The 142,945-nt window shown below is 48.1% G+C and overlaps 3 protein-coding genes, 1 long non-coding RNA gene and 1 other non-coding gene across 25 annotated transcripts; 2 read left to right on the forward strand and 3 right to left on the reverse strand.

Annotated features, from left to right (window-relative positions):
• The first annotated feature begins 12,203 nt into the window (after positions 1 to 12,203).
• GINS1 (GINS complex subunit 1) lies at positions 12,204 to 27,395 on the forward strand. Of its 4 annotated transcripts, none has more exons than XM_081557342.1 (7): positions 12,204 to 12,374; positions 16,683 to 16,747; positions 19,786 to 19,884; positions 20,447 to 20,537; positions 22,699 to 22,815; positions 23,608 to 23,682; positions 25,359 to 27,395. In XM_081557342.1, exons 1-7 carry the CDS (start codon positions 12,300 to 12,302, stop codon positions 25,425 to 25,427), a joined length of 591 nt encoding a protein of 196 aa, XP_081413468.1. In that variant the 5' UTR covers positions 12,204 to 12,299; the 3' UTR covers positions 25,428 to 27,395. The 4 variants fall into 4 exon arrangements, with proteins under 4 accessions (XP_081413468.1, XP_081413470.1, XP_081413471.1 ...); XM_081557343.1 differs by lacking the exon at positions 12,204 to 12,374 and adding an exon at positions 12,800 to 13,270; XM_081557344.1 differs by lacking the exon at positions 22,699 to 22,815.
• On the reverse strand, positions 17,032 to 73,602 carry PCMTD2 (protein-L-isoaspartate (D-aspartate) O-methyltransferase domain containing 2). Of its 18 annotated transcripts, none has more exons than XM_081557327.1 (8): positions 72,091 to 72,171; positions 67,679 to 68,009; positions 63,635 to 63,737; positions 62,653 to 62,824; positions 59,169 to 59,292; positions 36,255 to 36,312; positions 20,268 to 20,344; positions 17,032 to 17,293 (listed from the first exon to the last, which is right to left on the reverse strand). In XM_081557327.1, exons 2-8 carry the CDS (start codon positions 67,983 to 67,985, stop codon positions 17,223 to 17,225), a joined length of 912 nt encoding a protein of 303 aa, XP_081413453.1. In that variant the 5' UTR covers positions 67,986 to 68,009; positions 72,091 to 72,171; the 3' UTR covers positions 17,032 to 17,222. The 18 variants fall into 18 exon arrangements, with proteins under 18 accessions (XP_081413453.1, XP_081413457.1, XP_081413456.1 ...); XM_081557331.1 differs by having other exon boundaries at positions 72,009 to 72,171; XM_081557330.1 differs by lacking the exons at positions 17,032 to 17,293; positions 20,268 to 20,344 and adding an exon at positions 24,220 to 24,895.
• On the reverse strand, positions 19,541 to 19,613 carry TRNAE-UUC (transfer RNA glutamic acid (anticodon UUC)). The gene has a single exon. It is a non-coding gene; the product is annotated as a tRNA-Glu (tRNA).
• Positions 73,603 to 85,458: 11,856 nt separating the features above from the next.
• On the reverse strand, positions 85,459 to 129,862 carry MYT1 (myelin transcription factor 1). Its single transcript, XM_081557346.1, has 22 exons — positions 129,768 to 129,862; positions 122,781 to 122,835; positions 121,760 to 121,790; positions 116,489 to 116,551; positions 115,545 to 115,792; positions 113,516 to 114,325; positions 112,170 to 112,304; positions 111,613 to 111,703; positions 110,466 to 110,579; positions 107,100 to 107,314; positions 105,043 to 105,167; positions 104,242 to 104,511; positions 101,081 to 101,235; positions 100,088 to 100,150; positions 99,905 to 99,973; positions 95,683 to 95,745; positions 95,300 to 95,383; positions 91,548 to 91,769; positions 90,384 to 90,475; positions 89,723 to 89,826; positions 87,623 to 87,766; positions 85,459 to 87,308 (listed from the first exon to the last, which is right to left on the reverse strand). The coding sequence occupies exons 2-22, from the start codon at positions 122,833 to 122,835 to the stop codon at positions 87,168 to 87,170; spliced, it is 3,294 nt and encodes a 1,097-aa protein (XP_081413472.1). The 5' UTR covers positions 129,768 to 129,862; the 3' UTR covers positions 85,459 to 87,167.
• Positions 100,223 to 110,373, forward strand: LOC145532439 (uncharacterized). Its single transcript, XR_014073234.1, has 5 exons — positions 100,223 to 100,568; positions 102,489 to 102,596; positions 103,774 to 103,988; positions 108,637 to 108,763; positions 109,956 to 110,373. It is a non-coding gene; the product is annotated as an uncharacterized LOC145532439 (long non-coding RNA).
• Positions 129,863 to 142,945: the final 13,083 nt, after the last annotated feature.

The following is a 142,945-nucleotide window of genomic DNA, read 5'->3' on the forward strand; positions in this document are numbered from 1 at the left end:
GTGTGCTTGTATTTTTACATTTTTTAGTTTTATGTTCCAGGAGTCTCCGGTGGAGGGGAGGGTGGGAGGTGGCCTGCTGCAGGTTCAGGGGCACTGAGTGCAGCAGCGCGGGCATATGGGACCTTTTGAAGGAGGTCACCATCATCTTCATTACCTCCACCATAGTTTGGCCTCAGGCCAAACAACAGGGAGGGAACATAGCCCCAACCATCAACAGAAAATTGGATTAAAGATTTATTGACCATGGCCCCACCCATCAGAACTAGACTCAGTTTCCCCCTCAGTCAGTCTCTGCCATCAGGAAGCTTCCATAAGCCTCTTATCCTTCTCAATCAGAGGGCAGACAGAATGAAAACCACAATCACAGAAAACTAACCAATTTGATCACATGGACCACAGCCTTATCTCAGTTCAGTTCAGTCGTTCAGTTGTTCAGTCGTGTCTGACTCTTTGCGACCCCATGAACCCCAGCACGCCAGAACTCCTTGTCCATCACCAACTCCCGGAGTTTACCCAAACTCATGTCCATCGAGTCGGTGATGCCATCCAGCCATCTCATCCTCTGTCGTCCCCTTCTCCTCCTGCCCTCAATCTTTCCCAGCATCAGGGTCTTTTCAAATGAATCAGCTCTTCACATCACGTGGTCAAAGTACTGGAGTTTCAGCTTCAACATCAGTCCATCCAATGAACACCCAGGACTGATCTCCTTTAGGATGGACTGGTTGGATTGCCTTGCAGTCTAAGGGACTCTCAAGAGTCTTCTCCAACACCACAGTTCAAAAGCATCAATTCTTCAGCACTCAGCTTTCTTAATGGTCCAACTCTTACATCCATACATGACTACTGGAAAAACCATAGCCTTGACTAGACGGACTGATGTTGGCAAAGTAATGTCTCTGCTTTTTAATATGCTGTCTAGGTTGGTCATAACTTTCCTTCCAAGGAGTAAGCATCTTTTAATTTCATGGCTGCAATAATCACCATCTGCAGTGATTTTGGAGCCCAAAAAAGTAAAGTCTCTCACTGTTTCCACTGTTTCCCCATCTATTTGCCATGAAGTGATGGGACTGGATGCCATGATCTTAGTTTTCTGAATGTTGAGCTTTAAGCCAACTTTTTCACTTTCCTCTTTCACTTTCATCAAGAGGCTTGTTAGTTCTTCTTCACTTTCTGCCATAAGGATGGTGTCATCTGCATATCTGAAGTTATTGATATTTCTCCCGGCAATCTTGATTTCAGCTTGTGCTTCTTCCAGTCCAGCTTCTCATGATGTACTCTGCATATAAGTTAAATAAGCAGGGTGACAATATACAGCCTTGTATACAAAGCCTTGTGCTTTTTTGTCTAACTCAATGAAATTATGAGCCATGCCATGAAGGGCCACCCAAGATGGATAGGTCATGGTGAAATGTTCTGACAAAACGGGGTCCACTGGAGAAGGGAATGGCAAACCACTTCAGTATTCTTGCCTTGAGAACCCCATGAACAGTATGAAAAGGCAAAAAGATAGGAGACTGAAAGATGAACCACCCAGGTTGGTAGGTGCCTAATATGCTACTGGAGATCGGTGGAGAAATAACTCCAGAAAGAATGAACAGGTGGAGCCAAAGCAAAAAAACACCTAGTTGTGGATGTGACTTGTGATGGAAGTCAAGTCCGAGGCTGTAAAGAGCAATACTGCATAGGAACCTGGAATGTTAGGTCCATGAATCGAGGCAGATTGGAAATGGTCAAACAGGAGATGGCAAGAGTGAACTTCGATATTTTAGGAATCAGTGAACTAAAATGGACTGGTTTGTGGTTTAGCCTCTAAGTCATGTCTGACTCTTATGACACCATGGACTATAGCTCGCCAGGCTCCTCTGGCCATAGGATTTTCTGAGCAAGAATGCTGGAGTGGGTTGCCATTTCCTTCTCCAGGAGATCTTCCTGGCCCAGGCATTGAACCCAGGTCTCCTGCACTGCCGGCAGGAGTGACTATACTAAGCTATGAGGGAAGCCCCCAAATGGACGGGAATGGGTGAATTTAACTCAGATGACCATTATATCTACTACTGTGGGCAGGAATCCCTTAGAAGAAATGGAGTAGCCATCACAGTCAACAAAACTCCAAAATGCAGTACTTGCATGAAGTCTCAAAAATGACAGAACGATCTCTGTTCATTTCCAAGGCAAACCATTCAATATCACAGTAATCCAAGTCTATGCCCCGACCAGTAACACTGAAGAAGCTGAAATTGAACGGTTCTGTGAAGACCTACAAAACCTTTTAGAATTAACACCCCCAAAAGATGTTCTTTTCAGTATAGGGGACTGGAATGCAAAACTAGGAAGTCACGAGGTACCTGGAGTAACAGGTAAATTTGGCCTTGGAGTACAAAATGAAGGAGAGCAAAGGCTAATTGACTTTTGCCAAAAAAACACACTGGTTGTAGCAAACACCCTCTTTCAACAACACAAGATAAGACTCTACACATGGATATCACCAGACAGTCAACACCGAAATCAGATTGACTATATTCTTTGCAGCCAAAGATGGAGAAGCTCTATACAGTCAGCAAAAACAAGACCTGGAACTGACTATGGCTCCGATCATGAACTCTTTATTGCCAAATTCAGACTTAAATCGAAGAAAGTAGGGAAAACCACTAGACCATTCAGGTATGACCCAAATCAAATCCCTTACGATTACACAGTGGAAGTGACAAATAGATTCAAGGGATTAGATTTGATAGACAGAGTGCCTGAAGAACTATGGATGGAGGTTCGTGACACTGTACAGGAGGGAGTGATCAAGACCATTCCCAAGAAAAAGAAATGCAAAAAGGCCAAATGGCTGTCTGAGGAGGCCTTACAAATAGCTGTTTAAAGAAGAGAAGCAAAGGCAAAGGAGAAAAGGAAAGATATACCCATTTGAATGCAGAGTTCCAAAGAATAGCAAGGAGAGATTTAAAAAAAGCCTTCCTCAGTGACCAATGCAAAGACATAGAGGAAAACAATAGAATGGGAAAGACTAGAGATCTCTTCAAGAAAATTAGAGATACCAAGGGAACATTTCATGCAAAGATGGGCACAATAAAGGACAGAAATGATATGGACCTAACAGAAGAAGAAGATATTAAGAAGAAGGGGCAAGAATATACAGAAGAACTATAAAAGATCTTCACAATCCAGATAATAACAATGGTATAATCACTCACCTAGAGCCAGACATCCTGGAATGTGAAGTCAAGTGGGCCTTAGGAAGCATCACTATGAACAAAGCTAGTGCAGGTGATGGAATTCCAGTTGAGCTATTTCAAATGCTAAAAGATGATGGTGTTAAAGTGCTACACTCAATATGCCAGCAAATTTGGAAAACTCAGCAGTGGCCACAGGATTGGAAAAGGTCAGTTTTCATTCCAATCCCAAAGAAAGGCAATGCCAAAGAATGTTCAAACTACTGCACAATTGCACTCATCTCACATACTAGCAAAGTGATGCTCAAAATTCTCCAAACCAGGCTTCAACAGTATGTGGAATGTGAACTTCCAGATGTTCACTGGATTTAGAAAAGACAGAGGAACCAGAGACCAAATTGCCAACATCCTTTGGATCATCAAAAAAGCAAGAGAGTTCCAGAAAAACATCTACTTCTGCTTTATTGACAGTCAAAGTCCAAAGCCTTTGACTGTGCGGATCACAACAAACTGGAAAATTCTTAAAGAGATGCGAATACCAGATCACCTGACCTGCCTCCTGAGAAATCTGTATGCAGGTCAAGAAGCAATAGTTAGAACTGGACATAGAACAACAGACTGGTTCCAAATTGGGAAAGGAGCACATCAAGGCTGTATACTATCACTGTGCTTATTTAACTTATATGCAGAGTACATCATGAGAAATGCTGGATTGGATGAAGCACAAGCTGGAACCAAGATTGCCAGGAGAATTATCAATAACCTCAGATATGCAGATGACACCACCCTTATGGCAGAAAGCGAAGAAGAACTAAAGAGCCTCTTGATGAAAGTGAAAGAGGAGAGTGAAAAAGTTGGCTTCAAGCTCAACATTCAGAAAACTAAGATCCTGGCATTTGGTCCCATCATGGCAAATAGATGGGGAAACAGTAGAAACAGTGAGCGACTTTATTTTGGGGGGCTCCAAAATCACTGTAGATGGTGACTGAGCCATGAAATTAAAAGACTCTTGCTCCTTGGAAGAAAAGTTATGACCAACCTAGACAGCATATCAAAAAGTAGAGACTTTGCCAACAAAGGTCCATCTAGTCAAAGCTATGGTTTTTCCAGTAGTCATGTATGGATGTGAGAGTTGGACTATAAAGAAAGCTGAGTGCTGAAAAATTGATGCTTTTGAACTGTGGTGTTGAAGACTCTTGAGAGTCCCTTAGACTGCAAGGTGATCCAACCAGTCCATCCTAAAGGACATCAGTCCTGAATATTTACTGGAAGGACTGATGTTGAAGCTGACACTCCAATACTTCGGCTACCTGATGAGAACTACTGACTCATTTGAAAAGACCCTGATGCTGGGAAAGATTGAAGGTGGGAGGAGAAAGGGCCAACAGAGGATGAGAGGGTTGGATGGCATCACCAACTCAATGGACAGGAGTTTGAGCAAACTCTGGGAGTTGGTGATGGACAGGGAAGCCTGGCGTGCTGCAGTCCATGGGGTTGCAAGGAGTTAGACACGACTGAGTGACTGAACTGAACTGAACTGAGGTGTTGCCTCTGAGCCATCCCAAGAGTGCCTTCCACATTTCAGGGAATTGCCAAACAGTGAGTCACCGGGTTGCTCCCGGGAATCTTGTGTCTTTCTCTGTCTGGGTCACATGGTGCTTTAGCTCTTTCTCTGCCCGAGTCATGTGGTGCCTCAGCCACAGGCTTCTCAGGGATCACCTCTCACTGTCGGACTGGACTGTTGAGTCGGTTGGCCATTTTTGTGCCTTTATTTGCAAGGAGAGATCACTGGGGAAAAAGGGTGGACCTTCTGTCAGCCAGTGACTCTCAGTACCCCCATTCTATGGCAGGTAGGCTAAGAGTGGCTTCTGGTATATCCTGGGAGCCTCTCTCAGACTCACCCCTTGGCTACATTCTCAGAAACTGGAAATTTTAGACCCTGCAAAAGGCCTGGCCCCAATAGAAACTGGGGGAACCAAAAAAAAAAAAAAAAATGGCCTCTGAATGGCACACTAGATTTTGCCAAAAGCAGGGAAAGGACTCAATTTCCCCATGTTCAGTCCTTCCTGGCCCTCCGTCAGAACCCGGATTTGAGGGACTCATGCCGCATGTTTCTTTCTGGCGCCTCCCTGTCTCCTGTCTCCCTCTGTCTCTCTCCATCAGATTCCCTAGATGACCCCCACTTGACCTTTCGTATCCACATGATCTCTAGGAAAGGATTCTGAGGTTCCCTTTGGTCCAGGTCTTTCTCCTATATTCAAAAGCCTGAAGCATCAGAAACTCTCCTAACATTCTAAAGAATCCCTTTCTAACTATGCTTGTCTCTCAGGTGAGGAGGGAACCAAGCTTCTCCCACTCCTGAACATCCTAAAGAATTCCCTTGTAACTACTCCTGTTTCTCAGGGTGGGTAAGGACCAAGCTTCCCAGACTCCTGCAAATTCCCTTAACCCATCAGATTCTTCTGATGGGACAAAGACCTCCCTTCCCATCAGAGGGACAATCCAAGATTTTTATCAGCTGATCTGCCCTGGATATCAGAGTCAATTTGAGCACTATTTGGTCTATATTTTAGCTATAGAACTATGACTACAGAAAGGAAAGATGACTTTTTGACACAGGAATACCATGATATTCTTTAGACTCAGGAGAAAACTGGTTAAAATGAAACTTTTTTTATTGGAAACTGCAAAACTGTTTCTTTTTGCATATGCAATTAAAAACAACTAGCTTGTTTAAAAAGCCTGCCTAGGGAAAAGCTTGAAGTCAACCTTTTCCATGTCCTTGAAATACACAGCCCACTTTGCCTGAGACCTCAGCCTTGGACAAATTAGAACTTCAAGCAAAAAAAAAAAGCGGGGGGTGGGGGGTGGAGGATGTGTCAAAGAGACATTTTCAATCTCAAGCAGATAACTATGAGATCTCTGTCCGTCTGTCTGGATTTATGTATGTCTCAGTGTGTGTCTTTTGTATGTTTTTTTTTTATAATATTGTTGAAGCTGTTAATGAATTCTAATTTAATTGGCCTAAAGAAAAGTAAGCGCTTATCAGACAATTCTAAATACAAGAGAAATTAACCTAAATGAATTTCAGATTCACGTGAATAATTCAATATTAAATATCTAGTATTAATATTTGTTTGCTAATCTAATATAGACATGTCTAAGAGTCATTAACATTAAGCATAATATTTTCATTGAGCCTAGGTTTATTATAAGTTAAATATTGTTATATTGTTATATCTGTTACAAGTTTGTCAGCAAGGAAAGTACCTCGAGCGAAGAAACTTCCAAAAAAAATGTAAATAAGATGTGAGCTTTTAGATAAACTCTATTAAGAATAATTATACTTTAGAAATGTCTGTCTAAAACAGTCTCTGAAGAATTGGGGTAACTTGAATTTCTAGGGTTGTACTAAACTAAGTGATAAAAGTTTATTGAATAGCTAGGTCATTTCCAAATAAAATAAGATTTTGAAATGTTAATTACTGAACATTAACTTCCTCTTACAGAGAAAATAAAGGGATTGTGGACTACTAATAAATATGTTTGGTGCCATCCTGAGATGTTCTCTATAAGGAAGCAAATGTTTTTAGAAATTAAAGCTGGTATCGATGTTCACCAATCTACAGAATGCCAGTATAAAGGACAGTTCACGACTGCTTAAGGAAAATAAGATGTTTTTAGTAAAAAAAGTATGAGACATGAAACTGCAGTGCTTTAAGAAAAAAGAAAGTTAAGTCTGACTTACAGGAGGCTGTTTCTAAATAAACAAAGTGACTTTAAAGAAAAGAGAGAGAAGTTTAATGGAAAGTGGACCCCAAGAAAAGACTTTTGTACATAATACAAGTTTTCTTGAGATGTTGAACTGCCTTTGATAACGAATTTTAAGTTTCTTTATATCTGAAGTGATCTGTTCTATGTTTACCATTGAAATCTTTTGTTAATTTTGGCTAAGCGAGTAACTGTTGTTTCACAATGATCTATATGATCCTATCTGCTGTTATAGACCCTGCTGGTATTTTTGGCAAAACTTCCTAAAATTAAATTCTAATGCAGTTCTTTTGACTTTTAGCTGACTTTGGGATGCTTCATAGGGCCCCTGAGACATCCCAAAGAGAGGTATTAAAATGCATGGGTGCATTTGACATGCTAAATTACATGGGACGTATTGTTGGAGAAGTGATACATATTGTCAGGTTACTGTATGGTTGATGTTACTAATATAGATATCCTAAAATTATGTGGAATTCATAAAGATCTGATATGTCCTGATAAAATATCAGTTATAATTCTAGTTATCATATTTAAGTGTTACATGTCACAGCAATGACCAGGTTGCTTTGTCAATTGCAATGCGAAAGATTTTAAACATGCCTTCTACGGTTTCACTCTGATGCCTCTGGAAGAATACTGCTAGTTCTTCAAGATTTATGGAAAAGACTTTTCTAAGATTAACCAGATATACAAATTTTGTTATTAACAGTAAACTGGTGCCAGACTGGAATTTGGTTTTCTCTCTCTGTTAAGAGAACAAAGGTTTCTTAGAATGGGGCTCTTGATGACAGACTGTGAATTTCTTTGCCTTTAAGTGAGATTTGTTTTTAAAATCTTTTGTTACTTTGGCAAAGTAAATAAGTATTATTTCACAATGATCTATGAAGATTATGGAACCTGTAGAGAAAGGTCATCCTGCTTCTACAAAATTAACCCCTCACTGTCAAACTATTGCTATTCTGATGTCCTTGAAACATGGCAATAGTTTAAATTGGGGAATTTAAACTGGGTAAGCAGTAACTGTAAATCAAATCGTCAGGGCTATGGGAAATCCAAGACGGTTGCTTGACTTTTCCTGGCTTCCTGATGAAAGACATTTTTATTTGATGGGATTAAGCCTTCCCTGGCTGCAGGGTAAATGCCCTCACAAAGAAAAATGTTTATGTTTCACTGAACTTTGCATTCCAGTTTTGATATTCACTTCCATGTTGTTATGTTGTATTGTTAAGATTTTCATCAAGTTATTAAAAGGACACTCTAACTTTGTTTCTAAAGTTTATATCTGTAGTCAGTCTCTGAAAGATCAAATGCTCCATGATGTACAACCAGGAAATTCACACCTGGCTATAATCATTTAACTAAGTCAGATGGCCTGGGGTATATTGGGCTATACCTAATGAAAGTTCTCGACTTAAATTCTTGCTTGTGATCTAACTAATAACTGCTAGCTATATTAATTTCTATGTTGCCTATATCAGAAAATTGTTGCCTCTTACATTAACAAGTATGTGACTGAGCCACTGATAAACTGATGATAATATATACTGCCATATGAGATCAATGATTATAATAATGTAACTCTAGATATGGGAAGAAGCAACAAGAAGGAATATTTTCCTGGACCAAGAGCCTATTAAGACAGGTATGGTCCAGAGACTTTTGCTATTCACAGGGCCTAGTCCAATAACAGCATGCTGAGTGACCTATCAATGGAAGCTTTGCTAGACCTGGAAATGAGCCTTTCCAGCCCCATGGGACACAATGGCCATGAAATGCCCCCAAAGCACGTTCAAATATGTGGCTATGAAGGGGCCCTGTTGACTGAAAACTGGCTTGTTTTATTAACAAACCCTTTGAACCTGAGATGAAGGTGAAAACTTTCGGCAAAAGGGCAAGTAACAGACCTAACAAGTGAAGTGTATTGTTTCCACTGCTTGTTTTCATCAGGTGAGCCCTTAGTGGGTTAAAAGGAGAATAGGCAGTTTGCAAATTTAGCAGGAGCAGCACTGACTTCCGAAAGTTTGAAGTTTGCTGAGAACTCATGCTGCAGAAGGCAGCAGAAGGCAGCTTGGTAGGTTAGAGGGTTCTGGAGTTGAAGACTATTTAGAGCCAAGCATGGTAGTTGGCACAGCAGAGAATTTGGGCTGAACGACAAACTTCAGAGGATCCTGTGACTGGGTGAAGAATAAGATACAAGAGTACTGACTGCTGGAGGAAAGAGGAGGTGTTCAGAGCTCAGCCTGGAGAGAAGTCTGTCTGCAACATGAGATTTCATCCTTGGCCTTGCTAGGTAGTGTTTTCATCAGTTAGTTGGGCATAGAAATCAGTAGCGTGTTGTTAAGGTTTGTGGAATACACAGAACAGTAGGAACACTTTGCAGTGAATGTGTTTGAGGATGAACGAGGAACTGATGTGCAAGAGGTCTGCAGTAAATGTAAGGGAAATGGAAAGATCTGAACTCAGGTTCCCAAGTCATTCATTTGTTCATGCAACAGATATGCACTCAACAGTTATGAGCTGATAAATGGCTCTGGTATTTCGACTGTAAGCAGAATTAAGAGTTTGCCCCCGTGGCCCTCACAGTATCTCGCAGAAGGTAGATGTTAAATGCAGGTAAACCAGGTCGGACTACCTGCCTTGAAGAAAAACACCACATTCGGAGAGAGAATCATGTCTTAAAAATATTAGTAGATTGAGGTATGAGGGAAATTCTCTCCAAGGAAGAGGCATCTCAGCTGGAGCCTGAAGAAGCAGGTTTTAGCAAGGAAGTAATTGTGGGCAGAGAGCATTCTAGTTGGAGAAAAGAGCATGTGCAAAGGCCCTGAGTCATGAAAGAGGGTGGGATGCTCAGGGACCTGATCATTACCAAAGGCCAGTATGGCTGAAACTTAGTGAGCAGGCAAAGGGCGATACCAGGGAGATTTTTAAGCATGTGGGGCAGGTGGTGGCATGTTTGTGTTCTAATGATCACCCTGGCCGCTATGAATGCAGCACCCTGAAAGCATCCCTGTGTGGGGCTGGCCTACTGCGTGCTGCGACATATGTGTCATCTGCAGTCATAAATACTCCTTCATCAACAAATGCTATCTGAGCTTATCCTGTGTGTTAGGTGCTGGGCAACAAGCAATAAACACAGTCCTTTCCCTGATGGCCTTTAGGCAAGTGTGGAAGCCAAGTATAGATACACAATCACAGAAATGTCATAAAATGACACATTGTGATAATATTGCAAAGGGAAAGTCCACAGTGCTATCCGGGAACAGGGGTCGTCCTGTTGACCTGGGGAAAGATGGCTCTGTGAGGTCCCCTTGAGGCTGCAATGCAAAGGACGCCTTGGAGGTGGCAAGGTGAAGAATGGTACTGGGATGTCCCAAGCAGAGGGGTCAGCAAGTGGAAAGGCTCTGGGACAGGCAGGACTGTTGAAGGTAGGAACAGAAGAAGATGGGACAGGTAGGAGGTGGGGCTGAGAAGAAGGGGAGACAGGTAGGACCATGAGGAAGGTGGAAGCAGAGGAGAAGTTAGGAACAGAAGAAGGAGGACAGATAGGCTGTGGGACCAGGCAGAAGGGGGGTCACCTTAAGCACAGGGAGGAGTGGCCTGAGGAACCTGGGGAAGTAAGTTCCATGTAGTCCTCGCCTAGAAGGTCATGTTGAGGTTTTAGATTCTGACCTTTCTGGTTGGGAAGCAGTTAAAAGGTTTTAACCAGGAGTGGCTGTACCCAAATGATGTGGCGAAAAGATTACTCCATTGGCAGTGAGAATGGAATGGCTGGGCCAGAACTAAAGAGAGAAAAATGGGTAGGAGGCTGTTGCCTATTGCCTCAGTCTTAAGGGGTGAAGACAAAGATGGAGAGAAGGATACCATTTTGTATAACATTTTGGATGGAACATTGAGAGATTTTGGTAGTAGACTGGCCGTGGGCGATAAGGGGTGACTTCAAGGCTCTGCACGAGAAGCTGGAGAGATGGCATTCCCTAAAATGGGACAGGAAGTGGCAGGAGGAGCAGGTTTGCTGGGAAACCAACATGCTCCCCAGGAGCTCAGCTCAGATGCTGAGGCGGGGACACAGGGCGAGCACGCCAGGCTCTCACGGATCCTCTGTAAGGCAAGTGGGTGGTCCACTATAGAATTATGTATTTAATAAAAACACTTAAATTATCCGTTACTGTAGAGCTGGGAAAGAAATGTCACTGCACCTGAAGATAAGATTCAGAGGCCCTGTGAGCCATTTCCAGGCTCATCTCTCAGATCACACATCTACTGTGTCTATATTTGCCAAAAAGGAACAAATTTTCTAGGGTTAGATAGAATGAATCCAAGAAACATTGCTTTAAAAAAAGAAAAATAGTCATGGTGGTCCAGGGGTTAGGACTCTGCACTTCCATTGCAGGGGGCAAGAGGTGAGAAACTAAGCTGCCATAAGCCTTGCAGCCGAGCCAAAAAAAAAAAAGCCAAATAATATGAATGGTTTCTATAGTAGTAATTCCCACCTTTGATTCTATGTGGATATGAAAATTTCCATAATCGTGCAGGTGAGAATATGGCTATGTGCATTCATATTAATCCATGGCAATAATCCCCTCTCCCACCTTGTGAGTTAATTTACACGTTTTTAAATGACAGGTTTAATATCACAGGTGATGCTGTAGAGTGGAAGACTGAAATACAGGGTCTGTCACTTTATGAACTGTGTGACCCTGGACAAGTTATCTAACTTCCATTTCCTACTCAGCACCAAGCATCTTAACAACCACTTTAGGGCTAACCATGAGAATTACATGGAGAATGTCACAGTCTAGGCCTAGCACACAAGAGATATCCAGTAAAAGTTGTTTTCCCTTTGTTACAACACAAAAAACCCACACTGCAAAACCGAACAGAAATCAACGGTGGGTCCCAACATCAATGCCCACCTTTCCCGGGCCTGCCTTCTAGACCTCAAGGTGCGCGCGCTGTCAACCAAAAGGAGAATGACTGAATCCAACGGAAGATCGGGCGTGCGTCCATCCCGAGCTGAGCTGCGTGAGAGCTGTCCTGCCGCTCAGCCTGAGCTTGGACCGAGGCCTGGACAGCAAGGTGTGGCTGAAGCCGGACTGAGGCCCGCAACCGCCCCAGCGCGAAGCTCCCTGGGGCACTGCGGCTGCACCGCGGAGGCAAATGTCCCCTGGCCGCCGCCGTAGCCCGGAGGACGGCAGTGCGCTCCTATTGGTCGCCATTTTGGCGCCAAAACAGGGCGGAGGCGGAGTCGGCACTGCGCGCCTGGACAATAGGACCAGAAGCCGTAGGGAACAGTGAGGCGGCCGTTTGGTTGAGAGCCGGTGGTCCAGAGGGCCCGGTGCCTGGACCATGTTCTGCGAGAAGGCCATGGAGCTGGTCCGGGAGCTGCACCGCGCGGCCGAGGGAAGGCTGCCTGCTTTCAACGTGAGGGCGGGGTCCTCCCCAGGGCGCTTCTCTGGGGCTGCACAACCCGGAGCGGGATGGCGGGTGTGCCTGTGGTTCCCCTCCGTCGTTGTGGGAAGGTCGTGGGCAGGTCGGTTTTGGTGGCTTCCCGCGAGCGCGGGGGTTGCCGCCACTCTCCTCGCTCCCCGCCGCCGCCGCCCGGCGTCCTCGTAGCTGCTGTGCGCGCGGGCTGGGCGGTGGGCGTCTCGCTCCGGTGAGGCGCAGAGAGCCCGGGAGACGGCTTGCTAGAGCTCAGGTGTGAGTTACACCGGGGAAGTGTGGACCGGGGTAGCCCGAGCGTTAGGGCCGCGCCCTGAGGGCTGCGGTGAGCGTAGCCCCACCGGGGAGCCGGCCGTGCAAACACCCTCCCCTTCCCGTCGGGGAAGGGCGGGCAGCAAGGGGGCTCCGGGGCCGGGAGGTTTGCTCGTCACTACAAGGCATTTCAGAGGAGCGACGGGATTACTCTGTGTTTTGATAGCTGTCGCAGCACTTTGGTGGAGAAGGAAATGGCAACCCACTCCATTATTCTTGCCTGGAGAATCCCAGGGACGGCGGAGCCTGGTGGGCTGCCGTCTATGGGGTCGCACAGAGTCGGACACGACTGAAGCGACTCAGCAGCAGCAGCACTTTGGGGAATGGACCGGATAGAAGAAAGACTGGTTCTGAGTGGGTTATAAATAGACCATAGAAGAGATGGAGGTGATCCACAGCCCGGTCGGGGGGCCCTGAACACCGTGTCCTAAGACGACAGGAGTGGTAGGTACGAGGACAGGGGTGGAGGTGAGAGGAGTAGCCGGGGAGTGGAGAGACCGGCATCTCTGGAGGCTTCACTCAGGTAGCAGAGTAAACATCTGGCGGTCAGCAGGTAGAGCGTCTGGGTAAGTTGAGTTTTGAACATTCAAGAGCAGTTAGTCTGACACTTGGGCTATTTAACAGATGGGGAAACTGAGCTGCTGAAATTAAGGATCAAGTTAAAGGGCTTGTCTGAACTTGCAGCGTGTTGGAAACGGAGCTCAACTTGAAGTTTTCTTCGATTCCAGTCTGTTATTCTTGGAACTTCAGACAGTTACCTTATCTAAAAAGTTAGGAGACACAGAATACAGAGGGGTTGTTGTTGCTGTTGTTCAGTCTGTAAGTCATACCCCAGTATTTGTGACCCCATGGACTTGCAGCAGGCCAAGCTTCCCTGTCCTTCACTCTCTCCCTGACTTTGCTCAAATTCATGTCCATTGGGTCAGTGATGTCATCCAACCATTTCACCCTCTGTAGCCCCCTTCTCCTTTGTCCTACCCTCAGTTTTTCCCAGCATCAGGGTCTTTCCCAATGAATCAGCTCTTTACATCAGGTGGCCAACATATTGGAGTTTCAGCATCAGCATTATTCCTTCCAAGGAATATTCAGGGTTGATTTCCTTGCTATCCAAGGGACTATCAAAGAGTCTTCTCTAACACCAAAGTTCAAAAGCATCAGTTCTTCGGTGTTCAGCCTTCTTTATGGTCCAGCTCTCATATCCATACATGACTACTGGAAAAACCGTAGTTTTGACTATAGGGCCCTTTGTCTGCAAAGTGGTATCTCTGCTTTTTAAATGCTTTCTAGGCTTGTCATAGCTTTTCTTCCAAGGAGCAAGAGTTTTAATTTCATGGCTGCAGTCACCATCCGCAGAGATTTAGGAGCCCAAGAAAATAAATTCTGCCCCTGATTCCATTTTTTTCCCCATCTATTTGCCATGAAGTGACGGGACCAGATACCATGATCTTAGTTTTCTGAATGCTGGGTTTTAAGCCGGATGTTTGAGAGGGATGGAGGCTTTCCAATATGGCCCCACTAGAGTGGGAAGACTAGGTCACATGGGAAGAAACGAGCCCAAAGGTGCAGACACTGCCCACAGGTGCTGGCTTTTCAGACTGTTAGCTGTCTTTTCCCCTCAGATTTTTAGTGTTGGTTTCTTAAAAGTGTAAAATCCTGGCTTTTCTGGGTCTTAGAGGGTGTATGTGCACCTTTTCTTGCAGTCATGTCTACCTTTGGGGGCTGGCCACTGGGACAGCTGAGCTGGGTTAGACTAAGAATTGATCTTGATCTGATTGACCCCTCACATCCTTGACCCACACATGCTGTCGAGAACCATTCCTCCCCAGCACGTGGTAGCTGGTTTAGAGCAGGGACTCTGCCTTGTTCATTCCAGAATCCCTTAGGGTTAGGTGCTGTGTTTGGCAAATTGGAATGATGCACTTTGGATATGCAGAACTGATAATCGTTTGAGTCTTTAGGAAAATTATCTTGAGTTCCCAGGGGCTTACAGCTGGAGGTGGGAGCACAAAATGATGCAATTTCCAGTGTAAATTTTAAAAATCTAAGTCTTAAAAAAAGAAATAAAAATTTAAATCTGAAAACTCGGTTATATCTTTACAAGTTTATTTCATACTTGTCTTTTGTATACCTGCTGATCTCCTAATTGTGCAAGAGTTTCAACTGTTCCTTAAAATAATATTTTTGATAAAAGAAATATTTAACTGAATTCTAGTAAACACACTTTTCCATATCTTTTTAACCAGTTGATGAAAGACAAAGTAGAAGTCATGCTTTCATTTTTCATTAGAAATGATTTCTTACATTCAAACAGGTTTAAGTAGTGTAATTTTGTAATTATACCAGTAGAGCTAAAACATTTTTGCTAATGCATATACTTTGGCTCTAAAAGTAGATAGGTTGCTTATCATTGTTTTGTTTTCAAGTTTTGTGGGGGTTTTTTGGTTGTCATTGTTATAGCATTATTTGGGTTTCTCTGTTTTTTTTTGTAAAATTTTTAATTGAAATATAGTTTATTTACAGTGTTTCAGGTGTAGGGGTTGCTTTTTGACAGACATTGTATAACATTTACGAATTTTATAATTCTAATGTTTTTATTCTTCCAAAGGAAGTTTTTCAGAAATTTGCCCAAGTAGATAGCAGAAAAACTCCTTTGACCTTTCTGTTTTCTATCCTAGCAGTGTGTAGGTTTTTGTTTTTTTGTTGTTGGTTTTTTTTCTTGGTAGTAACCTTTTAAGATCCTTTTCCAATAAATAATAAGTTATTTACATGCTTTTGTCATGTGTTATTACTTTTGTAGACTATTGGTTTTTTTGTCATTAGTTTTATTGAGGTATAATTTATATACAACACAGTACACATTTTAACAGACCTTTGAGTTTTGACAAATGTATACAATCCTTGTGACCAGCAACCCAACCAAGATTTCTGCTATCCCAAGGATTCCCTTTTCTCTTTTGTGGCACTGGCTACCTCCCATCTGCAGCCCTAGGCAACCAAGGATTTTCTTTCCCCTACAGATTATATTTGTCTTTTTTATTGTATTTCTGGAGTCAGCATGCCAGGAATTGCAAATTTTTCTGTATGGGGCCAGTTAGAAGCATACAGTATGTACTCCTTTCTGTCTGACTTCTCAGCACAATGTATTTAAGATTAACCTTAATTAGTATGTTGTGTATTTTGTTGGCAGTTCATTCCTTTTTTTTTTTAATTGTGCTAAACAATACATAACTTCAACGTTGCCATTTCTAACCATTTTTCTGTATACTTCAGTGGCATTAATTATATCCCCATTGTTGTGCAACCATCACCCCCATTTCCAAAGCTTTTTCATAACCCCAGATAAACCCTATAGCCTTTAAGCAGTAACTCCCCACTTCTCTTCCCCCTCAGCCTGGTAACCTCTAATCTACTTTGTTTCTATGAGTTTGCCTAGACATTTCAGATAAGTGGAATCATACAATATTTGTCCTTTTCTGTCTGGCTTATTTCACTAAGCAATGTTTTCAAAGTTCATGTTGTTGTATGTATCAGCACTTCTTTTTTTGACTGAGTAATATTCCATTGAATGGACATTACCATTTTGGCTTATCTGTTCCATCAGTTGGACATTTGGATTGTTTCCGCTTTTTGGCTGTTATGAATAATGCTGCTCTGCATATTTGTACATAAGTTTTTGTATGAACTTAGGTTTGAAGTTTTCTTGAGTGTATACCTAGAAGAAAATTGCTGGATAATATGGTAATTCTAAATTTAACTTTTTGTGGACCCACACGGCTGTTTTCTATACGGCTGTACCATTTTGCATTCCTACCTGCATTGTACAAGGGTTTCAGTTTCTCCCCATCCTCTCCAATACTTGTTATTATAGCCATTTTAGTAGGTGCGGAAGGACTATTGGTTTTTCATAAGGTACATAAGCATAGAGTATTGCTACAAACTTGGTGGGGGAATTAATGAGTGTAATTTTATATGTTCCAGGAAGATGGACTGAGGCAAGTTCTGGAGGAGATGAAAGCTTTATACGAGCAAAACCAATCTGATGTGTAAGTTGGTAAGCTTGATATTTTAAAATAATTTAAGAAATACAATGTTGAAGTCAGATCATCTTAATATTAGTTTTTAGATATGATTTGGTTTTTTTAATTCTCTGTGACCCTGATCATACCCTAGCTATACAGAAGTAGAAGGATTTGTGTTAATGATTGTTTTGTCTATAGGGACCAAATAGCGCTTGGCACATAGTAGGTGTTTGATAAATACTTATTGTTTGACTGGTATGATTTGAAAGGATTTAGGGTGGATCCAAAAGAGATGAGACAGGAGCAAGTAACAGACCTAACGAGTGAAGTGTATTGTTTCCATCAGGTGAGGGCTTAGTGGTTTAAAGGGAGAACAGGCAGTTTGCAAATTTAGCAGGAGTAGCAGTGACTTCCAAAAGCTTGAGTGAAGTTCGCTGGGAACTCGTGCTGCAGAACGCTACAGCTTGGTAGATTAGAGGGTTCTGGAGTTGAAGACTATTTAGAGCCAAGCATGGTAGTTGGCACAGTGGAGAATCTGGGCTGAACAACAGACTTCAGAGGATCCTATGACTGGGTGAAGAATAAGACACAAGAATACGGACTGCTGGAGGAAAAATGAGTTATTGAGAGCTCAACCTGGAGAGAAGTCTGTCTGCAACATGAGATTTCATCCTTGGCCTTGCTACGTAGTGTTTTCATCAGTTAGTTGGACATACAAATCAGTAGCGTGTTGTTAGGGTTTGTGCAGTACACAGAACACTTTGCAGTAACTGTGTTTAATGACAGATGCTGATGAACAAGGAACTGATGTGCAAGAGGTCTGCGGTAAATGTAAGGGAAGTGGAAAATCCTGAACTCAGGTTCCCAAGTCATTCATTTGTTCATGCAACAGATATGCACTAGACACTTATGAGCTGATAAAGGGCTGTGGTGTTTTGATTGTAAACAGCAGAAATCGAGAGGTTTTCCCCCGTGGCCCTCAGTGTCAGGCAGAAGACAGATGTTAAATGCAGGTAAACCAGGTCAGACTACCTGCTATGAAGGAAAACACAGCACTCTGAGAAAGAGTATTACACTGAAAATATTAGTAGATTGAGAAATCCTGGAAATTGTCTACTAGGAAGAGACACTTCAGCTGGAGCCTGAAGAAGTAGGTTTTAGCAAGGAAGTAATTGTAAGCACAGAGCATTTCTAGTTGGAGAAAACAGCATGTGCAAAGGCCCTGAGTCATGAAAGTGGGTGGGATGCTCAGGGACCTGATCATTACCGAAGGCCAGTGTGGCTGAAACTTAGTGAGCAGGCAAAGGGCGACACCAGGTGAGATTTTTAAGCATGTGGGGGAGGTGGTGGTACGTTTGTGTTCTAACGATCACCCTGGCCGCCATGTGGATAGTGGATGGTGGGACTGAGAGGGAATATGGTGGTCATGCAAGTGACAGGAAGGTGAGCCAGACTAGGGGAAAAGAGAACAGTTTACAGACCTATTTAGGAGGTAACTGAACAGGCCTTGGTCCAGTAAGGGAATGATTTTCCTGTATTCATACCATTGGGAAATTCATGATCCAAAATTCTGTGCCCTATCCTCCTAGTTTTGTTCTGGGCAAGACAGTCACTATTACCAGTTTCTGGTTAAAATTCTTTGTCAGAAGAAATCTATTCCTATTTAACTGTTCACATGGAAATGTGAATTTTTTAAGGAAGTTCTTGTGTATTTAATCAAGTACTTTGATGTTAAGTTGGGTGTGTTTTATTCGTGCTCTTTCGTTATAATCAAGAGCACATTGTAAACAATGTGGAGAATAAATCTAACATTGCTAGAGTGGGAGAAGTGTCTGGAACAGATCTAGAAGACGTGGGAAAGATATTTTGCCTCTATTTTCAGGGCCTAGAGCAGGCACATACATTTTGTATTTACCTGTTGCCTTTTAAAACTCCAAAGTAGATACTTATTAATTCTGTACATATGGTTTTGTTTTGTTTTCCTTTTTTTTTCAATTGTGGTTAAGATACACACCAGTGATAGCTCAGTGGTAAGGAATCTGCCTGCCAGTGCAGGAGATGTGTATTCAATCCCTGGGTCGGGAAGGTCCCCTGGAGAAGGAAATGGCAACCCACCCCAGTTTTCTTGCCTGGAAAATTCCATGAAACGAGGAGGCTGGCAGGGTACAGTCCATGGGGTCAGAAAGACCGGACACTACTGAGTGACTGAGCACACATACTATTGAGTGTGTTCAAAACATTCATAATGTCATATCGCCATCACCACCACCACCTTCTCCAGAACTCTTCATTTTATAAAACTGAAACACGATACCCAGTAAACAATTGTACATGTGATTGGAAAGGGTGATACTTGTCTAATATCTAAGGAGACATATATTTTATAGGGTAAAACCAAAATTTTCTCCCTTTTTGTGTGAAGGACCCTAAAGTGCAAACATAGTTGAAGATCAAGAACTATTTCTTGGATGAGTGGAGGAACATTTGACTTTATAGAGTCCTTAGCTCACTTTATGAGAATGAGGATTTGGAAGGATTTGATACCATAGAACGAGGACTCCGTAGGATGAGAACATGATGTGAGGCCATAATCTTAGGCCTCGTGATATTTGATCTCTTGTCCCAGCATGAAAAAGAGATTCTAAAAAGTGAGGCAAAAGGTTGTCTTTTGGAGACAATGGAAATTAATCAGTGTGCAAAACGCAATGTGCCACATGGCTAAACAATGCGAGTATGATCCTAGGCAAATTAGTTAGGTATTTTTAAACTTTTTTAAAAAAGAATTTAAGTTTGTCCACACAGCTTGCAGGATCTTAGTTCCCTGACCAGGGATTGAACCTGTGCCCTCGGCAGTGAAAGTGCAGTGTCTTAACCACTGGACCACCAGGGAATTCCCTGGCTCTTTTCTATTTTATTTTGTTAGCAAAAGCTCCAGTGTTGAGGCAGGTACTATTTAACTACTAACATAAATAGCTAAAAACAAGTATGGAGTCAGTTGTTAGCTGACTTTGAAAATTTAACCTGTACTCAATAGACATTCTTTTCCTTCAATGTTTTACCAGGAATGAAGCAAAGTCAAGCGGACGAGGTGATTTGATACCAACCATCAAGTTTCGACACTGTTCTTTGCTAAGAAATCAGCGCTGCACTGTAGCCTACCTGTGAGCGTCTCTGTGTTTGCGAGGGTGGCAGGGATCAGTGGAGGGTTCCCATCCAAGTGGGCATCAGAAATTCTTAAGAGTTGTCTCTTTTATGAGCATTCTGAATTTTCTCTTTTTATCCATTTAAACATTTTTTATTATGGAAAATTACAGTATTCTTAAAACTAGGGAATAATATTACAGCCCCCCATGGAGCCATCATATAGGTCAAACAGTTCTTAACATTTTGCCATAATTGCTTCATCTTTTTTTATGTGTCTATGCTAAACATTAGACATTTCACCACTGAATAGTTTCATATGCATCTTTAAGAAATAAGGGCCTTTGGGCCCTTTTCTCACATGATCACTGTATAATTCTCTTACCTGGAGCAGTGAACATACCTTCACAGCATCCATCCAGTCTATTCCTGTTTTCCATGTTGTCCCAAAGGTGTCCTCTTACAGTGGTTTGTTTGCCTCTGGAATCAAATCAAAGTCCATGAGTTACCTTCTGGTGGTTGAGTCTTAAGTCTCTCCTGATCAAGACAACTTCTGATCTAATACCGTTATTAATGTTCTAGGTATGACCGGCTGCTTCGGATTAGAGCACTCAGGTGGGAATATGGCAGTGTCTTGCCAAGTGCTTTACGATTTCACATGTCTGCTGAAGAAGTAAGTTAGCACTCTTGTTCAAATTTGTAAATTCGGAAACTGGCTGAGCTTCTGGCATTGTTTGTAGTGGTGGTGGTTTAGTTGCTAAGTCATGTCCGACTCTTGCGATCCCATGGACTGTAGCCCGCCAGCCTCCTCTGTCCAGAGGATTCTCTAGGCAAGAATACTAGAGTGGGTTGCCAGTTCCTTCTCCACGGGATCTTCCCAACCCAGGGATCGAACCCAGGTCTCCTGCATTGCAGGCAGATTCTTTACCAACTGAGCTATGAGGGAAGCCCCCTGGCATTGTTTTGTAATAGTATTTATAGTATTTGTCTTTTTGTTTTAATTGCTTTTCAGTAGTTTTTGGTCTGTTTGAGAATGGTAGGAGTAATTCTAAATGCTGTATGGAAAACTACTATTACTTAACAAAATAACAGGTCCCGTTATGTTAGCTGCTAGTGATCCATCAGTAGGATTCAAAACTGGCATTATTATTTGGAGGTTTTTCATAAAATATGTGTGTGTACATATTTTGTTTGGGGCTTCCCAGGTGGCACTTGTGGTAAAGAACTTGCCTGCCAATGCAGGAGACGTAAGTGATGTGAGTTCGATCCTTAGGTCGGGAAGATCCCCTACAGGAGGGCTTGGCAACCCACTCCAGTCTTTTTGCCTGGATAATCCCATGGATGGAGGACCTTGGCAGGCTACAGTCCGTAGGGTCGCAGAGAATTGGACACGACTGAAGAGATTCAGCACGCACACATGTACTTTGCTTATCTTTGTGAATGTGTGATGAATTCTTGATTTATCCAGTCACTGAGGCACAATATTTAAGGACACAGGATTGAAGGCAAGCAAACTCGTGCAGAAACCTTGGCTCTACTTCTGTGAGATCCTAGGCAGGTGACTCCATCCCTCCCTGTGCCTAAATTCCCTCATTTACAAAGTGAGGGTCATAGCATCTGCTGCAGTGACTTTGGACACCAACTACCTAGTTAGACCAAACTTCATAGGTTAAGACTGCCCTCTCTTCAGACACCAGCCATGGTTTGCGGGTTCCCAGGACCACTCTCCCTTCTGACCAACTGACTACAAATTCAGAGGTTCCCACTCTCCCCTCAGGTTTGAGGCTTTTAGCCTCTTGATATCATTGCAGAGAGGAGAGGGGAGCTAGAAGGAGGGCTCCGTCACCTGTGATTCAGTGCGTCATGGTTTGATCAATCGATGCAGCCTTTGTCATGACACTCCAGAGTTGCGTGAGCTTCCCTGATTGACACGACATCGTGTGCATTGTTCCGCATCAGTGTGCCTGCAGGGTGGTGTGTCCTGATCCCTCAGGGAGAGGAAATCAAAGCTTCACATTTGGGACCTTCCCAGACCTCACCCTGGGTGTCTCTTCCTTTGGCTGGTTCTAATTTGTATTCCTTTTACTATAGTACAACAGTGAATGTGAGGACAGTGCTTTCCTAGGTCCTGTGAGTCGTTCTGGCAAAGTAGTAAACCCGAGGGAGGCATGTACATGTGTATGTATGCACGCACACACTTTACTAGTGAAGGATATGAAGATGTTTTTCTGTACAGTCTTTTTGGAGTTATCTTGTTTTATCTTTCACAAAGATCTACAGGACTGGAATAGATTTTTGTGACTAATGTATGAGCCAAGTTTCATGTCTGTGATGGGGGGGCTTTCTTTTGTTTGTTTGTCCTTGTACCGATTTCATACTGCTTAAATGATTGTAATTTTGTAATACTTCTTAAGTAAGTTTTGCCATTTTGTTCTTCTTTTTTCAAGTGTCTTGAATATTTTTGGCTTTTTGCATTTCCATGCAAATTTCAGACTCCTTTATCAAGTTCGATTTTTTTAAACAATCGGAGTTTTGATTGAGAATGACTTGGATCTATAGATCAGTTAACATTATTATAATATTGAATTGTCCAGTCCTTGAAAGTGGTATATCATTCTACATTTTAGGTACCAATATCCAGAATGACCAATACCTACTGTTCTAGGTACCAGTGCCTGGTTCATAATAGGTAATCAATAATATTTGTAGTTTGAATGAATGGTCATAGTAAAGATGCATGTGGGCATGTATGCTGTTTTTGAAAGGTTTAGTGTACAATTTCTGCAAGTCTATTTTCTTACAGCTTTGTCAAATGGCCATCTTTATGTTTCCAGATGGACTGGTTCAATCGTTATAAAAAGTCCCTTGCTACCTACATGAGGTCATTGGGAGGAGACGAAGGTTTGGACATCACACAGGATATGAAACCTCCAAAAAGCCTATATATAGAAGTAAGTATACCTTTAAAAAAAAATGAGTGTTTCTTTGATGCATAGAGTGTGCTGACTTTTGTCCAAGGAAGGGGGTATGTGAATATATACTAGTGTATATAGACATACCTTGGAGGCACCATAGGTTTGATTTCTGACTCACAATAAAGCAAATATTCACTAAAACGTGTCACACAAATCTTTTGGTTTCCCAGTGCATGTAAAAGTTATGCTTACACTAGTCTATTGACTATGTGTTAGCATTATATATGTATTTTATTGCTAAAAAATCCTGCTATCTGACAATGCAGGGTTGACACAAATCTTCAGTTTGTAAAAAAAAAAAAAAATCAATATTAGAGAAGCACCATAAAGCAAAAAACAAATGAGAGGAAACAGAAACCCAAGCCAAAACTTTTACCAGTAAGTGGTGGTGGGAATAGGATTGAACAGCTAAAAATTTTTCGCTGTACCTATTTTAAAAGTTTTAACTTTTAAGTATTTTACATATTGTTAAAATGAAATCAAAGTATAAAACCAACCCAAAACTCTCTTTGGCAGCTGCTTCAGTTGCCTTGCTATCAGTGCTGAGCTACACATATATTCAGAGGTTTGCCATTTTTCTTCCTCGCCATCAGCGGACACTGGAACCGCTAGTAGCCTCAGTAAGGAGTGCTAAGCCTAACTCACAGAGAAGAGGAGCACAGAGCCTAGTACTCCCCTGTGGGCACATGTACAGTCCCCAGCTACGTGATGGTTACTTCATAATAAAAAGTAATTTAGATATTATAAAACATCAGTTTTTCTCTTCAGGTGCGGTGTCTAAAAGACTACGGAGAATTTGAAGTTGAGGATGGTACTTCAGTGCTATTAAAAAAAAATAGCCAGGTATTTACTGTCTTAGGATACTTTAAATTTTGTAAGAGTGTTGAATGATGGAAATGTTGGACTCCGTAGCTAAGTAAATATCACCTTGCAATGATCATTTGTGTCATAGGCATTAAGTTTATCATAAAATATCCTTTTATCCTTTTTCTAAAGACTTGAAGCAAACGTTGCATATAGTAAGAAAGGGTTAATACCGTTGCCCCTTAAACATCATGTAAGGATTATGGGTGCAGTCAGACTGCCCACTCCCCACAGGCTGTAGGTGCGTGAGCTTCCGTTGTAGCAGCACACGGGCTTGGTAGTTGTGGCTTGTGGGCTCTGTGGCATGTGGACTCTTGGGTTTGTGGGCAGAAGCCTTCCTCTTGATGAGACTGTGTCTCTCAGTATCACTCTATAAAACTGGGGTAACTTAAAAGCATCATCTACTGTAGTGGGCATTAAGAGGTTTCTAATATGTCTGAGCTCATCAGAAATAAGTTTTCTATAAAATCTGTGTTATAGATCACCCACATAATGTGAAGTATTAATAGGGAAACATTTTCTTACCATACAGTCCTTTATTGACTCTCGGGGGCATGTTTCTCATTGCCCAGAAATGAGAACAAATGTCTTTAGTAGACATTGGAATAACTGTTCAGTGAACAACTCCATCGGTTTTTTTCTTTTTCTTTACATTTCATAGTTGTAAGACTTAAAAAATTCAGTTAAGTTAGACATCAGTCCTTGGCCCATGGGTCTTCATGACTGGTTGGCAGGAGTTTCTGTGGTTGTGGGTCCCACGTGAGGCCTTGAGTCTGAAGAACTGTCAGGTGCACGGTGCTGCTGGAGTGGCATTCGCTTCCTTGAGTACTTGCCGTACTCTATCCTTCAGTTCACCTTCTCGAGTTCTCTACGCTGCACTTTCTAATGCACTGTTTTTCATTTTTACTCAAGTATCTATGTCTGTCTAGTCTTGGAGATTTCTTTGGTCACCTGTGAGCTTGAAAAGTCTTCCTGCCTCACTCCCTGTACCTCCCCACTCCAGAATTTAATAAATGTTCTCTTCTGTGTTAAGCCTTGCTGTTTGGGAGAGAATGAGACCAGGAGATGCCGTTCCACCTCAGAATGAGAGCAGTGTGCTCTCTAGAGACATGGAGGATGAGCCTTAGCTGGGCACCACCTTCCTCACACACAGCGTGTGGCCAGCATCCACGGGTTACAAAGACTTTTCATCCTTGAAAAATATGGGAGAAGAGTTGCACTGTTAGTAGAGGAGTGACTGTTCAGACACAGGTCCTCGAACAGGTTTAATGGAGAAGACACTCCTTCCATTTGCCTTCTTAGTGAACTGTTGCCACATCCCTTGTGGTCTGTGGCCCAGATCACCTACCTGGCTTTCCTGTGCATAAATCTAAAAATGCAAACACTAAGGAAAATACCTACTAGAATTCAGAAGTCTTTAGTTTAAATTTAACTTAAGCAAAGTATGAATTTGTTTATAAAATTCAGATTTTAGTACAGCTATAAGTAACATCAATTTCAGTTGATGAAAATAGCAAATATACTTAAGCTTAGCTTTTAACTACTTCGCTGGTGCAGTTTGAAATATTCAGCATGCATTGCTGCTTTTTAATGACACAACATGTAATTTAAAATAACGCTCTTCATTCCCCTCTCTTCCTCCCCTCTCCTCTCAGCACTTTTTACCTCGGTGGAAGTGTGAGCAGCTGATTAGACAAGGCATTCTGGAGCATGTGCTGTCATGACCCCTGGCCAGATGGCTGCTAAGACTCCTGGTGTGAGACTGCACCCAACCAAAGTCACTTCTCCACTGCTTTTTGGTTCTAAAATTGAGACATTCTTCAACCAGGAATGCTTGGCGGAGGAGTATGGTTTGTTTTTTTCTTTTTTCTTTTCATTTGGATGTTAGTTTCTCTTCTATTTCATTTCTGAATATAATTCCATTACCTCCCATGGTAAACATATTTGTGAATCTATGTTGTATGTTTGTACTTTGAAGTATTGGTTCTCAAAAGAGAATTTGCACTCTGGCCGTACAGAGACTCCACAGACATCCACCCTGCTGTCCACAGCTCTAGAGCGAAGTCTAAGATCAGGGTTCTAGCAGATGCTGTGCCTAAAGAGAATGCTTCCCGGCTCGTATACTGCCATCTTCTCATTCTTTCCTCACAACGTGTAAGAGGTTTGATTTTCTATTGTACAGGATTCTCCCCTTTGTGTAGTAAGTTGTATCTATAATCATAACGTTTCTACAATTCCCAAAATACTATCGTGTGTTTTCGTTTCATGAAAGTAAACATTTGTTACATGTTCATCTCTTTTAAACATTAAAGAAGAGTTTCACCTGGATGTATAGGGAGGTCTTAGGTCCCTGTGCCTCTTGTATTGTTGCTGGAAGTGGGCATTGTGCAAGCCAGGGAGCTGAATTTCTGAAGTTTGTGTTTCCAAATCATATGGGCAGGTGGAGCTGGTGGTCTCTAAAGAACACAATGGATTTTGCCCATTTCCAGCAGTGGTGGCTGGTCTGGCTCGTGCCTATCTGCGAGCTTGTGTCACAGGATGTCCATTTTGGAAAGGGAAATTGAGATTGGGGCTAGGAAAGGAATTTTGTGCAATTTCCCCCCAAGAGTCACATTGACCAAAAAGTCACATGAAGAGCTGATCAGCCAAGCGGAGGGCAATTTCTACTGCCCAATAAAATGACAGGCATTGGAGAGGCACCAGGTGTCCTACCTGCTGGTCAATGGCCTTCCTCCACCAGTCCCCTCCATGACCAGCCCAGTAATCTTAGAGACATTCCCGTTTAAAATACAGATAAACCCAGTACCTGGCACACTCTGTGCAGTGTATTTCATAAGCGGGAATATTTCTGGCCAAAATTATACTCAAGTAGTCAAGCTATGGAGAGCCTCTACCTAGGGTGTGGATCTGCATATTTTCACAACACACATATTAATACTTAGGTCAGCAGGCGGCCCTTGGCAGATTCTTTTCCAAGCTGTGTGGCTCACAGGATCTGTTTCCCAACCAGAGATTGAACCTGCGCCCTGGGCATTGAAAGCACAGAGCCCTAACCACTGTACCTCTAGGGAATCCCCTCGTTTTTTAAAAATAATTCCTTCCATAGATTCATAACCAGAGAGATTTTCATCTGAATCTCTGCCAATAAACAATAAGGAAATTTTCCCTGGTGAATGGGGTGTGGATGTGTTAACTGTAGGTCGGTTCCCTCCCTTGCATTCTGCTCTTCCAAGCACGTGGAACCACGTGCAGATGAGCCCCGAGTCCATGCGAGTCAGCTGTGAGGAGGAACCTGCGGTAAAGGCCACTGCCCTGTTGCCAGCCCAGCATCATTCCTGTATATAAACCATATGATGTACTTTTCTGATTCATTCCCAAAATAAAATAAGTATGTTTCTTACTTGAAGTAAATGTATACTGGTTGAAAAATTAATTTTGTAGGTTTTTATTGATTTATGTTGATTGGTCCTATAGAGTTGTGGCTAGAATTTTAAAATACATGTTTTTTTCTTATTTAAAGCTAATAAGTGCACAATTAAAAAGATAAAACAATGTAGAAAATGAAAGTAGTTCCTATTTTACCTACTAAATGCCACCATCCATTGTGCCCACTGTTAACTGATTACGGATATAAAGTACAATCCCATTTCAGGTGTTTTTCCAATAAAATACTTTCCAATTTTTGTTCTTAATGTGAATGGAATTTTCTTTTCTATTTTCTAACTGGTTTTGGACGATAAATATTAAAAAGCAGTATATTATGGTGACTTGGCCACTTTCCTATATAAAGTCATTTCTTTTTCACATTGATTTTGTCATCTGGAACTTTCAGAAAAATGTTGACTACTGCTGGTAATAGCTGGCAGTTTATCCTTTTCCTAACTTGACCTGAATGACACAGTCTTCTTCATCTCTCTACCCCATACTTCTCCGAGAAAAACTCACAAGACTTGTGGCCTCCCTCAGGGCAACCTGAAACTTCAAAATAAATTTAAAACCGTAGTGAAACAGTGGTAATTAACAAACATGATTTTTTCCAAGTGCACTTTTGGAACTTGAGTGATGATCATATAGGGTTTCTCACTTAACTCCCTAAAGTTACGGATTACATATATATAACTGTTGCACTATCTTACAGTCCATTTGTAACATTCTTCTTGGCCATGGTGTGTTAACCATTCATTGAACTGCAAGATTTGATTTGCTATTATTTTATTGTGGAATTTTGCAACTTTTCAGTGATGCTGTTCTATACTGCTTAGCAAGAGGGGATGGATGTGTGTGTATTCACGTATGTGTCTGCTTGGTCAGTGTTTTCAGTCATCTGTTCCTATGAAACAGCTATCCGAACACAATGGCTTTAAACCACTCCATTCTGTTGACTTTTGCAGTTCTGCAGGTTTGCTGGGCTCAGCTGGGAGTTTCTGCAGATCTTGCTTGGGGTCCCTGATGCAGTTGCATTCCTCTGGTGACCTGACTCGGATGGCTTGGTCTCTATCCTCCATGTGGGCCTCTTGTGAGGTTCTCTCTGGTGAGCTGATTGGGCTTCTTACCTGGCAGCTTGGGACCCTGCGGGGTTAAGAAGGTGGATGTATGTGCTGCTAGTTGTCTGAACGACTAGGCCTGGTAGTGGACTAGCACCATTTTCTGCCAAATTCAGTCAACTAATACAGCCCTCCAACCAGTTCATCCTAAAGGAGATCAGTCCTGGGTGTTCATTGGAAGGACTGATGTTGAAGCTGAAACTCCAATACTTTGGCCACCTCATGCGAAGAGTTGACTCGTTGGAAAAAACCCTGATGCTGGGAAGGATTGGGGGCAGGAGGAGAAGGGGACGACAGAGGATGAGATGGTTGGATGGCATCACCAATTCGATGGACATGGGTTTGGGTAAACTCCAGGAGTTGGTGATGGACAGGGAGGCCTGGTGTGCTGCAATTCATGGGGTCGCAAAGAGTCAGACACGACTGAGCAACTGAACTGAACTGAATACAGCCCCAGGTGCTCAGAGTCAGTGAAGAGGCCACATGAACCACGTAAAGGCAGAACAGCAAGAGGCCCCACAGTCAGATGGGGTGTCAGGGTTCCCTTATTTTTCATAGAAATGTACCTTTTAAAATAGCATTAATACCTACAGAACTATCTCAGTATGAATCTTCTTTGGAGAGAGATACTTGATGAATTTTTTCTTTTCTTTAGTTTGAAGTCAAACTTTTCTACTTTTTCGTAAGTATATTTCAGTTAGTCTTTTTTTCTAAGCTGTTTTAATCTATATTTTGAAATGTATTATGGAATTTTTTTTCTTTTCACTACATATGATTATCCCTAATATGTGTCTGTCTTTCCTTTTTGGTCTTAGTCCTATAACTAGAAGGAGTATCTGTAATGATACTCTATTAATCCTTTAGGATGTAGTGGAGGGAGGTGCTAATTTCACAGTCTATTGCTTTTCACAATTGATGATATTTTAGGGTAAGTTGATTCATTCTGTTTTGTAACTTTACAAAACAATGTTTTGTACAAAATGTAGTAACAAAGAAGGTAGCCATCTGCAAGTCAAAGACAGAGGCCTCAGGAAAAACAAACCTGCTAATAAGTTTGATCTTGGATTTCTAGCCTCTGGAATTGTAAGAAAATAAATTTATTTTGTTTCAGTCACCCAGTCTGTAATATTCTGTTTGGGCAGCCCCTGCAAACTAATAGGGGGCATTTAGTATTTTTTTTTTTTTTAATGTATTTCCCTAATTGAGAGACACTTGAACAGTTTCCATCCTTTTGCTTTTACAGACAGAGCTATATGAGTAACCTTGTACATACATCATTTTACACATACACAGCTTGGTATGTAGGATAATTGTAATTTTGATGGGATTTGTAATTTTTATAGGAATTATAATTTGTACTACACCAGAAATTATGAGCGTCACTCCCCCTAACCTTTGCCAACAGTATGTTATTTCCAGTTGGGTCTGTTACAGAAAAGATGCCAGGAATGTTGATGTACAAGTCTGTTACGGATGTGTATTTCCTTTCCTTTGGGCAAATAACTAGGAGTAAAATGGCTGGGTCTTAATGTAGGTATGATTTTAACTTTTGAAGAAACTTCCAAACTCCTCCAAGGTAGTTGTGCATTTGCATTCATGCCAGCAGTGTATGAGTTCCAGTTCTTCCACATCCACTCCAATACTTGGTATGATTAGCCTTTTCAGTTTTACCCATTCTAATAGGTGTGTAGTGCTGTCTCACTGAGATTTTAATTTGTATTTCCCTAATGACTTAAAAGAGATGGGAATACCAGACCACCTGACCTGCCTCCTGAGAAATCTATGCAGGTCAGGAAGCAACAGTTAGAACTGGACATGGAACAACAGACTGGTTCCAAATTGGCAAACTACATCAAGGCTGTATATTGTCACCCTGCTTATTTAACTTAAATGCAGAGTACATCATGGGAAATGCTGGGCTAGATGAAGCACAAGCGGGAATCAAGATTGCTGGGAGAAATATCAATAACCTCAGATATGCAGATGACACCACCCTTATGGCAGAAAACGAAGAAGAACTAAAGAGCCTCTTGATGAAAGTGAAAGAGGAGAGTGAAAAAGTTGGCTTAAAGCTCAACATTCAGAAAACTAAGCTCATGGCATCCAGTCCCAACACTTCATGGCAAATAGATGGGGAAACAATGGAAACAGTGACAGACTTTATTTTGGGGGGCTCCAAAATCACTGCAGATGGTGACTGCAGTCATGAAATTAAAAGACACTCGCTTCTTGGAAGAAAAGCTATGACCAACCTAGGCAGCATATTAAAAAGCAAAGACATTACTTTGCCAACAAAGGTCTGTCTAGTCAAAGCTATGGCTTTTCCAGTAATCATGGATGGATGTGAGAGTTGGACCATCAAGAAAGCTGAGCACCAAAGAATTGATGCTTTTGAACTGTGGTGTTGGAGAAGACTCTTGAGAGTCCCTTGGACTGCAAGGAATCCAACCAGTCAATCCTAAAGGAAATCAGTCCTGAATATTCATTGGAAGGACTGATGCTAAAGCTGAAGCTCCAATACTTTGGCCCCCTGATGCGAAGAACTGACTCATTGGAAAAGACTGATGCTGGGAAAGATTGAAGGTGGGAGAAGAAGGGGACAACAGAGGATGAGATGGTTGGATGGCATAACTGACTCAATGGACATGAGTTTGAGTACTCTAGGAGTTGGTGATGGACAGGGAGGCCTGGTATGTTGCAGTCCATGGGGTCGCAAAGAGTTGGACACAACTGATTGAACTTAACTAATTTATTAACTAATAGGAGCAATACTGTTCATACTAGTAACAAGAAATTTTTCTGCTTGCATAAAGCTTATATCAGAATGTGTAAGCCCACTGATAGTTAACAGTAAAATAAACCTAAACCAATACCTACTTATTTATTAAAACAATTGTTAATCAGCATGTTACTGAAAGAGTACATGAGGTCTGGCTGCTCACTGCTCTAAAGCCAATAAACAGGCCAGGTTGGCAGAAAGGAAAGTGTGCTTTATTTTAGATGCTGCCAACTGTGAAGAGCAGAGTGGTGGACGTCTGTCCAAAGGCCATTCCCACCACTGACATGCAGGGGATGAGAGCTTTTATAGACACAGAGGGGCTGGGGGGGTGGGAATGGGGGAGACGGGCTACACATGCAGAAACAGCACAGTCAGCTCTGACAGTCATCTTGAAATTGGTCATCAGGGTCTGAGCAGCATCATCTTGTTTTAAGTACAGTTAATCTTCAGTTCCAGGGTCAGTTTGTTCCCATTTCTTTGTGGCCAGTTCTCTGAAGTGTGGCAGCTCACGTCCTGGGTACAGTCTGGTCGTCATGTAGTTAACTTCTCCACCTGATGTTTTGGTATCTATAAGACAGCTCACAGGATGTGACTCAGAATATTATCTACAGACCTAGAGAAAGAACTAACGGTCCTTGATGATGCTTAATGACAGTATTATTATTGTTTAGTCTCCTTTGACTGTTTTCTTTTGTTTCAGCATTTCTCATTTCTCTGATTAAACTTACTTTTTGACTGAAACTTTCCACGGACAAAAGGCAGGCGGAGGACATGGTGGGAGAGGGGGACCTAGGACAACAGGATCCTGCTGTGTTTCAAGCACAGACATACATTCAAGGAAAGATTAAAACAACTGAATGAACCCAGCAATCACAAATCCCGCCTGTTTACCAAGAATGCTGCCTCGTAGTTCTGGTATCGGAGGCACGGCCTGTCTGGGGACATCTCTCTGTCATGGGATCCTGTCTTCAGACACGCAGCATGGCCATGTTTTCTCAGAATAAGGACTTGCAAGAATGACTACACATGGATTTTACCAAATATTTTACCTTTCATTAAAAAATTTTTGTTTTTTATATTTGTAATTTATTTATCATAACATTTGGCTGGGGCCAGTCTAGCACAAGGGATATTTTAAGTGTGGCATGTGGATCTAGTTCTGTGATCAGGGAATGAACCTGGGTCCCCTGCACTGTAAGTGCAGACTGTTAGCCACTGGACCACCAGGGAAGTCCCTACCATGTCCTTTAATCACTGCTGACCTTCCTGGGAAGAGGTTGGAGTAAAACAGGAGGAGAAGATCCTATAAAGCACTGATTAATTCATTAATCCAAAAATATTCAAATTTTAAGGGAAAACAGCATGTCCTCTGTCTGCTTCCTGTCTATAGAAAACCTTTAGACTCCCAGGCTTCTCTGAGTTCCAAAGAGTACATTTAACAAGAGAAGTGAGAACATGCAGAAAGAAAAAAAAAACTGTCAAAGAAGACAAAACAATAACTTAGCAATTAAACAAAGTCACGGACCTATGTTCCTCAGGGCTGTAGATAATATTCCTGTATGTATAATCCCCAAGGATTATCCTCTTGTTATCTCCCATCCTTCCTTCCTTTCCCAATATACATGGGAATCTGTACCTCTAACCTATACACGAAAATCTATATCTCTAGGAGAGAATCGACAAAAATTATCTCCTACCTTCCCTCTTTGTATACAAAGAAAACTGTATCTGAGATACATAATCCACCAGGACTTGATGCTCACCACTCTGACCTTCTGTAGCAAAAAATCCAAAAAAGAGTAGACATAGCTCATAGATACGTTATACCTGAATCAGGCATGTTATACCTGAATCAGGCGGCTATATACGAAAACAATCAGAACACTGCAACTATACTACAACATAACATCAGCATGCTATTCAAGAGAAGGAAAAAGAAGCAGTGCCTACTTTATTCCTCCCGACTTCCCTGTCAGGCTTAGGTCCCACTGCTGGACTAGGGTGAGTCTGACACAACCTGACAGGGTGCCCTTCACTGAACCTTTTTTAAACATCTACTGTCTGCCATGTTCTGGCTCGGACCAGACTCCCCAGCAGGATCCAGGCCTCCAGGGACTTGGGAGCAAATATTATGAACCCTGCACATGCCCTGCTGCTGGGCATCCCAGCTCAAGCCTCCTATCTGGAGTGCAGCCTCCTAGGCACCTGAGCACACTCAGCAAGTTTCTGTGGACCCAGCAGGAGTTAGTCCAGGGTGTGTGTGTGTGTGTGTGTGTGTGTGTGTGTGTGTGTGTGTGTGTGTGTGTGTGTGATGCTTTACAGGGGAAAAATAGTGAACACAAGCCCTTAGGTGTTTGCTCAGGTACAGTTCACTCTAATCCACAGCCCAGGATGCTGACTTTCCCGGGAACCAGAGATGTGCTTTAAAAAGGCAGTCATCTGTAAACATTTCCTGTAACTACAACTGGATCAAAGAGGCTGACCAGCACCTCTAATACACAAGGCCTGGGGTTTCTGTTAATGACAGCTGCCCTCAGGAAAACTCCCAGGGTTGGGGGTTGCAGAGATAAATTCCAAACACAACAGGGTTTCAAGAAGCCAACAGATATTCCTCACACCATTTAATCTAAAGGAAACAAGAAAAAAAAAAGCAAACCTCCGTCACTGGAATAGATGCATAGCATCCCTAATTGCTGCAGGAATGCCAATCAAAACAACAATGGTGAAATCAAATCCCACCAGTCAGACTGCTATTCTCACAAGTCTACAAACAAATGCAGGAGAGAGCTGGCATGTGAGGTAACCCACTACATGTTCAGTGGAAACAGACATTGACAACAGCCACTAGAAAGCACAGCCTCCGAATGTCAAGAAAAAAAAAATCTCTTAAGAGAGCCAATCCTAGTGTTGTAGCCACGCATTCCGGGAAACAAACTCACTCAGAAGGACAATGCAGATAGTGGAGTGCAGCTTATTACACCAGTGAGCCCAAGGCAGGGTCTCCTCTTAGCCAAGGACCCCGACCAGTTTTTGTGAAAACCTTATATACCCTAAGTGTACGTGCTCAAACCCACCTCCCGAAATTCTCTGAAAATAGTCTGAACAAAGGAAAAGAAAGATACAATCAAAGTTAACAGGTGATTTGTATGCCTTAAGCCATAACAGTGGACAATTATCCATAGGCCTGTGGTCATACCCCAATAAGCATAATAGAATTCATGATTCTATTCAGTTACACAGACAATTAGGGTATTCTTTTAGGCAACAGATAGTCTAGGTATGAGCCCTGGAGCTCTTCCATGAGGGAGGTCTGGTTTTCCCGTTGGTATGTTGTTTCCATAGATACTGGGCATATAGCTCAAAAGTCCACAGTCCAGCCCAAGATGGAGTCCTGCTTCCAAGATGGAGCCTGTTCTGTCTGTTTCCTCCTTTACTAGGATCAGACGTCCCCACACCTGGGCCAATATCCTGAGAAAGTCATCATTCAATAAAATCACGTGCAGCCCAACATTCACTGCAGCTCTACTTGCAACAGCCAAAACAGAACCTGCAAAATGTCCACTGACAGATTAAAGGTTAAAGAAGATGTGTTACATATAGACAATGGACTATTACTCAGCCATGAAAAAGCACCACTGAAATTATGAAATTATGCCACTGTTCGCTAGGAAGATGGAAACTTGAAGGATGATACACTAAGTGAAATCAGCCAGACTAGTTTCTGAAAGGAAGACAACAGCCTTTGATGTCTGGTAGGAAAAATTTAAAAAGAGACACAAAGGAACTAAGTTACAACCCAAAAGGAGACTCTCAGAATTCAAACACAGAGGGTTCCCGTAAAAAAAAAAAAAAAGGGGCAGGGATGAATTCAGAGGTAGGGATTTACATATACACAGAAATCTGTAGCTGTAACAGATAAACCAAAAGGATTATCTCTTTCCTTCCTTCCATATATACACAGAAAACTGTAGCTGTCATAGATGCTCAAGAAGGACCTGATGTTCAGCAAGTGGAACTTTGCCTGAGCTTCTGCAATAATCGCTATGGCAAAAGAATTCAAAAAGGAACAGATACACTGTATATATATGTCATAACTGAATCAGGCAGTTGTACGCTAACAGCAAGCACAAAACTGCAAATTGACTGTACTCTGACATAGCTTCAGCATGAGATTAAAGAAAACAAAAAGAAAAAAATCAATGCCTAATTTATTCCCTGCAACCTCCTTGATTTGGGCTGCTATTCCATCCTTGGAGCCTGAGCTGGCTTGTGTCTCATGTTTGAACTGGGGTGGGGTTGAGAATACAGCCAAACTATTAAAAAAAAGATGGGTAACCCTATGATTTTGACCCTGTAAAGTATAACAGCTAAGACTGGGAATCAAGCGAACCCTATGAGTTTGACCCTGTAAAGTATAACAGCTAAGACTGGGAATCAAGCGAATTGTAGAAGCACAGTTAAATTGACACAGACTATGTGGTACATGTACACAACACAGTATTTCTCAACCATAAGGAAAGTGGGAAATAATGCCAAGGCTGGCCACAGGAAAGAAAGTAGAGATGATCATTCCGTGTGAAGTAAGGGACACAGAAATAGACAAGTATCAGTATCATATGATATCACCTCTAGGTGTAATCTAAAGATGGATACCATGGAACTTCTTGCCTGGAGAGAGAGCCTCCCAGACTTAGAAAAGAAACTTCTAATCACCAAGATATAAAGATGCGGGGCATGGAGAAATGAGTTGCTTCAGACTAATATATGCACACTATTAGTTACAAAATAAATGACCAGGACCCACTGTATAACACAAGGACACTTACTCCACACTCTATAATAACCTATATGGAAAAATATATATATCAATAGAAGTGAAACTAGTTGTTATAGAAGGAAAAAAACCACCCACAAGACTGTAATTCACCTATATACTCCAGTTCAAGTGATGCGATAAAAACAGCAAAAGCAAAAAAGAAATGCTGACTCTATTTCCCTGAGGACATAGTGACCTGGGCTGGTGTCACATCCCTGGAGCCTGATTAGCTTGGGTCCCAAGGCTGGAGTGTCCTGGGGCTGAGGGAGCTGGGAGCATGTGGCAGACAGTGTGCTCCCACAATGAACCTGGAGTGCCTGTTGCCCTCCAGATACACGTGGGATAATTTAAGGGATTGGAATGAACATATACACATTAATATATATCAAATAGCTGATCAAAAAGTACTTACCGAATAGCATAGGGAAGTGTATTGAACACACTGTGGTCATCTATAACTGAAAATGAAACTAAAAGAGAATAGATAAACGTCTATGTATTAATATAACTGAATCAAGTTCCTGTACATCTGAAACAAGCACAACATTAGAAATCAATTATATTCCAATAGAAAATAACAAAGAAATTACAGTTATGATACAGTTGAATGTGTAGCTTGAGGTGTCCTGCACTTTTCTTATAAGGCTACTGAAGTTACATGTTTCTGCCTAATATATTTGCTACTGGTGATGAAGACAAATAATATCACTTGTAGAGACCTATTTTTGTATAATGGTAGAAGTTTTGAATTTTATGGGGTATTTTGTCAAGTACTGAAATAAAAATGACTTCACCATTTTAACTAAAAAAAAAAAAAAGTGCGGCATAAAGAAGTGCTGCCGCCTTGTGGCCATTTTCTGTAACAACACCATGGAGAGCTGCTCGGCTGGGCACATTCAAGAGGATTCAAGGTCAGTTTTCCAGTGGTCATGTATGGATGTGCGAGTTGGGACGGTGAAGAAAGCTGAGGGCCGAAGAATTGATGCTTTTGAACTGTGGTGTTGGAGAAGACTTTTGAGAGTCCCTTGGACTGCAAGGAGATCCAATCAATCCATCCTAAAAGAGATCAATCCTGGGTGTTCATTGGAAGGTCTGATATTGAAGCTGAAACTCCAATACTTTGGCCACCTCATGCGAAGGGTTGACTCATTGGAAAAGACCCTAATGCTGGGAAGGATTGGGGGCGGGAGGAGAAGGGACGACAGAGGATGAGATGGTTGGATGGCATCACCGACTCGATGGACATGGGTTTGGGTAGACTACGGGAGTTGGTGATGGACAGAGAGGCCTGGCGTGCTGCAATTCATGGGGTCGCAAAGAGTTGGACACGACTGAGCGACTGAACTGAACTGAACTGAGCTGTCAACTGAAAAATATAGTCACACCTTAAAGTAGAAAGTTATTTTACTTGGTGGGAATGTTTACAACTCCAAGCCTGGGAGACAGCATCTCAGTAGCTCTGAGAAAACTGCTCCAAGGAGGCAGGAGGGGGAATCAGGCTATATACAAGTTTGCAACAGAGGGAGCAGGCAGTCTGAACAGCAAAGATCAGATATCAAGCTAAGGAATTTGGCATTCTATGTATGGGAAGATGCAAACCGCTAGGCTCACTGCATTCATTCCTTTCTTATGCACCTCAGCCATCTGGGGCCAATCCTGTTTCTTTGTTCACCTTGCTTTCATTCCCAGCTCCTCAGCAATCTCAGTGGGGGGGTGGCAGTATCCGCTGGATCTCAGTTTTGGGAGCCCTCATTTTTTTTTAATTTATTTATTTTTTAATTGAAGGATAATTGCTTTACAGAATTTTGTTTTCTGTCAAACCTCAACATGAATCAGCCGTAGGTATACATATATCCCCTCCCTCTTGAAACTCCCTCCCATCTCCCTCGCCATCCCACCCCTCTAGGTTGATACAGAGCCCTTGTTTGAGTTTCTTGAGCCATATAGCAAATTCCCCTTGGCTATCTATTTTACATATGGTAATGTAAGTTTCCATGTTACTCTTTGCATACATCTCACCCTCTCCTCCCCTTTCCCCATGTCCATAAGTCTATTCTCTATGTCTGTTTCTCCATTACTGCCCTGTAAATAAATTCTTCAGTACCATTTTTCTATATTCCATATATGTGGGTTAGAATATGATATTATCTTTCTCTTTCTGATTTACTTCACTCTGTATAACAGGTTCTAGGTTCATCCACTTCATTAGAACTGACTCAAATGCATTCCTTTTTATGGCAGAGTATATTCCATTGTGTATATGTACCACAACTTCTTTTTCCATTCATCTGTTGATGTACATCTAGGTTGCTTTCATGTTCTAGCTATTGTAAATAGTGCTGCAGTGAACAATGGGATACATGTATCTTTTTCAATTTTGGCTTCCTCAGGGTATATGCCTAGGAGTGGGATTTTGGGGTCATATGGTGGTTTTATTCCTAGTTTTTTAAGGAATCTCCATACCATGTTCCATAGTGGCTGTATCAATTTACATTCCCACCAACAGTGCAAGAGTGTTCCCTTTTCTCCACACCCTCTCCAGCGTTTATTGTTTATAGACCTTTTGATGATGGCCATTCTGACTGGTGTGAGATGATATCTCACTGTAGTTTTGATTTGCATTTCTCTAATAATGAGCAATGTTAAGCACCTTTTCACTTGTTTGTTAGCCATCTGTAAGTCTTGTTGGAGAAATGTCTGCTTAGGTCTTTTTCCCACTTTTTGATTGGGTTGTTTTTCTGGTATTGAGTTGTATGAGCTACTTGTACATTTTGGAAATTAATCCTCTGTCAGTTGTTTCATTTGCTATTATTTTCTCCCATTCTAAGGGTTGTCTTTTCACCTTGCTTATAGTTTCCTTTGCTGTGCAAAAGCTTTTAGGTTTAATCAGGTCCCACTTTTTTACTTTTGTTTTTATTTCCATTACTCTAGGAGGTGGGTCATAGAGGACTTGCTTTGATTTATGTGGGAGCCCTCACTGACATCTGGAGGCCAGAAATTGCTGATGGCTGTGACATTTCTTGTTTATTAATATGGCAGGAGATATTTTCATTTCACAAAGTAAAAACACCTGCCCTCCTAAGGCATGGAGGAATGCCTTAGGGGTGGTCATTGGAAAAGAATTCAAAACAAGGCAAGCATTAATGAAGCCAATTTCAAAAGTACGTATAACTCACACCCTTTAAAATAATCACAAGATGTCAACATCACTATTTAGTTCAGTTCAGTTCAGTTCAATCAGTCGTGTCCGACTCTGTGACCCCATGGACTACAACACGACAGGCCTCCCTGTCCATCACCAACTCCTGGAGTTAACTCAAACTCATGTCCATTGAGTCAGTGATGCCATCCAACCATCTCATCCTCTGACATCCCCTTCTCCTCCTGCCTTCAATCTTTTTCAGCATTAGGGTCTTTTCAAATCAGTCAGTTCTTCACATCAGGTGGCCAAAGTATTGGAGTTTCAGCTTCAGCATCAGTCCTTCCAATGAACACCCAGGACTGATCTCCTTTAGGATGGACTGGTTGGATCTCCTTGCAGTCCAAGGGACTCTCAAGAGTCTTCTCCAACACCACAGTTCAAAAGCATCAATTCTTCGGTGCTCAGCTTTCTTTATAGTCTAACTCTCTCACATCCATACATGACTACTGGAAAAACCATAGCTTTGACTAGATGGACCTTTGTTGGCAAAGTAATGTCTCTGCTTTTTAATATGCTGTCTAGGGTGGTCATAGCTTTTCTTCCAAGGAGCAAGTGTCTTTTAATTTCATGGCTGCAGTCACCATCTGCAGTGATTTTGGAGCCCCAAAAATAAAGTATATCACTGTTTCCACTGTTTCCCCTTCTATTTGCCATAAAGTGATGGGACCGGACACCACGATCTTAGTTTGCTGAATCTTGAGTTTTAAGCCACCTTATCACACTCCTCTTTCATTTTCATCATGAGGCTCTTTAGTTCTTCTTCGCTTTCTGCCATAAGGGTAGTGTCATCTGCATATCTGAGGTTATTGTTATTTCTCTCGGCAATCTTGATTCCAGCTTGTGCTTCATCCAGCCTGGCATTTAGGATGATGTACTCTGCATATAAGTTAAATAAGCAGGGTAACAATATACAGCCTTGATGTACTTCTTTCCCGACCTGGAACTAGACTATTAATAAGAACAAAGCAACCAAGGGATGCTTAACTTTGTAGTTTGGATGAAATGAGATTTTGCTATAGCTGGATGGGATCCCTGATGGATTAATAGACCCTGTTTCATGACAGATTAGTAGGTAATCGGCTGCTAAAACTTCAATAAAAAAATGGGAGGATAAAACGGATGGCAAAGAATCAGATGCAGATGAGAATCCTCCTGATTCTTTTGACTTAGTGCCAGTGGGAGGAATGGCTAAAACAAAGTTTGGCATAACTGTTTCTCCTCAAAAGGACATTTAGCCTCATTGTAACAGATTAACGTATAAATGCTATGGCTATTAAAGAAACAGTAAGCTGATTCTAATGTTCATAATTCTAAAAAGGTGTCAAGTCCTCACTGCAGGCTTCTTGCTACATGAATAAATAAAGAACATGGAGCCTCCATTTGCATTGCCATGTTTCCATTCCATGTAAGAATACTGATCACATTCATTGTATTCTGTTGTTAGTTTTATAAGATTTTTCTTCAAAACAAAATCTTCATAAATTTGTAGTGAGCTTGGATTTATTAACATGGTAGAATTGGTTGTGTTATCCTAATGAATTTTGATGAGTGATTTTGGGGATTAATATTTTTTTAATATATAGGGTAACTGTTAGTAGTTTTTGGTAATGCAACAGCTATGGCTACTAAGCAGGATGCTGAGGTTTGAGTTAAAAATTGTCTTAGGTATATTTCCTTTCTTTAATGATGGAAATACAGAGTAAAATCACAATGCAATATTTGTTCACCTTCACTAAATGATTATAATCAAGATCAAAATATTAACAGCAATGTAGAAAACTGGAAACCTTACACTTTGCCTGTGGATATGGAAAATAGTACAGACTATATGTACAATAGGTTGGCATTTCCTCAGAAATATAAAAATATACTTACTGTTTACTTCACCAACTCCATTCTCAGATATATACATCAATGAACTGAAAACAGATGTTCAAACAACAACGGGTACACAAACATTCATAGCAACATTATTCACAACAGCCCAAAGGTAGAACCCATTCAACTATCCATCAGTGGATGCAAAATATGCAAAATATGCATATGCAAAATAGGGTACATGCAAAAGCTTCAACAATATTCTACCATACAAAAAATACAGTGAAATGGTGCAGTCACTATGCAAGACATTAAAGAAATTCCTCAAAAGCTAACAAATGGAATTAGCATACAATATGTCAATTCCAATTCAGGTTATGTACCCAAAAGATTTGAGAAAACATGCTGAAAAAAATAAACATATTTCTACACTCATATTCACAACAGCGTTATTCACACTGGCCAACAAACAGAAGGAATCCAAGTGTCCATGGACAGACAATTCCATAAACAAACTGTGGTGTACACACAGTGGAATATGATTCAGCCTTTAAAAGTAGGTAATTCTGACAATGCTATAATGTGGATGATTATAGTCATTATGTTAAGTGAAACAAACCAGACCAAAAAAAGACAAACATTCTGTGATTACACTAGTATGAGATAGTGGAATCAACTCAAAGCAAGTCAAATTCAAAGACATAACAGGGGTTGAATAGAGCTGATGTTTCATGGACATAGTTTCACTTGGGGAAACTGACTTCCCATGATATCTCCAAAACCTGTTACATAAATAACTGGAAACCATATGCAATCAAGTGAAAGTAGAAAGAAATTTTACAATTTATACCAAATTCACTCAAACTTCTCAGCAGACAAAATGTGAAGCTGTATCTATAGTACCTGTTTTGCTTATGAATTTTAACAAAAAAACTAAAGTCTATCCAAAAAAGGCTATAAAATTTATAACATGACCTTTAAAAAATTAAAACTTTAAACTCATAAAAGACCTTATTCAGAAAACCGAAACACAAGCCACAGAGAAATACATTTACAAAATACATATCTGATAAACGCTTGTACTCAATACCAAAAAATCTGTAACAAACAACCTCATTAAAGATGTATAAATGTGAACACCAGGCCAAAGAAAACATACAGATAGTAAATAAACATACCAAAAATACTAAAAATCATATTTCATTAGGAAATTACAAATTAAAACTACAGTGAAGTACCACTGCATACCTATTAAAACCAGTAAACTCAAAAAACAAAAACAAAAAAGACCCCAGGGGCTTCCTTGGTGGCTCAGTGGTAAAGAATCCACCTGACAATCCAAGAGACTCAAGTTCAATCCCTTATCCGGGAAGATCCCACATGCCACGGAGCAACTTAGCTGTTTTTTTCCAAAGCTAAACAAGGTTCACCTGAGGATTGAACATTGCATGTCTAGTATTTAGAAAACGGCTTTGAAAAAGTGTCCAAACAAAAACCATCCTGCAATCACACACAGCGGCTCCACCTGTAACAGCTACAAGCTTTCAAATATCAGGATGTCTTCCATAGATGACTATGTACGCAAATGGATACATCCAAAGTGAGGGGGAGCAAATGCTACCCCAAAATACACCTTTTCAGCATGAGAATTATTTGGAGCTAAGCCTTTTTAAGAGGACACATGATGATCTTTGAAGCCCAAGTCAAGATGGCTTTTCAGTGAGTCACATTTACAAAAGAAGTCTCCACTTCAAAGGAAGTCTCTATACCAGATAGAAGGAAGACAGTCTTGAGAAACTACTGATAGGAGAGGCTAAGGTATAAATCTGCACAACAACCACACCCTTCCTTTCTTGGTTTTATTTTTTTAACGTTTATTTTTTTGTTTATGTGGCTGCACCGGGTTGACCTTCCTAGAAGCAAGACAGATATTCAGCTGCGGCACGTGGACTCTTGGTGGTGGCATGTGAGATCTAGTTTCCTGACCACACACAGAACCTGGGCCCCCTTCTTTGGGAGGGCAGAGTCTCAGCCACTGGACCACCAGGGAAGTCCCTGTTTTGTTTTTAGATGAAGATGGTATCTAAGGTGATATCCTGGGGCATTTCAAGCACAGACTCAATTTCCTGCATTTCTCCAAAGCACACACAAGGTACACGTTACTAAACTGGTCTGCACAAATGAAGGTAGTTCATACTACAACACTGTACGCTTACAATGATTTAAATGGTAAATGGCAGGTTATCTATTTTTAATTACAATGGGAAAAAAAGAATGTAGTATGGATACATGTTATAGCATGAATAAACATTACAAATATCTTTAGTGAAAAAAATCCATACAGAAAAGGCCACCCAGATCACATATTCACCTTGACGGTTTTAAATCCACAAGGTTGTCCAAATGACTGAAAATCTCAGTAACACTCCAAACAAAAATTAGAGGAGGATGGGAAAAATGATACATTCATACACTCGGGCAATTGCTGAAAGTACAAGTAGGCCTATGGATTACATTATAATGTGGAAACCATGTGACTTTCTGAGTTCAGGGGTTATGTGCTGCTTGCACAGAAGAATGCGTCCATTTTGGATAAAACACAGTATTTTAGGTGATGTGGCAAATGTACTTTTTACCATTATTATGAGTTTTCTGTACATTTTAAATTCAGTCAGTTCAGTTCAGTTGCTCAGTCATGTCCGACTCTTTGTGACCCCATGAACTGCAGCACACCAGGCCTCCCTGTCCATCACTAATTCCCGGAGTTTACTCAAACTCACATCCATTGAGTCGGTGATGCCATCCAACCACCTCATCCTCTGCTGTCCCCTTCTCCTCCTGCCTTCAATCTTTCCCAGCATCAGGGTCTTTTCAAATGAGTCAGCTCTTCACATCAGGTGGCCAAAGTATTGGAGTTTCAGCTTCAATATCAGTCCTTCCAATGAATATTCAGGACTGATTTCCTTTAGGATGGACTGCTTGGATCTCCTTGCAGTCCAAGGGACTCTCAAAAGTCTTCTCCAACACCACAGTTCAAAAGTATCAATTCTTCCGCACTCAGCTGTAGTCCACCTCTCACATCCATACATGACTACTGGAAAAACCATAGCCTTGACTAAACAGACCTTTGTTGGCAAAGTAACGCCTCTGCTTCTTAATATGCTGTCTAGGTTGGTCATAACTTTTCTTCCAAGGAGCAAGTGTCTTTTAATTTCATGGCTGCAGTCACCATCTGCAGTGATTTTGGAGCCCCCCAAAATAAAATCTGTCACTGTTTCCCCATCTATTTGCCATGAAGTGATGGGACCAGATGCCATGATCTTAGTTTTTTTGAATGTTGAGTTTTAAGCCAACTTTTTCACTCTCCTCTTTCACTTTCATCGAGAGGCTCTTTAGTTCTTCTTCACTTTCTGCCATAAGAGTGGTGTCATCTGCATATTTGAGATTATTGGTATTTCTCCCAGCAATCTTGACTCCAGCTTGTGCTTCCTCTAGCCTGGCATTTCGCATGATGTACTCTGCATATGTTAAATAAGCAGGGTGACAATATACAGCCTTGACGTACTCCTTGCCCAATCTGGAACCAGTCTGTTGTTCCATGTCCAGTTCTAACTGGTGCTTCTTGACCTGCATAAAGATTTCTCAGGAGGCAATGCTGAGCAAATCCTGCCACACTAAGACCACGTCCACGTGGAGCCGCAGGGTTCCTGCTCTCCAGTGCCAGGGCACCTGCAGCCTGGAGTCCCCTCTCCTGAAAACACCAGGGAGGAAGTGGTGCCCTGTAAAGCCACTGGCAATGCCACGGTGCCTGAACTTCCTCTGCACAGAGACCACACCAAGCTGGACTCACTGCGACCAGTACGGCCAAGAGGACCGCCTGGCAGACCTGACTTGGGCCTTGGGCCTGGATGTGCTGCAAGCCCCTGCAAACAACACAAGTTTTTAAATGGAAAAAGGACTTAATAGTCCTTTTTGTATGTCTTCTCCAGATAAGACATACAAATGGTCAACAAACACGTAGAAAGATGTTAAATATCATTAGCCATGATGTAAATGCAAATTAACACCATAATACCATATCCTCCAATACCAGAGGACCTACAACCAAGAAAACTAAAAATAACAAAATGTTGGGGAAAATGTACAGAAATTGAATAGTTTCTCATGGGCAAATGAATAAGTTGTGGAAATGGGTGGTGAGAATATGTGTACAACAAAGTGAGGGGAATTAATGCTACAGACTGTGTATTTAAATGGTTTTAATGCTCAATGTTATGTTATTTCTAATTGCAATGAAAAGATGAATGAAGCAGTTATGATACATGTTACAACATGGATGAATATTGAAGACGTTAAGTCAAATAAGTCATACACAAAAGGCCACCCAGGTCCTAATCAACCTTTGTGCTTTAAATCCACAAAGGTTTTGAAAAGGAGGGAAAGTGTCACCAGTAGCTGCAGAAAAAGAAAACTGAATCAGCATGGGAAAAGACTTCTGTACAGCTGGGGCAAGGGTGAAGGTTGAAGGGGCCTGTGGACAGGATTATAAGGTGGAATCATGAAATTTCCTCTTTGGGGGTTTCTGTGCTGCTTCCCTGGTAGGGTACCCTAGTATGGGGTAAAACACACTAGAGTATTATATGTGACGTGGCAAATGGGAGTACTTTGTACTGCTACTTACATTTTTTTATACACTTGAAATGACTGGAAGGTAAACTACTTTTCAAAAGAACCACGTCAAAACCGTGTTTAAAAAAGCAGAGAAGGCATCAAACTTCATTACAGAGGCCAAGCCTTAACCAGATTCAGTTCACCCAAAGAGGTGATGCTAATTGCTCTTAACAGGAGTTCACGTGTTATCAAGAGGCATGCTGGGAAGATTATAATAGGGGCCACTATGTCTTGGGTGCTGTGGAAGACGTCAATGTAGTAGAAATAGTGGGATATCTGTATTCTAGTTTTCCACATCAAGCCGCCAAAAAACTGTTAGAATAAATGAATTCAGTAACGCTGCCAGGTACAAAAATCAATTTTCTATACACCAATAATGTGCCATTAGAAAGAAAAATTAAGCACTTCCCTGGTGGTTCAGTGGTTGAGAATCCACCTGCCAATCCAGGGACATGGGTTCTATCCCTTATCCGGGAAGATTCCACATACCATGGGCCAATTAAGCCCGTGAGCCACAACTACTAAAGCCTGTGCCCTAGAACCCATGCTCCTCAACTAAAGAGTAGCGCCCACCCCAATCCGGCTCACCGCAATTAGAGACAGCACGTGCAAAGCAACAAAGAAAGAGAAATTAAGAAAGCAATCCCAAATAATACCTAGGTATAAATTTAACTAAGGATGTGAAAGCACATTGAACAGACACAAATAAATGGAAAGCTATCCTGTGCTCAGGGACACAAAGAATATGGTTACAATGTCCATTCTACCCAAAGCAATATTCAAATGCAAAACAAACCTGGTCAAATTTCAATGGCATTTTCCACAGAAACAGAACATTCTGAACATTTGTGTGGAAACACCAAGGCCTCTGAACAGCTTTGGCTGTTCTGAGAAAAGAGAAAAGGAAGGCATCTCCCTCTCAGACTTCACCCTATGTGATGTAGCCAATTCTCCAAAAAAGTGTGGACTTGGCCCAAAAACGGGTACACAGAGCACAGGAACAGAACAGAGAGACTAAAAATAACCCTATGGGCATGTGGTCAGTTAACTCACAGGAAAGCAGCAAAGAACACACACTGGGGAAAGGGCAGTCTGCTCAATAAACCGTGCCACACACCAAAGAACACTATGCTCTGTCTACACCACACACAAAAAGCCAGTTTTCCACCTCAAGCCCTTCCTCTCCTGGGTCCTCTGAAGGCAGACACCCTCAGCAGTCAGTCACACACCAGAACTTTCCTCCCCATTTTTCCTCACTTTTTCCTTCCACTACCTCCTGGCAGGTCCTGAGGAGACCAAGCTCCTGTCCATGTGAACTGGACGCCACAAGGTCCTAAGGCTGAATCTCCAGTGGGTCCTGAGGAGACCAGGCTCCCATCAGTGTGGACTCACCCCCAGGTTGTCTTGAAGCCCAGGCTGTCAGCAAGGACTCAGATCCCAGCGTTCCACAAGCCGAAGCCCCAGCAGGTCCTGAGACAGGGATCCCGTCAGCTGAGTGCAGAGCTACATCTGTGGGCACAGCGTGCTTTCCCAAACTGACTCAGGGTGGTGAGCTCTGCGTTCCCTGACAGCCAATGGGAAAGTGCAGACACGGCCTCTCTCACAGGTCAGAGCAGGCCCTGCCCCGAGGGTGGTTCTACAGCAGACAATAAATGGTAAAAATTCAAACTGAAATAGAGACGAGTATCTCATGATTTCTCCAAAAGTTACAGAACAATTAACTGGAAACCATATGAAATGAAATGATTGTGAATACAAACCGTAAAACTTATTCCAAATTCACTCAAATTTATTAACAGACATTTAAAATGCAAAACTGTGAACCGTGAACTTCCAGATGTTCAAGCTGGTTTTAAAAAAGGCAGAGGAACCAGAGATCAAATTGCCAACATCCGATGGATCATTGAAAAAGCAAGAGAGTTTCAGAAAAACATCTACCTCTGCTTTATTGACCATGCCAAAGTCTTTGACTGTGTGGATCACAATAAACTGTGGAAAATTCTCCAAGAGGTGGGAATACCAGACCACCTGACCTGCCTCTTGAGAAACCTGTATGCGGGTCAGGAAGCAACAGTTAGAACTGGACGTGGAACAACAGACTGGTTCCAAATAGGAAAAGGAGTACATCAAGGCTGTATATTGTCACCCTGCTTATTTAACTTATATGCAGAGTACATCATGAGAAACGGTGGGCTGGAGGAAGCACAAGCTGGAATCAAGATTGCCGGGAGAAATATCAATAACCTCAGATAGGCAGATGACACCACCCTTATGACAGAAAGTGAAGAAGAACTAAAGAGCCTCTTGATGAAAGTGAAAGAGGAGAGTGAAAAAGTTGGCTTAAAGCTCAACATTCAGAAAACTACGATCATGGCATCCAATCCCATCACTTCATGGCAGATAGATGGACAAACAGTGGAAACAGTGGCTGACTTTATTTTTTGGGGCTCCCAAATCACTGCAGATGGTGATTGCAGCCATGAAATTAAAAGACACTTACTCCTTGGAAGGAAAGTTATGACCAACTTAGCGTATTAAGAAGCAGAGACATTACTTTGCCAACAAAGGTCCGTCTAGTCAAGGCTATGGTTTTTCCAATGGTCATGTATGGATGTGAGAGTTGGACGGTGAAGAAAGCTGAGCGCCGAAGAATTGATGCTTTTGAACTGTGGTGTTGGAGAAGACTCTTGAGAGTTCCTTTCGACTGCAAGGAGATCCAACCAGTCCATCCTAAAGGAGATCGATCAGTCCTGGGTGTTCATTGGAAGGACTGATGTTGAAGCTGAAACTCCAATACTTTGGTCACCTGATGCGAAGAACTGACTCATTGGAAAAGATCCTGATGCTGAAAAAGATTGAGAGCAGGAAGAGAAGGGGACGATAGAGGATGAGATGGTTGGATGGCATCATCAACTCGATGGACATGGGTTTGGGTGGACTCCGGGAGTTGGTGATGGACAGGGAGGCCTGGCATGCTGCGGTTCATGGGGTTGCAAAGAGTCGGACACGACTGAGCGACTGAACTGAATTGAAAATGCAAAACTACACAGAAACATAGAAAAAAATCTACATGACCTTGGCTTTGCTCTGCACATCATGAGTTCTGAGTTTTAACACACAGAAAGCCAGTATGCAGAAGAAAAAAATACTGTGGACTTTGACAGGGCCTACATGGGGGCGTATGGTTAAAATGGCTCATTATGTTGACCTCGCAAACAAAGAATAAAATCACAGTCACTCATGAGACTGACCAAATCGCCCAAACGACATTCTGTTTCCCGCTGGCGCCTACCTTCTCGAGGCTAGGAGACCACCGGATTCCAGACCTCCGGCTGCGTGACTGGACCACAGGACTTAACTACAGGCTAAAAATTAACCATCCCTTCAGAGAATTTTTCACTGGCAGGGTATAAGAAAGACCCCATCAGAAAGGGTTCTAATCAAGGGCCAGTCACCCTCTCATTTCCCTCTAATAAATTTCCTTTTCTTCCCTGACTGCCCGGCTCGCTCTTTTTCTCCACACTCGTCTTACATCCTGGTGCCAGGAGGAAAGATCCACTGCACCTGGGTGGTCCCTTCTCACGAGCTCACCTCCAGTGGTCCCCTCCCTTGGACCTTGCCGAGAAACTGAGACAAGCTCCGGGACAGGACTCTCCACTTGCCTTGCTGGACTGACATCCACACACCGGCCCACATTTCATCCATCGGTTACAAGGGTGAGTGAGATCCCATTCTCTCGGATCCTCTCTGTCTCGCCTGTTTCCAAGTCCTAGCGCTAGGCGGGAGGATCCCCACGGCCCTTTGGCCCTTGGCCTTGTGCCCCGTCTGACTTTGAAATAGGGGACACCCGTTTCAAAGCAGATTATTATTACTCTCTGAGAAGGTCCTGAGAACAGGGATGGCTTTTCTCTCAGACCTTTCTCCTCGCTGTCTCTCACCCTGGTCTACACTTCCTATTCAGCTGCAATAGGAAATTCTCAATCCCAGCCCTCAAAATCTACTCCAGGATGCCTTCACCGAAACCTAAAAGCCTTGGGCTTCCAAGGGGAGTTAAGACCAAAAAGACTTATTTACTATTCTAACACTGTCTGGCCACAATACAGACTTGATAATAGGTCCCAATGGCCAGAAAACGGAACTCTCGATTAAAATACTCTAGGGGATCTCGATAACTTCTGCTACCGCAGAGGCATGTGGTCAGAGATCCCTTATGTCCAGGCTTTCTTTGCTCTTTGCTCTCGACCCTCCCTCTGTGAATCCTGTTCTACTTCTCAGATACTCTTAGCCCACTCTGGGCCACATCCTCTTAATACAATGTCTCCCAATCCCTGTTCAGACTTTTCTTCTTCCTTCGACCCTTCCGACCACAGCGCACCCTCTATTGCTCCCAATCCCACCGCAGCCTCTGTAGATCCAGTTCTACAACTTCCACCTTTTGCTCCCTCCTCCCTCCCTCCTTCTCAAGCACAGGCCACAGCTGCTGCAGCTCCCACTCCCCCACCCCACCCCCACCCCCGCCTGTGCTGGAGGCAAGCTCTGAGACCTCAGCTCCACCCTCTACCCCAAGGGTCCCAAGTTTCTACCCTGACCTCCCTAGATCCCCTCCCCATACCAGGTCCCGAACAACTTTAAAGCAGGAAACTTCACAGCAGGACCCCACTCCTTTCCCTGCTCTTCTCCTCCCTTTACGGATGCAGCTGGAGCAGAAGGCATTGTTGGGGTTCATGCCCCATTCTCCCTCATCGACCTATCTCAAATCAAAAAAGCATCTTGGCTCCTTCTCCTCAGATGCCAGATAATTATCTAAAAGAATTCAGGTATCTTACCCAGTCTTACGACTTAACCTGCCATACTTTCCTCCACTCTTCTCCCAGAAGAGAAGGAAAGAGTATGGTAAGCCTCTCAGGCACATGCTGATGAGATACACATGTCCCCAGAGATGATCCCAACTGGGATTAACAGGCAGGGAGACCTGGGCAGGCAGCCTGTAATCACATGGTTGCTTGCTTCATTGTGGACCTTCAAAAGGCAGGACATAAAGCCATCATCTTTGATAAGCTCCAGCTAGTAACTCAAGGACTAGACGAAAATCTGGCACAAATTCTAGCCAGGTTAATGGAAGCCCTACAAAAATATACAAGATTAGACCCCACTTCAGCAGAGGGCACCATTGTCCTTAACACCCATTTTATCTCCCAGTCGTCCCCAGATATCTAACTAAAAAAGGCAGAAGGCGGCCCTCAGACCCTTCAACGAGACCTTTTAAATTTAGCCTTTAAGATTTTCAACAACAGGGCAGAACAGGCAAAGCTAGAGAAGGCCAAATGAGATCAGGCCAAACACCACCTTTTAGCCACTGCTCTACATGGCTCCAAGCTTCCATCAACCAACAAAGACAGGAAGCCACCTGGGCCTTGCTTCAAATGCAGCAAAGAAGGTCACTAGGCCTGCTCATGCCTAAAGCCTAGGCCCCCTCCAGATCCGTGACCCAGCTGTGGCATAAAGGGACATTGGAAAGTCGACTGCCCAAATCCCCCTCTTGAGATCCAGACATCCCCTTCCGGTCTCGACCAGGGTCCTCTGACCCAGCTCTGCCCAGGCTCCTTGGACTTGCCTTACAGACTCTATCAAATTAAAGAATTCTACTCTGAAAGACCTTATTCTGAAAATCTAAAGACAAGCCACAAACTAGGAGAAAAAGATTTGTAAACCACATATCTAATAAAGGATTTGGACTCAAAATAGACAAAGACCTCTAAAACAACCCCATAAAAAATGGGTAAGGATCTGAACAGACTCATGACCAAAACCAAAAGACATATACAGATAGTAAACATCACATAAAAATTAGATAAAAATGTCATAACACTAGGGGATTACAAATTAAGAGATATCACACTACACCAATTTGGACTGCTAAACTCCATATATATGACAATATCAACTGCTGCAACTAAGGAACAACAGGAACTCTCCCTCACTGCTGGTGGGACATATGCACAGCCACTTTGTAACACAGTTGGACAGTTTTCTCCAAAGCTAAACAAGCCTCACTTTGGGATTCAACAAAAGTTCAGTTCAATTCAGTTCAGTTACTCAGTCATGTCCGACTCAGTGCAACCCCATGGACTGCAGCACACAGGCTTCCGTGTCCATCACCAACTCCCGGAGCTTGCTCAAACTCACATCCATCAGGTCGATGATGCCATCCAACCATCTCATCCTCTGTCGTCCCCTTCTCCTCCTGCCTTCAATCATTCCCAGCATCAGGGTCTTTTCCAATGAGTCAGTTCTTCGCATTAGGTGGAGTTTCAGCTTCAGCATCAACCCTTCCAATGAATATTCAGGACTGATTTCCTTTAGGATTGACTGGGTTGATCTCCTTGCAGGAGATCAACAATAGTGCTTCCAGTATTTAGAAAACAGCTTTGAAAATCCATGCCCAAATGCAAACAAGATGGACTTATGCACAGCAGCACTATTTAAAATAGTTAAAAACTTGAAGAAATCAAGATATTCTCCAATAGATGAGTGCATAAGCAAATTGGGGTACGTCAAGGCAAGTAGAATGTAAGTGTTAGTCACTCAGTCGTATCCAACTCTCTGCGATCCCATGGACTGTAGCCCCCCAGTCTCCTCTGTTCATGTAATTATCCAGGCAAGAATACTGGAGTGGGTTGCCATTTCCTTCTCCAGAGAATCTTCCGCACTCAAGGATCAAATCCATGTCTCCTGTATTGCAGGCAGATTCTTTACCACAAAGCAGCCTGTGAAACAGCACTTGGATTATCTCTTTAGTTACAGCATCAAATACATATGGCACTGACTATGTACAAAATCTTCATCTGCTCCAATGCTAAAAATTATTATCCCAATCATGCTCATACTGCTGCAGTATCAGTGAAAAGGAAAAAAAGAGCAATGAGTTTTTCTCCTTTCCTTTCCTGAGCACAAAGAAGATTAAGAGAACAGTGAGCAGGCCTGAACATTCCTAGTTCCTAAAGCTGAATGTGTGTAACTGAGTTTGCTTTTCTGCCCCCTAACTCTGCAGGAGCTACAATTCACATTCTTTCCTTGGATTCTATGCTAAATACATCCCCTATCTGTATTTACCCTTACAACACCCTTCCCCTTGTAGTTACGTATCAGAAAGAAGGCTACCGAGCCACTGAACTGCCAGATTCAGTTACTGGGTTACTGAAGCCAGTTTATGACTGTCTTTGAAAAAAATGCGAGAGGAAGAAATAACGATCCTATCACCTTCGTTTCTCATCACCAACTCCTGACTGTGAGCCCTTGCTTTATATAAGCCCCAGACTCTTCATGGCCGGGTGGGGGCAGAGGCAGGGGGAGCCACCGTTCTTGAGGCACGAGCCTATTGTGGTCCCCTTTCTGCCAGCTGAGAATTAAAGCCTCCTTTTTATTTCCTCCAAACTCTGTCTCGGCTTCAGTGGGGAGAGAAGGCCAAGAATTTGGCCAACAACAATACCACTAACCTGATTCTCAAAAATCACATAATCTGGATTAACACCACCACTCACAGCCTACTAAGTAGTTTCACAAGCCTACTCCTGCTTAAACAATTCAATGATAACAAAGTTCCAAAAGGAAAGCTGAGGTTCTGGGCTTTGGCTTGAGACAGGTGCTGGCTTGGGGAAAACAGCAGATTCCGTATCACTGACAGCCTACGGCACAGCCGTGGGACGCGAAGGCCAAGGAAGGAGGGTTGACTGACAGTCAGGAGCTGCAACCACCTGTTTAATGCCCTTGCGGTCCTCCTATGACAGCAAGAAGCCCTTCACTTGCAAAAGGCACAGACCTCACTCATGTCCCTGGTGGTGGGGGCGCAGGAGTCACACCTGCCCCCTGGCTGCATTCCTCACCCAGCCCCCAAGAACAATATTGCTCATTTATCCAGTCTCCTCCCTTCTTTACAAAGAGCAGAGACTACATGCTACAGTGGTAAGGAAATTCTTGCTCAGTGACGCAGTGGGAGGCTCAAAGGTTACTCCATTTCATGGAATCCAGGATTGGCAGCTCTCAGAGCCCACATGGGTGTATGTGGCTCCCCGAGACCAGGCAACCGCAGTATGAACCTCCCCTGGAGAGGCCCAGTTGCTCCCATATCTTTGAGTCTTAATGAGTGTCAAAAGTCTGTGACCACTGGGAGGCCAAAGGATTGCAGGGCCACAGAGTGCTGGATGGTTGATATGAAGAGGGACACACAGATGTTTAGAGTATTAATGTCTTTCTTGGCAGCCCACAAGGCTGTGAGGGGAGGCCCTCTTCTCAACCACGAAGACGCTGGTAACTGGAACATACTGGACCACAACCCTCGGACCCCGACCTTAAATCTGGACCATGGCCCTGGCCTGACCCCCAACCAAGCCTACACCAAAACTCTACCCTCACCCCTATGGCCCTGTAAGATATGCTGCCATTATCCAATTATCTTTTATTTAACATTTTCACGATACGGGAAAATCGTACCAAAAAACTAACCAGACACTCTACAGACACCTATGTTCACATAGTCTGACTTTGTCTATTCCAACTTCCTGTGTTTAATTATAAATCAGGCCCCCCCAGGTGTGCTAAAATGGTACAGAATTCAGCAATAATATAGTGAAAGAAAACACATGATCCTAACTTTTTAAAACTTACTTTAAAAGATTTTTTGGAAAAAAAAAAAAAAGTAGCCAAGAATTTTAATTCCACACAGGAAACAAAAACAATTCCAAGAAGGCTAAAGTGTCTTAACTACCTTTATTGGAATCTTTTGAATATCAGTTCATTAAAGTCTTTGTTTCCTATTTCTTGCATTAATCCCCTGAAAGCTCCAGACTGGCAAAAATATTAAGTACACAGCTGATTTCTATATGACATACTTAATATTTATAAATTTATTATTTGTTTTGCACATGTCTATGGCTTTACTACTTTCAAGACAAAAGTCACATATAAAAATACAGACTACTCAAAACATACAAGTCAGCCAATGTCTATGGTTTACAATGCAGACCTTGCAGACAACACAGACTATATATAATTCATCTGTTTTTGAAAACAGAAAACAGTGTCTCATACTGAACTCTAGAGAAAGGTGCTGATACATGGGGAAGCTCACTGATGACTCTTCTTTATGTTTATAATATAGATCAACACCAAATTATTTCACATATACTCAGTATCTATCTATCTGTCTATATATATATATTTTTTTAACCAAATTCTGGTGTAAAAGTCACAAACCAACATGTAGATACAAAATGTTAGGAAAGGTTTAACATATATAGGGGAAAATAATGTCTTACGCATTGTAAAGAGTTTTTACGATCCAGCATAAAGGCAAATGTGGTTGAAAAAATAGGGAAATCCATACACAATGATAGAAAAAAATTCAGTCAAGCCACCTAATAACAACAGATTTCAGATATCACTTATTTAACATTATGTCCAAAAATGTCCATGTGCTGCAGAGGTCTCTACAAATCAATTAGAATAACATCAACAAGATCCGCAAACAGAAGCCTTAGCAAGTAAACATGACTCATGCTTCTGTCTCTGAGAGAAAGAGGCTTGACTTCCAGTGAAAGGCAGGTAAGCACAGCAATGAAGAAACCTTCTTTACAACAGCTTAATTGTACCAATTTAGGGCACTGTACAATCTCCCCAGCTATGCGTGCACACAGTATTCTATGATAAAAATGATTCAATTTTTAAAAAAAGCATAAATGAAAAAAAAAAAAGAACTCAGTGAAGCTAGTGAAACCACAAAGGCATTGAACTCCGGCAACATTTGAGAAGCTAAGGGATAAAATTAATCGTAAAATCTGATGATCAATCTTCCATCAGCATTCTGATTTTGGATTTACTGTTAATATTACACTAGTCTTTGGATAAAATTGAAAACTCTGACAAGAACCAATGTTTTGGAAGAAGCAGTGTCACCTGTAATTATCCTGCCACCTGACCAACAGGACGGCCTCTGCTTCAAGACCCAGGACGTGATAAGACAGGAAGCTCTCAACACACAGGCCTGGATAAGATGGACTGCACAAATGGCTGTTGAGAGAAACCACTCCACTGCAACAGAGCTACTGATCATTTATGTTTGTTCTTAAAAAAAATTACAAAACTAACCAATCTTTTTCTCAAAAATTATAAAAGATAAAAATCTATGAGTCAGTACTGTAATGTGATTACAGAAAAATAAGCAACAGAAGAAAAATTCACGGGCTGTCCACATCATCCCCCATCCACTTCCTGTAGCCAGTACCTTCCACATGCTCTGAGGACGGAACCTCAGAAACTGTCACCTCAAAGCTGATTCAATGATCATCTCTGTCACTGCAGCACAAGCAATGTAGCTTCTTTCTTACACACGACACTGGTTTCCTTCTTCAGGATTTTCTTTGATGGTATTACTCAGCGCCGGTTCTTTTAAAGGTAACAAAGGTGTCACAAAAAATTCCTTGGAAATCTTCTGCAATTCCATAAAGACAATTGGCAATTTCATACTTTCATTCCTCCCCCCATCACAAATTTTCTTTTTCTAAATTACAAGTGACAACTCACATACGATTTCGTTAATTTATTTAAAATAAGGGAGGGCTTTTCAGTGTCTCCCCACTCCCGATAACTGATTTAGTGAAACTTTCACTCAGTTTCACTTATTATTATTAGTGAAACTCAGTGCCAGTAATTAAAAGGTTGATACTATAAAATTCAAACTTGGGCATAGGCGTGTCCCACTCAGAAAAGATTTTATACAGTTAAAAACTTGTGCTTTCTGTCTCATATTTCATAAGCAACACAGGTTAATTTCAACTTCAGTTTTCCTTTCTGATGCACTGTATCTCGTGTAAGGAACAGTCTCCCAGCCGCCTCCACAGACAGACCTCAGTGATTCCTGAGAACGGGAAGTCAGTGCCTCCTCCAGGGGACTCTCGCCCTTTTGAGAAAACATTCTTAACTTGTGGACTGTGTTCACCGAAATCAGACTGAGGGAGGAGCGCTCCAGAGGACTGTCAAGGACAGACGAGATGCAGAGAGGAGCCCCTCCTTCCCCAGTGCACCTGCTCCGATGGCCCTCCAGGCAGACTGGGTCTCCTCCCCTGAACCACAGACCTACTTTTCTCTGTAATAAAGCAGGTAGTACTTCAGGGGATCTGGCAGAGGGAGGCTCAGGACCTTCTCACGCAGGAAGTTCACCGGGGGCTCGGGCTTGGTGTCCGGCGGTGTGGTCACCTCTTCTTCCCGCCGCTCCTCCTCCAGGTCTCCAGAGCTGTTGTCATCAGAGGGGTTGGAGATCCGACTGGCAAAGACCTCCTTGTCCAAAAAAACAATCGTTTCCATTCGGCGGCGGCGAACTCTCCTTCGTTTAAACCTGGGAGTGTTCTTCAGTCCATTTCCGTTTTTGTTCACCGCTTCCTGGTGAATCACCTTCTTAATGGTGCCCCGGATGGCGATGCGCGCCAGGTCCTGGAGGCTGCGAACCGCCAGGGGTGCTGCGTGCAAAGAACAAGACTCAGCCTCACCTTCATAACATCATAAGGTCTAGACATCTGAGAAAATTCTAACCTCATTTTCATTCACTGGCATATTTACAAACACATGACAAGAACAGGAGAGGGTTGGAGGCAAATGTTAACTATGCTCTAATTTGCAGTCATATGGTATTTTTCAAAACATATTTTCAACTAAACTGACCCTTAAATCAGGTAAGAAAAGGAAGCAGCACTGCTCGGATAATCAATCAGTGGAAGAATCAGAACCAGGGTTATAGGGTTTGGTCCTTTGGCATCTGGCTTCATTTCTCTATTTGCTGTGTTCACTGATGCGTTCTCTCATCCAGCAGAAATACAGTGACCATGGGGCTCCAGCATTCTTTTATCTATTTTAATATTTTCACAGTATTTCAGAAATTTAAGTATTTGTTCCTTTTTTATTAAAGTAGAGAACAAGCAGTTCCAAAACATTTTTAGGAACAAAATTCCCAAAGCACATCAAAGAAAAATAAAACCTGGTAATTAAATTACATGGCAATATAAGGGTTTTTCTGAGGGGAAGAGAATTACTAGGGATCATGTTTTAAATACATTAAACTGAAAATGAGCTTCACTTTCTACCCTCCGAACCTAACTTCTCCAAAAAATAATAACCCACATTATAGAGAGGGCTCCTCTGTTGCCTGCACTATCTCTTACTCAAACCACAGAGGCCCTCACAGAATTGGCTCTGCACTCGCTGCCCCACAGGGGCCCCAGGCTCCTTTGTCAGGACACGGGAGGGGCCCTGGCACTCACCTGCTCCTAGACACCCCACCACAGCATCCTGCTCCAATGCCATTCAGCGTTCCTCCTGCTGTGACCCCCCAGGATGCCTTCTCAGACCTCCCGATGGCCAGCTCTGGCCTCCAGCTCACCCCAACATACCACTGGTGGAAGCCACCTCTTCCCCCTGGACCCAGTCTCTCCTGCTGCCTCTTCCTCTTCCACCCAGCCTGGCGTGTTCCCTAAAGAAGTTCCCCTCTGCTTATGCCTACTGATCCCTGGTTTGACATCCAGCCCATGGCCTCAGGTAACACAGAGCAGCCAAAGGCTCCCTGGGTTCCAATACAGGCCTGACTGGGGTCAGAGCCTCCCATACACCCACCTTCACCACATGCCAGCCAGCTTTGACTCCCACATCCTTCCTCAGAAAGGCCCTGCGTGCCTCCTGAGTCCCTGACACTACAGAGCCCAGCGTCTTAGCTTTGGCCTTTATCTCCTACCTGGAAAATCCCAAGGGTCTCCCGACTGGCTCCTGCCCGCAGTCTGATCACCTGCCCATCCATCTGAGAGCTGACCCTCATCAACATGACTCTACTAGTCTAGGAACCTCTGGCCCAGGAGATAAAGTTACAAATAACTGGAATGTTCTCTTCAGGAGCCCTAAATAGCATCATAGTTGTTCACTGGGCTACATTTGCTTTGAAGCCCTGGCCTTAAAACCTGCATCTCTGGGTCCCCTCCACCCCATCATGATCCTGTCCAAGCGTGACCAAGACACTGGTCTTGGTCCTGAGCCCTCACCTTCCAAAACTCTGCAGAGGCTCTGGACAGCAGTGTCCTCCCCATTGCAGGTCACATCTGCCTACTTGTTCTGAAGGCATTTTCAAGGAAGCAAGCACTCGATAAAGTCATTTTCCCCTAACCACCAGGGAGTCCAGAGGTGCCACATCTTCTATTTAAAATACAGGACAGGCTCCACCACCTACATGATAAAGTCAGGTCTAAGCACCTGCCCAGCCAGTGCTTCCCACAACCTGACTGTGCACATCGGGTCCTCCAGCTGACAGTCACCTGCCTCGGCTCATGCTTCTCTTCCATTTTTCCTCTTTCTAGGGAGTTTCTTTTCATCCTTGAATACTAAGCACAAACGACCTAAAATAACTCAAAATAAGCTAAAAACCAATTATAATTTTTAAATGATTTCAAGTGATTTTTTTAAAAATCACTTGTAAAACTTTAAGGCTTCGGTGAGTAGAAAAATGCTCTTTAATATTAAAAGGTTCCTGACGAATTTTGTTTCCCTTCAAATTCTAGAAAGAGTAAAAAGATTTAAAAGGTAAGTAAGAATCTCTGCACTCACGTAACTGGACGAGCCTCGACTTCCCGGACTCGGACTGGCAGGGCTGGATCAGCGGAGCAAAGGAGACAGCCAGAATCTTCTTGGTTTCCCAAGCAGAAGGGCCAGTGCGTGTTATCTTAGTCAGCTGTCCCAGAGGTTAAAATGAGAATATTCCAAAGACTTGACTACTGGTAGTTTATATTTAAATATAATCATTCTATACACAATCTAAAAAAGCAGACACTAAAGATGAAAACACAACACAGGCCTCTGGCATGATGTGACCAGAACGACACCTAATTTAGTGACATTCTTGCAAAAGTACTTCAGTTCCTAGTACAGAAGTTAAGGAAACAATGAGAGAAGGAATGTGGGGATTCTGATAAGACAAGCTTCTTATAGACTCTCCAAAGAAGTCACTGTTGTAGGGGAAACGTAAGGAGACCAGGGTGATCCTAAAGTAAAAGTCATTAAAGACACAACCACCTGCAACCTTCAGCCTAGACTGAGTCCTGGCTGTTGTTCTGGGGAATGGGAACTACAAGAAGAGACCATCTTGCCCCCACCGAACAGCAGCTACCATCACAAATCAGTGCTGCTTCCTCAAAGGTGAGTGGGCCACCCTGGATGTGGGTACACCACCCTGGATGTGGGTACCTGGCCTCACTCTCAGAGGTGCACATCGATGTGTCTAAAGGGCTTCCAGGGATGCAGCCCCCGTGGGACACAGGGTTGCCTGGCTGACACGCTGCAGTGTAGGTCAGCCAGATGGATCTTGTGAACCACAGTACAAGGAGCACCACGAGAACTTGACTGAACAACACAGTCACGCATGTGCTCCGTGACTGTGCCAGGTTCTGAATGGCCGAACAGTTCACAGTAGGATTTCTGGTCAGCTTTGACAAGCCACGATGATTGCGCTCTCATCTAAAAATATCTAAGCTAGCAAATCCTCTAAAAACTAAGACTCTGTGTCCTGGATCTCAGAACTAAAAGAACTAAGTACCCATGTACCAGACAAACATCAACTTACCACATTCCTATATAGCAGCAAAATTTTTTTTTCAAAAAACTTTTAAAAGGAGAACTGCTAGTTATAATGAACATGAACTATTTGAATATAATCAGTAAACTATGTGTAAACCTGTAAACAAAACTATAAATCCCTATTTCATGTTGGAGTATTCATCTGCATGAATACTGAAAAGATGTCTTCAATCCCTCATTCATCTAGATGTTAACACAATGTATTTCTGCAACACAACACAGACTTCTAAACTCATTTGTATAAGTGAATACGTATTTAAAACAATACTCTGAGAAAGAACAGCAAACACAGGGACATCTGGCCCTGTCCTGCAAACTACTGAAACAGCAATAACAACCGGCTTCTGGCAACCTGCCTCTGAAATGGCCAAGGTTAAACAGCCTCTGGTCAGGCACTCCTGCAGGAGGTCACAAATTCAAACAAAACCAAGGTAACGTCCACGGTCTGCGCAGGCTCTTCACAGTAGCACTGTTTCTAACAGTGAAAGGCTAGAAAAAATTCAAATGCCTATCTGAAACAGTCACAGCCTTATACACCCCTATCCGAAACAGCCAAAGCCTTATACAGCCCCATCCGAAACAGCCACAGCCTTATACAGCCCTATCCGAAACAGCCACAGCCTTATACACCCCTATTCGAAACAGCCACAGCCTTATACACCTCTATCCGAAATAGCCACAGCCTTATACGCCCCGATCTGAAACAGCCACAGCCTTATATACCCCCATCCGGAACAGCCACAGCCTTATATACACCTATCTGAAACAGCCACATTCTTATACACCAACAAAAATTTTAATAAACAACACAGGGATAAAAAAGAATTTCTAGCTATAATGAACATCACTTTTTTAAAAAATAAATGATGCATAAAACTTAAAATTATCAACTCTCATATGTATGAATGGGTGGGTGGAGTATAAAATAGTGTTTACCCTCACTGAAAATTTTTTAGCTTCTACTTTTTTAACGAAAGATAAACCAAAAACCAAGTCACCTACAGGTGAAGGGAGCAGAGAAGAGGGGACATACACAGAATAAAATTCTGAGTATTCCTTGCTTAGACTTTGGAATCTTGTAACTATTTTACAAAGTTGTGATCCCCAAAATGGCAACCTCTCAAAACTGAAAGAAAAGAAAACAAATGAGCAGTTTTGGGGGGATGGTGCCCTAACTTCACACAGAGGTATAATTCTCAGTAACTTTAAACATAGTAATTTGAACATCTCTAGTGGAATATAAGGACAATACAGTGGGGTCCCCAAGCCACTCCCTGACAAAACAAGAAAAATCCTGCACTAGTTTCAGAAATCAGATTGCTGCTGATGACACCATGCATTGCAGATAAACAGTAACCCAGGTGATTGGGGATGAGGACTTTCAGTTTGAGAAAAAAGTACTACTGATATAACACTAAAATGTGAGGGAAAAAAATCCTGGTCCTGATCTTGATTTGGAAGTACTGATATGAATTTATGGTGTCTTTTCTCTCCAAAACATCAAACCAAAAAAAAAAATGTGTGTGTGTTGGGGCAGTGGGTGGCGGTTGACTCCCAAGCATTAGTGGTCCATCAGAAAAATCAACACGGATCCACGATCACCGTGGAGATCCCAACTGTGGTGTCTAAACACCAATTCCCACCAAACTGAAAATGAACAAGGATTATTCATTTTCAGAAAGAGCTAATTCAAAGTTGGTGGTTAAAAAAAAAAAAAAAAAAAAAAGTACACAAAGTTAAGTCTGGAACGTCTTCTTACCAGAAATTAACAAAACTATCAAACATTCTTGAGGCTGCAGAGCCCAAGAGCCAATGTGGAGAGGCAGCCATGGCTAAAGTGAGACAGTCTGAGCTCTGCTAAGGGTCACACAGTGATTAAAATACTAAGTATGCTTTTGCATGAATTCATTTTGCTAAAAAAAATCAAGCAAAACCTCACTGGTCACTACTTTTGGCAGAAGCTAGAAAACCAATTATTGAGAAAAACTGATAAACAAAGGTTAAGAATCAGAATTTATCCTGCTTTTATAAAGTATACCTCAGGGTAAACAAATAACTAATGAGGGTGTTTCTCTCCACCTGTGTATTCTGGCTACTAAATGAAGAGAAATGACAGAATGAGGAGGTATCATTCTACGGCCCTTAACGAAACAATGGATCAGGGCCACTCACACTGCCGGCATCAGAAAGAAAGAACAGGCGAGATCTTAAATAAGGAAGGACTCTGTAACTGCTGCCAAGTATTCACGTGTCCTTTCTCCTCCAAAACAAATCAAATCAGAACCTAGGCAAGTCCTAAGGACCCGCCCCACCTTGGCCGTCTCTCTAGCCTGTTTCCTCATCTGTAAGACGAAGGGATTTGTAACAAGAGTTACAAGGGAAATGCCTGTCAACTCCCCAGAACAGACCTCAGCAGACAGCTGAGTGCACAAAACCGCCAGTTACAAGAGGACCTGACCTTCTCTTCCAGTGGCATGACCAGGATGCCCCCAACCTTGAGGAGACTCTTCATGTACTCCTCGTGTTCCTTCTGCACGCCTGCCCCACAGTACACCCGGTCATACTGAGAACAATCCGGAGAAATCTCCAGGCAATTGCCAGTAACAAAGGAGGGTTCACAGAAGTCAAACCTGAAAGCAAAAGATGTTTTCCACAACTAAATATATCACATTATAACAAGTCTATATAGTAAATCTATGTTAAACATAGGTTATGTTTTCCCTGTACAATCCCACAGCGACATAATAAAATTAACAGTCAGAAGCTGGGATATCAGACTTCTGAAAGAATTACGTGAGTAATAAACAGAACTCTAGAAATTTCAAAGGAAATATTATGAAAGTCAGTATCATAAACACAATCCAAGCTTAAGTCACCCAAGCTCCAAGCATATCACTATCTTTGCTGTTATGATTATATTATCTTACATCTTCATTATCATTTACTATCCTCTCTTGCTTCATATCTTATTCAAGATCTACTAACAGAGTAAAAAGAGAAAAAAATATACTTGCTTTTTCTAAAAATTTTAATCCCTAAAGTAAAAACTTAAATGCCTTGTTTTAAAATGGCAAGAGTTAGTTACATGGTAAGTTTAAAGACAAGTGCAACAATTCCATTTCAGAAACAAGTACATAATAAAATGCTGCCTCTGTTGGAAACATGAAAATTAAGAAAAAATGAACATTCTATTTCCTTCTCTTACACTAGTGATAAATTACCTTTATTTAGGTATCATAATTAAAAAAAAAACTTAAGGTCCTTAAAAACACAAAATATTTTTAAAATAACTAGAACATATACACACATATCACTGACTCACCTGCCACAGTTTAATCACAATTGCCAGAACATGAACAGTAATAAACTGATTTCTTTCCACTTAATCCAAAGTTTAAGTTGTAACTGACACCCAGACCCATGGACAGTTTTGGTCTTACTTGTCAAAGCTGTCGCTTGTCCTGATGAAGAAGTCCAGCTTCTGCTTTGCATACTCTGTCACATCTGAATGGAGTTCTACCCCGTGGTTCACTCCAAAAGGGCCTAAAAGGTTTCAGAATAAGAAAACATATAAAAACAAGACAAGAACCCCTACCCTTTATTTCTATTTCATCGACTGCAACACATTTGACTGGACATGTATAATTACAGAAATTCACATTTATTGGGCCGAAATCACCCAACCCAACCTTTAAATATGCAGACTAGCCTCTGCTCACCACATCAACAATGCTTCTTACATGGCACTACCAACTCACAGCTTCCTAAAGCCTTGACCATCCTGTCCTCAAACTTTTAAAGAATTATCTGAAAATGTAAAACAGCCAAGGTCTGAAACCAAGAGTTACAGGTGCCACTAAACCAGTCGATCCTAAAGGAAATCAATCCTGAATATTCACTAGAAGGACTGATGCTGAAGCTGAAACTACAATACTGTGGCCACCTGACACAAAGTCAACTCACTGGAAAAGACCCTGACGCTGGGAAAGACTGAAGGCTGGAGGAGAAGGGGACGACAGAGGATGAGATGGTTGGATGGCATCACCAACTCAACGGATATGAGTTTGAGTAAACTCCAGGAGATAGTGAAGGACACAGAAGCCTGGCGTGCTGCAGTCCATGGGGTCACACAGAGTCGAACACAACTTAGCGAATGAACAACAACAATGAATTAAAGAAGAAATGTGTATTTGCAAATGAAAGTGGACACAGGCCTTTTTTCCAACAAATGTCTCCCCAAACACTCAGATGTGGTATTTAATCCTCACAAAATAGTTTTAATCATCATCAAAATAAAACTGTTATTCCAAAGTCACCATGAAATATTTTTTAATCAAAAGAAATTTATCAGGGACCTCCCTGGTGGTCCAGGGGCTAAGACTCAACATTCCCAATGCAAGGAGCCGAGTTCCATCCCTATTCAGGAAACTAGATCCCACACACCGCAACTAACACAGCCAAATAAATGAAACAATGAAAGAAAAGAAAGAAATTTATCAATAACTGGAACTAAAGCTATGAGAAAACTCAGAAGCCCACTTAATGATAAAAGTGCTTCCTCCACATACAAATGCCTCTGGGTTAAATCTCAGTGAGAACTACTGACACAAAACAGCTTCATTGAAGCTCTGGGTTTTAAGAATCCATTTGTATGAAGGTCAAAACAGGCAACACTCTCACCTGTATGATGGAGGTGAGTACACTTCCCCCTGGAGGGGGTGGGGTCCTACTATTGGAGGAGTGGCCATGGGAACCTCTGGGGCACAGATTCTACTCTGCATCTTGTTCTGGGTGGTACTTACATGGAGGAGGATGTAAAAAGTCACCAAGATTCATACTTCATACTAAATTCACACATGCTTTATGCAACTTTGTCAAGTTACTATGGATAAGTTATACCTTGATTTTTAAAAAATCTGCATGAGAAAATGAACATGGCATGTAGGGCTTTATTTAGAAGACATACATATAAAGTCATTGTGTAACACTCAGCCCTACATCCAACAGAAATACGGGTAAATGCAGCCATCTGCGCACCGCACACACTTCTCTGCTGCCACTGTTCACCTGGTCCCTTCCCGGTGCAGCAGCTCCCCCAGGGGCAGGCTCCCCCACCCCCCCACGTCCTGGACGACTCACCCACTCTCCTTTCTCAACGCCTCCCACACAGAGCGGCTGCTAAAACCGCCTCTCATCAAAACACAGCCTACTTGAGAAGTCACATCTCCAGTGTTTATGACACCACATCCACAATACTTCCTGTCCAATCCCACTGCTCTCTTGGTCACTTGCCAGAGACCAAGAAAACATGCATTTACTTCCCCTTCATCAAATTCTCATTAGCCCCTCAGCTCTGTTAAGACTCTTACTGAGGACAAGAAGCTTCACACCAAACAAAGTAATGACACACATCCCCTGACCCACTCCAATAAAAAGATGACTGAAAGGGGAGGAAGTACGGGACGGGTCAGAATGGTGGTACCAAGGACACAACACTGAAACTGGTCCCACAAGGGCCTCCAGACAGAGCAGCTCCCACGTCACACAATGTCAAGTTAAGCTCACAAGTGCTGTATCTCCCCCCTGACCCCCGCCGTCCTGCCAACTGGAACCTCGAGAAAGGAGCACCCTCAGCAAGGCGAGGAGTCACAACATAAGCACAGCAAAGTGGCAGAAAGGCAGCAGGGCAGAGAGGGCAGGGACCCCAAGTCACCGTAAGTCAGATGAAAGACTTCAGGCACTGGGAGACCAGCAAAGTCTTCACCTCAGCAGTGAGCAGCATGAAGCTGAATAAGCCACAGAGGGAGGCCTACGACACACAGCAACCGGGCAGTGAAAACGGTCCATTGCCTGTATCCTTCTCCCTGCAGATCCGAGACTCTACCCATGAAATCAGACTCTCAAGTTACCGTCTTCAAATACATCAAAGCAGTTCACAGTGTCCATTACAACCAAAAACACAGCTTTCCTTCCTTCAGAACTCTCCTCCCTGACATCCAGCAAAACCCCCAGGAAAGAGAAAGTGGGGGCTCAGAGAAGACAAGCAACAACATCCATCCTGAGCTGTTTCTTTATGACTTCTAGAGAATGTCAAATGCACCAGGTCAGTTGAAGATGACTTTAAGTCATCTTTTCCTAAGCATTTAATAACATTTCCAATCTAATCAGTTTGACAACCCTCCCCCTCCCCCCAAATACCACCTTATCCTTAGCTCCTCCAATTTTCAGCTCCAACAGCAGGAATTACAATTCACTAATTCCAGAATGATGAAAAACCTGAGCTCTCTTTGCAAAGCAGTCTCAATCCAAGACAAGTTCAAAAAGCATTTAGCCTAAAAAAAACAAGAACACAAAAACTACACATTTAATAATCTGAAGATATAGCCCAAATTTATATTTTATAGCCCAAAGTCAGATGATCAGAAACTCAAAACTTTACCAAATTCTGAAGTATATGAACTTATAAAGCAACCAAAATTTTCATTCCATACCCACAAAAGCAACTGTGACTACTAAGATTTTCTAAAGTGCCTGTAATAACCACAGAGAAACAATGTTGTAATGTACTGCTAATGATTAAACTTGACTTTTAAGCTGTTATTACTTGAAATCACCAATATTCAGAATCTTACACTGACTTGATAACAACGTTAAGATACGTAAGCCAAAAACTTAAGATATTTAGCAAACCCTGTCAGTTCCAACAGCCATTTATACCAAGACCCCAGCAGCCTTGGGCCAGCCATGTCTTCCTTCACCCAGGGCACCAGCCCACTTCCTCCGCAGTGCCCTTTCCTAAAGCACAGAGTGGCTCCTAGCCCTCCTCTCGCAGAACTGTTCACCTGAGTGAAAACAGACACCTGTCCCCCACTACCGCATTTAACATGAGGCAGGAATCTTTAAAATCTTCAGTAATCTGAAAATGATGTTTCAGTATTAAAATGGTCAGTTTCCATGTATAGTCTCACAACTTATTTGTTTGAGAAAACAGGCTAAAGGGCTTCAAATAGCATAACTTGTGAAATCTTTCCTACCTCTGGAATACATCTGAAAATAACGTACAAGTATTAACTCTTAGTATTAAAACAACAAAAAACAAAAACTGCTTGGAAGAACTTTTAACTGCCAGGGACTTTAAAGTTAATTATTCCAGTTTAGAGATAATGACAGGGAGGCTGAGTGATTGTATTAATCGAGAAATCACCGTAAGGTCCAGATTTATACAATCTCTAGGTCCTCTGCTGTCCAAGAGGAAGCTGTGCTGGTCAGATGCTGGAGGTACAGGTGGGGGCAACAGGAAAGCTCCAGAGGGACTCTTCTGTTCATGACGGCAATTTCTCCATTAATACCATCACCCCCAAACCCAAGAGCTGTGTGGACACCACGGTGGCTGGGCAGGCCAAGGGCAGTTACAACTCGGCCCCCACTAAGGACAGGCTGCCAGCAGGCTCTCCTTCCTGCACGTGAGACAGAGCCAGACTCACCGAGGATGAGCCCCACCATGGAGCTGAGGTAGCCAGTGCCACTGCCCAGGTTCAAGAATGAGAGGCCAGGCTGCAGGTCCAGGGCCTCCATCACCTCCGAGTAGATGCACGGAGCAGAGAGGTGGATGTTGCCATGCTTCCACGCTAAATCTTTATATGCATTCTCTTTAAATTCTTCGAGGTAATAGTCTGCACGGTCAATAGCTCGGAAAGCCTGCTCCACCAGCTCAGAGCGGATGTACTGCGCCTCCTTCAGATTGTCTATCAGCTCGTCGTTGTCCTCACCAGCACTCACTGCGCCTCCCATCTTCGAGATCACGCTCAGGCAAAGCTGCAGTTTTAGAATTTTCAAAAGAGCTATTCACGTTAAAGGTTAAAGCAGAACAATAAAAGTCCTAAACACACACCAATTTCAGATTCTGAATTCTAAAAATAATACTGATGGAATATACTTACTCAACACCCAGTCCCTTACACTACCTCCCTCCACTTCCAAGGATGCCAGACCCAGAACAACAACAAAAAAAGTCAAATTTCAAATTTAATTATATTCACCCAAAAATAAGTTGTAATTTATAATATCAACTGAATACAAATGAACATGTGATACCTAACACACAGCTGACAACTTAAAAACATCACTGAAGAATTCAAGACTTTACTAAAAGTCATCATTCTAGAAAGTCAAGCAATTAGGATTAAAAATATCTTGCTTATACATCTATCTTAACAAGGATATTTCCACATATGGAAAAATAATTGAATGTAAACATGAAAAGAGAGTAGATATATTTACTAAAAAATCATTCTAAGAGGGATTTTTTTTGAATATTTCAAGTGCTATAGATCTTTTGAAAATAAATCTTTAAAAGCAAAAAAAAAAAAATTAAATTCAGGTCAATAAATACTAAAAAGGTATTCACTGTTACTTTGAAATTCAAATTCAACTGTTGTCTTATATTTTGCCTAGCATTTCCAAATCCCACATGCCCATAAATATCAAGTCAAGCAAACCATTCGATCTTTGATTTGGATGTTCTGATGTAAAAACTTCAGGCCAAAACAACATCCACAAAACTCTCTTCTCCCTGGAACATACTGTGACAAAAACCTCATTTTAACAAATACAGAACTGTCTCTAGGCTGCAACTCTGGAGCAGGCGACTCCTAGAATTCCCTCAACTCCTGAGAAATAGCTACTATACCACCACCTCTTCAACAATAAAAACTACATTTCTGCTCTCTTCCAAACTGCCTTCAAGGAGAAAAAATAACATGTCCTCCTCTCGGAGCCAACTACTAAAGTACAATGTATCCTCATCTGATTCCCAGGGAAAATGCTCCTGCATCTGTAGAGGTTTTACTCTTCCTGAAAAACTCCAATTTTATACTCACCACATGCGACTCTGACTTCATATAAAATGGTAATGTTTTAGCAAACACTTTGATATTAACTGCTGGGGGGGAAAAAAGAAAAAACCTGACATCACAAAGACTGATATGTTTTCCGAATCAGCATGATGTCCATAATGTTACATTTTTATTATTACAAAGTTTATGCTTGCTTCTCCCTCACAATCCTGAGGACTTCTAACAGTAGAATGAGAGTCACAAAAACTGCTGCTAGAAAAATTCCATACACACACCACACACACAAAACTAGCAACTGCGGTGGGAGAGCATGCCCCAGGAATGAAAGTTACTGACCACATGCATGAATCTTCAGCTTCTCACAAGGACACAAAGTGTGTGAAAGGTGGGGGCTTAACACAAGCACTCTTCCATTTTATGACTGGAGCAATTCATCTTCATCGTTCAGATTTTAAAGCAGAATATGAGACTTCTCAAGTCACTAGGATTGCCCAGTTATTTGATTCTCACCCTGTTTTTAAGTTGTTTCAGAGCCCTTGGTGGTTACAGACCATCACCAACTAACTCAGCCAGAGAGGATAAAGTGTTAATGAGGTCAAATTCAATCCTCGATGAACCACTTAGTTCTGAGGCTAATGCCGATACCCCTAGGCTAGGACAATCATCTTAAGATTTGGGTCACTAGTTAAAAGTGGAGTCCTGTTTGGCTGCTTCAGGGAAAGGTCTAGCTCTCACACATCCTCTAGAGTGGATGTGAAAGCCACCTCTTCACCCAGAAACCCCGAGTGTAATGTTCTGTCCTCAGAAAGCAAACACCAAGTAAATGATGGGTATGTTTCACTGTCTACCAAGTATTTATCCCTTATTTTCAACTTTGCCTCACTTTAAGAGTTTAATCCACATGCAAAGGCTAGCTTTTTAGTAAAAATAACTACAATCTTTTTACAGGCACTACCTGCCAGTCACGACCTCATTTTGGCTTCACAACATTCTGAGGCAACTTGGGAATGAAAAGTTGCTTTGCTCATGATCACACACCAGTCTGTAAGGAGAGCTGGCATTCAAACACAGGCCTGTGTTTTTTACCCTACACCAAATACTGCTTTGAAAAATTCTCAAGGGAGCAAAATTCTATAACTGAACACACTGGTATCTCCATCCAAAACAACAGGCTAAATAACTATGTGGTAACCTTATCTGCTGCCACTGGTGGGCTGCACGTGACCATCCGTAGGATCTGATATTTATTATTAACTTTGCCTGGCAACCTAACACTTCCTCACACTGAAAACAATCATTGCTTATTACTAACCATCAATGTGATCAGCTCTAATGCCACCAAAAACACCAACAACAGCCTCAGAGATGGCTTTGACAAACCAAATCTAGACCTACAATCCACTCTAATCCAAGTTTTCAAAGTAATGGCATATCATTTTCTGGATGCTTGACTGGTTACACTTTGCAACCCTTAATTCACCACTCCATTTAACTGGGCACTGCCCAGCAGGACAACCTTACTCTTGGGCTGCTCCTCCCAAAACCAACAGCTAGGGCACAGGGAGGAGGGGGCTGAGCAGGAGTAGGAAGGTCTCAGACTGGCAGCCAAAGAGGCTGTCACAGGGGCCAGATTAACACAGAGCGAAGCTCTGATAAGGGGGCCAAGATTCAAGTCTGCCCTCATCAGGCTACTTATTAACGGCAACATGGACAAAGTAACTCAGGTGGAAGATAAACTGGGGAAAAGAAAGCAAAATCACACCTCCTGCTGGAGGAATAAGGGAAGAAATGGAGACGTTTCTCCTTGTGAAAACCGGAACTCCTACAAGGAATGCAAGGGATTTGTTTTCAAATACTTGAAAGTCTGCCATATACACACTATTCATGGGCCTGAAAAAACCAGAGCAGTGGAACACATATTGGATGGAAAGAATTTCTACTTAACACACAAAAAAGCTTTCTAAAATCGAGGCTGGAAATACCGACACACTGTCAGAACAAGGAATCTCTCCCAACCAAGTGCAAGCATAGAGAGGCCAGGCGCTGGTCTCAGGAGCCTCAACCGTCCTCCCACCCAAGAGCGGCACGTTCGGACGTGAGTTATAGGAACCCGCCGGCTTTCACTTTTCACTTTCATGCATTGGAGAAGGAAATGGCAACCCACTCCAGTGTTCTTGCCTGGAGAATCCCAGGGACGGCGGAACCTGGCGGGCTGCCGTCTATGGGGTCGCACAGAGTCGGACACGACTGAAGCGACTTAGCAGCAGCAGCAGCAGCCGGCCCACCCAACACTACAAATGCAGTTGCTTACTTCAGCCCCTCCCTGGCCAGAAAGAACGAAGAAAACTTTAGCAGGCACAGAAACCAAGTGGGGATTTAGAGAAAGGCCTTTTTTGAGGTGCAAACATCAACCTGGGAGAGGCAGGCCCTGGCAAACACAAAACACAGGCACCACAGCCAGGAGAGCTCCCTTCCCAACTGGAGACCTCTTCCAGGTCTTGCCTGAAGCTAAGTCCCCAAGGCTGGAAGAGCCAACTCTTCCTTAAGCCAGACTCTCCCACCTTCTGAAAAGGCACAACCTGTTTCAAACCTCTGTAACTCTTCTCGTGCCGCGCTAAAGGCAAACGTTTCCTACTTAGTAATTTAGGGACGAGCTGCGCGTCTGGAGAGTTAAGTCAACCCAAGGGGTGTGAGCACTGCGCACGGAGACAGACCTCGGGACCCCCGGGAACCCACGCGGGCTAACCCCCGAGGGGGCGGGAGTGGGGGGAGCTGCCTGGGATGAGGAGGGGCGTTCATGCTGGGGTGGGGGCGAGAGAGCAGCGGAAAAGGCCCGGAGGACACGGAGAGGAGGAAGCGCCCCCGGGGGAGGGACCTGGAGCCCGCGCCCAGCGGGAGGGAAGGTATAGAGAGGAGAGAGGAAGGGAGAGGGGGCCGAAGGGACGCACCGCCCCCCTACCTCCGCAGGCCGGGCCGAGAGCTGCGGCGGCGGCTCTACCTCCCGCCTCGGCCGGCCCGCGGGGTCGGCCGCCGGCCCGCACCTGCAGCTCCTCCGGCGCCCCTCGGCCGGGAGCCCCTCGCCCCGCCGCCTGCCGATTCGCAGCGCCGACCTCTGCCGCTGTAAACATCCGCCGCCCCACTGCGCCTGCGCGCGCAACGGCCCTAATGCGCGTGCGCCGCGGCCCAGCGCCTAAAGGGGCAACAGCGCAGCTGGAGCCGAATCCCGAGGTCTCGGCCAGCCCAGCGAGCTGTTCGGATGCGGAGGTCAAAGGGCATCCGCGAGTGAACGCTGTCACTTCCGGGCCCCAGCACGGGCCAAGAGCCAGCTGTGAGCACGACCGGCTGGGCTCACTCCTGTGGAAGTGACCTTCCAGGAGGGGGCCGACAGGTGAGGAAGAAATGCAAACACGGGCGATGGACAGTAACTGGCACGGTGGTGGCTACTGTGGCTTGAGTGACCCGGAAGAGACATTCGAGCGAAGATCTGCAAGACAAGAAGCATCCAGCTGTGCCAAGAGAAGTCCAGTGGCTTCAGGCCAGGGAGAGCTGAAGTGGCCAGGAGCCCCTGGCATGCCCACCCCTGCGAGGGGGGGTCCACTCCCATACCTGCTCACCCACCCTCACTGGTTTCACTGCTGCCTTCACCAGCTCCGCATCTTGATCTTTATCAGCCCTTCCTGGGAGAGTTGTCCCGGCGTCAGTCAGGATCTTTCTGCGTCTCAGAAGTGGCCTGCCCCAGCGTCCTGGTCCACTAGCAGATCCTCCAGGTTACCTCCACCAGCCACCCATGCAGCCCTGGGGCCTTCTGCCCCCTGATGCCACCCACTGTTGTGGGCTACCTGCCTGGCCCTCCCAGTAGACTCTGTGAGATCTGCCTCTATCCTACTTTTGCTCAGCACAAACCTCACATAGGTTTTCCAACTAGTTTTTAGCAACAGAACCCATTGTTTAGACACAGCCCTGTATCTTACCCCTATATTCTACAGCTACAGGCATTGCTGCCTGAGCCCCTCCTGCCCCCACTTTCCTCCCCAGACTTGGGCTCCACTCAGAGCATAGTTTGCACCACTTTCCATGGTTCCAGGGAAGGCCTGCTTCCCTTGGTGGTCCACAGCCCTGAATCAGCGACCCTGAGGTTGCTGCCAACATTGTGACAGTCACACTAGCTCTCTGAGCCCTTCCTCCCCAAGTGCCTGTGATTGTCTGCAGCAGAGGCCCTGAAGCCATCCTTGACCTCTCCCTGCTGTGAGCAGATACCCTCTCCATACACCCCACCCTGCTTTGGCCTTGCTTCCCTCGTGTCTACTACCGAGGCCTCTTCACTGGCCTCCCACCTCACATCTTACAGCCTTCCCTGGGCTCTGTCCAGTGGTCTTCCTAATAGATATGACAGATAACATACCATCAGTATTAGTCTTTGTAGCGCGTCATGCTGAGAACTTTACAGAGCTTATTTCCTTGCAGTGGATACTAGCATGCTCTCCAAGAAGGAGAGGAGCACCCCGGATGGTGGGAGTTGGCCTAACTCACAGCAAGGCACCATGGTTGTCCTCCTGGACATGCACACCTGGCAGAGGAGCTGCACTGTGATAAAGGCCACGTCATAATTGTGTCCAGGCACAGGTCAAATCTAGGTCCCTGTGCCACCAGCGTGCCCTCTCCCACCCCACAGCAGTGAGCCCCATTCCTCTGTCAACACAACTGAGCTTCCCTCTGCCCTGCCACTCACCGGTATCACTGGTTTAGATGCCCCTGCTTCCTGACAGCATCCAGCCCACGCTGTTTCTCTGCCTATGAAAGAAATGTCAGTGCCCTGCCAAGGCTACCAGACACATCAGTAGTTGGGTAAGCTGGGATTAGTCTTGGTCCCAGGGATTGGAGTCCACACCACTGGGAGTGACCCCATGAAATCCCAGACACTCCACTCTCAGACTCTAATAAAACAGAGCCCCAGGCTCTCCCTCTCCCACTCTGACCTTGCTGTGTAACCCTGAGGTTTGTTACGTACCCTCCAGGACCTGTGAGTGAGAAATCTTGTTCCTCACAATTCCCTCATGGTTTTTGCTGAAGTGCATCCAGTGATCATATACGAACCACAAGGGGCGGTCCAGCCACAACTGCCCCAGCAGCAGGAGTAGAAGGGATGTCTCTGGGGCTCACTACGAATAATACACACCCAGAAAGTTCTAAGGCATTCCTAGCTGAGATCATTACCATCAATAGGCTGGGGTTGACACGTCAAAGGGTGAATTAAATCCAAAGTGAGCAGAAGAAAAGAAATAATACAAATCAGAGCAGAAATAAATGAAACTGAAAGCAAATCAATTGAGGAAATGAGTGAAATCACAGGTGGTTCTCTGAAAAGCTTGATAAAATTGGTAAACCTCTAGCCAGGCTAATCAAGAAAAAAAGATACAAATTATTAATTATCAGAAGCAAAATAAGGATCATCACTATGGTTCCTATTAACATGAGGAGGATAATAAAAGAATATTGTGAACAACTCTAGCTTACAAATGTGATAATTAAAAAATGAACCAGTTCCTTTTAAGACACAAGTTAACAAACTCATACAAGGATATATAGATCATCTGAGTAGTCCTACATCTATTAAATCAATAATTAATAACCTTTCAAAACAGAAAGTACCAGGCACAGATGGGTCTACTGGTGAATTCTACCAAATACTTAAGGAAGGAATGATACCAGTTATATGATCTCTTCTGGGAAGTAGAAGCTAGGTGACACTTCCTAACTCTTTCTAGGAGAGCAGAATTGCCCTAATACTAAAACTAGACAAAGACATTACAAGAAACAGAAAGCACAAACCAATATCTCTCAAGAACATAGACATAAAAATCCAATGTATACAAATTTAATCCAGTATGTATAGAATGAATTACACACTATAACCAAGTAAAGTTTATGCCAGGGATGCAAAGCTAGTTTAACATTTCAGTGTAATATATTACATCAATAGGCTAAAGAAGAAAAAGCCTTAGGATCATATCGATAGACAGAAAAACATCTGACCAATCCAATACCCATTCACTGTAAAGACTAAGCAAACTAGAATTAGAAGGAAACTTTCTCAACTTAATAACATCTACAAGAAACCACAGCCAACATCATACTTATTGGTGAAAAGATGCTTTCCCATAAAATGAGGAGTAAGGCAAGAATGTTCTCACCACTTGTACTGTGAGCTCTAGATAATCCAATAAGACAGGAAATGGAGAAAAAAGGTATACAGATTTGGAAGGAAGAAATAGTTGTCTTTGTTTATAGATAACAAGATTGTCTACATAGAATGTACACCAAAATCTGTTAAACATAAGCAAATAAACAAAAACCTCCTAAAGTCATAAATGATTGTAGCAAGGTTCCAGAATACAATTTTAATAGACAAAAATCTGTCTTTGGACAGTGGTCCAATGGTTAAGAATCCAACTGCCAATGCAGAGGACATGGGTTCAATGCCTCGTCTGGGAAGATCCCACATGCTTCGGAACTACTAAGCCCCATGCACTGCCACTACTGAAGCCCATGAGCTGCCTAGAGCCTGTGCTCTGCAACAAAAGAAGCCACCGCAATGAGAAGCCTTCACACCGAAACTAGAGTATCTCCTGCTTGCCACAACTAGAGAAAGCCCACAAGTAGCAACGAAGACCCAGTACAGCCAAAAATAAAATAAATGAATAAATCTTTTTTTTAAAAAATCTCTCTTTCATATTTACCAGCAATGGACAATTGGAATTTGAAATAATAAACATGACAACATTTACATTAGCACCAAAAAAAAAAAACCCTTGGGTATAAATCTTACCCAAAAAAGTACAAGATGGATAAGAGAAAAACTATAATACTCTGATTAAATAAATCAAAGAAAACCTAAATAACTGAATAGAGATTCCGTATTTACAGGTAGGAAGACTCAATGTTGTTAAAATGTCAATTCTTCCCACGTTGATCTGTAGATCCAATGCAATCTAATCAAAATCCCAGCACACTGTTTTGTGAATATCAACAAACTGATTTAAAGTTTATGTGGCAAGGAAAAAAAAAGAATATCCAACACAATATTGAAGGAGTAGAATAAAATTAGAGGGCTGACACTGCTCGACTTTAAGACTTACTTTAAACTTACAGTAATGAGTAATGATGACAGTAGTGGTATTGATTAAAGAATAGACAAATAGGTCAATAAAACAGAATAGAGGGCCCAGAAAAAGACCTATACAAATACAGTCAACTGTTCTTTGACAAAGGAGCAAATCAATTCAATGGAGAAAAGGCAGTCTTTTCAACAAATGGTCCTAGAACAGCTGAAACACACACAGAAGTGGATCTGCACACAAACCTCACAGTCATCACCTTAAAGTTCTGGAAAAAAATCAGGGAGACCTTTGGCTTGGCAATGATATTTTATATATAGTTTTAATGACGTGAATCATGAAAGAAAAAAAATGATAAAGTGGATTTCATCAAAATTGAAAACTTCTGCTCTGTGAAAGACACTATTAAGAGAATGAAAGGATAAGTCACAGACAGAAACTATTTGCCGAACACATAACTGATAAAGGACTTATATCCAAAATATATAAAGAACTCTTAAAACTCAACAGCAACAAAAACTAAATAACCCAATTAAAAGATGGGCCAAAGACCTGAACAGACACCTCAGCAAAAAAAGATATACAGATGGCAAATAAGCATACAAAAAGATGTTCAACATCCTATGTCATCAGGAAATGCAAATTAAAATAATGAGATATACTGCACACCTGTTACAATGGCTAAAACCCAAAACACTGACAACACCAAACGCTAATTAGAATGGAGTACTGGGAACTCTCATTCGTCTCTGGTAGGAATACAAAATAGTACAGCCACTTTGAAATACAGTTTGGCAGTTTCTTACAAAGCAAACCAGTCTTATCATTAGATACGACAGTTTCCTTGGTATTTACCCAAAGGAGTTGCAAACTTGTGTACACACAGAAATCTGCACAGGAATGTTTATAGCAATTTATTCATAATTGCCAGTTTTTGTACACAACTGTGGCACATCGCAACAGTGGAATATTATTCAACACTAAAATGAAATGAGTTACCAGGCCATGGAGAGACAGGGAGAAACCTTATATGCTTATTTCTAAACTAAAGAAACCAGTCTTAAAAGGCTACAGATTGTGTGGTTCCATACATACTGTATAATATGACATTTCAGAAAGAGCAAAACTGTAGAAACAGTAAAAAGATTAGTGGTTTCCAGGGATGGGGCGGGGGAAAAGTAAAAGTGAAAGTCACTCAGTTGTGTCCAACTCTGCAACCCCATGGACTATACAGTCCATGGAATTCTCCAGGCCAGAATACTGGAGTGGGTAGCCTTTCCCTTCTCCAGGGGGTCTCCCCAACCCAGGGATCAAACCCAGGTCTCCCATATTATAGGCAGATTCTTTACCAGCTGAGCCACAAGGGAAGTCCTTGTGGGGTAGGGGGAAGGGAGATAAACAAACAGAGCACAGGGGTTTTTAGGGCAGTGAAGCTATTCTGTGTGATACTGTAGCGGTGGCTGTAGGGCATGTGCCTTGTCAGAACTCATAGAATGTACAACACCATGAGCAACCTTAATGTAAATTGTGGACTTCAATAGTGTATCAATATTGGTACATCAGTTGTAACAATGTACCACAAAAATGCAAGATGTTAATAATAGGGGAAACTGTTTGCAGGGAAGAGAGGATATATGAGAATTCTCTGTATTACCCCCTCAATATTTCTGTAAACATAAAACTACTCTCAAAAATGAAGTATATTAGTTTGTTTGGTTTTTTTTAAAAGGAGACAATTTTTTTTTCCAGCGGTACAAAAGCTAGAAGCAGCAGACCCACACATGAAATGATAAAGCTAGTCTTTCATACCGAAAGCAATAAGAGATGGAAACACAGATCTACACAAAAGAATGAAGAGCTCTAAAAATGATAATTATGTGGGTAAATATGTAAGATTATTTTCTTAGTGGACCTCAGTCCTGGATAAGGGTGTCACTTCTCACTTTACTTGCTGTGGTGTTGTCTGTTTTTACTATGGGGTAGAATTGCTTTTGCGATTACAGTAACTAAAACACACCTCCCACCCTTCACCCCGCAGCCATCAGCCTCACTTCCGATATCTCCTCTGGTGAAGGAAGGGCTCTCACCCACTCTTGGCATCTCGGGCCTCTAAGTGAGTTTACTGCCCACAGACGCATCAAACTTCACTGCAGGGGGTGGGTGGGTGGTCAAGGTGGGGACCACAGCCCAAATGACTGTTACACCTGGACCATCTCTCCTGACTCTGGCGGTCAGAGAAGTGAGCCAAGAGGGGTCCACACCCTGGTTTCAGGCCACAGCAATGACAAGATGCAAAACTGACCACAAGGCGTCACCACTGTGTGCTGAAAGCATCCAAAGTAGGTTGTGTGAAGAGAAAAAAAAGTTTGATCTTCCTCATTTTAAGCCATCTGTAGTGAAATTAACCACGGTTTTAGACATGAGTCGAAGCTTCTCTGCTATTTGTACTATAAAGTGACTATAAATTTTAATTTTGATCTGAAAATACTGGTGAACTTACATGTATTCACGTACGTAAAATAACTGGAAAGGGATTCTGAAAAATAACGTCTCATCTTAAACCACCTTAAAAAAAGGTTAGAAATGCATGGGCACAGGGAAGGAATCTGCAATGATTACTTTTGTGTGTCCACTTGACTAAGTTACGGTGCTCAGATATTTTGTCAAATACCAGTTAGGTACTGTTGTGAAGGTATTTTTAAAATGTGGTTAACATTTATATCAGTTAATTTTGAATAAAGCAAATTATCTGTCAAAATGTAGGAGGGCCTCATCCATGTATCTGGGGCCCTAAGAGCAAAGACGGAGATCCCTCCCCACGCCCCCACCCCCCATCCCCTTCTCCTGGGGCCACCGAAGAAGGGATTCCGCCGCCAAACATCACTTTTTCCCAGGTCTCCAGATTGCTGGCCTGCTCTGCAGATTTCAGACTTATACCCGCACACTATATGAGCCAGTTCCTGACAACACATCTCTCTTGATATACAGATATAAATGTAAGCTTGCAGAAAGAGACACAGCTGATACAAATATTACCTGTTGGTTCTGTTTCTCTGGAGAACCTTATAACCGGGTCCTTCCACAGAAGGGGTGCCAGACCAGGGTCCAGAAGTCTGTCTGCCGGACCCCTGGGGAGGAAGCACCCCCAAGAAGCTGACACCCCCATTTCTTAGGATGCTGTTCCCAGGTTCAAGGGTCCCCTCCCCCTTAGCCAGCCCCTTAGCCACCCCCCACTATGTTTTGTGACTCATGAGACGGAAAGCTTGAGGGGAGAGCATGAGTGGCTAACAGCCTTGGAGTCATGGGCTGGTCTAGAGAGAGCAAACTCCAGGAACTCTGGCTGCAGCTGTCGGTGGACAAGACCAGGTACTAGGGGTGGGCGGCGGCAGCAGACACCTTCAACCTGTGGTCACCAGGTGGGTGGCACAGCACTGCCCTGGGTGGCACCTGCAAGCTCTGAGCTTAGCTGGCCACGGTGATCAGACAGCAGGGGTCTGACTGTGGAGCCAGGAATGGTGGCTGGTGCTGACGGGGTTGCAGGAAGGGGAGGTGGGCTAGAGTGTTCACAGAGCATCAGAGGTGGTGTGTGGCCTGGGCTCTGGGCTCCCACCACTTCCTCCCAAACCCCTTCAGCAGCATGTGCTATGGACTGATTTATAAAGAAGGAAGCTGAGGCATAGAGGCTGTAAGTATCCTGCTCAAGGTCCCCAGGTGTGAGGTGGGCCTGGACTCACACCCTGAGAGCTGACACCTGTGTAATGTAAAAAGTTGGTTTGGGTTTTTTATAAGATGTTATGAGAAATCATGACATAACCATATCAGAAACCAGGAGGCCCCAAGAGGGTATCTCACCCAGCACTCCTAACTCACTTTCATGTGCTGCTCCTTGCACCTGTCCAGATATGCTTCCTGGGCCCTCCTCCAACCCTACTGAGCATGAAGTCTGTGCTTGGCTCCGCATGACTGCACCAGTCCTGACCCTCAGCCCCTGCCAGAGCAGCTCAGAGGCCCCAGGTGACACTCCATTTAAAGGGTTGGAGTGACTGAACAATGTTTGAAGGTCACCAGTTCTGACCCATGGCTCCAACATACGGTAGGGTATTGGGTGGGGGCAGTAGAATCCCCTGCCCCAACACCACTGGTTACCCAGGGGTACATAAGCCTTGTTGAAAGTGTCCCCAGGGCACCTCCAGCAAAAGTGAGGAGTGTGGATGGCCTCTGGGGCAAAGTTCTGTGGGCAGGGGGTGAGCTTTGAGACCTGGAGCAGACCACCACCATTATTACCCTCTCTCACAAATGCCTCTGAGCTGGCTTTCCAGGGACCTACGATAGAAGGGCTGGGGCGTCCAGATGTTTCTGAATGGCCTGGGCCCCACTGCAGTGAACTCATGTCTCAGCTTGTACGCCCCCTGAACTGACAAGGAAACTGCCACACAGAGGGGTTGACTTGCCCAGGGTCTGGACTGCTCCTACTGTCATAATCACAAGACACGTGGGGACTGTGAGCAGGGACATGTCCCCACTGCACTGAAGAATTTGGAGAGGGCCATGGACGAGGTAAAGAAACCATCTGCACACACGCATGTCATTTCTCAATTTCAAGTTGTTCTGGACTCTAAAGGCCCCAAGACTCAGCACTTCACAAAAGAAGCATGTTTGTAGGTCTATTCATGATACCAGACCTGAGTTTGGTGGGAATCACACAGGACAGACCTTCCCCTCACCCCAGAGTCAGCACAGGGGATGAGGCCAGGAGCCTGCCGTACCCTCCGGGAACAATGTGAATGTGGAGGGGCCTCTAGGGAGGGTACAGTGTGGAGGCGGTTCTGGAATAATCAGGAAAGTTCTGGAAAATGTGGTCCTAGGGCAAGGACCACATCTTACTCCTCTCTGCTTATGACCAAAAATGTGTGCATTGGAGGAGACTGCCTCATGGACAAGACTGGCCACTCTGTGGGAAACCTATGGTCACTCCAGTGACAGTGAATCCTCACCCAACAACAGAAGAGGAGCCTCTGGGCCTTCCTGTTCACAAGGCCACTCCGACAGCAGATATGGGCTGCCTCGTGGCTGCCATCATCCCCAGCTTACAGCGAAGGTGGACCCTCTCCAGGAGGATCCAGAGAGCATATCAGAACATGTGGCTGGTCTGCCCTCCTCCCTTCAGAGGACATGGACTGTGTGAACCTAGAAATAGAGCTGCAGACTCCCTATGTCCGGTGGGGCCGCCTGTGGCTACATCACCATCTTTGCCCAAGACACAGAGGCCAGCTTCCACCTGGCTCCTCCTACACTGCCCTGGGGCATCCAGGTGCCTTGGGCCACATTACAGACATGGTGATCTGCAATTAGCCTTCTCCTCATCCTGGGAAAAAAAGCTCAAAGTGAAGGGAGACAAACACTTTGTAGTCGCTCTCAGTCATGTCCGACTCTGCAACCCCATGGACTGTAGGCCACCAGGCTCCTCTGTCCATGGGGATTCTCCAGGCAAGAATACTGGAGTGGGTTGCCATGCCCTCCTCCAGGGACATCTTCCAAACCCATGGATCGAACCCAGGTTTCCCGCATTGCAGGCGGATTCTTTACCATCTGAGCCACCAGGGAAGCCCCCTTCACATTTTAAACCGATGCTATTTACAAATCAGAAGCACTGATTGCTTTTCTCTCAGGTCCTCAGCATCTGGAAGGAGGGACCAGAAGGCGGGGGGCTGAGGCTGGAGTTCACCCTGGAGCCCCCTGTCGGGAGGGTTAGGCTCAGGGTCTCTTGCTCGATGCTCCAAGCAGGTCTGGAGACTTCTTAACCCTGGGGCTTCTGCCAGGTGTGGCTCCCACCTGTGAGCTGCCCCTAGCCAAGGTGTCCGGGGGCACAGCTGGATCTTCCTAATTCACAGCCTGGGCCCTGGGCCTTCCTCCTGTCCAGTGCAGCCATCCCCATGCCCAATCTGGCCTGACAATGGGCACCCTGATCAGCCCTCCTGCAACAGGTGGGACATTCAAGTGGAGACCCAGAAAGCGCTAGGCTGGGAAAGGCAGCCTCGGGAAACAGCACCAGCATTCTCTGCATATGGCACACTGATGTAGGGAGGGTGAGAAAGAGAGGGCAGAGGCCAGGGGGTGACCCAGGGCCACTTCTACAGTGTGCAAGGGGACAGGTTGGAGGAGGGCCCAGGGACCGAGGGATAGGGAGCCATAAAAGGTGTCAGGAGGGGAGAGGCCAGACTTTAGCAGCCCACACACCCTTGACATGAGGGGACAGGGCAAGGGGAGAGGCTAGTGGGGGCAGAGGGCTGGGGGACAGAGGAGACGGCAGGGCCTCTCCCAAGGGCCAGCTGCCAGCACTGGTAGGATGCCTACAGTCGCAGGTCCCCTGGTCCCCTGTGTGGTTTAATCTGACAGGCACTTGGCTGACGTGGGGACTGAGTTCTGTCGAAGAAGCCATCTACATTTTGAAGGAGGAGCAAAAAGAAAGGAAGCGTCTATAACACTGGCTGACCTGTATGGCAAGTTTGGACCTATATTGCCCTATGTTAGGAACCCTCCACACCCACAGCTATAACAGCTTCTACAGAGCCATGAGCCTTAGCGGCACAGTGGCGAAGGGGAGAAAGTCTCTCCTGCAATCAGGCAGCCTCCACACACAGCCAGGTGCTCTCCACCTGTGGGTCCAGGTAAGGAGGGCAGGTAAACTCACCTGTCTACCTTGGCACCCTCTCCAGACCTGGCTAAACTGACAACTTTTAAGGTATAAACTGGCAGGAATGGGAAGATGGAAGAGGAGACAACAATGTGATTTAGAAGCCAAAACACACAAACGTGTAGCAAATGACTTCTAGACCCAAAGGCTGAATTACAGCCAGAGTGTGAGAAGTTCAGGACCAAGGCCGTCTACTCCTCAGGAAGCCAGGAACTGGCAGATTCTGATGATTCTGGAGAAGGAAGAGGGGGCCTATAACAAAGATGACTGGCACTGGGGAATGCTCCCCTCCCTCCGGATAAAGCCTTGAGTTGTACTCCCTGGAAAGTGTAAAAGAAGGGGCTGCAGGCTGGGAGAGGAGGCCTGGCTATGGATGAGGTCTCCATACCAAAAATAAGTCCTGAGACAGCATATGCCAATGACACCAAGGCCCTCCCCCAACCCTGGAGGTAGACCCTCCAAGCAAGAGGTGGAAGCAGCTTTTGGGGGGTGAACAGCTAATGTCATTATCAGACTGCAGAACCATACAACCTTCTAGCATCACAGTGATGCTGTGTCTGATTGAAGCCAGGGAGGCTACTGTGGTCCCTCTGCCCATAGCATCAGGCACAGACACCAGTGGGTGAAGGCAGAGCCCCATTCAAGCTCAGTCTGCTGACCCCACAGTGGACAAACCCTCAGAAGCCCAGGACATCATGGTGGATGGAAGCTGAGAGCTTCCAAAGGAAAGATACTGAGGACCCAGAACCCCGAGACCAGGCTCCCTAGTATATCTCAGAACTCTGGCAACCGAAACAGAGTTGGGAAAACCTACAGGTCTTACAGGACCAAGCAGCCTCCTCTGGCCATAGTTCTTCAATATCAGGGTCCTACGCACCAACATCTGAGCTCAAGGTGCTCAGTGCTCCCTCTCCAGCAAGCCCTTCCTCCGACCCACCAGCCACATCTCACACACAGCTTCTCTGAGAAATCTTCCGGGATCCCACAGCAGCGGGTGCCATCCATGTTCCAGGGGCACACCTTTGGTGCACCCAGCCAGCCGTGGGCCGGTGCAGCCCTGAAGAGCAAAGTTGAGTCCATCCTGGATGGAGCCCAGGCCCAGGACCAGTCCAGGGCTGCTTTGAAACTGATCTCTCCCCGGCTGCCCTCTCACCGTGGCCCACCTGTCCCCAACTACGCACAGAAGTCTTTACTGAGATGCGGCTAGTGGAGAGAGCCCTGCTCCAGCCCTGTCCCCAGCCCCCACAGCCCCTTGGTCCCCCTGCACCTGCACACTTACCTGCTCTGGAGGCTGACCTCTGGGGCCCTCTTCCCAGTCATGCTGTCTTCCTGGGTCTTCAGGCCAATCAGGCTTCGCCGAGCCCACCAGCAGAGCACCCCACGATGAAGCCGGCTGGGGGCCAGCATGGCAAGCACACCTGTACCTGCATACTGTCACCTCCACAGGCATCGGTGCTTCTCAGGTTGCTGGAGGCCTTGGAAGCACGCGCTGAGGCCACGCCCCGTGGCGCTGGGGAGAGGTTCTAGCTAAACTAGTGTGGGGTTGGGGGCAGTGAGGTGGGTCCCTTGAAGTGCAACATGTCAGAGTCAGGAGGCTAAGCAGCCCGCTGAACACTTGGCAGGGAGCAGGCAGAGCCCTGGGAGAGAGTGGGAGCAGGACAATGCAGGATGCCCATACGGGATGGACGTGGCAATCCGCCCATTCCTCCACAGTCCTGGCCTCTGCTCATCACCTGCCATCAGGCAGCCAACTTTCATGGCCCCAGAATGCTGTCACCCCAGCACCCACGTGCTGACATGGATGGGTGTGACCTGGAGCACCCATATTCTGTGCCCTCCAGGAGCCCCTCCTCAAGGCTGCACAGGTTTCACAGAACCCTTCCGTGTGCTGCCGCCTGCTCTGGTCCCCACAACCAGCAGCTGGAGCCCTCCAGACCCTCAACCGTCCAACTTGGTCAGGGCTTGGAAGTAAGGCCCAGAATTCCTAAAAGTTTCCCTTTATTCACAGGTCAGGTGGAGAGCTCCAGGTTGCCCTCAAGAGCTAGATGCCCAGGGAGGTCAAAGCGTGATGACCGTTCAGGGTGAATGTTGACTAGAAGCCCCAAACCTGAGTCTCACCTGGGAGAGCCACACCTGACACAAAAGTGTAAAGCAGTGAGAAGCCGCTGCAATCATAGCCGCCTTCACATATGGCGGAATCCAGGAGCTCTGAAAAGGCCACCAGAGAGCTCACTCTGCCTCCCCCTCCCACTTCCACTTTTCTCTCCCCTCCTCTCAACTGCCTCCCTCCAGAATGTCCAAACTCTCCCCTGCACAGGGCTTCCTCCTGAAGCCAGGAGAGGTGGCCTGGGGCAGCCCTCATTTCACACAGCCCCAGGCCAACAACACCAGCAGGAAGACTTCTTCTAACCCTAAGAGAAACCCCCAATTCACACATGTGCGATCTGTGACTCAGACCTCCCAGAAGGGCGGTTCCACAAGGGAAAAGTGGCTCCCACGCGTGCATCACGGAGGACCCACCCACCGCCCTCTCTCCAAGAAGGTGACCCCCAGAGCTCCCTGGACAGAATCGGCGCCCCCACCACAGACACGGCTCCCACTCACAGTCAGAGTGGACTTTTATTAGGAAATCACCCTGCAAACACACTGAGAAGTGCTGTGCTGTGGGGTCAGCGTTTCCTGAGGAAGGAGGATCACAGTATCAGAGCTGTCAGAGGACAGGAGCCTAGAGCGGGAGCTGCTCAGGGCGGCCTGCAGCCAGCGCCCCTCACAGCGATAGGACTCAGCCATCAAGAACCGGCACACAGACGCAACACGAGAGACACTCCAGAGCACACAGCTGCACTACACTTAAATAAACAATAAACACAGAATGCCACTTGCTGTCATCCGTGCCTGAAACAAAAGGAGCCAAAGGGATGAAGAGAACCAAAAAGTCTTTCTTTCCATTGGACCAAAGGGGAAATATCCCCAAATTATCAAAATTCCTCAGTTACAAAATACTTTTTAAAAACTCCATTATTAAAAAGAATAAATAACAAAATATATAAAAAATAACTCAGTTGCATTAAAATCATAACTAGAAGTTACAGCAAGATTTTTTGTGGCCCTTCTCATAGTCAAATAGTCAAGTTTGCTTTGATTTCATTTACTTCCCTCTCATATGTCCTGGTGTGGGGTCTAGGTAAAATAGTATAAAATTAATAAATAAAAATGTTAAATAAATAGCCAACATTAACATAAGAGGTTGTGAATATAAATACTTACATTTTGACAAAATTAAATAATTTACAGAATAATTAAACTAACTACTTTCTCATTTCTTCCAGGAAGTGCAATTTCTCTACTTTTAAATACTAACTTGGAATCGCAGTCACAGTTGGCTTGGACTCTATTTACATGTTAGGAACATTGTGTTTTTAACACATTAAATCAAAATTTATCTTCTTTTGAATCTCGAATGGATCTAAAAAGAAGTGACACCTTGGTGGTCTCCAGTCAGGAATTTATCCCCTGACCTTGCTGTCACTTCCCCCACCTCGGTAAAGCTCAGCCATGACCCAGTGATGGGCAGTAGTGGGTCACAGGCCAGGAGGGCACACAGCCAGCCAGAGGCCCTGACCTTGACCCTGACCTGGGTCTAAAGGCCGCAGCCTTGAGGGAGCCTGACCCTGAGCGCAGGGTCTGCGGGCTCCGCCAGAGGTGCTTCCCTGTGGAGCCGGCGCTGTCTTCAGGGTCCTGGGCCAGCTTCCTCCAGGCCTGTTCCTAACCTACCCTCTGGAACGCTGCTCTCTTCCATGCTTAACATAAAAGTGAATTAAAGGACAACAGGAAACACACTTGTCACAGCGGCCTCACCGCATGGGCGCGCTGGCCACTCCAGGCTGACTCGTCACACGCACCACCCGCCCGGCCAAGCTGCCCTCTCGGCCTTGACAGACAAAGGAATACTGTGGTTGCAGCTCCAAAACTTCCCTGAGAACCTTGTCCGTGAGTTTCCATTGGAGACTTCGAGCTTTCAGAAGCAAAAATAAATCACTTTGTAATACTTCACGCCCCGCACTCACACTGAGAGGTCAAGGCCTCTGGCCCGGCGTGTGCATCACATCAAGGGAGACGAGGATTTCCAGGCACTCCTCTGGCTAAACACTCCCACCCCCTCGCCGAGGCCACCCTGGGCTGCCAACGAGAAGTCACTGTGAGTGGGAATCTCCACTGGGAGGGCAGGGCTAGGGAGGTAAAAGACAGAGGCGAGTCGGGGTGCCCTGGGCGCCCCGAGTCAGCATGGTGGCTCCTCACACAAGGAGGCCTAGACCTGGATGCCCCTCACGGCCTGCTTGATGCTCTCGAGGAGGTCCTTGTTCTCAGGGTTCTGGTAGCACTCCTGGTTGGAGTACATGTCGGTGAGGGTGCTGACATAGGCGTCAAAATTCTGCTCACATATCGGCTCCTGGAGAACACAACTGGTTTAGCGAGGCCCGTCCATGGAGGGGCCCCAGGGTTTCCAGAAGCAATGGGCGTGGATGGGGGAGCCTCAGACCCAGGGAGCCCATGCCCCCAGAGATGAGCGCGCAGACCCACCACAGGCAGCACTCGGGCTGAGACCACCATGGCACAGGCTGCTCAGGATGCGACAGCCGCCATGGGCAGCAATCTGTCCGGGGTGGAGCCCTTCCAGGGGCAGAGGGGTGCCTGCCCTCCCCAAAGCCCCAGGACACAGGTGCCAGCGCAACTGGGGAGGCCACAGGGCTGCTAACTGCTTACCATGTGCGGAAGGCGGATGTTGGCAAGACTTTGGATGAGGGCCTGGCTCAGGCCCGACAGCTCCAGAAACAGGGCTTCGTTCTGTTCCTCGATGAGCTTGTTCTCCTCCTCGATGTTCTTCAGGCTTTTCTCCATGGACGAGATCTGCCAGACAGAGAAGAGAGCTGCTGCCTGGAGTGTCCTCCTGGGAGCAGGCCGGGCGTGCCCACTGGGCCATCTCATGTCCCTCCAGGAGAGGGCGAAGAGGCAGGAGCCTTATCACAGTGAGGGTTGGCAGTGCCGGTCCCTGGGTGGAGGGGGGGACACAGTGACTGAGCTAGGGGCTGGGGGGCCATGGCTTTCTGAGCCCAGCTGTCCTGTGGGGTGGAGAGGAGCACAGAAGGAGACACTGGGTTCACATCCCAGCCCACCACTGGCTTCCTGCTCTTCCTCTGTGGTGGAAACACTGTTCCCACCTTGTGGAACATCCCCACCAGAAAGACCAACCAAGTGCCTCATCAAGACTATGAAGGCAGCAGAGCAAACCACTGCCACTCTCGGCTGAATGGACCAGCACACCAAAGACCATCCTGGGGTTTCCAGCATAAACATGTCTTCTCTGGACCCAACAGGGCGCCAGGAGGGAGTCCGAAAGTTCTCCAGGGGCTCCAAGGCTTCCACATGGAACGGCAGAGGACAGAGGACAACTCCACCGGGCTGACGGCCATGGGCAGTCTCACCTGCTCTGGGTGCTGCAGGCACCACATGAGTCTCAAGAGTGTCAGAGCCCTGTGGGCAAGGCGGGCAGGAAGCCCACCCCAGGGCCTGGCCTGCAGCAGACATGCTTGGGAGGGCAGCCCCCAGCAAGCTCATCAGTGTGGATGGCGCCTCAGGCCATCCCTGGGGTGCAGGACTGTGAGCCCTTTTAGGAGGGGCTGGGGAGGAGCATCATGTTCTCCTTACCCAGTGACAAGGCTTTGGCTTTAAAAGGTTTGAGCAGAGGACCTGAGCCTGCCTTCCCTGCCCGAACTCTCTGGCAGGACACACAATGCAAAACTCCCTGGGGGGGGGGGGGGGACTCTGAGTCCTTCCAAAAGGACACTAGTGAATAATCTCTCTATAAGTAGGAGCATGCTGGCCAATAAAGAGAAACCAGAGCTGCTTTCCAAGGGTGCTGACACTGGGAGACGCCTTGGACTTCGAGAAGGAAAACAGCAGGGAAAAATATGGGGAAAGCCACCCAGAAGGGCGTCTCAGTGCCCAGAGACAGCCCCTGCACCCCCTCTCCACTTCCACTGCCTCTGAACTGGGGAGACGCTGCATGACAGGACAGAAATCCCTGCTGATCCTCATCAACTGGTGCTATTTTTACACCGGCTTCTGGGCAAGAGGAGGTCGACATAAAAGCCCGTCTGCCAGAGAAAGGAGGGGCCACAGAAGACACAAGGACTCCAGCATCTCACACTTCCCTGGTCCCCTCCACCCACCAACCCCATAGGGCCAGGTCACCTCCTTGTCCTTGGGGACATGGCCATGTGCAGCTGCTCCTCTGTGCCCCTATCTCTGCTACGGCCCCAACTCAGCAGCCAAGGAAGGGCATGTTCTTCTTTTCAAAATAAGAATTTCACTGTTTTTTGTTTTGAGTGTTCATTTTGGGGAACTCAGGGATAGGACACAGATGTAAGGCAATCTGTAACCCTGTCTCTCAGCACAGCAGTTCTTCCAGGTCAGACCCTGTGCAAATTGCTTTCCTTGTAGAAATGCATTCATCTTACAACAACCAAATGGGGCCGATTCTCGTATTACCCTCATCTGCCTGGGAGGACGTCAAGGCACACTCGGAATAAGAGGTCCACCAGGTCACTGAGCTGGTGTATGGCCATGCTAGGCTGGAACCCAGCTCCAGTCAGGTTCTGATGAACCACGCTGCGGTTCTGCTCCTACTAACCAACAGGATGATGGCTACCAGCACCTCAGGACTCCTGATGGGTGGAGCATGTGCTGAGCAGAATCTTGATGAGGGGCTGGGCCGCCCCCCCACCCCAGAAGAGAAGAGGAAGGATGGGAAGGACATCCTGGGTTTGAGCGCAGGTGGGGGCGAGGCGGGGCGGCACCACCCACCTGGGACTGTAGCTGCAGCATGGCAGCCTCCATCTCAGAGTTGGACTCGTTCAGGTCTCGAATCTCCTGGTTCAGCTGCTTGATCTCCTCATCGTTGTCAAGCACTACCCCAGAGAGAAATCTCAGTCGCAGTTCTTGCAAGGTTGGGAGGGGGTCAGTCAAGGCCTGCTTTCTAGATGGGCCTGAGGAGCCCTTTCGGAGTAGAAGCCCCAGTGGCTCGTGGCCCACATCTCAGACTGGGAAAGTGGCCACGTGTCAGCTGTGTGCCTCCAGGCCCTAGCCTTTGTGGGAAAACAGATACCTCCTGGGCAAGTGTTAATTGCTAAGATAAAAATGGAAGCTTTTCCAGATGGTGCTGGTTTCCTCCGCTTCCCTCTCATGAAGCCTGAAAACACAGGTCCACACTCCCCGAGAACACGGCTTCTGGTGCTGCCAGTAGGGCTCACCAAGCCCCAGGCTAGAGCGATGATGTCTATGCTGGGCACAGGGCAGCCAAATGTTCTGAGTCGAGGTGAGGGGCCCTGGCAGCTCAGCTCAAGAGCTCTGTCTCCACCACGACTCACTCCAGGAGGGGCTTTGCCTCTCGACCCATCTCTTGCCTAAACCACCCACCCACTCAGGTCCCAAGACCACATGCAGGGGGTGCAGGGGGCAGCCTCACCATCACTCGTCTTGAATTTCGTGCCAAGAACCTCATCCCCTGAGAGCTTTCCCTTCTTTCCTGCAAAGGTCGCTCTGGGACAGCCAGACAAGCTAGAAGCAAAGGTCATTCATGAAGACTAATCCAAGGTCATGCCTCACAGGCCAGTCTAAGGTCACAAGTCCCAGTGAGAGCTGGGCTGTTGGAGGACTATCCTGTTTGGAGAGTTGTCACTCATCTCTAGTGTCTCGGTCCTGGCTCCAAGCCCCCCACTCCCCCACTCCTCCAACAGCGCAGGCCATTCCCAGCTCAGGCCCCTGCCCTGAAGGTTTGTCCCCAGAGGCTCGAGGCAAGCACCACCTCTCAGAAAAGACCTCCTCACCCCTGCCTGCTCTATCTTCCCCACAGCGTCTCGCCAAACTAATAACATATTTGTTGGTTTGCAGTCTGTCTCTGCACCTGCCCTGACCACTCAGCTCCAGGAGGGCTGGTTGTCATCTTGTTCTCCAGAGACTGGTATTTGATGTGCTTTCAGCAATGGCTTGTGGAATGAATGAGTGAATTAATCTTAGAGGTGGAGAGATGAGGACAAAAAAAACAACATAGGAAAATGAGGTTTCTGACAGGACCAAGCAGCAACTCATGTGGCTTCCCAACACAGAGAGGAAGAGGGCTGGTGGGGCAAGACCCTCAGCGCCAGGGGCAGCATCAGGGCAGGTCAGAGCTGGACAGTGCTGCCCGGGCCGACTGTCGGGCATGGAGGGGTCCCTTGTAGAGCAAGGAAAGGCCTAGGCCCCACGTTCAAAGAAGAAATCCCAGTAGGAGGGACAGGGCGTGAGCTGTGACAACACTTTTCAGGAAAAGCCTCAGCCTGCTTTAAGAAAGTGTGTCCCAGACACAGGAGGGCTCTGCTCTCTCTTGCCAGAGGGACTCCATGGGATGTATAAAGGGGTCTTAGGACAGTAGACACCTGGGTGACACGTCACACAGGCCGTCACGTGGTCCCAGCAGGTTTCCATGGCTTCCCCCAGGTGGCTATCAATTTGGGTCTTTTTCCTCAAGAAACTACTGTTCTCACCTGGGTCAGACACATCCCTGGTCTGGCACATCCCTTGGGAGCCTTGCCACCGTCCCACAGCTGGGGTCTCTCCTGGGTGACAGAAGAGTGGGGGTGGGGACAATCACCTGCGGTGGGTGAGGAAGCTCCCATTGGCGTGACCGGAGCCATCGCAACCCGGGGTGGGGCAGGCAGGCCCCTCATTCTTCAGGGACTTCCAGGAGAAAGACGAGCCATTGAGGGAACCCTCTTTCTGCCTCCGAGCTGCCAGCGGGCAGCCCGACGCACTTCTGTGAGAGGCGTATTTGCCGCTGATGTGACCAAGCCCCACACAGCCTGGAACTGGGCACCTGGGCACAGAGAGGTCAGAAGTGAACACTGGGTGCTGGAGCTTGAAGAGGAGCCCAGAGACCCCGCCAAGCCAGACCCTGAGACGTGCTGGTGTCCCCTGGATAAACTAGCAGAGGGCTCGCACTCCCTCTTCAGCCTCAGCCTCACATCCCCTGTGTGGCTTGGGGGTCAGCAGCCACCTTCTCTCCCTGTCCCTCAGCAGCAGTGACCCCAGGGGGCCTGGAGCTGACTCTTGGTGGCCTCCTGGTCCACACCTGGACCTTGCTGCCAGCATCATTCTGTATCACCCCAGAGACCACTTGCTGGGAGCTTGCTCTGAGCACTAGCCATTTGTCAACGCTTTCTACGGCCGCCGCAGACCCGAAAGTCACAGTGGACCCAGTTCACAGAGAGGTCCCTGGGATACAGACAAGTCAGAGGCAGGAAGCCCCCAGAGGTGGCAAGGCTGGGGGTGGTGCGCTGCCTGGTGGCCCCCACACTCTGCCCTCATCTTGAGAGGGTTAACAGCCTGGGTAGGAAGGCTAGAGGTCCCCAAGCCGCAGGAAGAAACAAACTTCAAGTGGCAAACGTTTTTTTTTTTCTCTTTTCTCTTCTAATCCTGTGTTGTCATGGCAACACCTGGTTCCACCTGAACTGAACTTTATCTCAAACCTTGAGCTAACCAATGTGTTTTTCTTATGGAAATGTTTTCTTTTATGCTACATTAATGAAAGTATGTATTTGCTTGGAAATCTGTCTTTATTCAAGATCCATGTCAATTGTTCTATGGCCAGGCATGACTGCCCTTGTGCCACTCTGTGTCAAAATGCGTGTTGTGGGAGAGGGGCCTGGTGCAACTCGCTCAGTCTCGAGGCATTTCTTTTATCTGATCAGCAGCTTGCCAACAGGTATAAAACGCCTTGCTAAAAACTAGCAAGGGGGCACTCTTTCTGTTCCCTTTGATGTCTGCGTCAGCCACTTTCTCCATCCATTTTATACTTTAATAAAACTTTGCTACACAAAATCTCTGAGTGATCAAGCCTCATCTCTGGCCACCAATCGAATTCCTCTCCTCCAGAAGCCACGAATCCCAGCGTCATTCACGGCTCACAGCAGCAACCTTTCAGTCTCAGAAGTGGCCTCCTCGGCTGGGACCATCCTCACCTGTCCCCTCTCGTGGCTCTTCTTTCTTATCCAGCCCAGCCACATGGGCCCAGACATGAGGGTTGTCCACTGAGCTGGTCCAAGGCCACTGTAGCCCCAATCCAGAACAGAGTCACTCCCAGGGGCCCCTGCAGGGGGCTTGGGGAGGTTGCAATCTATGTCCCCCCCCCACACTTGGACACCTCCCAACTGTGGGGTTCCAGAGGACTCCTGGGCTGGGCCTTCTGAGGTGCCCGTGAGGCTGACATCACAGGATCAAAAAGCCAAGTGAGAGGCGCCTCTTCAAGTCACCACACAGATGAACCCAGGCTCTGCTTTCCCGTTCTCTTTGCAGAACCCTAGCCTTCACCTCAGGAGGGGCCACAGGCGCCCCCAGGAAGTGCACTCATGACACGCTGCAGCAGCACTGCTGGTCTCTCCCTCCACACCCTGGGTCCAAATCTTCAGTGTCCGGTGACCTCTCGTTAAGTTGTGTAGCGCACCCAGGGGACCCTCGGTCAGAGGCACAGCTCTTTGGTTCAGTGCCAGTGCAGCCGGGGACAGTGCGGCCTCCCCACAGTGATGGACGTGCAGCTCCCAACCTCCACATGGGAACCTCCAGAGACTTTCATGGTCAGTTATCTACTTGTGGCCAAAGGGATTTACCACAAAGCGCTGACCCGCCTTAATCTCAAAAGCTGCAGACACAAGATGTCATAAAAGGGACCCTGCCTCCACCAGCCCCTACACATCACAGCCAGTGCCTGCCAGCCACGTCACTTCAAGCAGTAGGAACCAGAGCACTGATTAAAGTTTCTGCTGCCGTCTGCACTTGTGTAAAGACGCTCATCAATTATAAATATGGGTAAATTTTATGGCTAGGGAGGAGGTCCTATAAAACAGAGGCACTATGTGGATGGCCTCTTTTCCTTGCCATGGAGCCATTAGAAACTTCATCCATCCTATAAATGCTGAACTATTTCTAGAAGTCACATTCTCCACTTGGCTGCAAATTCTCAAGTTTTTTTTTTAAAAAGCAAAGTTGACAGCACATCAGGAAGAGGAAAACCATTTTTCCCAGTTAATGTGAAAAATGCTGATCTTGATTTTAATCGTTTGCAAATGCAGCACAATTCACTTATCACACCAGCAGGATCCCTGCTAAATCCATAACAGCAAAGCATTTATATGATCACAGGCAAATTCCTAGATTCTTGGAAGAAAAAAATATTCTTTATCCACCCTCTCATTTGGTAGGCAGCATTCACAATACCAACTACCAGTATTTTGCATTTTTGATTTAGTATTCATTACATTTTTACTGTATAAATTAAATAAACAAGTCACTGCCTTATTACAGCAAACAGCTGGTAGGGCCGTCCTCTTTGAAGGGCATAACACTGGTCAATTTGGCCCCTTCTCTGTGGCCAAGCAGATGTTTGGGCCACAGCTGGGCTGAGCTCCCTGGAGAAGCCAGCACAACTCCGGCCAGGTCAAGCCCCTCTGCAGAGGTGAGTGTCAGCTGTTTTGGCAGACCTGCTTCCCGTGGACCTGCCCAGCCAAGCTACTCCAGTACCTGGGCCACCAGGCAGCCAGAGTCATTCTCTTCCAGTCCTCACCTGCCCCGGCGGGACCCACCGCCTGCTCTACCCGTTGTCAGCTCTGAAAGTCCTGGGCAAATTGGGTGGTGGGTCACCCTGCTTGCACCTGTGGCACCTGCAAGTGGGGAGCCTGAGGGGCAGGGTCCCTTCTGGAAGGATAAGTACCAGCCGCACCAGGTGAGTCCGGGTCAGGGTTCATGACAGGGCAGCAACCCCCAGGGAGAAGGTCGGTAGAGGTCAGGGACACTGTTCACTTAAGGCCCAGGATGTCTCTCTCCTCCCAAGAGGACTGTCGACTCCCAGTTCAGAATGACCCTCCCAGGCCCCCTCACTGCACATCAGCTCCCTGCAGAGGCGTGGGGACTCACAGATGCACACAATTCAAAGGCTCCCTGTCCTTCTAACCACACTCTCCTCCTTGACTCCTACACTGACCCCTCCCACCAGACCAGAAGCCACGCAGGCTGTAGTGCCCGTGAGTGCCCGGGGTGGCCCACGCCCTGAGGCCCAGGCCCAAATGCCCTAGGTGCACAGGAGGCAGGGCACTCTGCCTCTCTCGGCCCATCAAACACCACAGACCTGAGAAGTCCAGACAGGAGCCCATGCACGCAGGTGTCCTCCACATAATGCACATGGCTCCCACCTGCGAGGTTGTCCCTGTGCATAGTCTGAGCACGTCGGTAAAAATGGGCCTTGTCACAGCTGTATCAAAGCAATAGAGTCTAGAAGGGGCTTTTAAAATGATAAAATACAGGGAAACCCCAAGTCTGCACAGCAGCCAGGCGGCCAGCAGGACCCCCACTCACTTCATCAGCTCAGGGTCTTCCTTGTCGTCCTTCGCAGGTGTGGCCTTGGCTCCACTTTTCTTGGCACGAGGGCAGCCTGACAAGCTGGTTTTACAAGAGGAAAAAATGCCACAGAGGTTTAAGGACAGCAACTTCTCAACCCACCTGCCTCCCCCCACCCCTCAGGCTCTGTGGGCAGCAAGGCCATGTCCAGGAAGCGGCCCCCAGTTCTGGCCAGAGGGTACCCCAATCAGCTCTGAGAACATCAACAATTGAGACTCGAGGGAAGAAACGGGCCCAGGGTGCAGCAGCGCTAATGCGTCACTTGGATCCTGGAACTTCATCAGTCTGAGGAGACCCCCACTCTGCTGGCCCGGCACCCAGAGCACCTAGGACAGGCTCACCTCCGGTGCGATGCGTAGTTCCCCGTTATGTGGCCTGAGCCATCGCAGCCGGGCGTGGGGCACCTGTGGAGGACAGCGTGGCTGAGACCAGAGCTGCGGAAGTCACTCAGCCGCAGACCATACTTGGCCCTCGACAGCCCTGCCACTGAGGTCTCACATAGTCATGACCTCCAGGCCTCAGAACTTGGCACCCTGTCTCTCTAGGGGGACCAGGAGGGCCAGGAGAGAACACATTCCCCTGCAGGGCGGTGGGCTCCCAACTCAGCCTCCTGCAAAGGACCAGGCTGGATGAGAAGGCTCCAGAACACCTGTGGGCCTTTAAGTGTGCTCTCAAGATGCAAACCTAGCACCTAGGACCGGCTCATCCTCCTTGAGGTTGCTGGAGAAGGACTGCCTGTGCTCACAGACGGCTGTACCGAGCACCTGAGACTCACCACCCCTAGCCCTGGCAATGTTGGGGCATCACCCCCACTTGGCAAGCGCCCAAGGTTTTCGAGAGGTGGCTGGCACCAGTGGAAGGGAGCTGGGGAGGCACAGAACACAAAAGTCTGACTCTCTACACCCAAAACGTTTGGTGAATATATCATGTCGAAGGTAGAAATCCCCTTTAATACACGAGCCTGAGCTATTTTTCCCTGAGCATCCAGTGACGAAACATGGATCAGTTTCTGCTGGCATCAGAGCACTGGTTCCCAACCCTGCATGTGGTCCTCGGGATGCCTCCTCCAGGATGGGCCTGCCGCTCACGCCTTGTCTCTTGTGAAGGCCCAATTCCATCCTGTGTGACCCAGCAGGACCCTGGTGCTTATCTGCCATTTCTGGCTTCATCCTCACACAGAGAGTGAGCTGTGGAGCCAAGGCCATTCCTCAGCACAAAACTGGCCCCAGAGGGTGGTGGGGCAGTGCACCAGCTGGAGCGGGGCAAGGACATTGAAGTTGGCCTGTCAATCAGTGGAGGCTGCCTCGTGCCCAGGCTCTGGCACGTCCAAGGCCCCTCCTCTCCATCCTCCTCCCCGATGTCCACAGGCCGACACTGCCACCCCCATTAGGCTGGCATGGCAACACAGAGGGGCTAGATCCCTGGCGGCCTCCTTCCCAGCCCCTCAGACCTTCTTGAGGTGCCCTCCTCGTCCCTGCCCCAAGGGCCACCCATCGATGCTTCCCTGGCCTGGCAGTTGGCCAAGGGGTCAGTCTCCCTCATGTCGGGCTTTGGGGTGACTCAGACCCCACTGAGATTATGATGCCCCCCACCTCAGTCATGTGTGGTCACATTTCAACCCACATCTGGGGCAAGGAGGCTTCTGCGTTTTAATGGAAATCACCCACCACCTCCATCCAGTTTCAGCATCACCCGTTCAAATGAACCCCAGCTGCCAGGACCTCCTGCTCTGACACTCTGCGTCTCTGCGTGGCCTGAGGTCCTCAGGCTCCAGCTGCTCAAGAAGGTCCCCTGGACTACACTGTGAGGACCAGGGAGTCCTTTGCCTGGCCCTCTGCACTGAGGCCCAGGCCCTGTGACATCCTCAGCAAGGACAGTCCTTCTCCCCGCTCCTTTTCAGCTGCAGAACACAGGGCTCAGCGCTGTAGGCAGTGGCCAGGGTGGTGGGTTCACGGCAGCCCCCAGCCTCTGTGGCTGTGAGTGAGACACTCGTCTGTGAGTGACACCCTTGCAGGGTGCAGCCCCTGGCAGTGCCTGGGAGGAGGTCTTGGTCAGGGGAGCGACTCAATGAGAACATGCACATGAGGGCACTTCCATTCCAGGAAGGCAGGATTCCCCCCACCTTCCATCAGGTGCCAGCCTGATGTCATGGTTTTTCCCCAAGAGTTGTGTCCAAGAGAAGATGATGTCACGTGGCTGGAGAAACAAGTGTCTGCACTGGCCACTGGCCACGCCGGCCACCATCTCTTCTGAGTGCGTTGTCTGGGCCAGAGGATGACGCTAGGCAGCTTAGCTCACACCAGACCTCACCCTGCCGCTATCCAAGTCCCGTGGCCAGGGCAGGGGCTGTCCCCCAACCTGTGCAGAGCTCCCCCATCATGGTCCAGCAGGGTGTGTGACTGTGCTCATAAGCCCCACACATGGAGTGAGCCATGTGGCCCGAGGTACCCAAGTCCCCAGATCCTGACCACATGGGACACTTGGAAGGGAAGAATAAATGCCCTTGGATTGTGATCAAAACACAGAAAACACTTCATCTGCGACTGTCACTGCACCCAAGTGTTGGTGGGGGGCTGCCAAAGAAGACTCATTTGCGAGGCATGGCACGGGTGCCTTTGCCCCTCCGTGGTTGGGTTTCCTTCACCCGACACTGCCACAAAGCTGATCAAGGTGCCAGACACCCACTGGGCAGGGGAAGGAGAGAAGAACATGGGGGAGCCAGGCCACATCCACGCTGTGGCCTGAAGCAGGTGAGGAGTAGCCTCCACAGGAGGACTCCCGGGGGAAAGAAGCACTTCAGAGGCAGTTGGGGAGTAATTTGTTTCACACAAGGAACACTTTCCGTCACCAACTTCCAAACAAGTTTGGATTACAGTTCTTCACAGGCTCTCCATCTCAGAAGGGCGCTGACCCTCCCTACTGGCCACGTTTCTGGACCCAGACCAAGGGCCAAGTCCATGTGTCACTTCCAGGAACCCTGACCAACTGCTCTGCAGGAAAAGGGCTACTGAGGGCAGGCGGTCACTTCTAGAATTCCACCACCCTCAAGCTGGAAAACCACAGAAACTGATCAGTTAGAAAAGCAAGTCGAATTGGAAAAGGAAACAGGAGAAAGAATCATGAGAAAGATGGTAAAAGAAGAGAGGAAGGAAAGAGGGAAGAGGGGGGTGGGGAAGAGCATTCCAAGCCTACAGGCCTGAGGGTCTCATTGCATTTCTGGAGTTGGACACTTGGGGTCAGCGAGCACATATGTGAACCTGCCTCAGAACATGCTAGTGTCAAAACTGATAAAACTCCTGGAAACATGCTTCTGGTCATGAACTCTGCCCAGCCTTGTGTGTGGGACTGGAAGACCTCACTGGTAAAACAGGTAACGACATGCTTCTACTAGGACCAGACAGGCTCCCCAGAGCCACAGAAGTGAGGCTGGCAGGACCCACTGCTCAGACAGACCTGGAGCTTCCTGCCCGTTTTAAGTCAGTGCAGGTCCCTGGAGGCTTCTGGCAGCCGTAGCTCCACATCTCAAAGGCACCAGAGCCCCAGATCAGGCTGAGTCAGTGAAATCTGGCCTGGATGCAGGGCCCCCAACACAGAGGCCCAGAGTGGGAGAAATCCCCTGGAGAGGGAGTGACCTGAGGGGCCAAGAGGGGGCCCTCCTTCCACAACCTCGGTTCAGCCTGGGAGCACAGGGTCAGCACTATGTGGCTCAGGGCCACACCAGCCGCGATGTCACATCTCAACTAAAGGCATGAAATCAAAGGCCATCACGATCCCCAACTCCAGCCCCAGAAGGATGCTGAGAGCCAGGAAACCTCTGGGTGCGTGCTCCTCGCTCGAACAAGGCTGTCAGTCAGAGTGGCTGGTGCCACTGGGCTGCCCTGCCCGGTTGTCAGGGGCAGGAGGAGCAAAAGCAGAGAGCAGGCACAGCAAAAAGGAAGGGTGAGCATAGAGGTGAGGCGTGGAGTGGGGGGCACCAGGGGCCAAGACAGAAGCAGCTGGAAGGGGTGCAGGAGGAAGGACAAGCACGGAGTTTCTCGGCCATCACCAGCATCCAGTCCACTTAGCAAGAGCTACACAGCCTGCAGCCCTCTGAGCCACGAGACTTACAAGCCATGGCCAGTCCGGGACTTCTCCCAGATCTCCACAGCAGGGGAAAGCAGGCCCAGACAGCAGCCCATCAGGGGTCCTCAGGAGAGGGAGAGAATGGGCCGGGCCACTAGGAGCCAGAGGCAGGTCTTACATCCTGTTGGCCCTCCCGACCCTCAGCCCTCAGAGAGGCTGGCAGGGCCGAGGGGAGCACAGGACCCCGTAGCAGCCCTGGGCCTGAGGGGACAGGCAGACAGCAGTGCTCAGAGCAGAGAGAGACAGGCAGAGTGGCGAGAATCCCAGCCAAGCAGAATCAGCCCGTCCATGGCCCTGCCTCTGCCCCACGGCCCTGCACCTCTGGCTGGGGCCGGTCTGGTGCCGGAGCCCTCGAGAAGGCTGATTTGGGCTGGAGCCTCATGAAAGTGAGCAGAGCAAGGAAGCCACCCCAGAGATGGGAGGCCAGGAGGGCAGACATACTTGAGGTCAGCAGAATGGGCAGCCATGAGGTTTCTGAGGCTCTTGTCAGCAAGAGGGCAACCAGAGAGGCTGAAAGAGAAGAGATGGGATATTGGGATGAGCCAAAGAGGGGGAGCAGAGCAGCAGAGGGAGAAGACCCACCACACAGCACCCAGGCCAGGCGGACCCAAGCGGGGGACGAACCTGCGGTGGGAGGCATAGTTCCCAGTGATGTGGCCACTGCCGTCACAGCCAGGGGTGGGGCAGCTGGACAAAGGAAACAGAGCGTCAGATCAGAGAGCAAGGCACCCTGCCAGACCCGCCCCCGGGGCTGAGTTCACTCAGGGAGGGCGGCGGCACCTGCTCCCTGCCCGTCTTGGAGCAGAGCCTTCGCCTCCGCCTTTCCGACTCCAAGTTTCTCCCACACCACTCAGCTCAAGAAGGAAAAGGGGACCAAAGTGAAGCTCAACTTAAAGTCGAGATGCTCTGAAGCCCTCGCACTGTGCATGCACACATGTCCACGCTGTGGACAGGAGGGCGGGGGGCACATTCCTGATGTGGCGGGGCCTTCCCCGAGGACAAGGCCCCAGCCAGAGCCATCCTGGGAGAGCCAGCCAGAGGGCAGGAGGAAGCTGGCAGGGTTTGGGGTACGAAGAAGAATCCCAGGGACAAACTCTGAGCAGAGGTGAGGGCTGAATCACCTGCGGGGCAGGTGTCAGGCCTCTTACCTTCCCCTAGGGGAGGTCGTGCTCAGTGGCAGTTAGCCAGCAGCTGTCCCCTCTCCAGCGGCATCTGGTTAAACTAGCTCTGGCTGCCAGGGCTGAGGGCACCAAGTCTGAGGCAGAGCATGCCAAGGATTGGCACACAGTGGGGGCTCAGGAGGCGTCCACACCCCTCAGCCCTTGTCTGTTCTGTGGGCCAGATGAAGGCTCATCCTTGCTCTTTATCACCCTGAAGGGGCAGGTTAGAGGCCAGCATGGTACAGGGGCGAGGGGAACCTCCCCTGCTGTCTGGCCCAGGAAGGTCCTAGTAGAGGCCGCTCAGCCTCTGCCCACCAAGATGGCCAGGGCAGGAGGATAGTCAGCACAGGGCTGTGCAGGGGCCGGCCCAGTCATCACAGGCTCCCACTAGGGTGTGCTCCTTTCCAGACTATAGAGGTCCCCTGCAGGAGTCCTGTCGTTCAAGGCGGGGACTTACGTGAGCAGCTCCTTCTTTATGTCCTTGGAGAGAAACTTCAGCTTAAAGTTGGCCAGGGTGACCTCCCCGGGGTACTTCCGCTCCTCAAAATTCTCCTCCGACACTTCCTGGTCATCTGCTTCAGAAGAAGCAAAAGAATGGGCTGCTGGCTCTGACTGCAAAAGACCAGCAGGGAGATGTTTTAACCGGCTGGCGGGGGCCGGGCACCCAGCCCGGGGCTGAGGGAGAGGGGCCTTTGAGAACAGGGTCCACAGAGGTGTTTTCTGGAGTCTCCTGTCTTGTGCATGCAGGAGTAAGACGTACTCCCAAGATGCAGGAAGCAGCACCCAGAGGGGCTGGGGCGCTTCCTCACCTCAGCTGCTGCTCCCGAGCTGACCCAGGAACGAGGAAACACGGATGCCACCCATGGCGGCTGCTCTGACACCCTCCATGGACTCTGGCCTGTGTGTCACCTCCGGCCACCCACCCTGGGTCACCTTCTGCACACCAGAGTGCACACCAAGTACAGCTCCTTCAGGGCCATTGGCACCGAGGGTATGTCTGTTGAAATGCTATGAAGATGGGTGGCACAATGTACCAAGTATGACAGAAATAATCACAGCGGCCTTAGGGCCATCTGGCCCTGTGGGCCCAGCCAGCACGATGACCTGACTGCAACAGGCACTTTAATAAGCACTTTGACCTCAAATGCAGGGTCTGGAAGTGTTCAGTCACCACCCAAGAACAGGGCACTATGAACGCAGTGGTGAACAAGGACATTCCCTCCATCCAGGGCAGGGAAGACATCCACGAGAGTCAGGAAGGTCAGTGCCCTACAGGTCAGTCTGTAACGGACCATTAGCCCCGGTGGTGGATCACGATTCAAGTCTCAGCACTTGCTGTGTGTCCCAGACACGTTGTCCAACCTCCTGGACACCACACTTTTAAGCTGGAAACCGTGGCAGGCCCTCCCAGGATGTCTGGGGCTGAGATGAGGAAAGGCCTGTGGCGCCATGTGATGCTGTTGCTACTGTTACTACTGAACAAGACACAGCTGTGTGGACAAAGAGCCTCAACTTGAGTCCAGCCTTCAGGAGAAAGTAGGGCATCCCAGAATCACAGGGGCAGAGGCAGCTCCAGAGCATGAAGCACATCCCACAGGCCCATAGACACAGGGGCCAGGGCTGTTTGGGGACATGAGGGGGCACTGCTGCCAGAGCTGGGTGGGAGGTGATGCTAAAGGCTGGGGCAAGATGGTCAAGGAGCCTTGGGCAGAGCTAGAAGGAGAGTCTGAACGGGGAGTCCAGGCCACAGTAGATGGACTGGGAAGGCCTGATCCAGGGGGCGACCCAATAGGACAGGGGCACCTGTGCCCAGGGCACAGGGTAGGAAAGGAAGGGCCTGGGGGTTAACCGAGGCTTCCTGCCAGGGAGTAGACCATCGACCATGGAGCACAGCAGCAGGCTTCTGTGACCAGGCTCCCCAGGACCTCTGAGACCCAGGTCACCCACAGATGACACAACAGTCCTGGGAAGGGGTGAGGATGCTCAGAGGGCATGGGAAGGTGGGGCGGGGTTGGCCGGGTGGCAGGGGGAAGTGGCCAGAAAGACCAGCCTGAGCTGGGGGCCAAGGAAAGGGAAAGGACCACTGGCGGTGTCGAGGGGAGACAAAGTCAGAGGCACAGAACTGAACAAGGGTGACAGCAGATGTGAGGACATAGCCCTGGTGACCCCAACAAGAACAGAAGGGCCCCACCGGGCCTCAGACATGGCCCCACTAGCAGAGAGAAGCCCTCCTGCCAGCCCCCGATGACCCTCAGCCGGCATCCCTACCCCACATCCCTACTTCTGAGAGAAGTATCCCTCTTCTGAGCCCTGACATTGAGTTGCTGCCATGTGACTGAGCCAGATGACCTAGACCTGGGGCCAGGCAGCTCCTCTATAAAGTAGAGGGTGCATGTGAGGCCGGTAGATGGAGGAACCTGGCCACCCTTGAGGATGAAACTGCAGAGGGGGTGGGTTCTCAGAGTAGAATCCTCACCACCACTGCTCCTCCTCCGCAGGGATCCACCCCCACACCCCCCTGCCAAGGAGCTGGCTCCACCCACACACCGCCCTGCTCTCCACCGGGCTGGCCCTGCCCAGACACAACATTTCCAGGGGCCTCCTGGTCTGCTTCAGTGGCCCTAGTGGTAAAGAACTCCCCGCCAATGCAGGAGAGGCAAAAGACTCGGGTTCAATCCCTGGGTCAGGAAGATCCCCTGGGGAAGGGCACTGGCAGCCCACTCCAGTATTCTTGCCTGGAGAATCCCATGCACAGAGGAGCCTGGAGGGCTACAGTCAATGGGGTCACAAAGAATCAGACACGACTTAGCACACACGCAGGGACCTGGCCCCCTCGCCCTCCCGTAAGTGGGGGCTGGCAGGCAGGGGAGGGCTGAGAGGGAACCCTCAGGCCTATCCACACTATGCAGAGCCCGTCTGGAAGTTGTATCCTCAGAGCAGAGTTCTGCTGTTCCAGAAGCCCCCGATCAGCCCCACCTTAAGTGGGTGGAGTCACCAGGAAGGGAATGTTCCATCAGCCCCCAGCCTATGGATGGGTCAACACAGAGGCCTGGCTTGCCACTCCTTAGCAGGCAGTACTGCTCTGGGACTCAGACCACTGGCTGCCAGAGGTGCTTCTGAGGCCAGACGTTTTCTCCTGCCTCTCTTCAGGGAACCAGGAGCCTGCAGTGTCCTGGGGATGGTGAGGAGAGGCTGCCACCAGAGTTCAGGGTGTCCCTCATCTGGACAGCAGGCTGGTGGGAAGCCCACAAAACCGAGGAATTTGAAGCCATTCCCGAATCATCCCCTGAGCCCCCCGCTGTGGGCCCCTGTCCTCTCCACACTCTTGGAGAGCCACACTGCTGCTGACCACTAATTCTCCAAAGGTGAGAAGACCACCTCCCTCTTGGAGGGGACAAGGCCACAAACTGAACCACTGGTGAAAACACCTCCAGGAAGGTGGACTTAGCTGCCTGGAGCAGGCAGAACCCTGCGTGGAAAGGAGCAGGACCCCTAGAACCTCTGCCTGGAGATGCCAGTGTGTTTATGCCAACCCTTGGGTAAGGCAAGCTGACCGCCAGCGCCAGCTCAACCCCCTCCTCCCCCAACCATCCAACAGCTCTGGACCTCAGCACCCACCTCCTCAGGCTCCTCCTCTCGTGGGCGGCTGGGCTTAGTGTAGTCCAGAGGCCGGTCCCACTCATCCTGGCGGGCAGAATGGCTGGACGGGGGTGAGGTCAGGGAGCTGCTGGGGGCGCTGGTACTGCTCTGGCGCTGGCAGGCATCAGGTGACTTCACGCCAGGGCTGCTGCTGCTGCTGCTCCCGCTGGGGAAAGTGTTCTCCCGCCTGCGGTGCTTGTGCATGCTCAAGTCCAGGGTTCCATTCTCATCCACCTCAATGTCCGTGGCCTGCATTGCAAAGGTGACATCTAGATTAGGCACCATCCCCTCCCACATGTGGTTTATGACCTCTTACTCAGTTCACCAGAAGCCCAGACAGAGTTTCCCTCCAAGGGGAACAGGACCAAAAAGCAGAGAAGAGCCTCAGAGAAGAAAGTATCCTGAAGCTGACGTGGACTCACTCTACCCACTCCCTCAAGGCCTCCAGCCCATAAAACCAGCCCCTGCACATGGCCACCTGTGTGGGCACAGGAACACGTGGAAGCCAGTGGAAGCCCGCATCCCGGTAGATGTGGAAACACGTGTGTACAGCCACTTGGCACCCTTAGGCACAGCGCATGGTGCTCAGGGAGGTGGAACCATCCAGTGTCTTTGGCCAGCAGGGTCAGTGGTCAGGAGGGAGAAAAGGAAAGAGTGGTACTCCCCGCATAGATGCTGGGTTTGCTGAGCCTGCTTTGTGCAGGCTGCATATAGTCCTGACTGCAAACCCCACCCGCCTTCTCTGCCTCAGAAGGGGCTCCGGGCAGGGGCCGTGCCCACCTTGTTGGGCAGGTCCTGTGGCTTTGTGCTGAGGTTCTCAGGCATCTCCCAGCAGCGCGTGGAGAGGTTCAGGATGGCAGTGGCGGCCATGTGTGCGGCCTCTGCGTCGTGGGCGTAGTCGAAGCCTGCAGAAGAGGATGAGGTGCAGGGGCTGGGCCTGGGGGGAGAGGCCTTTGGGAAAGGTTTGGCTGCAAAAAGGGAACAACAGCAGGCTGATATACAACACGAACAGGAGGCAGCCACGAAGACACACAGGGGAGCTTTAGGGTGGCTGGGGGCTTTGAGCACAGCTACATGAAGGTGGGCCTAGGGCTAGGTCATCCACCCACTGCCGTGAGCTTGCATACCCCAATCCGCCCCCATCCTTGTTGGGTATTGAGAAGGCCCTTTCTGTCTTGACCATAACTTGGACAGAAAGGGCAAAGACAGGCTAGCATCCCTGATATTGCAAACAAAACAAGTTATCTATTGGCGAATGCTTGAGAGACTAAAGTCTATAAATAGGAGGAGTGTCTGCAGTGTCACTCAAGTAGGCAAGTTTTGTCACAACATCTCAAAAGGCTGATTTTGGTGTCACCTCCTCAATAGCCACAGCTTTAGTAAACAATATTGTTGCTCAAATATAATGATGTGAAGAGTTGACTCACTGGAAAAGACCCTCACGCTGGGAAAGACTGAAGGCAAAAGGAGAAGGGGGCAGCAGAGGATAAGATTTAGATAGGATCACCAACTCAATGGACATGAAACTGAGCAAACTCGGGAGTTCGTGGAGGACAGAGGAGCCTGGCATGCTGCAGTCCATGGGATTGCAAAGAGTAGGACAGGCCTTAGCTACTGAACAACAACAGAACATGAAACATGAAGGCATAAAATGTCATCTTTTCTAATAACTGTGCCGTAACCATAAGATCACTCTCAGGTATGATTTCTGAGTAATCACGATATCACGAGCAAATTTCCAGTGCCCCGGCATAAGTGGGTGCCTTGCATGAAGCCCTTTCCTAACAAGTTGGAGAGATGCCTGCACTCCAGCTGGCCATTGTACTGATCAGTGTTTCTAGTATGAACTCGTAGGAAACTCATCATTGCTGATTTTGGCGTCTGAACATCCATCATGAGCTGCCAGTTCCAATCTTATGTACACTGGGGCAGTTTTCCATTTTGAAGGAATTACACTAGCTAACTGGCTTGCAACTCACAAATTAGTGTAATAAGTGACCAAAAAAAGACAGGGGACTTCCCTGGTGGTCCAGTGGTTGAGAGTCTACCTGCCAATGCAGGAGACATGGGTTTGATCCCTAGTCTGGGAAGATTCCACGTGCTGAGGAGCAACTAAGCTGGTGTGCCACAACTGCTGAGCACATGCTCTTGAGCCCTCAAGCTGCAACTACTGAAACCCGCACACCTAGAGCCTGTGCTCCGCAACAAAAGCCACCATAGTGAGAAGCCCGTGCACTGCAACAGAGAGTAGCCCCCGCTCGCCACAACTAGAGAAAGCCTGCACAGCAACAAAGACCCAGTGCAACCTAAGTATATAAATAATTTTTTAGAAAGACAGGAAAGCTTGTTCTCAAAGGTTTGTAGGAATGAATTTTGTTAGTGCAAGCACCCAGAAATTTTGTTGCTAATATTACAAACGGCATACTGTATCCAGCAAGATTGTCCCTGTCTAAGTATCTGTTGAGTATCCAGGCTCAGCACAGTGGTTCTCCCTAGACCTCCACCCTTGAGCTGGAATAAACTGCCTGGGAAAGGACAGCAGGGGGAGAACACACTCGTAGGGTAAACCATGTCAGCGATGCTGGGCTTAACTCTTTGGACATGCACACAATAGCACATTTGGGTTTTATTTCAATGTGTAGTGAGGAGACTCATCCAGTTTGATGGTGAAGGTGAAGGCTGCAATGTCGGTGAGACACAGACTCTGAGAAAGTCACCACGGTAGACTGGGACAGCTGGGGCCCCAGATGGAGAGTCCCTATATGCTCCTGGGGAAGGGTTCCTCCTCCTCTGCCCCTCAGACCCTACTCCTCCCAGGAGCAGTTTCCCCAACTTACATTTAAAGGCTTTCGGTGAGGTTTCGCTGGTCTGAATCTTTGGGGCAAGCATGCGCTTACCAAAAACCTGAGCATCAAAACTTGCGTAGTCAAAGGTGACCTTGGAGAACTTCTCCAGCTCCTTGGCCAGGTTGGCCCTGGGTGTGGTGGGGGCCACGCTGGGCCGGTAGCTTCCGTATGGAGGGACCTCAAGCTGCTTCACAAAGCACATGGGCCTGGGGTGCAGGATGGAGATGAGAAGCATGAAGACAGGACACAAGGACCCTGTGCTGTTCAACCCAGCACCCTCTGCCATGGCCTTGCCCAGCCATCCCTCAGAGGCCAGTGTGGACTGAGACCCAGGCAGGCCCTCCCCTGCCCACCACTACAGGTTGCCCGTGGGATGTGCAGGAAGAACTGCCACGGGGAAGAAGCACTAGGAGACTTGAAGAAACAGCACGTATCCCCTGCAGACAGTGTCAGCCAGAGTAGGAGAAAAGGAGAGCTGGTTTCTGAGCCCTTGGCTGGGAGCCCCAGAGGAGCATCTTTAGGGTGGTAGGCAGTCAAGGTGGAATTCTGGTGGTGGAATAACTTGTTGATACAATTCCCCAGACAGGAGGGAGCTGGGGCACCTAGAAGGGACATGCGGGTGTTTCAGAGAATCAGCCTCAGGGCAGAGGGACTCCACTCTTTGAAGGGAGGGGCCTAGCCCTCCACTGTCCTCTGCTTAAAGTTGCTTAAGACGCCCCTGGAGGATCTGCAGCCAGGTTAAGGACAGGCATGAAAGCACTGCTGCAAGCATTCAGTCACTGTTACTGGAGCTCTGGAAGAGCTCAGATTTTTAAATGTACAAGAGACGGTGTGGAGACACCAGCCTCCACAGCCCAGGGGCTGGGGCAGGAGTGAGACCCGCAGAAGAGAAAGGCCACGGGGTCTGTACCATTCCGGTGAGGGGCTCAGAGAGAAGACAAGCAGAAGAGGCCTCTAGAGCCAAGCAGTGACTTCACTCTGGAAACGGTGGAATTAAGAAGGGCCAATGGAGAGGCCCTGAGGAGCCAGGCACTGTAAGAACTTGAGCATGACCCGAAAAGAGGAGCCTGTTGCCAAGAAGACCCTGGAACCACGATAAGGCCAGCTCTGAAGGATCTTGGGAAAGTGATGCCACCAGAGCACGAGCAGGCTCTCCTCCACTCTGGACTGGCCAATGCATCTGAGAAGTTGCTGGCAAGCTCTCAGGTACCCTAAAGGGAAGATGAGGCCTAAACCACAGGCCTGCGCCATGTTTTGGTGACTTCCTCAGCCCGGGCTTTGTCCAGCAGCAGACTCAGTGTCCGTGATGCCAGCAAAACTTTTTTAAGCTTATCTGCACAGCCCAGAATACAACACCCAAAACGTGACCACACAGAATGCACGGAGCCTGGGTGGAAGGCTCCAGCGTCTTGGCCACAGCTACTACCGTCAGGGCTCCTCACCAAGGGCACAGGAAACAAACCGTCACTACCTCTTCCAAGCCTCATGAGAAACTCAAGTCGATAAGACTGTTGTCTCATTTTTACAGGGGAACAAACTGCAGTCACCTTCCTGAGACACCGCCTCCATGTTCAGCACCTGTTTGGCCCCAAGCCTGGCCTTCCCAAGCCTTACCCGCCTGGTGGTTTGACATTTTGTCAGTGACTTGGATCAAGGTAGGAAAATTGAAAAGAAGCTAGAAGGAACAGGGATAAGATGGAGAAAAGCAGCAGTTTCCTGATTGAAAGACGCCAAATGGAGTACAGGGCACCCAAGGACCGGGCTGCAAGGGCTCCCCGGTACAGGAGGGTGGGCCCCGCACAGAGACTCCTCACACACCACCCTCCGAAGCCAAGGTGTGCAGCTCAATCCTCGGTCTGAGTGCCCACCAGGCACCTGCCAGGGAAGGGACAGGTGGGTCTCCAGACCAGGGTCTATGCCATGCCCCACGCTCACGACTGCTGAGCACTGAGCTTGCACAGGGTGTGGTGGCCCTGGTCTCCCACACTCTCCTGCATATGACAGACGTACAACAGGAGTCTGGAGGAGAGGACCTGTGAGTTCTAGCTCCTTGGAGACAAGGGAGCAAGGGGTCTACTGAGCAAGGACACGGTGGGGGAGGAGAATCCCCCAGCATGGTGGGCGCCAGGGAACTGGTCCCGCTGGGAGGAGATTCTGAAGGTAGGCTGGCCGGAGGGGGGACATGCGGCCTTAGGAAAGTTCCCCAGCCTCTGGCCTTCCTTGTGACACCAACGGGGGCTTGTGGGTGAGGTTGCACAAAGCAGATTCATTCTGAATGGCCTTTCAGAAGCCCTCTCATCAATAAGCCATATCTGCAAGCACACATGGGTGCACACACACTCACATACACTCACACACATGCATCTAAACACACAGCACCTCAGGGGTCACGGGGGTGGCACTCTGGAGGGCGCCTCTTCCCGGTCCAGGGTTTTAGCCCTCAGCTGGTACAGCCCACTCTCCAAATAGAACCAGAATCTCCACAAACAAATCCTGAATCATCCAGCAGTGATATCAATACCCTCAGAGAGAGCAAGGCAGGGGCAGCCTTGTGGGTGCTGGCGCACCCAAAACTGCTGGGAAACACCAGTACACACATGCACACCCGCACACACATGCATACACACATGCACACGCATGCACACTGTGCACACGTGTGTGCACATCCATATACTGTACATACATGTGTGTACACACATACATGCACACACTCATGCACACACATGCAGCTGCAGAAAGACTAGATGTTCCCTGGGCATTTCGGGAGGCAGTCCCTGAAATCAAGCAGAACCTTACAGGGCCTTCCTGGGACAAAAGCCCCTCTGTGTCCCCATTTCTTGTTTGTAGGAAAAAGGCTGTAAGCCCCCTCAACCTTCCAGGTTCCAAAGAGCAAGTCAATCAGTTAAAAGGACAAAAGAGTCCCAACAGATCTCCTAGTTCCTCTGGAAGAGACAGAGGGGACAATCTGACACGAATCTGAGTCGCTCTGCAGAAACTAAGACACTTGCCCAGTGGTGACAACATGCTGACCACAAGCCTGTGGACCCCAGACTGTTGGAATCGTAAGGTTGAGATTCCTGAAACATCACCTACCACCTCACCATCAGCCAATCAGAAGAAGGTCCACAAGCTATTATGCATCTCAAACCCTCTTCCCTCACACTGTCTGTAAAGAAAGCCAATGGGAAGTCGAATGTTCTGAGCACCAGCCACCCATTCTCTTCCATGGCTTTTGTTATAAACTTTTCTCTGCTCCAAACTCCAACCCAGTTTTGGTTTGTTTGGCCTCACTATAGGTCAGGCAGACGAACCTGGGTCCAAGAACACCCCTCCGGGTCTGTGGCTCATGTCACTTACCTGAGGATCCGATCCGAATTGGAGCTATTCTTGGAAGGCTCTCCCGGCTGTGGCTGTTGCTTCTCATGAGATTTGGCTAATTTTTCGGCAGCAGCAATGGGACACCCAGACAAACTAGAGACAGGACAGGAGGACAGCTGAGCCCTTCTCCAGGCCCTGCCCATCTAAGCCAGGAGCCAGACACCAGCAGGCACCCAGAGAAGGCTGTTGTTCCTATAGAGGGGGCTTTTCCCCAGCTCTGTCCTCAGCCCTCAAAGCACCTGCTGCTCACTCAGTTTCTGTTTTTGGAAATTCTAAGCCAATGACACACAGAGACAAAATGCATCCTAAAGTTCTTCAAGGCTCTGGACAAAGGCATCTCCTCTGGAAGGGTCTGGGGGATGGGCCTGCCTCTCACCCGGCTCCTCTCCCCTCACCACCAACCAGAGTTGCTCAAATCCTGTCACCCACAGGCCATGAACTGGGTGCTGACCCTGGAGGACATGGGCCACCAGGGTCACAGCAGAAGGGCACAGGTCCTTCCCAGGAAATCACCTAATCCAAGACACCATGGATACGGCTTCAACTGTTAGAACTAAGAAGCTGATCGACCAGGAGAGGTGACATCATCACAGCAGTGCTGGGGAGTTCAGCCTCTTCTCAGTGATTGGACAGACCTCAAAGACTCTGGCCATCCTTTCAGCTGAGCGTCACTCACTGGAGCAAAGGCACCTGCTGCCATGGCTGCAGCTGCCCAGGGCTCGGGGAAGCAGTGGCCAGAGACGGCAGACAACGGAAGCACCAGGGTCTCAGCACCCCACAGAGCAACCAGGCTGAGGCCCAGCTGCTGAGGTTGTGCCCTAAACAAGAGCTAGTGTCCAGAGGCTTCCTGAATTTCTGCAGGGCAGGGTCCCCACCCGGCTTTCCCCCAGGCTGCAGGCGCCCATTCCTCCAGGCGCACTCTGGTCTCTCAGGATCCCCTCAGAGTGGCACCAGTGACCACCCCTCCAGGTGCTGCTCTGCACCCACCAAAGGTCTGTCCTGACCTTGCACTCACCCCAAAGAGCAGCACACAGGGGGACAGGGCAAGCCCGAGACATGTGCCAGGTTGGGGCACCCACAGCATGCCCCCGCCACTGCCCTCACCATACCCAGTCCAACCCCATACCTTCTGTGCGTGTTACGGTTGCTGTTCACGTGGCCCTGGCCTGTGCAGCCAGGAGTGGGGCACTTGAGCACGTTCTCGTGCATGGCCAGGACTGCAAGACAACCAGGGGGAGCCAGTGAGCACCTCCCTCCATGGAGCATGCAGGGGCCCCAGGCCCGGCTCAGTCAGAGAACCCCTCCCGTGGTGGCCCTGGTTCCCTAGGGCAGAAACCAGTTCAGCCTTACAATGTCCCTCTTCTCAACTTACTGCCCCTCACACGGCAGCAAGGACAGCCTTTCTCCTTCTGAGCCCCCAGCACACAGAAAGTGGTCCCTCCCCAGCTCCGGAGCCCAGCCTTCTCTCCTGTATGCCCATGTCCATGGCTGGCTTCCTGGGGCCCTGATCCAGGCTGCCATCTCCAGGTGAATCACTGGACACTCCATGTCCCCATGCTTGTAGGGCTCAAGTATGGGCTTCAGGACATGCCGGTTCAGAGGGACAGGGCTCTGTGTGGCCATTCCCCAACGTGGGCACCATCCAAACACCAGAGGCAGCCCAAGCCATGCAGAGCTACTCACTCTCCGGGGGGATCCTGTCCTTGTGGGGGCAGCCAGACAGGCTGCGGTGATGTGGGTACAGCCCAGTGACATGGCCGGTGCCATCACAGCCTGGTGTCGGACACTTGATCTCACGCTTTTCAGTTCTTGAGGGATCTAAACACACAGGGCCTCTGGGTCAGAGGGCAGCCAGGAAGCGGGGTGGGTAGTGGTGAGCAGGGAGGGGGTAGTGTAGCTCACAAGCCTTCACTCTGGCTGTCCAGAGAGGAGAATGACCAGACTGCCCAAGAGCCCAAAAGGCACCAGGGCTGGACAGTGAGGGGATACTAGAGGGACTGTCCAGGGTGTCTAAGTGGAAAAGCCCACAGATGGTGAAAACCCACAAACAGTGGGACTGCAGCCCTTCGAGGAAGACCACCTGGATGGTGGCTGGTGCCCTCTGCCCTGTCCTGCTAATGTCCTGTGCAGCCCCAGGCCTCCACAGAGAGGCAAAGCTGTGCAGCAACACCTCTGCCAGGACTCGTCCTTCATGTTGACACAAAAGGGGGAGACAGAAGCTAAGTAACTCACCCAAAATGAAATTTCTCAGTCATGTCTGACTTTTTTGAGACCTCATGGACTGTAGCCCGCGAGGCTCCTCCGTCCATGGAATTTTCCAGGCAAGAATACTGGAGTGGGTTGCCATTTCCTTCTCCAGGGGATCTTCCCAACCCGGTGATCGAACCCAGGTCTCCTGCATTGCAGGCAGACTCTTTAAGGTCTGAGCCACCAGGGAATCAAAGCAGCTAATAAAGGCTTAGGCAGAAACTTAACCCCATATCTCAGCTACTGACCTCATTAAGCCTCTGCAGGCCACAGAGGTCACTGTAAGTCTAGGGGCAGAAGGGAAGACCTCTCAGGACACACATGGTTCCCAGGGCATAGCCAGTGACCCAGGGAAACTTCCAATGGAGCTGTCATCCCCTTTGGTAGAAGGCAGAAATCGCAGACCATGCTCAGAATGCCCACCCAAGGGAGGGCAGGGCCCCTGGGGGCTCTGCCTGATTCAAATGGGAGGAGGTTGTCCTTTGACCTCCAGGCATGCAGGGGCACCCTAAGGGGCTCACAAGCCTCTCCCAGGCACCGCCATCCTGAGCTCGCTGCCACTGGCCTCTGTCTAGGGCTCTTGGGCGCCTGTGCCTCAGCATCAGGGTCCCTGAGGACCAGTGCCAATGCCCTCTGGTGCTCCCAGCCCTGCCTCCTGCCTCACCGACCACAGTCTGTGTCTGTCTGGCCAACACCCCCCACCTCCCATGACCTCCAGCCAGTGAAATCCTCAGGGCATGTCCACGGATCCCAGGCTGCCCATCCCTGGGAGCCCAGCCTACCTTTGCTGCAGTAGTTCTTCCGGGCAGCGTCCAGGGGCCTCGCTGCCTTCCCCGGCTCGCCCGGGCCCAGTGGGCCTTGCTCGGCAGGTGGGCATCCTGGCTCACAGACAGCCCGCACCTGCTCAGCCTTCAGGGCAATGGCCTGCTCTAGGAGACCCAGGTTGCCACGGGTCATCATGTCGTACATCTCCGACTCGTCTGTGACCGCAGACTTCTGGGAGCGCGAGTCCTCGTCTTTGCCGTCATCGGACCGCACCTCCACTAGGACGGAGTACCCGGGCTTGGGGCTGGGAGGCACCGGGCCCCGGGGCTGAGGGCTCTTTGGGGCAGGGACGTGGGGGGCATCCTCCTGGCAGATTACATCAGGAGGGGCCTCCTCCTCGTCTTCCTCATCCTCCTCGTCATCTTCTTCCTCCTCCTCCTCTTCCTCCTCCTCCTCCTCTTCCTCCTCGTTGCCCAGGGTCACTTTCTGCTTGCTGGATGCCTCACTGGCCACACTCTCCAGAGACTGGGGACACGGCTCCTGGGAGCGCTCGCTGGTGACTTCAATCACCTCCTCCACGTCCTCCGGCTGGATAAAGTCCTCCTTCTCCCCCTCGTCACTGGTGGCTTCTTCCTCAGCCTCCTGAACTAGGCCTGGCATGGCCACCTGGCCTGAGTCTCCGCCAACCAGGGTCTCTTCAGCGATTTGGCCCAAATTTAGGAGAGAAGTTGCGATGATTTCCTGATAGCTGCTGTAGCTGCCCTTGGAGGAGCCCGAGGGGCTGCTGATGGGATTGGATCCGAAATGGGCCTTTACTGGGCTCCTTCCTACACAAAATCAGAAACCATATGGGAGGCACATGGGAACAGGGTTGGGGGGAGTGTGTCTCCAGGCCACTGGCTCTGGTTCCTTCATCCCACTCTGCCACAGCCAGAGGATACTAGACCCCAGAAACAGGATCGGTGTAGCCGTTTTTATCTGCCTGGAGAAATCACTGCTGCACTTTTGAAGCTAAGATTTACTCTGATATTTTTGGTTAACAGTCCTCCCTGTTATACGCACTTGTTTAAATCAGGCAAATCTGCATTTCATAAAATGGAGCCTAAAGAATGCACAAGAGTTTTTAACATTGTTTCATAATTGAGAAGCAGTAAAAGCTGTTTTTAAAGGTTAAGTCATTTCATCGCCATGGCTGAGATGCAGTGGGTGCTCACCATACCCAAGCCTCCTGGGTGGTGGATAAGGACCCCAGGATGTGAGACCAGCCCGCCTGCTCCCCCTTCAGGAGGGCTGAGCCAGAGCACAGAGCTCCCTCCTGTGTAAGGAAGCCAGGAGGCCGAGTTCCTGACCCGGCACCCTCTCGGGCACAGCCAGGTCTCCAACAGGGAGGCGGGTTGCGAGAACTCTCCCTACAGTGGCTCTAAAGTGAAGTAAGAATCCACCTCAGATCCCCAAAGGGGAGAACACCAGAAACATGGATGTATCAGAGGGGAGGGTTTGGGCCTCTGGCCTCTGCCACACCCCCAGGACCCCACAGTCGGCCAGGGTCTCAGGACACAGATATGCCCCACCATCACACTAGTGATGGCCAAGAACTGGGGGCCCTGCAGGGAAGAAGGTGACAGCAGGGAGACCCCTCAGTTCTCACTGCCCAGCTCAGCTTCTCTGGACACCCCCACCATCTCCCTTAATGCCAAGCAGACCCCTGCCCCCACCACCACTCTTTTGAGGCCAAATGGGGAGGGTCTTTTGAGGTCAAGTGGGGAGGGTCTATCCAAAACCACCCGATACAGACCCACAGCCACATCCATCTGTCTGTCCTTCTGTCACACACGCAGACAGACACACATCCAAGTGCACAGTGTTCACACACAGACCCTGAGCCCCCAGAGCCGGCCCCTCCCCAGGAAGTCCCAAATGTTGGACAAGAGGCACTTGTTCTCAGCAGGGCTTCCTGGCTCGCGGGAGCCCTGCCCGCCCACAGGCTGCGATTCTCTGGGGCCACACTAAGCGCCTTTATTCAGGGGAGACAGAGCAACAAAGCACCTTCAGCTGGCTCGGGGCGATGAATCTCCTCCTGTCCCGACGCCTCGGCCTCGTCCTCCTCCACAGTTCCTTCCGATTCATCAGAAACAGAGGCGTCCTTCACCTCAGCATCCTCGCTGCCGTCACTGTCCACGCCGTAGCCCTCGTCCAAAGCCAGCTTCAGCGGGGGTGCCTTCCGCTTGGACCCCAGGTGCTCGGCCTCGGGGCCCTCTAGCTTCCTTTTCTTGGCCAGAGGGCAGCTCTGCAAACTGGGAGGGAGGAGGCCGGGTCCACCCCCGTCAGCATCTCCTGGTCCCCCGACCCTTCACCCTCTGCAGCACTTCCCCTATCCTGAAAATTTCTCTTTGCCTCTCATCACCATCCTCCACCAAAACCCAAAAGCAAGACTGGCAGATGGATGTGTTCAAAATTTTACAGTAAGTGTCCACATTAAAAAGCACCAGATTGTGTTTTAAATTTCACGTCCTGCTTGTCTGGGGAGGCTTAACCTCGGGGGGCCCTGTCCATGCCAGAGTCACCCCGTCTGGGATGGCTGGGGATGGGGGCTTGCCCAGGCTACTCTGCCCCATGCCCACCGCCCCCGGGAGCACCCAGGGCTTCCTTTTCCACCTCCAGACCCTTCCCACCCTTATCCACCCCCTGAACTAGGCACCACAGTCAGAGGCCCCTGAGGCCCAGTGGGACCCTGGGACAGGAGGACACCCCACTGTGTGCTGGCTCTGTTCTGGGTTCACCCACAAGGCCTCCTCCAGCCTCAGAGCAGCCCCACTGGGGAGACACCCAGAAAGGCTCGGGGTTGCACGGGAGGCCACCAGGGCTCATCAGCCCAGAGCAGAGGGGGACGATTCTAGACCCAAGGAGGGTCCCAGAGCAGGAGAGGAGCTCCACCCACTGCAGCCCAACCTCTTTCCCAGGAGCCTGTTGAGGGCCCGCCAGCTCCTCACCTTCGGTGCCTGGAGTACTTGCCACGGATATGCCCCGAGCCCGTGCATCCAGGGGTGGGACAGCTGGGGGGAGACAAGCAGGAGCAGTCACCTGGGGGCAGCCCCGTGTGGCGTGGGGACAGGGTCAGAATCTCAGGACCCATCCCAGACCGTTCCTCTGGGGAGTAGAAGATTGTCTCCAAACAGTTCATCTTAGGATGGCTGCTTGCAGTTTGCAAAAAATTAATGAAATAACTCACCCCATTTAAACAAATGAATGGCTCATTACAGTTTCATGAGTGTGTTTAATTAAAGCTCTGTGTGTATGAGATCAAGGCAGGATTCCTTTTTCCACTATGAGTCTCCCCACTGCAGGCAAGCCGCCACCAGGTTTTTGGGGGGCTGGGAAGCAGGGCCCTCAAGATGCTCCCGGAACCAGCACTTGAGTTTGGTCCACGGGCAAAGCACAAACATGCGATTCTCCATGGCCTTCACGAGGCTGTGAGGCCCGGCCAAGACTGCCCTGTGCTGGCTCACTGAGGTGGCGTCCACAGACAGGAACAACTCTGCAAACATGCAGCCTTGACCTAAGCCACAGGCTCCCGCTGGAGGGTTGTTCTGCAAACATGCAGCCTTGACCTAAGCCACAGGCTCCCGCTGGAGGTAGGCGCGGTATGGTGGCAAAGATCCCACTCCAGAACCTGCAGCCTGCTGCGAGGGAGGTGAAGCCATGAGGGCAGATGATCCAGGAGCTGCCATGAGACCTCAGGGGCTGAGGGGCTGGGAGGATGATGTCTGGCCTCTAGCAGCTTCCACCCTGGAGACAGAGGTGAGAGCCCAGGAGTCCCGCTCCTTCCACAACTTCTGTCTCTCCACCAACCAGAGAGAACCAGTCATCATCTCTGGGAACTACTCATCAGGGTTCAGCCCACCCCACCCATTTCCCCACGAGTCAGCTCCCCAGGACTGTGAGGCGCTCGAGGCCGGTGTCCTGTGGGCTTGGGGGCATGTGCAAGGAACCGGGACAGCAAGGAGCTGACATCACCCTTGTTGTGGAGCAGCAGATGGATGCTGGCGAGATGGAGAGGCTGTGGTGGGAGGAGGGGGAGCCTCAGCTCCTCCTGGGAGGGGTCGCTTCAAGGTTCCCCCCATCCAAGGACGGACAAGCTTGGCATCACCAGGTCTGAGCCCCCACCTCTGATCAGGCTCTCCTGGAGCCAAGAAAGGAAAGTTGTGTGGACGCTGACACCTGTGGGCTCCTGGGGCTCAGAAGAGTACACCACTGTGGCCTCTGTCCAGACATGCTGATTGATCACCCACTTGACTACAGAGGACCATGGGGCCCCACCGGCTGGCAGGCCACCCTGGCTGATGGACCAGTGAGAAATGGAACAGTCTGTGAAGGCAGAGCCCTGTCCCCCAGCTCAGCGGCAGCCTTTGGGGGAGCCAGGTTCTTTGCAGGGGATGCACTCTACGGCCCTGCATGATGGCGCCACTGAGGCTCATCTCATGGCATTTAAAAGAAAAGATGAAAGGAGACAGGATGGAGAGGAAGAGGAAGGGGGAGGGGGGAGGGGAGCATGCAGACTTTACTGTGTGTGCATTTCCTTTCCAGACCCAGAGGACTTCTGCCACCACGGCCTCTCATTCTGAAATCCATGCACCACACTTGCTGCCACTTTCTCAAGTACTAGCGTTAAGACTCCACAAAAGCTCCTTGTTATTGGGGATTTGAAGCTGAGGTCCCAATTAGTCGATTAATCAGAGTTAATCAGGCAATTAGGTGCCAGCTGCTGTGGTACTGGCACTACCCCCAAACACATCACCTGCTCAAAGCCACACCTCCGCCCCCCAGTTCAGAGGCGCCTGGCTTCCAGCCCCGAGGGCCAGCTCCTCCCAAGGCAGCAGGCCAGGCGTGTGCCCACGTGTGCTGAGCTGCCAAGGGGCACTCTGGGAGAGGAAGCGGAAGAAACCGCTCCCTACGTGGCAGCCAAGAAAGCACCCATGGGAAGTGACGTGAGGCCAGCCAGGGCCCCAGGGTGCAGTGCCAGCGGGTCACCCTGTGGGCACCCTGTGCTTGTAGGGTGCTCTCCATGTGCTTGGGGCCAGAGGGCAGGGGAAGCACCAGCTCTGGTCCAGGCCTCTGGAGCCTATATCCCCCCAGCATGGGGGACCCTGCTGAGCCCTCCCCCGACTTCCCAACCTGGCTCCGAGTGTGGCAGAGGCGCTCCCAGAGGGCCTGCCCTCAGTTGGCACTGAGTGGGGTCAGGTAACAGCCCAGTCTCAGGCCAAGGCAGAAGAGCCCATCCCAGCAGAAGCCCTTTAAGGGACTGGATTCCCTCCAGCCCCTGAAGGCAGGTAGAGGGCTCCCTACTTCTCTCTGTCTCTTTAGTGGGAGCTGGCTGGTGGCTCAAGGAGAAGGCCCTCAGGTGAGGACAGGCAGGCTGGGAACCAGGGCGCAGGCAGGACAGATAGGCGTCTCTCATGGAGGAGGGAGACGCCCCAAGGGTGCTCCGAGAGGGGCCCACCCACTTCCTTCCCTCCTAACCCACCTCCTGCAGCTGTGGGACAGCAGATGAGCCCGTGGAGAAAAGGGACAGGGTCTGCTAGTTCTCCAGTGGCACAAAGGGAAAGGCCAACGGACCTCTCATCTTCTCTCAGGGACTTGCCCCAAATCAGAGCAAGAATTGACGGGCTACTGAGGGGGCAGCTGAGAGTCCTGCTCGGTCCTGGCTCGTGTCTTAGCAACCACGATGCGAGGGCAAGCTGCTCCCGGGGTCTCTGCTTGAGCGGAGGAGGGGGCCGCTGTGGTGGTGGGGGAGCCCCACAGGCTCTGGGTCCACAGGCTCAAGTCCCTCATCCACAGAGTCCCACGGGGACAGCTTCCCCGGGACCCGTCCTCCCATCGGGTGATTCCGAAAGCATTCCTTTGCCGTCCCAGGGGCGAGTCTGCTCCACGGGTCATCCTCCCTGTGCCAGCACCCACCACGAAGGCCCCACCACAAAGGCTCCACCAGAAGAGGGGCTCATCTGCTTGTCCCACCACAGGACCTGGTGTGCCCAGAGGATGAGTCCGGCTTACAGCACCTGTCCCTGCCCACGGGCTGAACACACAACCTCGGTGCATTGCTTAGGCCTGAGAGGCACGTTCCAGGTGGACCACATGCAGCTCCTTAGCACAGAGGAGCCATTTTCCTCTGAGCGTCGATTCTTCAAAACGGGAAGGATTGCTGAGAACATTTCTCCCCAGGTTCCCCATCAGATTGCATACTGATCTCACCCTTACCAAGTAAACAGAGTGAGACCACGAGATCAACAAAGGTGGATAAAACCTGGATGGTCACACAATCCCTTACACTGGTTGTGTACACAGATTTCAAAACAAATCTGTTTTGGGGTCACTTCGGCTTCAAAGTTTCAAGAGAAACCTAGCCCTTTGGGTTTGCCTTTCCAACTTCCTCCCTCACTATATCTGTTGCAAAAAGTAACTGCTGTTACTGAAGCGCAAGTCCTGTGCGCAGCCTCCTCCCTCTAGCTGTCTGCAGGAGGTCCTCAGGTGAACGTCACATGGCCCCAGGGGAGCAGCCTGTCCTCCAGGAGACCTGCTCTCCAGCCCGTGTTCCTCCGAGCACCACGCAGGGTCCCTCCAGGGGCTCACTTGCAGGCCCCGACCCTCCAGGCAGCCGTCCACAGTGCTCCGTGCAGCTCCCAGGGGCCTGGCTTGGCTTCTGTCCCCACCTACCCCACCCTCCAGCCATGCAACCACAACCAGTCTTTGCGTAGGAGGGTATGTGATTCAACTCTTCTGACTGCACAAACTGTCATACTCTGAGCCTCAGTTTCCCTACTTCACAGGTGGGGCCACACCGCCCCCAGCCAGTGCTTCCATGAGAGTCCCTGAGCTCAGACAGCACGGTGCAGCCACTGCAGCGCCTGCACCCGCGGGGCTCTGAGCATCCCTCCCAGGCCCTCTGCCCTCCCACCTCCACGTTACAGCCTCAGAGGCTAGAGACATGCTGGCATGTTTGGGGTCCTCATTTTCCTGACTGGCAAAGGCCAACCACTTGACTACTGCCTGGTTAAGAATAAGATGGGTCAGCCCCAGCTGTGCTCACCGTCCAGTGAGAGCTTTCACCCCTGAGAATACGGACGTGGCCGATGCCCTGGGCCCGCTCCGCTCCGTGGAGAGAGTTATTCCAGGCGGGGGTGGTGGCCCCACAGAAGAGTAGCCCCTCCCTCAGTGTCTAGAAAGCTCTGTCTGTCTCCAGCCACCAATCTGGAAGCCCACAGCCCTGCCGTCGGGGTGTGGGTATCACGCCTGACCCCACCGCAAGGGCAGAGCAGCCCCGGGGCAGGAGGGAGCGCTCAGAGTCCCTCCATCCCTCCAGGCAGCCTTGGGCAGGTTACCTCAGTCACAGGCTGAAGTCTGGCCCCAGCTCCCAGGGTGTTTATAAAATTGGGCCGGGTACACCGGGGCCTTCCCTTCTTTCTCTAGTGCTCTGACCCAGATGCATCGGCATGACCCCTCTTCAGAAAAGGGGGGTGTGGGAGGCTGGTATTATTGGCCACTCACTGGACACTGTTCACTGGAGCTCTGTCTGGGCAAAACAGCCCAGGGCTGGTGGGGAGACCTGAGAAAGAGCCTAGATCCACAGAGCCTCCACTCCAAAGGCCAAGTGGGTGGTGCTGGGCACCCCAAAACACAGACACTGCGGGGGGTGGTCTCTCTGGCCTCCCTAAGCCCCTCCCCATGCCCCCCACACAAAGCCTTTGGCCAAGCCCAGGACAGTGCCAGCAGACAGGGAATCTACCTCCCAGGAAGAGGGCCGGCCCCTCCTGCTTCAACCAGCAAAGCCCTGTGCATCTGTCCTCCCTCCTGCTCAGGATGCGCCCCGTGAGACTGGCCTGGAATCTGGAAAGTCATAGAGCTCAGCCGACACACAGGCCACTGCTGTTCTCAGTCCAGTGGAAGACTTGGGCGTGGGACAGCTGGACCCTTGTCTCTGGTCAAGGAGCCACTGAGACAGCACCTTGTTGCTGGCTGAGGACCACGGTGACAGGAGGTCCCGGGGACCAGCTGTGAGCACCTCTGTGCCCCTGTGCAAGTCTGGCTGCATGGTGGCACCAGGATGCGGGGTGAAAGGACAAGGTAGGGTAAGGACAGTTGGACACAGGCCAGGAGGGAAGGTACCTTGTCACAGAAAGCAGGGGGCTCAGGGGCAACTGGTCAATTCCAAGTGCCCGGCAGGCCATTTAGGACAAAGGGGGTCACCGGCGAGCACCACATCTTACCTGAGGTCGGCTCCTGTGGGCTCCAGGGGAGCTGAGTGAGAGAAAGAGAAACAGGGAACTTGTGTGCAGGTAGAATTGAAAATGCACATTGACCTACAGCACAAGTAGGGTGAAGCGAGGAGGCAATTCCCCTGAGACCTGAACCCCACATTCTCTGGCCTCCTGGAATGTCCTCTGGGGTCTAGTGCATCCACGGTCCCCCAAGCTGGTGCTCCTGCCAGACCCTCCCTGGGGGCTCCTGGATTTACAGACTCAGACAGAGGCCCCACACAAGACAGGCTCCGTAGGCCGTCCAGGCAGAACAGCGTCTCTTTCTGTAATTGCACGTAGAAGTCAGTGTCTGGTCAGAAACCCCCCAGCAGATAAAGCTGGACAAAGAAGAGAAGGTGGCCCAAGCAACTGGTCCCTCAGGGATGGGCCACTGGGACAAAAACTTCAGGAGTCCGACCAGCAGACACGAGAAGCTCAGGGCACCTGGCCCCTCCTTGAGCGCCACCCATACACAGCAGCAGCATGTACCCCATGGGGTCGGGGAGGTGAGGCTGGCCAAGGGCTCAGGGCTGGATCCCTGCAGAGCAAGAAGGGCCTCAGCCTCTCTCCCCACCCCACTGCCAGTTCAACCAATGACATCCCCACCCCTTCCAGCACTAAGACTAATATCCTGGGAACAGAGAGACTGGTGATGCAAGGCTGGCAGCCTTTCCTTTCCAAACAGGGCAGGTCTAACACAGCTTTGCTTCCCCCTCTGGAGAGCTGGGTCTGCTCCTCATTTCTACCCCAGCAGGTGTCTCTGGGCCAAAAGCCTCCCTGGTAACCCTCTTAGGCAACCCAAGGCTGAGGAGGCCTGAAGCCACCAGGTACCTGAAGCCCCAGGTGACCAGAGCAGGGGAGGCACATCCCAGGGCCGAGGCACTGCTCCAGGACTCTGTCCTCCTGAGGACAGCTGCTGTGAGTGGCATTTATAGCTTCAAGACCCGGGACTCTTGGCCAGAGTCAGCTGGGAGGGGAGGGCAGCACTCACCTCGGAGGGCCTTGGATCTTGTACGAGCTCTCTTTTCATCATTTTCTAAGCTCATCTGCAAGTAAAAACAACCACGCTGTTAACAGGACCCAGCAGAACCACCCCTGTGTCTGCAGTGTGGCCTATGCCATCTTCTGGCTCCAGCATCACTGGTCCCTGTGAATCTGACCCAGGAGACAAGGAATGGCTTACAGGGCAGGAACGACCTGAGAACCAGGAGCAGCAGGTAAGGCATGGTGCTTCTGGGAGGAGACCATGGGCCCTAGCATGTCCCACATCTCCTGCCCCCAGGTTCACATCCGATGAGGAAGCCTCACCCACCAAACCTTTGTTACTGTCACGATGTCGTAACTCATGGTCTCTTGGTGACAGTGACTGCCACAGACTCTGACCCCAAAGTGCTGAGAGCCTGGCTTCCACCCACAGTTGTTTATCCTGGCACACAAGGGCTGTCTTGTTAGAAACGGGCGCCTGGGACCTGAGCAGAACTCCACGAAGCTTCGAGTGGATGGCTCCACCCTCCACTGGGTGCCATTCAGGGAGAGCCCAGGGACACAGCCTGAGTTTGGGGACCTGGCCACTCCTACATGAGATGGGGTGCTCCCCACAGCCAGGGGTTTTCAGGCAACACTGCCCAGTGGAATAGAGTGTCAGTCACCCACATCATTTAAACTTTTCTAAAAGCCACCTTAAAAGCATAAAAAGAAATGGGTGGAATTGATTTTAAACCTTACTTAGCCCGATCTATCCAAAACATTATCATTTCAACAGTATCAATAGAAAAAATGATGACTGGTGTTTTTGTCTAGTGCTAACTCTTAGAGATTCTGCACATCTCCTGGACTCACAGCTCATCCGAGTTTGATCAGCCACATGCCACGTGCCATGGCACTGGCTCTGGGGGTGGGAAGGAGTCAGGGGTGAGAGCCAGGCTGGGGTAGCAGTGCAGGCTGAGGGCTCATCTGGACCCAACCTGCAGGTCACCCTCCCAGAGATGCCAATTCCCCCAGGAAAGAGTGAGTGGAGCCCCTGAGGGGGGTTGGTGCCCCACACAATCCAGACCCTAGTGTCACCCACCACCTGCCCAAGCCCATCAGAGCTCCCGCCCCCCATTCTCTGCCCCAGACCCACTTCCATGGGAATGCTGCCCACACTGTCATTCAGGGAGTGGAGGCAGAGCCTTGGAAGGGGAGGGATGCCCTCAGGGCACAGGTCATCACAGAGAATCCTCAGCCTGGGTCTGGGCAGGAGGTAGGAGGGGCCCTGTGGCCAGGAAGGGAAGGAAGCCGCGCCCACCCTCCCACCACTGCTTGGCCATCAGAGCAAAGCCAGATGCCCAGAAAGGAGCAGCAGAGAGGGGCTTTGTCCCCCAGAAACCAGCACAGGTCCAGCATCTAAGGTCCCACCCAGAAAGGAAGAGAGGAACCCTTCCCGTGGACCCCCCTGGTTCATAAGTTGGAACTTGCAGAGTGAGCCCCCCTACCCCCGAGCAGCACGAGCATACATGTGATTTGTTAAGGACGAAAAATCACAACCTGGGGTAATCCTTGCAGCCATCGACTGCAGGCAGTAGAGCTGAGAGCCATGCGTTTACAGCCTCCCGACAGCACGGAAGACAATTACTATAATTTCTATTTTTAAAGCGGAGGTTCCCCATGGACCAATGGCTCACATTTAAAGTGAAGAGAGGAGCAGGTGTCAAAGGGACTTCATTACATTTATGAGCCTTCAAATGTCGTCTGCGCGAGCCCGGCGCAGTGGCTTCCGATGCAGCGGCACAAAGGGGCCGAGCTCTGATTGCCCAGCCACTCTCAGCCGAAATGCAATCGACACCTCTTTTTTTTGTCAGTTTTCCCAAGGAAATTGGCAAGCATTCTGCTGGGTTAAAGCGGGCCTTGGCAATTTGGATTTCCTGCAGATAAATTATTCAAAGAGCACAGAATGGAGAGGGCTGCAGGATGCGTGCGGGCTGCTCTCACACTGGGAGCTCACGTCGACGGGCTGACAGCTGTGCCATTCATTCTGCCGAGCACCTTTCCATTTGCAATTTATCTGCATCAAATGGTCAATAAGTGAGACGTTCTCCTCAGTGCACGGAGTTTTGATGTAAAAAGGGGAAAAAAACTGAACTAAGGGAGGAAGAACTAGGGTTAGCCTTTCAACATGAGCATCAGGTGTAAGAACCGGAAGCCACATCGACGCGCAAGCAGGGAAACCTCGATTTCTGAACTGTTTGACTGGCTCCACTGGACTTACCCTGCTTTCCTCCTCCAAGGGCGGCTCTCCATGTCCTCTGGCCCGCAGCACCCATGCGCCCACGTGTCGGTGGGCAGCACTGCTCAGCCTGCTGACTGCACCACCTCTGCCACCATGGGAAGACAGGCTAAGACAATGAGACACTTCCCAATTTTTCACTGATTTATTTTTGAAAATTCTTCCCCCGTTCCAAGCACAAACCAAACATGCCTGTTCATGAAAAGCCCTCACGTAGCTGAGTGGCCTCCTGCCTAGAGGGTGAAAGGCCCCTGTCCCAGCCAAGCAGCCTTGACATCCCCCACAAGGGGCCAGAGACCTCTCAAGGACAGGTCTGCGCTGTCTGCCACCAGCTGCCTGTCCACAGCTGCCCTGCGCTCCCCAAACCCACTCTTTGCTCTGGTTAATACTTCAGTGATTCTGGCTTCAGTAGGAAAACTACAGAAGAGCAATCTACAAACACTAGCACTTCTGGCCACATCTCTTGACCAGCAAGAACGGTTTCTTTGTCCTTCCTCTGAACCTGCCTTATTGTGTGCCGAGATAGTCTCACTCAAGAGAGTGGCGATTCTTGGTTCTGTTTGTTTGTTTACCTCTTTTTAATTTTTTTTGGCTGTGCCACCTGGCACCTGGGATCTTAGTTCCCCAAGTGGGGATCAAACCTGCACCCCCGCCAGTGGAAGCCTGGAGTCTTAACCACTGGACCACCAGGGAAGTCCCTTGCTCTGTATTTTTTAGCAAATCATGTAAGCTCTTCTTAAATGTAAACAGCTCTCACATGACCAGCCCCTTTCAGAACTGTCCCATGGCACCCTTGCCAAACCTGAGTTCCCTGAGCTGGACATTTATACACTCTGGGACCAAGGTCGTGCTGAGTGACCTTGAACCAGCAGCTTCTTGGGCTGTGATTGTGAGGACTCCAGGAACACAAAGGACAGCGTGGGCTCTCCCCCAGGCACATCCAGTCAGGCCCAGTAGGCTTTGCACAGAACTTCACCTTTTCCCCAGGCCAGGTCTGCCCACCCCCTGCCTAGTTCAGGGACCTGGTGGTGGTTTCTAGAGGGGTGCCTCCCCTATCCCTCTGTCTGTCTGTCTCTCTGACTCTCTATCTCTCTTTCAATCTCTTTTCTTCCTGGTTCTTCCCAGGCCTTCACAACTGAAGAGCTTCCCATCTCTCCACCCTGAACCATGCCCCTGACCATCTGCACACAGCTAAGGGCTGGACGACAGACTCCATGCTGGACCCTGGCCCTGCGCAGCCCTGGACATCACCTGCCTCTCCCGTCTCTGCAGGGGGTCCTGGCCTGAACAGCTATGGGACCTGAGGCAGCAGGTGTTTCACTCCAGGGAAGGGGGGATGTCAAGAGGGAGGAGCTGCTCAGCCATGAGTCCTGGCAGGAGTGGGGAGGCCCCATGGATCAGTGAAGACCTGAGGACATTTCAGGGAGGGAGGCCTCAGGAAGCGAGTACCTCTGACTCACAGAGAAGGTGCACACCTGTGTGGCCAGCACCTCTTGGGGGTCAGGCCTGTGTCCTCCCTCTTCACACCCTCTCTCTCACTCTCCCTCTGTACCTGCTCATCTCCATCTGAAATAAGCTCACTGGTTCATGTTTTTGAGGTCAGTGTCTCCCTGAAGAGACCTCATTCACTGCTCAGGGTATATTATGTAAGGTCAGACAAACAGGCAGACAGACAGACAAATGGGGACAATCAGAAACGTCTACTGAGATCCTGGAGCTGGGGAAGGTGGCCAAGACCATCAGAGCAGAAATCAGACCCCGGAATCGCAGGAGAGTCCAGGCCCCTGAGACCACAGAGGATACATGCTGGCTCTGGGCTGGAGGAAACAGGCCACGTTCCATTTTACTTAGAACACATCCAAAAGCTGGCAAAGCTGGGGAATTAGAATGAACTTGGGACAACTTTTTAAACATACAAGATTATTTGAGTGACAGAGTCCTTTTTCCTCTGAGAAGACCCAAACAAGGAAGTCTGCTGACTCCCGAGACCAAGTAACCTGCCTAGAAGGGATGACATGCGACAAGGAGGGTAGAGATGCCTAACCGAAGGAAACCAAGGGACGCGGGGGAAGGAGGGGGCAGAGGAGGACACGATCTGGTCCCATGTGCACAGCAGAGAGTGCCCCCAGCAGGCACATCACCGTTGCATAGCCTGGGGGCAGAATACTGGGCATATCCACATTCTCACATCTGGGGAGACGCTCCCCTAAGGACAAAAGAGCAGCTGTCAAGTATGTCCCTTGCTCCCTCTCCCCACCAAGCCTTCCAGCAGGATCCTCCCCAGCCCCCAGCCCAGGCAGCCCCAAGAGCTGCCTTCTGCTTCGAGAAGTCCTACTGTCTCAGGGACCTTCCCTTCAGCACACATACTGCTCTACATTCTCTGTCAGCTGAGGCTAAACCACACAGGCACACCCCTCCACCTCCTGACAACCATCACAGCACCTCTGGTTTCCAGCGGTGTCCCTCCCTTGGGAACATCCCAGTGTGTGTCTGAAATTCTCTGACACTCCACCCATTGTTCAATCCATAAGCAGCTGCATAGACCAGCCCTCTCCTTGGGTTGTAGAAGGGACACCCCACGGAGAATTATTTAATACCCGTCTTGGGAGGGACTCTCCTGACATCTCTAAGCATGAGATCATGGCTCACTGTAACCCCTACATTAAAATTATAGCTATGTAATAGACATCCTGATAAAGCAGCCTTGTCTGGGCCCATCTCCTTAAAACTTCAACATAAATGGAATTGCCAACTTCTGAGGGGTAGCAATCTAGCCACATCCAATGAGGCGGGTCAGAGGGCACATCCATTGCTACCCCTTCCCCTGTCAGGAGCGTCTACTAGGGGAGGCAGTAAGGAGGCCCTGCTGAGCACCCATGCATTCTCTATGCTCCTGGGTTGCATCTCTAGCCATCCATTGAACACCCATAATCTGGGGCCCAAATACTTTATTCTTCAAGGTCAAGAAGAGGTTGACCAATACCTACTCTTTTCTCCTTAAGTTAAAACAACAAAAAAAGCCCAATGCCTTACTTTCACAAGCACACAACATAATTCTGTCTATCAGCCACTTCCACACCCACCTTGAGCTGTCCACAGGCCTGGTGCTGAATTCAGAGTCCAGGCAGCTGTGACTGCCTCCCATACAGGACTTCTCCAGGCACGAGCTCCCCAGCTCCTCACTTCCTTCTCAGGCCAGTCCTCTGTTGTGTGTGTTCTGCCCTTTTGTGCCCCCACCCCTTCTCCACCTCCTCAGTCAGACGGTGGGTTCCCCTGGAGCCAGCCCCACAGTCCCTCCTTCTCTGGCCTACTCTTGGTCTTAGCTTCTCTGCTCCGAGCAGTAAGTAGGGCCTTATCTGCCCAAACTAGAGGAAATGACCATAATGGAGCAGCTGTGAAACGCTGGCCCTGGGGGAGAAGCTGAGCACGGCCACTGAGCTTTTTCCCAGTAGGTCCCACACCCTCCAAACTTGTCACGCCTGAGCCATAGGCAAGTGCAGCCTTCCTACCCATCACATCCACAGCACCAACCACTGTGGAGACAAAGCACCCAGAGCCCCTGGCCTCAAATCAAGGAGCTTCTTGGTCACATGATCTCTGAATGCTTGGGGCTGGATGGGTGAGTGCCGCATTCAGTCAGATGCAAATTTAAGGGGAAAACAAAACTAAGTGATCAAGTTAGATAACAATTTAATGCAGCATTTTAGAACATCTAAATCAATGCAAATATTCCATGAGGAACAAAATAACAAAGATGTAAATAAATACTGGGCCAGCATTTCTGGCTTTTCCTTTTGCACCAGACTCAAACATGGCTCAGCAAAGCACTGATGGTCACACGGGGATAAAAGTGTGATTGGAGGAGCCTGAGGCAATGCAAGGACAGACCCATCCCTGTACATTCCAGTCACCAGATTCAGAAGGAAAGTATTGGGCTTTAAGAGAAAAATACAAGCACCCTCAAAAGAGGTTGCCACTTCAAACTTCACAGCCCTGCCCATCTATACTCTGGGCTGCCACTTCTTGGTGGCCATGCTCTGGGTCATGGCTTGGATCCTTGATGGAGAGTGTGTTCATGTCAGAGTATACGAGAGGTCGGAATCTGAGATCTGGGAAGGGATGCCCACCAAGCCTGTTAGCCCACTTCCATCTCTGAGGGTCACCTGAGCCTGGGGACCTGGCTTTGCCACAGCACATCATGGGTAGCAAGGACACCCAGAATTACAGGCTTGGTGCAGCTGTAAGAGCATGTGATATTTGGGCTTGGAGCACCACTGGGAAGTGGAGACTCCAGGCCACCTCCACCAGCCAGATCCAGGCAGGTATAAGCAGGGCACCACAGGCCCCATTTGGGAAGATGGCAGTAAACTAAGCCAGCAGACCTCAGGAGTTCCTGCGGTGAAGGCTGCCCAGGGAGAACAGAGAGCAGAGACTAGTGTGCCTGGGGAGCTGCGAGTGATGGGGCCTCAGGGCAGAAACTTGGCAGACGGGACCTGTCACATTTTAGTTTTAGACTACTCCGAGTCACTTTTCCTCCTTTAATGTTAAAGTGCCCAGATCATCGATGGTCCCAGCCCCCCCTTACTCTTCACCTAAGCTGGACTGATAACAACTAGACCAAAAGTCACCTCCACACTCCATGCCGAGGAGTTAGAAGGACTCTGGCCAGGACCCAGGGGCCCAGACCCAGGGGCTGCCCTCCAAGTGTCTTACCTTGCCGCGTCCACCCAGGAAGAGTCTCGAGGTCCTACAGTTGTCGGCCTTGTCTCCGTGTGTCCACCTCTGACTCAGAAGCTCACCCCGGAACTCATTTTCTGAGAGTCAGAAAAAGAAAGCCTAATGAACATCAGCTCAAGGGGAGAAATAGAGAAACTTGGCCCACTCTTGTACACAGCACTTGTACCACAAAGACACCCAAGGTCACGGCCCCATGGCTGTTTCAGGGACAAAAGACAGGAGCTCTTCGGGGAAAATCACTCTCTGTTTGGGACACTCCTCAGAGGCTTCTAGTGCCCACACCCAGCACCATCACCCTGGCTGTGGCACTGTTTTATGGGACATGTCGGGGAGTCGGGGCAGATTTCCTCTAACACGGCCACTCCGAACAGGGGGCTAGCGCCAGTCAGGTGAGGCCCAAAGCTTTGCCTCCGCTTTGCCTAGGTGGCCGGCATCTTTCCTCTCCTTCTGTGTCTGCCTCTCTCTAGGGCAGTACCTCCAGTTAATATTTAATTCCTCACATAAATTCACAGGTCAAAGCAGAGGCTAAAGGCATCATATGGACCGGACAAAGAAATGCATTGTGTACCTATTCCCTGCACGGCACTCCCTGTTTCCATGACAACCAGCTTTCTACAACAGCAGCTTTCAAAGGAAGGTCACAAAGTAACCAACAATAAAAACAGGAAATGAATGTTCCTGTGTTTTTCTTCTCCTTGGAGGTGAGTTTGGTTCTGCTGAAGGCAGGTCAGGCCTGGTGCTGTCACACCCCTCATCTTTCTTCTCATGTTTTCGACGTGCACTCCTAAACACTATTTTCCTCTAACTTCACGGGTCCTGTCCCGGGCAGCCCTGTGGCTTCGGCCACAGTGTCATCTTGTCTGGAAATGCCTCCATCTATTAAAGGGCCTCCTGTGACTCCAGTAGCACAAACAGAGGGAAGCAGACTGGTTGTCAAACAGCCTAAAGCATCACCTTTAGAGGAATGGGTTAAACCACCTGCTGTGTGTGCCTACTGCATGCCTCACCCTCACTGAGCTGCGGGTCGCCAGCAGGGCCCTGAACTCGGCCTGAGAGCTGGGAACCAGACATCTTGGGCCGGGTAGCTCACGGTCATTAGCAGGCGGCGAGAGGAAACAGGCCCACCCACAGGAGTTGCATAGGGCCCTGGATCCCCAAGGGGTGTCTGGCAAACAGCGAGGGTGATGAGGAAGGAGCAGATAGTCCCCGTCAAAGGGGAGGGAAGGGAGGAAACTCGAGAAGTGAGTCAACAAGGATGGCTCTGGTCATGGGGTATGTGCCGCACCTGAAGACAGGGACGAGGACCCTGCCCCTCGTGACAGAGTGACAATAGAGGCCAGAATCCCCAGCCACAAGTGGGGGTCCCTTTCCACATGTGCCTCCCTGGGCTGATGTGCGAGGCTCTGGTGAAATTCATTGTCACGGTGACATATGTAAGCAGTGGTTAACCCCGGCAGGGCTCCCTGGGAATTGGAGGGAAGGGGCATCCTGAGATCTTTGAAAGGGATGGTTCCCTCCTTATAGACCCCCAGCACGTATCCGGGAAGCGCTCTAACCTCAGAGAAGCCCAGCAGTGGAAGAGCCAAGTCTGTGCCAAGGGCCCTCTGTGTTCTGCCAGGAGAGAGCACGCTCACAGGGGCCTCTTTGCTCTCTCCCCAGGAGAAGCCCTGTTGAGGGAATTCTCCCCCTCGCCCACATTCCCCATGGTCTGTCACGTGTCCACAGCCCCACACCTGCTCAGGCCTCACACAAGGGCCTTAAGGACACCTGCCCCAGCATCACTCCTTCACAACAGCACTGCCCCCAGGATGCAGAAGACATTTGCAGGAGGCACACAACACAAGACCAGAACCATGTCACAAGGATCCATGATTGATGGATTCCTTCAATCAATCCTTCCTTTTCCTGGGAATCTTTTGATAGCAAACCACAGTCACTACAGTAAAATGTGACAGTGCTTCTCCTTTGCTGGGAGAAACTGGGGGCCCTCTTGGTCTCCCACTGGGCCCACATATGTCCCCACCACAGACCAGACCCCTCATGTATGGACCCGTGGAGTAGAACAAAGATGCAGTCCACCCCAGCTGCCACAGAGATGGCACTCAATGCCCCCCCCAACAAGCCCAAACCATGGCAGAGTCCCCAGGCCAAAGGAAGGCCATGCACACAACAGGGGGTGCCACCCGGATGCCCCGTCCTGCAGTCGTGCTGCTGGCGGACATTCAGCCCGTGGAGGCAGCCCCCACACCTGCACCTGCCCTGCCAGCCACCGTCTCCATCACAGGGTGGGAGGAAGAGCCATCGGAGACTTAGAGCGCCTGACACCCAGGGACCGTGAGAAGGGATGACTCTGTCCTTGTTATCAGGAATCGGCAGTAAGGAGGGTTTTCCTCAAGACCCCTTTCTAGTGAGTTCTGAACCCCTGCTCCCAGACACACAGAGCAAAGGGGCTGCATGGGAGCATGTGGCGAGGACAGTGGCCTTGGCTGTGATGTCCCTTCAGGACCACCTGCTCCATGTTGTCCCAGCATCTGACCCCACAGAGGCCCCAGCTCAGTTTTGCAGGACTCTGGCGGATGGACAAGCTCAGAAAAGCCACCAAGGCCTGTGAGCAGCCTCATCAGAGCCGCAGGGCAGGGCATCTCCCTCCTGGGGCCAGAGTCCCGAAGGACGCCCATACTCAGAGCCACTAAGGGTTGGATCAAGCATCCCCAACATGTGCCGCTTTGGCATGTGGACTGTTTAGCTGTGGAAATAAAGACCCTGTGGGCTCACGAGAAACTCCTGTCAAGATGTCTTCAGGGTCTTCATTAGCTTCTGTGTCTCTGGTGACCTGCCTCTCATCCAATAAGCAAAGGGGGAGGGTCTTCGCTTGGAGGGAGCCCACATCTTGGCTCTCCCACGCTCCCACGGGTGGGACCAGTCAGACCCTGAGCCACCGCCTTCCTGTCTCCCCACTCTGTCCCATCCTGGCTGAGCCTACCTCTCCCCTCAGGCTTGACAGGCTCTTCTTCCCACTGCCAGTTAAAGTGTCCTCAGGGACTTCCCTGGTGGTCCAGGGGTTAAGAATGTACTATGCAGTGCAGGGGACACAGGTTCAATCCCTGGTCAGGGAACTAAGATTGCACATGCCTCAAAGCAACTAAGCCCACACACCACAGCTAGAGTCCATGCACCAGAGCAGGTCCCTGTGACACAACAAGATCCTTCGTGCTGCAACTAAGACCTGACACAATCAACCAAATAATCAACAAATAGACAGTTAACAAAAAAATTTTTTTTCATAAACAAAGTGTCCTTGGAGTAGCTACCACAGCCCGTCTTCCTCTCAAATGTTTGCTCATCTCCCTAATTGGTCCTTTCCTGGGGCTTCTCAACTCTTGAACAAGCTTGAGGCATCCACATTCACAGAACGCAATCTGTCTGAGTTCCACACCCCAGACTCAGGGCTCCACGTCTCCACACCCTTCACAATCTGATTTCTTAAGTGACCCCCAGCAAGCTGACTCTGGCCCCACTCCCCATGCCAGCTCACACAGCCCTCCACCAAAGCAGCACCCTTGAAAGGTCTCTGTAAAGTCCTGGTCACCTGCCTGTCCTGCACCCACACTCAGTTCCTCCTTCCTCCCCTGGGGTGCTCCAGCCCCATCCCCAGCCTCTCCTCCCTCTGCTTCACTAGCCATCCTATCACCTCCCCCTCTGACTCCTCCCCTCCCTGCTCTCAGTCTTTGGCTCCCAGTCCTGGCCTGGAATTCTGCCTGTTATTTTCTGAATTTCACCAGTATCTGACCACTTTTGTCCTCTCAGGCTATTTCATTTGTGTGCAAAAATTGATAAGCTAATTCTAAAATTGATATGGCAGATGAAGGGACATAGAAAAGCCAAAATAATAAAGTTGGACTCAACTCATATCATACATAGAAATTCACATAATAGATCAGAGATCTAAACATCCCAATTAATACTCTTAGAAAGCATAGGAGTAAATCTTTCTGACTTTGAGTTAGGAGTGTTTTCTTCAATACAACACAGAAATCACAAGCAACAAAAGAAAAAATGTATGAACTGGACGTCATCAAAGTTTAACACTTTTGGAAGTCAAATAGTACCATTAATCAAGTGAAGAGAGAACCCACAGACTGGGAGAAAACATTTGCAAATCACATACCTAATACGGGACTTTTATTGAGTAGGGAAAATCACTAGGCCATTCAGGTATGACCTAAATCAAATCCCTTATGATTATACAGTGGAGGTGACAAATAGATTCAAGGGATTAGACCTAGTAGACAGAGTGCCTGAAGAACTCTGGACAGAGGTTCATAACATTGTATAGGAGATATTGATCAAAACCATCCCCCAAAAAAAGAAATGTAAGAAGGCAAAGCAGTTGTCCAATGAGGCTTTATAAATAGCTGAGAAAAGAAGAGAAACAAAAGGCAAAGGAGAAAGTGAAAGATATGCCCAACTGAATGCAGAGTTCCAGAGAACTCTGGAGAGAGTAATAAGGCCTTCTTAAATGAACAATGCAAAGAAATAGAGGGAAACAGTAGAATGGGGAAGAATAGAGATCTCTTCAAGAAAACTGGAGATATCAAAGGAACATTTCATGCAAGCATGGGCACAATAAGAGACAGAAACTGCAAGGACCTAACAGAAATAGAAGAGATTAAGAAGAGGTGGTAAGAATACACAGAAAAACTATACACGAAAGGTCTTAATGAACTGAACAACCATGATGGTGTGGTCCCTCACCTAGAGCCAAACATCCTGGAGTGTAAAGTCAAGTGGGCCTTAGGAAGCATTACTACAAACTAAGCTAGTGGAAGTGATGGAATTCCAACTGAGCTATTTCAAATCCTAGAAGATGATGCTGTGAAAGTGCTGTACTCAATATGTCAGCAAATTTGAAAACTCAGCAGTGGCCACAGGACTAGAAAAGGTCAGTTCTTATTCCAATCCCAAAGAAGGGCAATGCCAAAGAATGTTCAAACTAGTGTACAATTGCACTCATTTCACATGCTAGCAGGGTAATGCTCAAAATACTTCAAGCTAGGTTTCAACAGTATGTGGACCAAGAACTTTCACATGTACAAGCTGGGTTTAGAAAAGGCAGAGAAACCAGAGATCAAACTGCTAACATTCGTTGGATCATAAAGAAAGCAAGGGGATTCCAGAAAAACATCTACTTCTGCTTCATTGACTAGGTTAACTGCGGAAAATTCTTAAAGAGATGGGACTATCAGACCACCTTACCTGTCTCCTGAGAAACCTATATATGGGTCAAGAAGCAACAGAGTTGGGCATGGAACAACTGACTGGTTCAAAATTGAGAAAGGAGTACCACAAGGCTGCATATTGTCACCCTGCTTATTTAACTTCTATGCATCATGCAAAATGCTGGGCTGGACAAATCACAAACTAGAATCAAGATTGCCAGGAGAAATATCAACAATCTCAGATATGCAGATGATATCACTTTAATGGCAGAAAGTGAAGAGGAAATATAGAGCCTCTTGATAAGGGTGAAAGAGGAGAGTGAAAAAGATGGCTTAAAATTCAACTTTCAAAAAACTAAGATCATGACATCCAGTCCCATCACTTCATGGCTGATAGAAGGGGAAAAAAGTAGAAGCAGTGACAGATTTTATTTTCTTGGGCTCCAACATCACTGTGGATGGTGACTGCAGCCACAAAATTAAAAGATGTTTGTTCCTTGGACAGAAAGCTGTGACAAACTTTGACAGCATATTAAAAAGCAGAGACATCACTTTGCCAACAAAACTCCATATAGTCAAAGCTATGGTTTTTCCAGGAGTCATGTACAAATGTGAGAGTTGGACCAAAAAGAAGGTTGGATGCCAAAGAATTTATACTTTTGAATTGTGGTACTGGAGAAGACTCTTGAGAGTCCCTTGGACTGCAAGGAGACCAAACCAGTCAATCCTAAAGGAAATCAGATCTGAATATTCATTGGAAGGACTGATGCTGAAGCTGAAGCTCTAATACTTTGGCCACCTGATGGGAAGAGCCGATTCATTGGAAAAGATCCTGATGCTGGCAAAGATTGAGGGCAGGAGGAGAAGGGGACGACAGAGGATTAGATGGTTAGATAGCATCACCGACTCAATGGACATGAATTTGAGAAAACTCTGGGAGATAGTGGAGGACAGAGGAGACTGGTGTGCTACAGTCTATGGGGTCACAAAGATTCAGACATGACTTGGCGACCGAACAACAATAACAAATTCAGAGTACAGAAAGAACTCATACTACTCCAGAATAAAACAAATTAACCCAATTTTAAAGTGGGCAAAGGGGAATTCCCTGGCAGGCCAATGGTTAGGACTTGGCACTTTCTGGAGAACTAAGATCCCTCAAGCCTTTAGTGAATTTGCACAGTCGTGTCCGACTCTTTGCGACCCCATGGACTGTAGCCTACCAGGCTCCTCCATCCATGGAATTTTCCAGGCAAGAGTACTGGAGTGGTTTACCATTTACTTCTCCAGGAAGATCTTCCCGATCGAGGGATCGAACCCAGGTCTCCTGCATTGCAGACAGACGCTTTACCGTCTGAGCCACCAGGCACCCATTCCTTAAGCCTTTGAGTGTGCCAAAAAACAAAGTGAGCAAAGGATTTGAACAGTCATTCATCCAAAGACAACATATAAATGGTCAAGAAAAGATGCTCATCATCTAGTCATCAGGGAAACGCAAATCAAAACCACAACATGATCCTACTTCACATCCACTAAAATAGCTATAATTTAAAAAAAAAAAAAAACAGACTATAAGTATTGGGCAGGATGTGGAGACACTGGAGCCTGTGTACCCTGCTGGCAGGAGGATAAAATGGTACTGCTAATTTGGAAAGCAGTCTGGTGGTCCATCAATATATTAAACATAGACTTACCACAGAATCCAGCAATTCTACTCCCAGATACAGATCCAAGAGAAATGAAAATACACGTCCACACAAAGCCCTGTACACAACTCTTCATCACAGGTTTATTTACACTAGCCAAAAAAGGAAACAACCCAAATGTCCATTGATTGCTGAATGGACAATATAAAATATGACCGAATGGTATTTAGCAATAAAAAGTGGGTGAACCTCAACACCATCAGGCTCAGTGGGAGAAGTCAGACAAAACGATCACATATTGCACCATTCCTTAGTTACAGAATGTCCCAAAATGGCAAACCCATAGAAACAGAAATTAGATTAGTGGTGCGGCGGCTCGGGGGAGGGGCAGCGAGCCCCCCACCACCACCCGCCCGGCTGCCCCTGGAGACTCTTGTACGGGAAGAAGGTCTGGTGGGCTGCCTTTAGTTCTCCCAGCCTGGCTTCTATGAGCCTGTGATCCGGGGCCCACCAGGAGACCCAGTTGCAGCCCAAGTAGGGCTGCGTCCAGGGGTGTAGGCAGAGGATGTGGAATGGGCTGTCGGGGGCGGGGCGAGGTGTCTCAGACCCCACCCCACCCCACAACCACCCTGGGGACACAGGCCAGGAGAAGACCAGCGCTTCTGCCCAGCAGCGGCACCAGGGCCCAGAGCACCACACGCAGCCCCCCTCTACCACATCAGGACCCTCCTCCCACGACGAGCCAACCAGGCAGACAGGCCCTGTGTCCCACCTGTGCATCTGGCCTGGAGAGGCCAGCCTCCTCAGCCCCCCTCACCAGGCCTCAGGCACCCTTGGAAGCTCATCGCCCCGCCCCAAAGCCGTGAAGTGACCACACCCACTGAAAGTCTGGGCCCTGAAATCCGGTACAGTTGTCCCCACGTCTGCAGGGTCTGCATCCACAGAGTCAACCAACATGGATGGAAAACACTCCCTCCAAAATTCCAGAGAGTTCCAAAAAGAATACTTGATTGGCAATGATTTGCCCAGCATTTACATCGTGCTGTGCTATACTGTGCTGTGCTTAGTCACTCAGTCATGTCCAACTCTTTTCGACCCCATGGACTGTAGCCCACCAGGCTCCTCTGTCTATGGGAGTTCTCCAGACAAGAATACTGGAGTGGGTTTCCGTGCCCTCTTCCAGGGTATCTTCCCAACCCAGGGGTCAAATCCAGGTCTCCCACATTGCAGGCAGACTCTTTACCACCTGAGCTACTAGGGAAGCCCACGTTTACATTGTAGTAACTGTTATTAGTAACCTAGAGATAGATGGTTTGAAATCTAAGGAGGATATGCATAGGTTATAGGAAATACTCCAGCATTCCATATGAGGGACTGGAGCATCCATGGACTTCAGAATCCTGAATGGGTGGTCCCGGACCCATTCCCCCGTAGAGTCCCAAGGATGATTAGATAAACACAGCTCCCACTCAAAAGGAAAAATTCTCTCCTACTTTCATCTCAATCCTCATTCACCAACCCAACAGAATAAAAACCCTCTCCAGACAGTCTCAAAAGCACGCTCCCCACTAGACACTAAGAAAGTTAGCAAAGGACAGAGAAAATTATCTACAAGAAAAGCAAAGCTTGTATGAGAAATAATCTGGTGTGTGTGATTGTATGGATGTGAGAGTTGGACTATAAAGAAAGCTGAGCACTGAAGAATTGATGCTTTTGAACTGTGGTGTTTGAGAAGACTCTTGAGAGTCCCTTGGACTGCAAGGAGATCCAACCAGTCCATCCTAAAGGAGATCAGTCCTGGGTGTTCATTGGAAGGACTGATGTTGAAGCTGAAACTCCAATATTTTGGCCACCTGATGCGAAGAGCTGACTCATTTGAAAAGACCCTGATGCTGGGAAAGATTGAGGGCAGGAGAAGGGGATGACAGAAAATGAGATGGTTGGATCACATCATCGATTCAATGGACATGGGTTTGGGTGGACTCCAGGAGTTGGTAATGGACAGGGAGGCCTGGTGTGCTGCGGTTCATGGGGTCGCAAAGAGTCGGACACGACTGAGCAACTGAACTGATACTGATATGTGTGTAATTGGCCTAGCAGTGAAAATAAATGAATAAAGAGGACTCTCAGCATCACACGGGCAGCTGGCAGCGGCAGAAGAGTCTGGTCCTGAGGGCGTAAGTCCTGCTGGGTCTGTCCTGCCCCACAACCCATAAACCTACGGTCCCAGGCAAATGGGGCCCCTAAAGGCCCAGCCTGGAGTGGAGTGCAGGGCGTCCTTCGAGAGTGAGTGTCGGAGCCCACAGGTGGGGCAAGCGCATGTGGAAGGGTAAGGAGTGGCCCAGCACAGAAACGAGGCTGATCAAATAGTAAACATATTAAGGAGCCTGATTTCTCACAGCAGTGAGGAAGGAGTTACACACGTGGAGAGGGAGAAATCTAGAATGTATCCTGGGGGGAACTGGAGTCAGAGCTGTCAGGATGAACCTGTGGTTTTCAAGAAAATCCAGGTGTGTGTGCATGTAACATACATGTGCATTGAAAGGCTGGGAGCACGTCCACACTAGGTCCAGGGGTGGCTCCAGGCCCAAGGCTGGGAGAGCTCAGAGAGTCACACGCACATCAGAAGGTCACAGTCGCCAGCACTGGTAGGTCCCCTTGTCCAGCAGGACAATCTTAGCATCAAAATAATGATTATAATCCACTGGATAAAATAAATTGTGAGTCTATTCAGAGATCAGTCAAAACGAATAAATTGGTGGTTTGAGAAAGAATTCAGCATTTCCTCCCCAAATAACTGGGTTGGCTAAAGTTTGCTTGGGTTTTATGTAAGGTGTTAGGGTTAGTGGAAAAACCCAAATGAACTTTTGGCCAACCCAATACTTATTCATTGCAAAGTGGAAAGTGTTGTTGCAGCTAGAGACCCTGGGATGGCAACACCCAATCCAGGGAACGAGCTACATTGGGCATTACCAAGACAAGTCTCGCCTGACTAAGACCAACACACCATGTGGTCCCGAGCCCACTGTTGAGACGCTGTCGAGGACCAGACGACCCAAGTGACGGTGGTTCTAGAGAACTTCTTCGTTGGAAACCCCTCTGGGTGAAGGGCACAGATTAGCAGATATACCTCCAGTGGGTCAGAAAAAAACATTTTGTTCTGTATCTGAAAAGTTTCTGTGAATTTGAGATTGTTTCAAAAAACATTTGGGACTTCCCTGGTGGTCCAGTAGCTAAGACTCCGAGCTCGCAAAGAAAGGGGCTCAGGTTCGATCCCTGGTGAGGGAACTAGACCCCTTGTGCCACAACTAAAGATCCTGCTTGCTGCAACTAAGACTTTGCACAGCTAAATAAATAAATATTTTTAAAAATAACATGGTTGGGGGTGAAATTTCAGTAACAGGCAGTCAGTGGAGGCATCGGTGATGAGAGCTTGAAGCTGAGCCCCAGAGTCTCCTCAGGGTCCTCCAGCTTCCCAAGTCCCAGAACTGTTCCTAGAAGACAGTGAGGCTGAAATGTCCTGGGTCAAGGCTGGCTTCCCAGCACCTGCTGGAGAGCCAGGGACAGCCAGGGCAGGGTGGGCTCTCGGGGGAATCTGACAAGCCTGGAAATCCAAAAGGGAGTGGCACCCTTGCCCTGGACACTGCGGGTCCTGGGCCGGGAGCAGGCGGGTGGGGTGCCTGGCGCCCCCAGGAACCCTGACCTGGATGGCCCCTCCCCCCCCTCCCCACCCCCTTCTCTGCTCCAGGCCTGTCTGTGACCTGGTTTCCAGGGCCTGGAGGCAGCACTGGTGTACCACCCATCGGATCAGCTTTTGGCAGGAAATGCAAACAAGACTGATGGGGAAAAGAAGGCAAGTTTTGCTCTTTTTCTTTCTTCTTTTTTCTTTTGCTGGAATTCAGAGAGAAGTAAAATGAAGACTTGCTGAGTGGAGCAAAGACAGACCTGCTTTTGCTGAGTTTAGGTGAAAATGAGAGGAGAGAAGTGGGGGCAGGGGAGTCGGCAGTTCCATCGCTCTGCACGTTTCTCATTATTTTGCTCCTAAATCAGCCTCGCTGGTGCTTTCTCTATTCAATAAAAGCCAAACGCAAGCCACGTCCCCTAATCTCTCCAACAGCAGCTCACTGCTGAGAAAATAATATAGATGTAACTTCCAGCATCGTACACTTTCTTTTCCATTTATATGCAAATAGTGACCTTTCACCCAGGCTGTCTCAAAGAAGTGTTTCCTTAAAAATGCAAATAGTATGTTGCAGGCTTACTGTGGCTGAGTCTTTCTTATATGATTATTATTATTTCTTTTAAACTTACCCACGCTGTAAAAACAACAGCTAAACAGCCGGGCAGTAATGATGACTTTTCAAACCCCATCACAGGACTGGCTCTCCAGGCGGCCTGTCAGGGAGCCTGCCAGCAGGGGAGGGCCCCCAGATGATGAGGGGTGGGGACCCTCACAGCCGCGGGGCATGCTGAGTGTCCTGAGAGAGGCACAATGGTGGGAGCCAGGACTCAGGCGCCCAGGCAGGTGCAGGGAGTGGGAGTGTGGGCGGCAGGCTGTGTGCTCCAGGCAGGCGCACAGGATTTCTCAGAAAGTCTCCCCGCACAAATGGACTTCAACACCAGGGGTCAGGACAAGTGATCCCGACCTCAACCTCCATCTGGGCACACACACCTCAGCCTCGGACGAGGAGTCAGGGGCAGGCAGCTCCCCGGGAGCCCTCTGTCTTCCCTCAACCCCTGAGGCCAAGAGGAATGACCAGGACAGGCGGCTGGAGAAGCCCAGGAAACAGGCACAGCACTGCTACTCGGTGCATGGGGGCGCTGGGCTGGGGGCCTCTCCCAACTCACCTGACCCACTGACCGACCAAGTCAGGATACAGGCTGGGGAGGAGCCAGGGAAGGTGTCAGTCATGGTCTGTGCCCACCCACAGCTCCCAGGGTCCCCTGAATTTCCCCTGCAGGAGTCAGAACTGTCCAGCCCAGGAGAGGGAAAATGGCCACTTCCCTCTTCCTGGAAACCACACATTACTTAGGCTCTTGCAATTAACTAGACTAGAACGGGCTCTCATTGTACAAACAGAATAAAACCAAGCTGCTCCAGGTTCCCTTGAGGCCTGTCTCTGCCCTGGCTCATATCCAGTTCAGAAGGAGAGGGGACCCAGGCAGGAGGGTGGGAGGTCCAGGCAGCTCCGGGGCCTCACAGCCAGAGGGAGGGGTTTTTGACAGCAGTCCACTCTCCTTCTCCCACCCCCATCCCTCTAACTCCAGAGGTGGAAGCATTGCTGTCTGGAGGAGAGCGAGCCCAGGGGGGCTGTCGTCGTAGCCCCAGACCCAGGGCTCAGAGTGGCCTCTGTGCGGTGGCTGGTTTTCGGGGTAGGCATGGACAGCAGAGATGCCCACCTATCAGCCTCCTGCACTGCTCAGGAACAGTCCCCTATCCTGCCTTTAAGTGAGAAATATCGGGGGGCTGCACACACTAGCTTCCCAGTTTGAATGGGCACGCACAGCACACAGGGCGCCAACAAGGCAGAATGTGGAGAGAACGCAAACCACACCGACCAGAGGCAGCCGCCTCCAAAGGGCTCTGGGCAGCAAGGGGTCCATCACTGGGAGAGGGCATGGTGGGGTGTGGAGAGCCCCTCCAGGCCCTGTGCCCCCCACCCTCACCCTCGCGCTGACATGCGTGCTCAGGAGCTGTCGGAATGCTCTCTGGGACGGCATCAGGGCAGGAGTGGGCCTCTGACTGTCACAGCAGAGCCCATTCCGGGTCCCCCAGACACCGGAGGTGCAGGCTGAGCACGAGAGCGCAGGCCTCCCACACCAGGCAGCAGGTTCTGAGCCCAGAGACGAAACGTGTGACTTGCAGCTGGCCCAGGGAAGCCAGGACCCAGAAGTCTTCACTCGTGTCATCCACACCACTTTGGAGCCTTTGAGGGGGCTACAAAATTTGCTAGCTGCAATTCAAGGTCAAATCCAACCCGCCTTTTCTCTCCCTTTGGGCTGATGTACTGACTTCAAGTCTCCATGGGTTTCTCTGCTGGCTTCAGTGGCATTTCCGGAAGCATCAGAGCCTCAGGATGACGGAAGGTGGGTGAGCTCACAGCTCCTCACGATGCTCACACATCATGAAAAGTGCTGCTTTATGTGTGTTGGGGGAGGGGACCTCCCAGCTAACCTGCTCTGGTGCAAAATGAGACCTCAGGAAGCTAGGGTTGGGGGCTGGGCTTCGTGAAATAAAAGGAGATACACAAAAATCTAAGTTATTTAGCCAGAACACAACCAGATCACT

Source organism: Giraffa tippelskirchi, chromosome 13, assembly GCF_054371585.1.
Source record: "Giraffa tippelskirchi isolate mGirTip1 chromosome 13, T2T-mGirTip1v1.2.pri, whole genome shotgun sequence".
Taxonomy (NCBI): domain Eukaryota; kingdom Metazoa; phylum Chordata; class Mammalia; order Artiodactyla; family Giraffidae; genus Giraffa; species Giraffa tippelskirchi.

Bases quoted from the DNA above. Each gene is read 5' to 3' on its own strand.
- GINS1 (XM_081557342.1), top strand. From the start codon at position 12,300: ATGTTCTGCGAGAAGGCCATGGAGCTGGTCCGGGAGCTGCACCGCGCG. The intron at 12,375-16,682 runs GTGAGGGCGGGG...TATATGTTCCAG, and splicing joins GAAGGCTGCCTGCTTTCAAC to GAAGATGGACTGAGGCAAGT. The intron at 16,748-19,785 runs GTAAGTTGGTAA...ATGTTTTACCAG, and splicing joins GAGCAAAACCAATCTGATGT to GAATGAAGCAAAGTCAAGCG.
- PCMTD2 (XM_081557324.1), bottom strand. The intron at 63,738-67,678 runs GTGAGTCTGGCT...GAAACCTTTTAG, and splicing joins CATGGTGGGGCTCATCCTCG to GCCCTTTTGGAGTGAACCAC. The intron at 57,044-59,168 runs GTGAGTGCAGAG...CTTTGCACGCAG, and splicing joins GTCGAGGCTCGTCCAGTTAC to CACCCCTGGCGGTTCGCAGC.
- MYT1 (XM_081557346.1), bottom strand. From the start codon at position 122,835: ATGAGCTTAGAAAATGATGAAAAGAGAGCTCGTACAAGATCCAAGGCC. The intron at 111,704-112,169 runs GTGAGTAGCTCT...GTTGTCTTGCAG, and splicing joins GGACAGGATCCCCCCGGAGA to TCCTGGCCATGCACGAGAAC. The intron at 100,151-101,080 runs GTAAGTCCCCGC...TCCTTTGTCCAG, and splicing joins ATAAAGAAGGAGCTGCTCAC to CTGCCCCACCCCTGGCTGTG.